Raw genomic sequence first — 144179 nt, 5'->3', positions numbered from 1 at the left:
GAGCATAATAAATAAAATTGTTATACTCTTGATTATTGCTTGTATATGGTCCAACATCAGTAATGCTAAACAACGACATAATAGAACTTGGAATAAAAGATCGATGAGAATAAAATTTAAATCATAATAATGGAGCCGTTAATAGCAAGCATTATCTGTATTTAAATAATTAAGTACTGCAACTGTATATATACTGTTCCCTGTGTCTCTCATGCAATTTCTGCGTCATTTGTTCTTTTCAAGATTTTTTAAAACTATTTTAACGTGTAAAAGTAAAGTTTAAACTTCTAGTGCAGTGTTTAATATATTTTCATATATTAAAGTGGGTGAATAATAATAAAGTGCAAATATGTTTTTATAAAACTTATCTATTCGTAATCGTTAATGTGCTTATTAATATATGTATATATATATATATATATATCTTGACCAGATACACAATCTAATTAATTGCAGAATGAGATTAAAACAAGGAACAATTAAAAGAAAGTCCAATGTTCGAATTGATAAAAGTTTTCTTTGGACATATACAACTATTTTTTCTCCAAGACAAAACTTGATGGGTTTTTATCTTAAATGGGGCCATATATATAAAAAGTAAGCAATGAAAGTTGAGGAAAAAATAAAGTTGATAATATTCTAAATGAGAAAGTGTATACAGCTTTATCACCCCACCACTTTCTCGTTGGGCACAAGATTCATTTTCAATGATACTCAATACGACAGCCTCTTGTTCGTCATATCAATTTACATGTACAGCACTAACTTGTTAGTCCCTTATCTTTACGATAGAGACTACCTACTCGATTCTTTGTGCCTTTGTGGTAATTTGATTAATTATTTTGGGAAATTTATTATTGAAAAAAAAGAAATATATATATATATATATATATATATATATCATGCATGTGTAAAGGAATCTGGGTTCCATGATCAGTATCCCAAATACTAGCTCTCACCTTAGTGTTAAAATTCATACTTGACCATAAATAAAAACGGTAATCAGTTAAAGGACATTTTCATGAGTATGTATTTTAATCATTTTTCTGCAGCCATAAGAATAGTTAGATTAAGGTATAGGGTATGGTAAAAGGTGATTAAAGTTGTGATTTATGGCATTGTCTTGTACCAACCATATCTGGCAATTACTGTTTGTTTGAATCCACAATATTTATCATGCCACCCACCTGAGGAGATTCCGCATCCATGTGCAAGATCTTTTTAGAGCTTCCCAATTTCAAAACCTTCAAATTTGGATTATACTGTAATTAGAAACACACACAATGATCCACGTGTTACTGTGTGAGACACATAAAAAGTACCAGAATTGACCATGAGGTGATATATTTGAACTGGTAAACCTAACCTACAAGAAATGAAAAGGATGCTAAATCATATATATAATTGGAATCTCTGTGAGATGGCCAACCTATCGCCTTTATATATTGTGCCAGTGAATTGTGGCAAAATTAAAGTAGCCTAGGCACGCAATTAAGCCATGGCTTAATTAATCTAAGTAATAGGACATGTCTTAATTAGCCTTCGTTGATAATTAAATTAATGTAATATTTAATTTGTTAAGTAATTGTGTGGTAAATCGTTGGTGAAGATTTTCCTCCTCCTCATATATGTCTTCCTCTAATATATGCAAATGGCCTGAAAAGAAAAGAGAGTAAATTAACAATTTAGTGTCTAGAAATTAATTAATTTATTCTTCAAAATTCGGGAATATTACTCAAAGTTAGTAGTTGAAAATATAAACCAATTCAATATATTTTATCTTTTTGGCATGTTTGAATAACTTACACGAGAAGACTATAAACATGCAAGAAATTATTATTATTATTTATAAAATAATGTATGCTGATTTTTAATAATTAATTTGAGCTAATTTTTAGTGACTACAGTAAAATCTAACATAAAATAATTTAGGGACCATTTCATTACTTCGATGAAAAAACAATACAAAACAACGCAAGTTAATTATTACACAAACAATAATAAACAGAAACAGACTTATCTGACTTTTAAAGAGTAAAACTCTTAGATATGCACCGCAAGATATTATGCTCATAATTATGATCATGGTTCAAATAGAGAAAACAAGTGAATTAGATTTTAAAAATTAACACAAGTCATACGTATCCTCATATCCACCATCATATATGGAGATTTTCGCTGGGAATAAAATTATAAATACGAAGAGATACTCAATCAAACAAGTTGATCACATGGCTTGTTTGTTTCATGATGATCAGTCACCTAATCAGACGGCCACGATCAGATCGCACCAAATATAACAAAGGCAACACAAATATATAGGAACCCTAGGATCTGTTCCTGTCCCATTATAATCGTTTATTGGTTTATTAATTTTGAGTGAAAAAAAAAACAAAAATTAAACAATATCGTCCCCACATTTGCTTATCATGTGACCGACCACTTACCCTACTTGATCCTTCATGGCTCCCACCATGTCCTTCACCTTCACTTTGTATATAAACCCACTCATTCCCTAGCTTCCCTCCCCAAGCCCAAATTAATATTTATTCTTATACCACACAGATAGTCACGCAGTTTAAGTTTCTCAAAACATTTAAGACAAGTTTTTGAATTCGAATCCCAATAATGGGTCTCGGACTTGAAATCACAGAGCTCAGGTTGGGTCTTCCCGGCGGAGATCAGCCTGGTGCGGCGGGTAAGAGTGCTACTGAGACGACCAAGAAGAGGGTGTTCTCGGAGATTGGTGCCAGCAGCGGTGGCGGCCAGGATGATGAAAATAGCTGCTCTGGTGGTGGTGACTCGAAAACACCGGCGAAGAACGAGGTGGTGGGGTGGCCGCCGGTAGGGTCGTACAGGAGGAGAAACAGCATGAGTGATCAGCAGCAGGGTTCGAAAATTTACGTGAAGGTTAGTATGGATGGAGCTCCTTTCTTGCGTAAAGTTGATTTGGGTTTGCAAAAAGGCTACTCTGAGTTAGCAACCGCGTTGGAGAAGCTCTTCGATTGCCATGGAATCAGTAAGTCACCATTTATGGCTTATACTTTTGGCTAACAAATGGATCATGCAAATTCATGAGTTATTACATAGTTTTTCTGTGATATATTAGAGAGTAGATAATGTTTTGACTTTGAGCTAAAGATCCACTTGTCAAAAGAGATGAGGATGTGACTATTACTGAAAGAAGAAAACAGTGACTGATTTAGTTATAGGTATGGTATAGGGTAGGCGATTCATGAACAAAAATTAGTCTTACAAATTAGATTCTATTTCAAGTTCGATTAATTGGTATATTACTTATAATATAATAATATAGTCAGAGTCAGAGAGCTACATATAGCGGACCTTTTAGTTAATTAATTTAGTCCTAGGGAGAAAAAGCACGGATAAAATAAGTTAGACTGAGAAGAGATGAACTGAAGACATATATATATATATATATATATAATAAAGCTTCATCTGGATTTGTTAATTAGCTGTAAGAAATGTATAAAGTTAAAGGCATGCATAGAAACTTGAAAGGGATTGAAGGAAAAAGCCTGAAAATTATTAGAAATAAAAGGTACTGACAGAGATTATTATTATTATTATTATTGAATATATAATAAATTACAATTGCTTGGTTGCAGGAGAGGCATTGAAGGGCGTGGACAGTTCTGAACACGTTCTCATTTATGAGGACAGTGATGGTGACTGGATGCTTGTTGGAGATGTTCCTTGGCAGTAAGTCCTTAATTCTATGGCTAATTAAACAAAAATATTATAAAAAAAATGAATCATTAATTCATCATGTATGTACAAATTGCTTTAATATTTGTTTCCTATATGTTGCATCCTATTGTCTCCTGTAAATATGTAGGATTAATTATTTTATTAGATTTGATTTTTTAATTAACCATATGTGTGTGTGTGTAATACATATTGAAATTTTCATTTCAATTTTAAAAAAAAATTGGAAAAACTATAATGAAAAGAAAATCAAAAATTGTTTTAATATACAAGTAGTTCATCATTATTAGGCTTAAATTTTCTAAAAATAAAGAACAATTTTTAATTTAAACTAGTTGTCTTAGGATGTATTTAGTGAGATCTGTAACACAGGAAAAAAATATTTCATTTTTCTTCTTTAACACTCAATAGTTGTTTTCTTTATATCTATCTCCAATTCCATCCATTATATGCGGTTACGTACATAAGTATTTATAGAAGATGGGGTTTTTCAATTTTCTTACTTTTGGCCAAAAACAAAAAAGATATCTTACTTTACGACATCCAAAGTGCGAGTTTTTGCTAATTATAACTCAGGTTGGTGTACGCACGAAATTCATGAGGTGCCCCCACAGATTTTCAAGTTGGTTCTGAATTTATGTACAAGTGAGAGTTAATTCGGAAGACATTGTACAATAAGAATTCATTAATTAGGTGTAGACTGGTGAGAGAGAGAGAGAGGGAGAGAGAGAGAGAGAGAGAGAGGAGAGAGGAAATTTTCGACAAGTTTGACCGGCAAAAAGGCAAAGAGGGAAATAATTTTCCGGGAAAGATCTGGAATTTTCATGAAGATTGGTGCCAGAATATAGAAGTTTACGTGTTTATGACGCCAATAATATGCATTGGACCACATATTGCCGACATGCGTGAATATATCCCTCACTATAATGTTGATGAGAGTCCTTTCAATAATAGCTTTGCCCTTAAAAGGCTAAGTATATCATTATTGTTTTAATATAGCTATTTAATTGGATTAACTTTGAGTACTGTTGAGTCCAACTAAAGATAACTCTCTTCCAAAATTATTGTGTGTATTTACACAGACTTAAACCCAAAATCTCATGTAGTCATAATTTCTTTTTTGATATAGATATTTGATCGAGTTAGATTTGATCCCAATTACAACGTTGGTTCCTTTTATAACCAATGCAAAAAATTAGTCATTTCTACTTCACCCCATATAGTGACTTCTACTACTATTATTATTAAATGCATTTAATTAATTATTTGTATCAAGTGATCAAATAAATATATGCTTAATTATTAATCATACGGTGATACGTTTTTGCAGAATGTTTATAGAGTCATGCAAGAGGCTGAGGATCATGAAGAGGTCGGAGACAAAAGGCTTTGATCTGCAGCCAAAAGGTGAAAAGGGTCTATGAAGGGCAAAACCAAGTGATGGATGACCAACGAATGAAAGACTAATCAAAGTGAAACAGAAAATTAGTCTTCTTAATTAATCTAATATCCATTATCTACGTTTTGGTCATTCCCACTTACTGTAGTCGTTTTATAATATGTCCATGTGTGAATCAGACTTTTGCTTATGTATAAGATATGAAGGATATAGAACCTATGCAGATGAGGAAAAGTCGTCGTTTAATCTTATATATTCATGTTTTTAATTTTCCATAACATAACTCATATACATCAATTAATCTCCAATATATGTATGTATGTATGCATGTGTTCACGCACGGCACTGAAATGATTTCAATTCATAATTTCTTCTTTCACTTGCTAACTATATATTTCTCACCTTTTTTTCACTTTGGAATTTTAACATATTTAGTTAAATTATTTATTCGTATATTTCAAATTTTTCTGTGTTTCGTCATGGATATAATTAATAACACAATAACACACACGCACTCAATTATTTAATTTTTATCACTTTCATCAATTTATGTTGGAAAGTTGTTGCATATATATGATTCATCACAAATTATGTTGAAAAGTCTGTATCTTCTTAATATGAGTAATTTTATTCATTCGCATTTTGACGTCAAAATGAAGACCCAATTTACTAAATGGTTTCTGATTAACGTGATGGAAAAAAAAAAGATAGCTAATAAAATAAGCATAATTAACATTTGGGAAGTCTAATTTATTTCTTCATGAAATTATACATCCGTTTTGTGATTTTGGAGCATGCTAGTAACTTGAGGTAAAGGTGACTTGGTCAAAAAGTGAAGTCGTTATCTTTTTTACTTGAATTAAAAATTTAAAAGTATCATTAATAATAAAATAATAACAAAGGAGCGAGAGAAAAAATTTCCAGTTCATGGACTGTGGATTTGTTCCTCACAAGAGGGACACAAGATAAAGAGTACTGCCAGCATTGAGCAGTGTCTTTAACTCCAAGGTGCAGAATCTAATCCGTATTCGAACACACACACACACGCATTAAAATATTATAATAATTACTCTAATTTCGAGACCAACCAACTAACCCACCGTTTTTTAAATTATAATTAACACAATGCTTTTGGATAGCATCGATCAGATAAACCCACTTAGATCAATATCATATGTTGAACAAGTAAGAAACAATATTAAGTATGGATGAATTGATTATATGAGATTAATTGTGTTCTAACCTTATAATTAACACACGCATTCTCGCAGGGTTATTAATGTTGTTGGGATCTAAATTGTCTCCCTGCGACGAATGATTTTAATTAGTTTCTCGTATTCATGACGCATATTATCATATTAATAAACATTATTGTTGAGAGGCCGCCAGGCAAACATCTAGTTAACCAAAATATTTATCCTCCAATCCCTTTAATATTATAAGGTATTTTAACCTAATTACACTTTCAATGAATTAGTTAATTATCTTTAAAATCATACACTATTTTCATGTTTGTTTATTTAATAGAATATTTCAGTTAAATTTTTTATTAATAACGCCCTTAATTAAGGGTATTTTGAAAAACCTTTATCACTCTTTGAAACGAAAATATCTTTCAAACATGATAATTTGAAAAAATGCATTATAATATTGAACAAAGAGAGAGAAGAATAATTTTTTTGGTACTATTTATAAGTCATGTTATAAAATTTTTATTATAATTTTTTCTTTTACCATATTATAATTCTAATTAGATGTTAGTAAGAGAAAATATATTATTAAAATATATCAATAAATATACTTAATACGAGTAAAGTTAGAAACATAATATTGATGTTTAGACAGAGTTAATTAATATTTAAGATTTTTTTTGTCACGTTGAAGTAATTTATAAATAAAAATGGAGGGAGGGAGTATATATATTGAAAAGAATAGTCCAAATATCTCATTTAATGTAATTAAAGAAAGGAGAAGAGAATTTTACCCAGAAAGAAAGAAAGAAAAAGAAAGGAGAAGAGAAGAGTCTTTTCCTTGTTAATTATTGAGTGAGCAAAAGAAACAAATTAAAGAGAAGCCCATTGCACTAGCTAGTGATGATGAAGAGTTTGAATAATTTGCCAAAACATTTTAGAGTTAAACAGAGGGTCTTGTCAATTGCATCAAAATAAGTAAAGCGCCAAACAGATAAATGAACTAGCTGTGCCCTCTCAAAATAAGAAGAAATTGAAATTAAAATTAATTGAAAATGGATAATCATGGAGTCATAATATTCTTCAACGTAACATTGAGAATATATATTGTCTTCTATATATATATATATATATATATATGTCTTTTTGGCAGGACAATGGACTATTGATCTTAGAGCATCTCTATCCATATCTACATGTCTTAAATTAAATTAGCTAGGAGAGAGCATGGGCTAGTTAAGAATATTTAATGCATGTGAAGAATATTATTCGAGTTTGATTTCTTATTATATTTTCTTTGATTAGTAATTACTTTACGGCTTAACAAAAAATTAGGTACGTAAATTTCTTAAGAAAATTATACATTTTTTTAATTATACTCTCATCAAATATCCTATAGACTATTTCAACAATAGCACTAACATATCTATAGTAGCATTAATGCCTAGAGAAAATATATATGTTTGGATTACATTTTAGAAGTATTTTTTAGCAAAAGCTTTAAATTACTCTCTTTTCATAAAATTGTCTCTACTTTTATCCACATGTAAAAAGGTATGTGCAAATGTGATATATGAATAGGCATAACATGTGTTAAGAATGAGTAGCAACAACCCAAAAATGAGAGGAGAAAGCAAATGGGCAAAAACAATGAATAAACACTATGTTTGTACTTAAAATTTTAAGATTCAAGTTTATAAATAATTTTTTTTGTTATATATTAATTTGTTATTAAGCTCATCAATTTTATTCGATGTGGGAAAGTCTTACATCGGCTCAAGTCCATCTATACTTAAACAACCTAACAAGATGATTAAGAAACTTATTTGGGTATCTAGCAAGGGTATAACTTAAAAAACCAAAAGCAAAAAAAGAAAAAAAAAAGGATGAATTAGATTGAATTATTGGCTAGACATGAAAGTAGAAAACAAACTAAATCTAAGTAATGAGTAATTAATTGCACATAATAAGCACTGATGTAACGTGGAGTATCATAACTGGATGACACAAAATAGAATACGAGGAAAGGGTCCACAGTTCCATGATGGATTGCCTGCTGCTGTGAATAGTGGTGGTAGTTACGCTCCTCTTATCACTTTAATTTTTTGCTTTTGGTTTCTTTCAGATAAGAGGATAAGGACATAAGGGTATAAGGGACGATTCTTGCAAGTTGGAAAGCAGCTTCTTTCTTTCTTTCTTGATAATGATACACTTTTCCCCACTTTGTTCTTCTTGTTTTCTGTTTTTGTTTTTTAATAATTTTTTCCCACTGATTGCTAAATGATAAAATACACAGTTTGGTATCTTTCTGCACGAAATCGGGCATAGTGTTGTCAAATTAAGACACAGTGTTTCATTATTTGGATCCAGAAGGATGCGTCTGTAGTGTTAGTGTTTCGTTATTATCTGATCTAGTAGATGCTGGAATATAATTATGGTTATTTTTAATTAACAGTGGTTTTGTTGGGCATGGAAGCATGTTGGAAGAGAGGAGAACATAGTTAAATCTATCCAATAATTATAAAAAGACACATATAAGTGAATATGATATCACATCCTAATTTAAAATCTTAAAATATTGAGTTTATAGTTTTTTTTTAAACTTATATGCCTCTTATTTAACCCAATTTTATTAAACGTAAGAGTTTTTTTCTCAGACTTTGTCAAACCAACTCATACTTGACCTCCTAAAAGGTTTTTATTTTTTTATTAATCTTTTCCAGACTTGTGAAACCTCTATGTATATAATTATATTGCTTTCTTAAACTGATGCGGAAAATTCAGGCTCAATGGTACTCTGAATTAATTAGTTATGAGAAGTTATCTTGTTATTGGAAATATTAATGACTTCTGTACAAATAATTGTGTTTATAAAGCCTTATTATATACTGTATTATATATATGCTTACTCTATTTAAAAATGTAAGGTATTTTTAACTGAATCTTACTTCTCAATAAAATAGTTACCTACTTTCAAATTAATCCTGTCTTTTTATATTTATCCCTATTAAACACTCTACAATAAATATAAAGTCATTATCAATAGAGATACTTAAAAGAAATAATGATTACACCTTAAAAGACTAAAATGCTTTATATTTTTTAACATTCAATTTCTCAAAAAATACCTTATATTTTTGAGCGGAGGAAGTATTATGTTTTTTTTTCCTTGATGAGTTAACTCTATAAAATATATTTATGTTTCTCTTTTGATGGCGTATTTATACATACAGCTTGAAGATCGTACGAGATTTAATTATGCGCAGCATTGGGTTTTCCATACGAAACAAATTCAGGATCCACATAACGAAGTTGTTTTGACTTTTAAGTCAATTTGGTGTTCAGTTTTATACAATATTAAGTCAATTTTTTTAGGTTTGATGTCCAAACTAAAGCTTTGGATGCTTTGACAAAACAAAGTCATTTCGTTATTTTTAATATAATTTTAACCTTTCTCTTGTTCAAAATAGCTAATACTATTATCTTGATTTAAGTCTTGCCTTTTATTACATTTGTGTTCAAAATTGAAATGGTATGTTTACTAATTTATTGACTTGGTTGTAACTTTAAGTTAACTATTATTGTCCCAAATGGGATTATAAGTTGATCCGGCACCAAGAAAAAATAACTTATAAATATCGAATAGTAAAATAACATGCTTAAGTTAAATTGTTACATTTCATATTAAAATTTATGTATGAATTAAAATTGTTATAAATTAAAAGAATAATTTTTTGGTGAAAAAGAAGACAAATTTTGAAGTATTTCAATTACGTGCACTTTGCATCATGATGTTTTTGGTGTTTTCTTTGTTTCGGGTTCTGATTAACTAATAATATTATATCATTTAAATTAATTTTGAGTTAATTAGATAAAATTATAAATGCATCTACCCAGAGTGTTTGGATTTTCCCTCTACGTACGAGAGGTCATTATCTTTACAAGTCTAAACGAATTATATTAAACCGAACTTGAGAAACACTCAATAAAATTTTGGATTCGAAAGAAATTATTAAGTACCATTAAAAAAATTATCATTCCTATGATAGAACAATTATCATCGCTATTATCAGATATAAACTGCTTGCAGAGACATTGTATAAAAGATATGAGATGCTATTATATATATAAGACTATAGTCGACCATAAGCTCTTCGTCATATTACTTTATAATAACAAGGAATATAGATTTAAATAAATTGGCGATCCTTTTTCAATGAAAAACATGTTTTAGGTGTCTATAACTACTACAAAAATCTTTTTATTATGTCTCTTAAATAATTTTAAATCACTGGTCAAAGCACTTAAATTTGACAACAAAACATTCTTCAAAACAAAAACAATACGATGAAACTAACATGTATTCCCTTCGTTTAAAATATAAGGTATTTTTAACTGAATCTCACCTCCAATAAAGCAGTTATCTACTTTCAAATTAATTCTATTTTTTCATATTTATTCTTATTAAATGTCCTACAATAAATATAAAGTCATTAATTAATATGGATACTTTTAAAAAAAATACAATGATTAAAATTTAAAAAAATAAATATACTTTATATTTTTTAACATTTAATTTTTAAAAAAATATTTTATACTTTTAAATGGAGAGAATATGTTCCTTAAATAAGATTGTTGCTTTCAAACATTGTATAATAAAAATATCAAATATTTTTTTTAATGAAAAAGGATATAATCACTTTAATATAAAGGTCATAAAACAACGAACACCTTTAACCAAACTTAAGCCTAAGAGTAAATTTATAAAGAATTTTTTTTAAAAAATAGACTTGGGAAATTTTGCCAACGCAATTATGCTAAGATATTTTAAGTAACACTTGGGAAAAAATTCAAGATTCTTTTGTTGACTCATGAAAAATATTAAAGTTGTTAATACAAATTTGCTAAAAAAAGAGTTATTGGTACAAAAAAAAAAGAATTCAGATATTTAAAAAATACAATTTCAAAAAAGGCGTCGAAACTGGCACGTGGCGGTCGTTGAAAGGGCAGTCAGTGTCTGTAACCGACAAAGCGACATGGTCACGTGTTGCAGGTGGGGTCCATACGTGAAACTTTGAGCTGTTTAGGAGCACATGAATTTCGCGTAAAGTTGACCTGTACTACGAAAATTGAAACATGTAGGCCCCACGTGTTCCCCCCTCTTTCCCCTTCTTTTGAATTCTTTATCTTCCTAAAATATTTCTCTTTTTATTACTCCCTCCGTTGCATCTTTAAACAGCTCTCACCCTTTAATTAAATAATTATTTGTTTTTAAATTAATTTTATTTATTTATTTATTTTTATTAAACATCCTATAATAAATATAAAATTATTATTAATATAAATATTTTTAAAAAATTAATAATTATATTTTAAAAGATTAAAAATATATTATATTTTTAAATATTCAACTCTTAAAAAATATTTTATATTTTTTAATGAAGTGAGTAAGTTTGTTATTTTTTGAACAACTGTCATCTTTGTCAAATTAATCATTGATAAACAATCAAAAAATTACAAAAATTAGGAAAGATTTTCTGAATATCAAGCATCAATAATTTTTTAAAAAATTATCACTCACTTTGTATATTTATGATCTTCGTCACTTTCATGTTACTATATTATAATGATTTAAATAATGAATTATAATATTCTAGAACACTAAAAACAATATTTAAATGAATAAATAATACTTTTTTGATCCAAAAATATCTTGTTTCACTAATGCTTGATATGACAATTTTCATATAGTAAATTTTTATTTGTTTATTTTTCAAAACTTGGTTTAAAAGAACTTAATTTATACGTGAGACCTTCATGTTTTTCAAGTGATGTAGAAATTCATAAATATACAACATAAGTAAGAGCAAAAAAAATTAATTTTAATCTTATTTATAAATATTTTTATTATTTTTTATGTTAATCTTTGCTTGCATGCTCTAATTAAATGCTGGAAAAAAATTATAACAATTCTTTTTGTAATAGAATTGAAAACTTATTAAATTTTAAAATAGAGTTAGTAAAATTTAAATTTTTTTATAATTTTAATAAAATATATTAAATGTGATTTATAAATAGAATTAGATAAGTAGTCTGTAAAATGTAATATAAAATAACTTTCTATTTTTTTTTAGTCTTAATAAAATGTAGTGCATCGTTTTTAGTAAAATGTTGTTTCCTTTTTATTTCCACAGCAATTCCTTTTTCCTTCCTACATAAGCATTAGTTGAATATTAATGTAAATGAATTATACCACCATTTGCTCCAAAACACCGACTAATACACCAATGAATGCTCTGGAAAGTTAACGATGTCTTTTGAAAAAAATGTCAAAGGCAACCCCAAAAAAAGTGGGCGTCCGCATTCAGACCGAGTGCCCATCAAGCGAGATACAGTTGTGGTGTGGCCCTTCATTTCAACTTGAAATGATATATACAATTCATTTAAATTAATTTTTAATTACTTTTAATATTATATTTATTAATCTGAAAAATATAAAAATTTTAATATTAAATTTGGACTGTTTTTAATATTCATCAGAAAATAAACACCATGATGCCTATCACTTCAAACAAAATTTAGAACATTTAAATTTAAAAATTTTCATTTTTATGTTATACTCCCTCCATTTTTATTTGTAGAAGAAAAAATATATTAAACAGTTTAAAAAAAATTAATTAATTATATTCATTGTGTTTGCAAATAAAAAATTAAATTACAATATCCTTCATTAATTATGTTAATCAAGCATTCATTAATTATCTCTTATGATTATGAATGATAAAATTATGAGGGATAATTTAGAAAGTTTGTAATAAATATTTATTAAAAATATAATTTTAATTATATAAAAAAATAAGTTAAAAAATTAGTTTCTCTTACAAATAGAAACAGAGAAAGTATTTATTAAAATAAAATTTATAAAATATATAAAAAATTTAATAAATTTGTTTATAACCAATTTCATTAGTAAATATTTAATTTAAATAGTCCAATTTAATAATAAAAATTTTATAATTTGAATATCTATATAGATTTCAAAAAATTTAAATATAATTTAAAAGACCTAATTTCATTTTATAATTTGACTATTTAAATAGGCTCTGAATAATTTAGATATAGTTTGAATGATGTAATTTAATATTAAAAAATTTATATATTTTACTAATTAATCATTCAAATGTACCATAAATAGTATTGATTTAATATTATTTTTTATTTAATAAATATAATATTAAAATATTTAAAATATAATTTAAATGAATGATATAGATTACTTTTGATTGAAATAGAAGGTTAGGATTGCTGCCAACATGATGATCACGCAACGGGGGGTGGGGAACAGAAGTTGAAAACCTGACGTGGACGCCCAGGCCCAAAAACAAATGATGTAGACGTGGAACACCCTGGTTCGTCCACTACAGCACCAAATTGATCCCACCGCTGCCGGAACTTGCCCCCGCAAGCGATGAAAATCCCGTACACGCTTCCGTCATCTAGCGTCACATACATGGTCGAATCAGAACCGTGCCTTTCCACACACGTGTCATCTCCTGAGTGGTGAACCACCATCGCCGCCCATACACGGCTCCGAAGTCTGAAGTCCTAAATATAAATCACACAATTGTGAAACCAGAGGACACACTATTTTCCACTCGCGGGTCATAAAGGCGAAACCATATAGGATTCCCCGACAAAGAAAAAAGATCACACGCTCCTCAACTTTGAACGTTGACAAGACTCCACCCACGCCGGCGGTGGTCGTTGAACCGGAAAGATGTCATCGGAGAGTACTACAACCACCCGCTCCTCCCAGCCGGACGCCGCGGAGTTGAACCTGAAGGATACAGAACTCACCCTCGGCCTTCCCGGCGCCAATAATAATACCACCAGCTCTAAACGTGCCTTCTCAGAAACCAACATCTTTGGCTCAACCTCGTCCTCAACTAGTACCCCACCACCTAAGTAAGAATTTATACTTCATTCTATAAGGGCGCGTCTCTGTTATACATATACATATATGGGTGGGTTGTGATTGGGTTGTGGATGATGATACAGGACACAGGCGGTGGGGTGGCCGCCGGTGAGGGCGAGTAGGAAGAACGTGTTGAAGAGCTGCAAATTTGTGAAGGTGGCGGTAGACGGAGCTCCATATCTGAGGAAGGTAGATCTTGAGAAGTATGAGAGCTATGATCAGCTGCTCACGAGTTTGGAGGCCATGTTTGGTTCCTTGACAATTCGTAAGTGTGTGTGTGTGTGTGTGTGTGAGTTTTTGGTATGGTGATTATGGATATGCGTTTGGTCATTGCAAGGGTGATTTTGTAATTTCGGTGTCTGCCATGGATTCAGGCAATCATTTGAATGAGAGGAAGATGATGGACCTGGGAAATGGGGCGGAGTACGTGCCTACGTATGAGGACAGAGATGGCGACTGGATGCTTGTGGGAGATGTACCTTGGAAGTGAGTTCTTTATTTTACCCTTCAAAAATCTTAGTAGTCACGATTCATCATCAGTCCAATTAACCCATCGTCTCATAAATTTTCTCTGTTCCTTAATTTCTCCTTTAGGATGTTTGTTGAATCCTGCAAAAGAATCAGGTTGATGATAAAGTCAGAAGCTACTGGCTTAGGTCAGATTTCTTCTCTTCCTCTAAACTTTTTTCTTTTATTTATAAAATCAGTCATTTCACATTCAGTATTGTACTTTTGGTCGATGGTCTGGATATATACTGATGAGAAGGCAATATTAATGAAGTGCAGAAATTGGGAGAAGAGGGTTGAAGTTGGAAGAGAAAAAGTGTAGTAATTAATTAATAACGTGTTTGGAGTTTTGAAGAGTCGGTAGCTGTACAGAAGTGCTCTTGATAAGAAACAGTCAAGAGAAGAAGAGAACAACTAATAAGAAGGTTTAGCTGTAATTTACGACGATGCCCTTCCGCCAGTTTTGTAGGTGTTACTTGTTAGGCAAGTTTTCTACGAGGATGTTGGATCAGGCTATAATGTAACAGCTCATGCTTGACATCTCATTTATGTAATCAATAGACCTTATTAATTTCTTTTATTTTCTGAGAATACTATATATCAGTGAGATCGACTTTGCTCCAATAGTTGCACGAGATGCTTATTAAATGTGTGCAATAGTGAAAGTGTTTTTCACCCAAAACGTGATGACAATGAAATGGTTAATCTTTAGCATGATTACTATGATTACCAAAAAATCATGTAATTAATGTGCTTGTAAAAAAATAGAATGAAAAGAATCACTTAGTACTAAGTGAATAAGTTACGGGCCAGCTTACGGACTCGCATTTTTGCAAGTTGGATTGGGCTAACCCATTATATAAAACAGGTTAAAAAATCCAACTCAACTTGTTTTCTCGTGGGCTAGCCTGTAAAATTTTATCAAAATTTTTTTACAATTTAAAATTTATATAATATAAACATATTTATTTATTTCACATTTTAAAGAAAATTAGAAATTAAAGAACTTGTAAATAAATAAAATAAACATAAAATTTAACCAAGCAAATTCATTTTATTAGATTTTTATTATTAATTATTTTCTCGCTTAAGTGTGTCATCTTTGAAAGAAAATTTGAATATAAATCCATATTATTTTTCTCAATGAACTCATATTTATGATTTCAATCAATAGATTTTATGAAATTAATAAATAATATATATTCAAAATATTTTTGTAAAAATTAATAAATTATTAATTACAAACTATAATAAAAAATTTACTTGTAAATTGTAAAAAAGATTTATATTATATTTCAAATGTAAAGAACAGTCATAAATTATATATTTAAAAAATATTATCATTATTGGATATTTATAAAAAAATATAATGTGATTAAAAAATATTTTTTAAAAAAATGTGCTAGCTTGCAAGTCAACCCATTTAGCTCGTGAGTTAGCTTGTTTTAGCTTATTAGTTTTGCGGTTTGGGCTAGTCCAGCTCATTTTAAAAAATGGGACAATTTATTTAACTCAATCCGTCAAATTTTGCGAGTTAAACGGGCTAGCCCACAGGCTCAATCCGTTTTTCTAGCTTTAAAATCACTAGCATTAACATATGATTTAGTATCCATGTTGGAAGTCTATATAATGTCATATTTTCTCATATCACCATCTCATCATATTATTAGTAATATAATCTTTTGGCCAAATTGCTCAAAGTATATTTTTTGGCCGCGCAACATGAGATCGAACATGAAACTATTTTTTTTTTCCTATAGTCTAATAGAGATAGTTAGAGAGAGATACTCCATCCATTCAAAAATATAAGATATTTTTAACCGAATCTCACCTCCAATAAAGTAGTTGACTACTTTTTAATTAACTCTATCTTTTCATATTTACCCCTATTAAACACCCTATAATTAATAAGATAAAGTCATTATTAATAGGAGCACTTTTGAAAAGAAAAAGCAATAATTATACCTCAAAAGACTAAAAATGGCTTACATTTTTAAATATTCAACTCAACAAAAAATGTTTTATATTTTTGAACGGAGGGAGCATGTGTATATATATATTTCAATAAAAATTAGTTTAATTAATAAATAAATAAATAAATAACTAAATAAATATATATATATATCTCTAATGCGTTCAAATCTCGTCATGAACATGATGACTTTTTCTGTGAAAAATTTATAAGCACCTTCGTATTTTTTTCACAAATCAACATTGGTATATGTGTGTATTTCAAAATTATTAGAAAGTTATATAGTTTACAAGTCATGAATAATATAACTCAAATTTTATACTGTTTTTAGAGACTCACTCATGTAAGAAAATACGTAGTTACGTTATAACTGGCTTATAAATTAATTATCCCAAAAATTATTCATATGGGATGGCAAAAAAGAAAGTTTTCAAAGTCTAAACTAGATACGTTGATTCCTGCATTAGTGATTCTTCTCTCAGTAGGGAGAAAAAGTGATGCTTACTCAGTATTTAGTATAGTCAGTACAGTGAAATTCTTTAAGATAGCATTTAGATTGATGGATTTAAATTTATGCTTTAAATTTAAAATTCATGTATTTAAAATATTTTGTTTAGGTAATTTAAAAAATTCAAATGAAAAGAAGACATGAATTGAGATTTAATCGAAACAAAAAGTAAAAATTAAAAATGAAGAATTTATTTTTTTTAATTGATAAGAATTGATAAAAATATTATAGTCATAAAAGTATCAATAGTAAAAATTTAAAAAGAACAAGATACTTGAAATGATTAAAATTTTAAATGATTAGGGTGTGGAAGGAATTTAAAATTATAAAGAAATTATAATTTGCAGTGGATTTAATCCAAATCCTCTTTTTAATCCAAACACACCATTATTATTTAATATTTTATTCTATTCTGATCATGATTATTCAATGATGGATGTTTTTTAAAGCCTTATTTGTAGTATAGATATACAAGTCATTATTCATTAATATTAAGTGATCATATGGAATGCTTCTTGTCCTTAAAAAAATGGCATCGCTATTGTGGAGTTCAAACCACAAGCCGAGTGTAACGAGGGCCAGCATGATTGAACATAAAGGCCAAAAGGGTTTGGGCTGTGTTTCCAACATCGCCAACACAAATGGCCATCTTCCAACCCAATTTCGTCCAATCCACTAGTGTTTTTTTTTTTCCCGTGGTTTTAATATATCAAAAAGACATCGATATAGGTACAATGACATTTTTCTTTATTTGATACAATTACTTACATTTTTCTAATATCACCCATATTTAAACTTATTAATTATGAGAGAGAATATAATATAAATTTAAATTTTTTTTATTTAAATATAAATAAAATCAAAAGTTTATTTTATTTTCTGGCAATGTTAATAACCTATAACTTACAGTTGTTTGGTTCTGTTGAGGTAGTTAGATGTGTTTTATAAAAGGAATCAAGAGAGTTATTTGTCTAATCTAAGTGGATTGTACAAAACCATATTTTTTAACACGATATTTTAAAAAAAAAATCTTGTAATATTTAAAGAAAGAAGCATATGGATATGTTTCTCTAGCCACGAGTGAGAGACTGCGGCGGGCCAGAAGAACATGATGATGAGGAGGTGCAAGTACGTGAAGATGGCGGTGGTCGGAGCTCCATATCCAACGAATGTAGATTTTGAGAAGTATGCATGGGAGCTTGGACCAGCTGCTCACGGGTTAAGAGGCCAATTTTATTCCATGACAATTGGTAAGCATGCCGCTTATATAGACGCACATGTAAATTAAATATTCACATCCAACGTAGTACTGTTACGTTGGTGTTAATTATGGATGTTAGGCAAGGGTGGTTTATATGGTAATCTGATTGTCTGCCACGTGGATTAATTAGGCAAACATTTTTTGATTACTCACAAATATTTTTGTATTGAAGGCAATTCTATTTAAAATACGGTTAGACATTAAATATAAATATCTCTTTTAGTGAGGATTCAAATTTTGATTTGTCACATTACAAAGAACTAATCCTTTTCACTAAACTTTGGAAATAGGCAGAGGACGTACAATTCTGGCAAATTCAACCCACAAACAGGGTTTAAGTGGACACATTACACGCATACAAGTGCATTGATAAGGGGCAGAAAAAGAAGATGGGCATAATGGGGTAACCTGAACCTAAACCTGATTAGAGATACACAAAATGGCGGAGTGATAATATATATAAATAACTGCTAGACCATGTTTCGAACGTGATTATACTTGCGCTACATAATATATATATATATATATATGTATGTATGTATGTATGTATGTATGTATGTATGTATGTATGTATGTATGAATGAATGTATATGTAGTGTGACATTTTTTTGGGAATTTTATGCACCTTTTTTATTCATTTAATTTTTATTTATACATCATCCTAAGTTCCATATCCATTCTTGGTTAATTGTTTTTGTTTGCTTCACATTGGGTATTATCATAGTCTATAGTCGTGAGACTACTAGTTCCTCCAGAAATCTGAAGATTATTTAAGGAATTATCATCTTTTGAGCAATGCTCTCCATACACACATTAAATCAAGAATCAAATTAAAAGAAGACGAGAGAGAAATAAATGGGACTAGAAAAGTGACATTCTTGACTGATATGAAGAGCTTATAATATAGATGAATCTAATAATGACTAATAAATATCCTAATAGTGTCTAATAGATACAAAATATTTCCTAAATCTAAATAGAATAAATCTTAATAGATAACAAATTAAAACAAAATAAATCTTCATAAATAATATATCTTAACATAATCTATTATTTAACTATTTCAAGTATAGATGCTAGCTCTAGCAAGGAAATGAGATTTGTTCTTAAGATCCCTTAGACCAGGTAGAGTTAGGAATTTGAGCCAAATTATAAGGCACATTGCCACAGTACAGACACTCATGTGGCAATAGTCCAAATATACAGTAACAATGCACCTTGACATAATACTAACAATTATGTGACAATGACACAAACAACTATTACAACTTACTACAAACTTAACAACCATACTATGTGTCAAATAAAAATATGCACGATCAATTTCCTTCATATATCCTTCTTATTTCCTCCAACAAAAATCGTAGGCTATAATATTAATTAGAGCTTCGTTCGTATGACTGGACTATCTAAGCTTATCAATTATAAGGTGTGATTTAGCCAAATATCACTACATTCACTCTCAAACCACAGCTTTTGTAACATCTTTAATTGCAAGTGTTGAATTTTAAAGTATTAAGAAGGGTAAATTAGTCAAATTGAGTGATTAATAAATTAATGATGTTTTTGAACTGCTGATAAGGTTATTGGATTATTAGACAGCTTTAGAAGTAGGCTAGATTGGTTTACTGGTGGACTAGGTATCAATTAAGGCCTAAAACTCATTTTGGGGTTAACTATTCTATTCGCTGCGAAGGATGTGCAAAAATATAATTTAATTAGATTGCACGCATGCAAGGAAAACAAAGAAAGAAGACAAGGGAATGCAAAAAGGCGATAGAGGAGGAGCTAAAGTCTGTTAGGGATTCATTGTATGGGCATTTTAGAGGCAATTTGAGCTAACAACACCTTAGGGTAAATGTTTTTTCCTCTCTCTTTCCCTTACATTCGAATTTTTGATGTTGTTGGCTAGGTTTACATTTTGTTCTCATTCTCCCTTGGATGAAGACAGAATCTATTGGCTTAATTGAAGTCTCAGTAAGTTAAATCAAGTTTTTAAACCTTGATTTAAGGATTTTATAATGATTTGGAGCTTTGAGTTAAGGTTTAGACAAACTCTAAGTGAATATTGAAAGATTAGAAGCAATATAGGGAGTGTAAACTTCGGGTTAGACAAGTAAGGTTACCCTTACTAATCTTTCCCAATCTCCCAACAATCAGCTATTCACAAATGTGACAAAAATTTCACAAGTGGGGTCAACCAAGTTAAATAATTCACAAGTAACACCCTAATATTTCAACAATTAAGAAGCCTCCAAACTTTTATTATATTCAAATCAAAGTTTCAAAGCAGTGTGGAAGCTTGAAATTCCAATACCTAAAACATTTAATTTAAAACTCAAAGCTGTAAAAATTATAGAAAATTATACATGCACCATGGCTAAATGTCATTGTGTCGTGGCTTATTCATTTCTGTACCATGCTTCGCGGTGTGAGGCATCATGCAGCATGGTGTATTGCACAAAATTTGACAATAAATTACTACTGTCATTTGACAACACCGGGACCAACTTATGATGAGTCTCAAATCTCCGTCCAACGTCTAATTGAGGTAATTTTGATATCTACACGAAGCTTTCTCATAGCTTCAGCTAATGGCATAAATTTTATATTTAAATTTATTTTCTATTAAGAGTTGGACACCTAAATTCATTTTCACAAAAACTCACAATAATGGTGTCTAAACTTACACATAAGTGCCAAAAGTCTACATCAACTACTTGACCACACTTAATACCTTAAAAAAGTCATGCAATACACCACAACTATACATGTGCACATATAATGCAAATTCATCACTCAACCTTAATTTCATGAAATATAAGGGGAAGGAAATCTTTGCACCAACCATCTATTTTCATTTTAAAACATCCTAAAATACACATAACACTACTTGCACAAGTATTTTAGCTCTATATAAGGTTTACAACTAAAACACATTAACCTAAAGCACAAAATGTATATTATAATAATGTAAGTAGCTATAAAATAATCATGTTAATCCTAGTTGGCAAACTAATAACATTAATACACATAAACAAAGTAAAGAGGCATACAAATAGGATTTACACTAAAATCTTAAGCCTCAGTATGCTTTCCTCGATCTTGGTTCGATGAGCTATGCCTTAAAAATATTAAAAGATTGAGCAGTGAGGTCAATAACTTAGTAATCAAGTTTTACCTAATCTATATAGGTGCATATCAATTAAAAATAGATGCAATAGGCAATAAACACACACATAACACACATGTAGTAATTATAGCCTCAGTTCACAATACTAACAACTATGTGACCAAGCTTATAGCACATATAATCCATTTTAATAATAATTCATATCATGGGGTTGTAAAAATACTAACCATGTACCTCTAACATACATCGGACCATAATAATAACAACCATGTGATCAGATCTAAATACACAATTAAATGCCAGCCTTATATCCTCTTGTTACTTCTGACATGAAATTGATGCCTATTTAGTGGATACACCCTTTATAGATGAACCTAACCTTTTACTTGTGAGGAGCTATTGGGTCAGGATCAACTTACTCACTTATGTACCATAATTTTCTCTAATACTAACAATCATAAAGTGTCATGCTCCTAATCTAGCCTCCTCATGAACAGGTTGAGACTAGTTAAGTTTGAGTCCCTTATAAAATAAGTAGGATAATCTTAAGTCAACTATGAGACAAGGCTACCTCCTGGCTCTAACAGTCAGTGCTAAAGCAAGCTCTCAATTCTAATGATTGTTGTCAATACCATGTGAATTTAATCATCTAATCCTTTTCTTAGGTGAACTCTCGCCAATAATTATGCTGTGCACAACTTACACACATATTTTGTATTCCAAACAATCATTCATCTCATATGAATTCATATTCTCACTCCAATCTACTCTACATATCATGTATCACATATATCACATGCTTATCAAATCATATCATATTTGCACAATAGGAATAACAAGCATATTATCATTCTAGGAAACAATCATAATTACCTCGCTAAATTTGTATCAAGAATTCAAAACACTAACCATATTTCAAATCAATCATTTCAACAAATAATTAATTAATATTCAACTATATAAATTAAGTTTTTCTCAATTATCTTAATTTTTTGAGAGGTTAAAAGTTTACCCTTCACAATACTAACTTCACAAGCTTCTCTCTTAAGCTCGAATGGTGCTAAAATCAATATTATACAATCACATTACAAGGATATTATCATTATCTCATTCTTAGAAATTTACTAATACTAAACTCTACAATTTCATTTTATCAACACCCTAAATTCCACCACCCATCATATCCAATAAGTTTACTGAGCTCCATTGACTCACATTATCTCTAATAAGCCATTAAACTATCATTAATAAGCATCAAATACTTCTAACCACCTCCTAAATGTGAAATTTCACATATTAATGGCTCCCATAGGCCAACTACTCCTAAAATTATTAATGTTAGGTTTAAATACCCTAAAAAATTTTCATTATATCTCTTTTAACTAATGGGTTAGGATCCATAATTTATGTGGACCAAAAATCAACATTAACACTTAAGCCCTAACTCAGCTTCTCATAATAATGGAAGTAGAGAGAAGAAAGGGAGCACATTAGATTTACCTTAAGTGTTGGGAAGCTTCTAAATATCCTCAAAGGTTTCAATGTGCATGTCCTAGTAGAGAGATTTTGTATTCTTCATTTTCTCCTTTTCTCCTCTTCTGTTTTTGCATGCAGACACAAACTAGTTTATTCAAATTTTTAGCCATACGCACAGTATAGAGAGGCCTTTCCTCTTGAATATGTCTCTGTACATCGTGGCAGATCATCTACATACTGCGGCATGTGGCACAGGGACCCTTTTGGCCACACATCTCACCAACTCACTAATTATCCTCATTAAGCTTAAATAATCATGCTAAATTTTTAGGATGTTATAGGGAGTGTTTTGGTGTTGTTGAGGTCTATAGATGCTGGATGAGGATAATGTTATGTATTTAGAATGTGGAATTTGCTAAGAGGGAGTTTGGGTACTGTGGGTACCTAAATTTAGCCTAGAATATGGTTAACAAGAGTTGTAAATTAATGATTAGTATTTAATCTTATAAATTAAATATTGATCAAATATTGTTGAGCTAGTGGACTCTTGAGAAGTAGCTAATTTTCCATGGTAACCCTTTTTATGATAAAAGGATTGAGATAACTGAATAATTTAGTCCTTTTATTTATGTATTTGAGTGGTTATGAGTTTTTGTGAAAATGTATATAATCTATTATGAAAATTTTAATTTGTTTGAATGGTTGATGTTTAGAAACTTGTGTGAAGTGGTATTGAACTAAAGTATTGTTATATGGTTAAAACCCATTTTAATGTTTATTTGTAAATGATTGCAAAATTGAATATAATTTGAAATACTAGTACTTGTTATTCCTGATGAGTAATATGCATATGATTGAAATGATATAAACATAATCATTATGAAAGGGTAGGAGTTCACCCTAATATTGTAGGGGCATATTAATCCGTACGGTACACTAGTATTGTGAAGGCTCCGATGCTAAGTCCTTATTGTTTGAAAGTTTCAATATTGGAGTCACTTCAAAAGCTTAAGTAAGGAAGAATGGTTAATGTGGGATCTCAAAAATGATGCCAAAAAAGAATACACAAAACAGGTACCTGGGAATATATTGTTTGGATATCTAGTGTAATAGGTAGTGTTATTAGAATCGAACCAGATAGTCCAATGAGTTGAATCGAAAACCAGTTCTAGATTCGGTGTGGTTACAACATAAAAACATTCATTTTGTGAACCGGTCTCAAACCAGTTAAAACTAGTGGACAAATGGTTGAGCCATTTTTGCTATTTCTAAAATTTTTATTTTCTAAGATTTTAGTTCAAATCTTAACTAAAATTTATGCATATTTGCGTCAAATGAAGATTGATAAATGAATGAAAATGAGAATAATGAAATAAATATGTATAGAATGTGTATATATGCATACATTTTAAAGTTATAAATCATAAATTATGAAATAGTGTGTGTATATATGTAAATTGGATTTAAATAATGAAATACTGATTGGTATTAGCTTTTTTATTTCTATTATTTTATTTTGAAATTTTAAAATACATTTTTTATTATTATATATAACTATTTCATTTTATTCTAAGCATATATTACTTAAAATACATCAATTTATTTATAATCAATTGAACCATGATTGAGACCACTATTTAACCATTGAATTGTAAATCAGTACTAATATGTGGTAGATAATCTTTGCACAAGAAGATATGAACAAAATGTGATCTGGTTTTGCATTGCTACCCTTTAGAATGCAAAATCAGATGTGAATATGCATCAGGTGCCGTACACATTAGGGAAAACGGTGCTTCGTAGTCACGAGCGATGGATTAATTAGGGCACAAGGACAGGAGTGGTCCGTCTAGATGTAGATGGATCTTTATGTGAAGGTATTGGTAATGTAAAGTGGTATTCCATTGGGGTTATGCATGGACTTCAATCTCATCTGCATAAATGAAAGCGATCACCATCTCTTCTGTGTATATAGAGATATTATTAAACATGCCATAAGATCGCTTTTGTGTATAGGAATTGGCATGTGTCTATAATTTTGGTGTTTGGACAGGGTAATTTTTATGTTCATTTTCTAGCTTGAAATATTTATGAAAATTTAAATTGTTATATTCTTCATCAACCACCCATTATATTCAGGTGGTGGATGATCAGTCTTCTCTTTTAATATATTTTGAATACAATCTTTTCTTTTAATTATTAATTTTTAGGTATTGAACGCTTTGATTGATAAGACTTGTTAATATTATTGTTAATGATGAAATAACTCAATATCCAAACTCAAATTTTTAAAATTTAAATTTATAATTTTTTTATTTTATTATATATTAATTATTATACTTAATTTTATCTAATACGAAATTTGGCGCATGATTCAAATCCACTGACACTATCCCGCTCTAACACAACCCTTTTTCAATTTTGGCATCTTTAACAACTTTCTTCTTTTTGTCGGTAAAAAGACTCACCTTTTTTTTTTAATATCTGACACCCCCACGTGATTTTGTTATGGGGGTTTTTTTTTTAAAGGAAAAACACAAAGCGGTCAGATCTGTAATACCAACTCGAAATCTGGTTTGGTTATAAAATAAGAAAAATTATATTAAAATTTCACACATAAAAATTAATTAATTATTATAAAATTTATTAACAACTAACATAAAGTAATTTATAATATAAGGGGACTTGTATGTAATTTTTTTTATAAAATATTCCTCCAATAAATTTTATAAGTTATTCTATTAATTTTATTAATATTAATGTAAAAAATATAAAAAATAAAAGCATGTATAATTTTAAATATGTTTTTATATAAAATAATATTATAGTATTTTTTTTATGAAGAATAATTTTAAAAATATTTTTTAAATATTATTTAAAAAATTAAATTTAAAATAATAAAAAGGATCAAATAAATTTTTTAAAATATATTTTATAAATAGAATGGGAGAGAGTAAATCATAAAAAGATGAATACAGATAAAAATAAACTATAATCATAACAATAAAATCATCAAAAGATCTGCATTTGTCTTTTATGATTTATTTTGTAACGAAACCAGATTCGCGTTGTTAAAGAAATGAACAGCGACCCAATAAAGCCAAAACAGACAATTATGATGAGGATGATATAATAAAAGAGATCTCTTTTGGCTAAAAAACAGAGATCTCTTTTCTCTCACAATAAATTTAAAAAAATTAATATATAATTTAAATTTTAAATTATAAATTCATGAATTATTTAAACCTCAAATTTTTTAAAAATACATTTTAAAACTTAAATAATTAAAATTTAGATAATTTTGCTTATATCATTAAGTTTAAAAAACGTTCGTTAAATTAGGGCTTAATGTATAATTTTATATAAATGTAAGTTTTTAAAATACGACTTTTAAAAATTTAAAATTTAAATTATCCTTAAATTTATAATTTAAAATTTAAATTATATATAAACTCTTTAAAAAAATTAGAGGATTATCTTTTCAATCAACTAGTGGGTCATCATTGCTGATTTTTTTCCATCAAACGTGCATTTGTGTGGGGTTATAATTTTATAAACTGGTACCAAATTATGTATTTATTTATTTATTTATAAAGACACCTTTTAAATAAATAATGCAATTATTTATTTCAAAATGCAACACACTCTCTGCTCCTCCTCCTCTCGGCTCTCGCCAGCTTCGACCAATTAAAAATTTCTTCAATTAATAAAAGTTAATCTCTTTTTAATTGATCTAGAAAAATTTTCATGCGGCTATTAATTTCTCAGGAAAATTAATCTTTTAATTACTATGGCTTTAAATCAATTAAAAATCATTTTTTTAACTAGATGTAACTCAATATATGAAGAAGAGCTTTCTGAAAATTCACTCATGTTTTGACTTATTTACACCTTAATCTTTGAACTTATATTCAATACAATTTAGCCCGAACAACTTTAATCAACATAGGTGCCTAATTAATGTTCAAGAAATAACTTTTTTTTAAATTAGAAAAGGAGATGATCCAAGTAGGATCTGTTATTACAAATGTGAATCTTATTAACGCCTAAAGTAATATATTGCTAAAGCTTTTCAAGTCGTTCGGCACAAAGTCATGTGCACCCGTATCCGTGAAAATGATAAAAGAGACTAAAAAGTGTGCACATTTATCTCCTTCTAAATAAACGTGTTTGATCTCAATTTTAATTCTTATAATTTTATTTTTTAAAATATAAAAATTAATATTTTAAACTTAGTAACTAAATTATATTGAGTTAAAGTTCAAAAATTCAATTTTAATTAAGTTAAAATTATAGGATTAAGTTGCATCGAGTCAAAGTTCATTAATTAAATTTTTACTAAGTCATGTATAAATAAAATATTATAGTTTTAAATTGTTTAGATTGAATATTAATATTTCAAATTTATTTATATATACTTATGTAAAATTAAAATAATAATTTTATCAAATATTAAGTTCACTATAAAAAATAGTGAATTGGAGATAGAACTAAGTGACGGAATAAATTTCCATCGTTAAAAGTCGTCATTATCTCATCAGTTATTTGTGAGAAATAATTTACTGATGAAAAAATTTTGTCACTAAATTTGAGGATATTTTTTCAATTTAATGATATAATTTGTGATGAAAAATTTTGTCATAAAGCTTTCTGTCATAATTTTATCACTAATTCTGTCAAAAATTTTTTTACTTTATTTTTAATATATATTTATATATAATTTATTTATTATTTATTATTATGCTATAAATAAATAATTTAAAAATTATAATTTAAAATAATCTATTATTTTAAACTATTTGTATATTATTAATAATAATTTAAATTCTATACTTAATTATTTTTATTTAAAAAATTAGTTTAATTATATATTATACTCTCTTCGTTCAAAAATATAAGGCATTTTTAATCAAATCTCACTCCTAATAAAGTAATTACTTACTTTTCAGCTAACCCTATCTTTTCATATCTATCTCTATTAAATACCATACAATGAATATAAAGTCATTATTAATAGGGATACTTTAAAAAAAAAGACAATGATTACATCTTGAATAACTGAAAATGCCTTACATTTTTTAACATCAAACTCTTCAAAAATTACTTTATATTTTTGAACGAAGGGAGTATAAATACAAATTATAGTATAATATATAACGACAACAAAATATTTTTCAATTTAATATTAATTTATTTTCAAAAATAATGTTTAAAAAATAAAATATAGTAGAAATAATTAATATATATAAATTAATTTTGCCATATTAATAAATAAATATAATGTTAACAAATAAGTAAATTCAATTATTATATTTTGTAATAATTTAAATTTAAATAATATATTTATTAATATATGTGTGTGTGATTAATTATTATATATTTAATTTATCAATTAAGACTGAAGATTTTATTTAGCTCAATTGAAAATAAAGTCAATGCAAAGGCACTAAGAAATGTAAGTTTGCGAGTTTGAACTTGGCCAAAATACAATTGAAGGTAAAATATTTGATATAATAGTGACAAATGATGTGGTGGTTAGGTGGCATTGATCCAGCGGGTGATGTGCTAATAATGTTTTTGGTCCACCTAAAAATTAACAATGAAATAAGTCCGTTGAAAAATTTACCTTTAATGCATTCTGTCATATGTCAAAATTGCTTATTCTTATTTAGTAATAAAAAATTTCCTTCTTAATTAGTGGTGGAATTGTAAATTCCTTCGCTAACAAATTAGTGCGATGGTTTTACCAATAAAAAATATTCCATTGATAATCCATTTAGTGACAGATTTTTGCTAGTTCTTCATTGTTAATCAACTATTTTTTTTTTCTGTAGTGGTTAGAATCATTGAAAGCTTTGATTCAACAGTGAATGAAGGAAAAAGGAAGGAGAGGAGAGGCCCTTCTCTTCGACTAACAACTATCAGTCTATACAAAAAAATTTTTTCAGATTTTATTCTTTTTGGTAGAATAAAGTTTTGGTAAATTAGATTCTAGGAGTTTACCAAGGTCAAAATACATCTCCAAGTTCAATGAGTGCTTATAAATATATTTATAAATTGCTCAGCAATAAAATTCTGATAATGACAATGGATTTGATACCATAACTTTTATGAGTTATGGGTCCAATTTTTATAAGTTCAATTAACCTTTATTAGTAGGACTTTATTTTTTTAATTATAGCATAGCCATGGGGACCAATTCAAAAAACAGTTACAAATAGGAAAAATTTTAAAACAATTTAAATTTAAACTATAAGAAATTGAAATTTTTTTGTTTATATCAATATTAAATTACTAATTGGATATCGTCATGACGCCCAGTGAATGTACTAAATGAACGGGGAAAAGCTAGAATCTTGGTTGGAGGGTAATGGGCAAAGTCAGAATCTATAAGAAAAACTTTTCTGTTTTTTTTTTAATTTCACTATTTTTCTTTTTCCTTTTTTTTCTCTTTTTTTTAATTTAACCTTTAATTAGAAATTTATAAGAATGATAAGCTAACAAAAGACATTCAACAATTTTATTTTAAATTTTAAATTTTCATTCTTTATTGCTTTTTTCTGACTATTATTTGAGATGAGGATGGCACTAATTTAATTTAGTCAAGTTAAGTTTTTTCTTTATTTTTTAAAGGATTAATAAATAATATTAATATTTAATTATAGTGAAATTATGTGTTATATTCATTAAACTTCAAGTTAAAAATTAAATTTTAAGTTTAGGTTAAAAGTAAAATTAAAATAAATTTAAAATTTAAAATATTAAAAAAAATGTAAGTATAAGAAGGGAGGCTTTAAATTGTAAAATATAAAAACTAGATCCCCTTCATGTCATTTTTTTTTTTCCAATTAGGGAGCAGATGCCCCTCAACACGAGCCTTGGCTACTGTCGATGGATCCCATCGCCAGGAGGCATTATAACATCATAACATGGCCCTCTTTATCACCAAGACGTGTTTTGTTCCCCCACTCGAGTTCATTTCATCTTTTTCTGTATTTGTTTTACATTAAATCATCAAAATTTATTCAAAGAGCTCGAGAAGAAGCAAAATAATTAGAAATGGGAAATCTTATTAAACGCCAGCGCCCGTGCTTCAAAATAAAAGAGGTTTTACTTATGCATCTAAAAATAGGGGGAAAATTAAATATATTTTAAAAAAATTAAGTATATATAATTTTTAACATAAAAATTAGGTATGATTTCTTTTATTACTAAGTTATATAATTATTAAAAATATTAATATAAAAAGTAAAATAAATTTATTTTTTAATTTATAAAAAATAAAAGTTTTCTGTTGCTAACATATTCTTAGTGAAAAAATTAATTATCAAAATTAAAAAATAGTTAACAATTCTTCTTAATATCATTTAAATTAGGTTACATCTTATTTCATCAGATTACATATCACATTGCTTATATATAAGCACTCACCCTCCAATAAGTTTATAGAATCTCTCTGTTAAAAAGTACAAGATATTTTTTAAAAAATTTAAATGTTTGAAAATGTAATGAATATTTAATGTTTAAAGTATAATAAATATTTTATAAAATAAATTATTTTATATTTAAAATTTAAAAATATAAAATATTATAATGAATATGAAAGAAATATTAATTTAAAAATAACTAATTATTTTTGTTGGTGGATGATGATGATTAAAATAATAGCATAGCATCGCTTTGGGGGACCCAAATAATATAGCTACCTTATCCCGTGTCAGCAGGAAATCAGAAATTAGAGGACCACAATTATCCTCCCAATTTGCCCGATTTGGGTGTGATGAATAACTTAAAATTACTCACTGAGTTTCTGAATTATATTCATTAAATTTATTAATATTTAAAAATTTAAAAATATTATTTTTTTAAAATTTCAAATATTTTTATGATTAAAGAACTCTTTGCATATACGGTTTTCTTAAAAAAAAATTAAAATTAATAATTTTTTAACATTATTAGATAATTTTTTTATAGTTATCCGATTAAATTCAACTGTTGGTGTCGGTTATAGAATAGGTGGACTTACAAACCTCGTCAGATTGAACCCCCAATTTCACCCTGTACTGTTAAATAAAAAACGCCATTTTAATTTCCTTCCTCTCTCTATTATATATATCTTCAACTTCTTTCTTCAGTTCCCATTTAACTCAACATTCCATGTCCATTCGTCCTTCTCCTTTTAACGGATACAAGGGACCGAGAATACTCGTGTATATTTCAATCTGATCTATAGGTTTTGTTTTGGTTTTTTTTTGAAGTGATTATTCAGTTTAACACTCTTGTATTTGCAGTAAGTTCTGAGTCAATGAAGGACACGACCATACTTCACGCCACACCATTTCCAGTGCTGGAGTCTGAAGCTGAACCCTTCAGGATCTTCATAGGATACGATCTCTCGCGAAGAGCCTAGCTCGAGGTATGTCGCTACTCTATCCTTAAACGCGCCTCCATTCCCGTGCACATCGCGCCCCTCAAGCTCTCCGATCTGAGACCTCAAGGTCTGTACTGGCTGGCGCGAACGGGCAAACTCGAAAGCACTGAGTTCTCTTTCTCTCGCTTCTTAACCCCACACTTAGCCAATTTCCATGGCTGGGCTCTCTTCATCGACTGTGACTTCCTCTTCCTCTCCGACATCAAAACCTCGTTGACCTCGTCGACGACAAGTACGCTGTCATGTGTGTCCACCATGATTACACTCCGACGGAGGCGACGAAGATGGACGGCGTTGTCCAACGGTGTATCCGAGGAAGAACTGGTCGTCCATGGTTCTGTACAACTGTGGACATCCTAAGAAACAAGGTTTTGAGCCCGCAGGTCGTAAATACCCAAACAGGGTCTTATCTTCACAGGTTTCAGTGGCTTGAGGATGATGAAATGGGAGAGTGTTCCGTTTGTGTGGAACTTTCTGGTTGGTCATAATAAGGTTGACGAAAGTGATGTGAACAACAGTTTTCCTAAAGCTGTTCACTACACACTTGGGGGTCCTTGGTTTGAGGATTATAAGGACTGTGAGTTTGGAGACTTGTGGGTGAAGGAGATGGAAGAGTACAAGAAGAGTGTATGTGTTAATTAATTAGGGTCGAATATTAAGCAGGGTTTCATCAGGTTAATTTGAAAGCAGATTATATAATCCGTATCATGTACTTTAATTCTGGATTTGGGATCTACTAGGCTATCTGGATTTGGGATCTGCCAGGCTATCACTGTGTGTGTCGGTCTGCACTTGTGTTTGACTGTTTGTGATTGAGAGAGAGAGAGAGATAATCGTCATGTTTGAATAAAGTTAGTCTGTCGTGTGTAAGTTGACTGAATGTACGTACTTTCCATAAATAAAGTGTTTTTTTACTGGCATTCATAAATGAAAATTGGACCAATCATGAATAATTTGTTTTTTTAACCATTGATTAAGTGTCGATTTGGATTTTAGTTTATATCCTACAAAAGTGTATTTAAATATTTAACTATTTATTGAATTTAATAAAAGTACATTTTAAATATGATTTAAATATACTTTTTTTAATTACCTAAACATGTATTTAAAATGCAAATTTAAAATTGCAAATTGCTAGACATTATTAGGAGAATGACAATTGAAGATCCTGTAAGAAAATTTATATAAAATAAAAACTTTTAAATTATAAATTCTTGAAGTTTCAATTGTAAATTCCTGATATTTTAATTTAAAAATGAAAATGGGTTGAGGAAGGTTGATATTTTCTCTGACTGCATTGAAGCAGTTAATTTCTCAGCTAGGGAAATGTGACCGTGACATCATCTAAGATGCAAGATTGTTATATCATAGAGTGGTATTTTGTGGTTTGTCATCAACATAGAGCTTGAAATGTAATTGCCAATCATTTAGCTAGAGCGGCCTGGCAGGTAGATATAGACGATAATTTTTATATCTTTGATCATTTAACTGTGATGGTTGGTACTTTTTAATATCGTTTGATTTAGTAATGCATTTTCCTATTTTTATTAAAAAAGAAAAGATTGTAATTAATGAAAACTAAATTTTATAGATATAAAAAGAAAGAAACAAGTAGCTAGTAAGAGATTAATATCTAACAAATCTGAATCCAAATGTTGCTCTAATGTGAGAGAAAGAATTTATTAAATAATGTAAATTTATTTAATGAATTCGCTCTAAATTATTTTATTTTGATATGATGAATTAGATTTTGTCTTCTTTAAGATTCAAAATATTTTTATTACTTTAATATTAACGTCAGCTTTAAGTGCCCGTTTCTTCAAGGTTTTTTTTTTAAATTACCTATTTCTTAGAAAAAAAATCTATTTTTTCTGATTCTCGCAGAAGCACGTCCATTCGAAAATTTTAAGATTCTTAAATACTCTTAAACATGCACCACATGTGCGTCAATAATTATTTTCTGTGAGTAAGATTTTGAAAAAGGAGTATAACGCTGAAATCCTAAAACAAAGAATTTATAAAAGTTGGGTCCCTAACAATGTTTTTTAAAAAATTAATGCAAATATTGATTCAAATAATTATAAATTTTAAAGTTTAAATTGTAAATGAAAGATTTAAATTTTAAACATAATTATCAGTTATAGTTGCAAGTCTTGCTTGTAGCTATATATCAGAATTAATATTTATAAGTTATTTTTAAAATATTTTATTCAAATTTAACAGTCAAAAATTTTTTATTTTGGGATTTTTTTATTATCATTTAAAAAGAAACAGAGAAAGTGTGACAATGACAGCGGATTGAATTAAGCTTTTTCAGCTCTCCCCAACATGGAAGTACCGGTTGACAGTTAATGCTAGACCAGTTAATTAATGTGTGTGTGAGAGATTTATGCATATAGTCATATACAAAACAACGTCATTATATTGTGAATTTTTATTCCCAATTTCTTTATATATATATTTCCTGGGTACATGGATTCTATTTGGCTCACATTAAGAATATATAGAATTTGGGATACAAGACTTTTCTTTATATCATCATGGGTGGGACGACGACACCACTTGGACATGCCAAGGCATATCAATAAGTGCATCATGCTTATCTTTGGCATTGAGAAAGGGTCCTACCCTCTCTAACTTTCCTCATATGCAACTCTACTATATAGCGATTGGCTAAAAGTTGAACTTTGTGCTTTGAAATTGAAATACTATTGCGTATCAATATTAAAAATGCTCAAAACATATTAAACCAAACCAATCATAACACTTTGGCTTTCTCTTCAAATAATATGAAAATATTTAAATCAAGCTGAACCAAATTTCATCGACCATACTAATTATATATGTAAGCTCAGTAACGAAACAGCACTGCATAGTTCAAAAATAAGTTGTATGTAACTCAACCTTAGATTATATGGTTCGTTTATTTGAAGCATAGAGGCTAGGTTTGGTTTGGGACTTTAATTTGGGTAAGCGATAAAGTTAAAGCAATTTGTGTACACTTTCAAACCAAACCAAACCCCAGTCAGTTTGGGTTTATTGTATGGTTGAGAGAATTAATGAATAAGATGTTCCCACCAGTCAGACCCCTTAGTAGATGGAGTGTGTGTATGTATATATACATGTTAGGTTACAATTGGGCCAATATTGGGCACTTGAGCTGGACTGTCACTTGGTGGGGAAGGCAATAAACATATGGGGCCTTTCATCGATCGTCATCATCATTGTGAAAGACAACTTATATCCACTCGTCTTGTAACTATCATTAATGAAAATATTAACCAAATACTGTTAAAAAAATTTTATATCAATCAAGAATCATTTATTGTTAAAAATTATATTAATATTTATTGATGTCAACATATATCTATTTGAATTTTAATAATAACTCAATTTAAATTAAGAACAGGTTAATTAATTTTATTTTTTATTCAAGTTTTGATAACAATTGATTTTTAACATATATAAATTTTTCTATTTTCCCATGATTTATTTGGTCTCTGCCTATAAAATCATATGTCTCTGATAATTCCTGTTAAGCCCTGAAGAAAAATGGAGGGAGAATCGCCAAGGCGGGAAATGTCCTACGCTGATCACTTTCAAAAGCGTCGTGAAGAGAGAGGCTGTCTCTATGCTTGGTCTCTCTACACTTAGCTTCACTCTATATATATATATATATAATATATCATGCTTCTTTATATATCATTCTCTCTCTCTCTCTCTCTGTTTATTTTTGTACGTAGTTTCAAAACCCTGAGCAATAATTTTGATTTGGTTTGATGTTAGTTTGTTCGTACTGTTCTGCTGCTGTTGCTGCTATGAGAGTTGCGAGTGCTGCGTGGGAAGCGTCTGTTGCTGCTGCTGATATATGTATTCTTAATTGTTACTGAAACTGAAGAAGATAATGAAAGATGTTCATCTGGTGAATTATGCAGTTGATGCTTCGTCGTGTATTATTATTCAAGGAATATAATATATTATATATATATAGAGTAGGCGTGTAACTGAATTTCCAATTTGTGTTTGTGGGTTTTGGGGCCAATTATACATGTGCTTTTGTATTTGTGTTGCTGATCATGAAAGAGTATAAGTTCAATGTACTCTATGCTCCGATAACATTGTTTATTGAAATGATAGTTCTATAGTCGAAATATTATTTGGCTCTAGAAAAATAAAATAATTCTTTCAAATGTCAAGAGAACCTGGATACGTGTGATCTCTTTTTTTTTTCCCCGGTGCAGAGGATAGGGGCGACTGTGATCTTTTTTACCCCTACTTCAACTGTTACAAGTAAAGAAATAATTAGCATGGAAAAACAATATTCATTAACTATGAAAGAGCAATATATATAACAATTGCATTAAACTTTATTAATGGAGTGTAACACTAATCAAGTTCATCAACCCATCTAAGTTCCAATCCTTTCTTGATGGATGATGAACAACCCCCAAACTTATAAGTGATTATAATTTATAAGGTGAGAATGAGACTAACATTCAAAAATCTCCCTACACGTGCATGAAGTGAATGACTCTTTGTATAGACTAGAGCTTTACAGGTGTGGGATAAATGTTAATAACCGACTCAACTCACTAACCGATATTCCAACACAACCAAAATGACTTAGATCATATTTGCTTATTAGAATACAATGAAATGAAAAAATAAAAAGAAAATGAAATAAATTATCCTTCCCCCCATAATAAGCATGATAAAACTTATTAATATATATTATAATATGAGAGTTATAACACCCTTCAAAAATTTCATGACTCATGATTTCCAACTTCATGAACTAAATTACACTTTTCTCTTATAAATGTGCTTACCTACCCCCTTTGATTATAATATTTTTATGTTATTTTTTCAATCCATTCTATTCCATTTCATTCTATTTTAGTCAGCAAACATGAACTTATACTTTTAGTACTCTCCTAATGATAAGATAAATTAACCAACTTTATAGTTTTAAATTAAGGAATGATAATTAATATTATTAAAATTGTAAAAGTATTTGACTTTTCAATTTGGCCCTTCATTAAAATTAATAATCATAATAAAATATGTTAGGAATAAAAACTTGTAATTAATTAAGAACGGTTTTAATATATTCAAGGGTGGTATTAGGTACCTGAACTAACAATGGCCAGCCCATCATACGGGAGCACATGCAAGTGAAATCTTGACTATGGTACCATCTAAATGTGTTCTAATTGTACCAAATATTATATTACTGTATAAGAAAATTCAAAATATCAAAGGACAATAACATTTTTATGGGAGAATCTCACTTAGGGTTCCCTTAGTTCAAAATTTTGTAATTACAATCCAATATAATGTAAAAAAATCCCTATAGATCCAAGGGCCTTAAGTTAAAATATGTTTTAACAACAAAAAAAAAAGCATTTGCTTTTAGACATTTTGTTGTCAAGTACATGATATTGTGTCGTGTAATTATGGACATTTTGTTGTTCTTTTCATCCTACTCTCGACTTATATATTTGAAGTTAAATCATTTTCACTAGACCAATTGTATATTATAGGACATTGTGTTGAGATTTTATGATATTGTATTGTACATTCGTGAATATCTATTATTTTTTTCATTTTACACAATTTGTGTATTTTAAGTTAAACTATTTTCATTAGACCAATTATATAATACATGATATTGTGTTAAAATTATGGATATTATGTTGTACATTCATGAAGAGAGGGAGGGCAAAATACATTTTTTTTTATATAAAAAATATTTTCACCTAATGCTATTAGGCTTGATAATTTTCAAATTATACTAAACCCTAAATGCACATTTCTATATTCTGGAGGCCCTAAGTGAGATTTTCCCTACTTTTATAATATACTAATCTCTATTATTTTATAATATATTTCTGGGGTAATTAAAAATAAAACTGCATTAATGACAATTATTTAAATATAATCCTTTATCATTTCATTCCTTAAATTAATTTCTTTCTCTCATTTTTATTAATGAATGATAATTTTAAAATTTTATAAAAATTAATGAACTTTATTGGTATGATTAAAAGAAAAAATTACACAAAGAATATAAATTAATAAATGAATTTTGGCAAAAATTTCATAAAATAAATTTCATTATTTGGGATAATTAATTTTATTATTTGAGTATTTTCTTTTGGACCTATACTAATTCTCCTTGAAACTAATTATCACCCCTACTGAACACAATTTAGTATGAGAAACAGGGGCTCCATTTTAATTTGTCGACGAATCAGCATTCCATGCTCCGTTGTAAGCCGGCCACCGTTGTCAACACTGTGCGGTTATTCTCAGGCTAGTAGTGAAGAAGATTCAAACTCCAGGGATTTCCCAAAATCCGGTGAGATTGATTTGTTCAATCTGGCTTTGATTCTATATTTGAATTTGTTCCCTGCGTGCTTGTGTCACGATTACCCACTCTTAATAAGCAAAAATTACAGAAAATAATGGAGAACACTGACATTCAGCTGAAAATATTCATATATCAACAAACTTAAGTCATAAGTATATTCGGCCATGCCAATTACAACAAAATATTGAGCATCAACAGCAAATAATAGAAGAATGAATAAAAGGTAGAACTAAAGGAATCAGAGAGAGGAGAAGCAGGGACAGGAGGGAGATGGCTTTCATAAATCTTCAATTGTCCTCAACATGCTCTAATGCCTCTTTAAATATTCTCAAGACACAGCCCATTTACCAATTGATTGCCCACTTGAATAACTCTCAGTCCACAAGTCCATTTTATGTCTCCATTATTTTTAGCCTCTAAAAGGCAATTTGGACGCATATTAATGTTGGCCCAGTTTGCGACGGCTTGCTGTTGCTTTGTTTTAAATATTTCATTTTAATTTGGTGTTGAATTCGGTCTCGTAATCGTTTGAATATGGTCGTGTAATCTCATCCAGCTGCACTATCCAAAGGAGGCAGAGCGAAAATAGTATTTCAACTCTGGACAAAGTTCATATTTTTATGGTGCTAGTGTTCTATCATGTCTAAGGAGATAGGTCGTTGGTCTATTTAGGATGTTTTTTTTTTTTTTTTTGGTCGTTGGTCTATTTAGGATGTTTTTTTTTTTTATCATGACAGTGTTCTTTCTGCTATTGATTTATATTTGTTGACGTTAAATTAGGCTTGCCCTTGTAGAAGAATTAGCAAAATTTATTGATTCATGCTTATTGTTGCAGTTGCACGTTTTGATTTGGTTGTGTATGCATTTTTTTAAGATTATGAAATGAACTGAAGAATGTTATGCTCTTGCAAATCTGTTATCTGATTATGTGTATGTTTTTGGTTTGATTTTACTAGATGAGATTGATAATGCATAGATTTTTGTTGGTTTGACAAATGTTGATGCAATACTTCAGTATTGGTTCACCGATACTTGAAAATAGAATTGTGCTCAAGTTGAACTCATGTGTGCCTTTGTACGGTATTATATGACTCTTATGTCTAATAAGAAAAAAATAGGTTACAGTGCGAGTTTGAAGAGGGAAAGATTATGCATTATATTCCTTTTGTTTGAAGACAAGGACCCTGTTCTTTGTCGATGTTGCCTAATTATTTACATTGTGCTATCATTGTGGGGCTTAAGTATATATATAAGAAAACCTATATAGCATTGCGTCTTTATCATTGTTATCTGTTCATATTGATTAGTGATTTTCCTTACATCTGACTAGTTTGATCCTGTAGCATATGTTTGTAAAGAGTAGTCATTATCTACAGTCATTGAAAGCTTATGATTTTATTCCCTAATAGTTGTGGACTCTTCACTGGCTACAAATAGAAGACTGGTTTTCTAGATGTACAATATACTTGATGCCATTTCTTTTTGGTTTCATATTTTGTAAATGCACTACTATGCAGCAATCTGACTGGTCACGGTCATGTTTTTATCAAGAGCATTGGGAAGGACACTATTAACTACTACTAGGTCAGAAACTTTTGCCTTTTTGGCTGCAGCTGCTAATGCTGCCAGGAAAGGATATATCCCTCTTCAGGAGCTCTTTGATTTTGAGGCGGATCGAAGCCTAGATAATGACAAGCCTGTTGTCTATGGTATACACCTATTCATTGCTTTAGTTTTTCCTACCAGTCTTTTATTGTCTGTGATTTTGTTTATGGATATAAGACATATGAATGGAAGAGAATGAGGTTAAGGCTACTTTTGGTATAGTGTAATGTTAGTTTTGGAAAGGAAAAGGAAATGCTGATGTGAGTATAAATGACCCTCGTACCTTTACTAAAAAAGGGAACAGAAATTGTTGAGTAATGATAATAAGGTATAATAGATATTGTATTCAGAAAGTAATCTTGTTTTTTGCACACTCATGTTCCATTTCTTATTCCTCCCACTTTTACCATGCACCTAACATAGCATGAATGGAATGTTGGGAATATTTTGGGGATCTGAGCAATCTTCCATGGGACGTTAAAATAAGTTTAACTTTCTTTTTCTCTGTAATTTATAGATATAGATAAAGCAATAGACTGGGACAAAAACATGCTCCACATTAGTGATACAGCCTAGGTGTATGTATGAGCATATGCCCTAATTGGATTTATATGTGGCTTCATTTGATGTGAGATGTACCCTCTTTGTCGTCTTTAATATCACATCAAAGTTTTTGGATGGGTATCAACTAGCGCTTCCAGCCTCCTTTTTCTGCGAGGTTGTTAGATATTAGCCTTTTGGCCACCTTCACAGTTTAAAGGGTCTTATTTAATTTTTCATGATTTGTTTCATTAGCATTTGATTAAAACTGTGGTATTTCTAGTCTTAATTTTAATCATAATAATCTTCAATTGAACTGTGGTATTTCTGGTCTTAATTTTAATCAGAATAATCATGTGAAGATTATTATGATGAACAATTTAATTGTTGAAAATGTATTGAAAGTGTTATTATATATCTTAATTCATCGTCTTTTAATGGTGGGTTAAGTTGACATTTCAAGGTTCAAAATACTGCTTAATACTGGCAATAGCTTCAGGAAATTATGGAGATTTTCAAGACATTGTGACATACACATTTGATTGTGAAATCAATATTTATGTGATTGTGAAATAATGTAGGTTGGATAAATGATTGTTGAACAAATTACTGTTATATTTAACGATTTAATCCTAAGAGGGATAATGACTTTTAGATCAATCCACAAGGATAAACTATAATGTATTCCGCCCCCTTTTTTGGAATGATAAGTTCAAAATTATTTCAAGTGAAGTTCACTTTTCTTAGACATTAGACATCACTGCTCTCTTACTTATTAAAGTGGTCTTTCTTCTAAATTCAAGCTCTTTTGATTATTTATTATCTCAAGGTTGGAGCTGGAAGGCCTCTAAGCTGCGTCTTAAGTCTTGGGATGACCTTCACAAACTGTGGTTCGTGTTGTTGAAGGAGAAAAACATGTTGATGACTCAACATTAGATGCTTCATGCACAAAATCTATGCTTTCCTAACCCAGAGCGCACCCTTAAGGTGTTACTATATGCTTCAGATCCCTGCATTTATTTATCTTTTCAAATAACCTTCCAATAACCTCTGGTTCCATGAATGATTAGTTTATAGCACTACAGCTAAATCATCTTTGATTCTTGTTGATTTGTGTTAAATCGGTTGAGAAAGCCAATGTTACACGTTACTGCTATTTAAGGGCTTTATTGTCTTTATGCTGATATGTCATTATTGTCTTTTTATGTTGCTGAATTCTAGGGTAGTTATTGTCAGTGTAGGACCTTAGCTTTTGGGGCATGTACCTAGGTTTAAGGTATATCATGTATCTTACCTACTCATTACGTGGTGTGAATGAAATCAGTCTCTTTGCTCCTTTCTTCTATCTCTCTCTTAACAGTCAATGTGCTGCGTTAGGTAAGAGAGCAATTGATGAGGCAAAGCCCAGGAGGAATGCAATTTGATGACTTGCAATGTATCTGCACCTGAAAACATTATCATCCATATTGATGCAATATAGTGCTGCTTTAAGGTTGCAAGATTGCTTACTTAAGGGGTCTAATTGTCTAGAAAACAGTGTTTTGAGGACTTTTGTTGGCCTATTTATGGATTCATGTTTGATTTTCCTTGTCTCAACTCAAGGTGAGGGGTTATTATTTATGAGGCAAATAATGACTTATAACTTGCCCTGCTTTAACGGTGTTCCAAACAACATTCTAGGGAGGCATCCTCTATTTTGGTCCCCCATTACCCAAAGGAGAAAATAGGAATAATTTAATAGCATAAGTTTCTTGCAACTCATAACATTATCTTTGGAAAACTGAAACCTATATGAAGATTAAAAATTTGGAGATGCATTTAGACAAGTCATGCTTGTGGTTAAAATACATGGTCATACAACGCATGAACAGGGACAGGTCCATGAAATAAGGTCATGTTACACTTCCCTACAACTAAGGCTGTGCTTGCTTTCTATGACAAGAGGAACTTAATTCGAAGGTCTTTCTTCGTTTCCTTCCCATGCCAAGCATGATATTTAAGCCTCATTTGGTTGGATGAAAATAAGGGTTGGGACTCAACACCTTACAAATCTATGAATATTGTTGTGGCCATGTGGGTTTGGGTTCCATGGGTCTTTGGCTTGAAGAAAAGAATGGATCTGTGTTTTTCGACATTGACTGTGTTATTTGATGTGTTTAGGGTTTTTTTTTGGTAGATCTAGTTCTATTGATTCTTGTTGCATGATTACATTGTTGGTTGATGAGCATTTATTTTTGTTACATTACTTTTATGTCCAATTCAATTCCATTTTCTATTCCAATTCCATTTTCATTTCCTTTTCTGGTTTTATTTTCCTTAAAATGCTACTAGTGAATTGAATGGGGAATTTGCCCCAAATTTTCAGTTTGCTTCCTTTTTAAATTTTATCGTGAACCAATCACATTCTAAATGACAGAAGTTAAGCTCCATAATGGAAGTTAAAAAAATAGTGGTTTCTTAAGTTATTTGTATACACGACACTAAACATCACAAAACGAGTAATGCTTGCATATTTGGTGTTGTAGGCAGTGATTGATTGAATTGGTAATATGTGGCAACTAATTTAGAATTCAGCCAAAACTGTGGAGGTTACACACCAAAGATTGATTTTTTTTTTTTGGTTACCTGCATATATTCTTCTATTAAAAATAATCATGTTTAAGACACTGTTGGGTATTAAATATGAATACTTGTTCTAATGATGATTTGAATTTTTATTTTTTATGTTGTAAGGGATTAGTCTCTTTTATTAAACCTAACTTTTATTTGTATTGTATATGATCCAACTTCATTTATTGAGACATTAATAATGTCTAAATAACCAATGTGTGACAGAGTTGGCTTGTTTGTTTAGAATGGTTCTAAGGAAATAAATGCATGACTTGATTATTTAGAATGCTACGTATGATAAGGACTCAATAAAGATGTGCTAAATTTAGTTGTTTTGACAGAGTAAAATGACATTATGATTCTTCAAATGGCAATTTTTTTTATATAAAAATATTCACATGCTATGTTTTCAATAAAAGATTGTCAATTACTTTTTTCTTAAATGACCATATATTATTTTATTTAGCAATACAGTTAACGTGGATCTTGACAAATTATTGACCTACCTATTAAAACCCCTATGAATAGGTCTAACAAGAAACTATTGTAATCTTTGGATTGTTCTGAAAGTTCTAGCGAAGGACTTATCTCTTTCTTGACTAGAAGATTTAGGCTACAATGGACATGTTATTCTTCATAGCAGTCAGCACATGAGCATGAGCACACACCATTCGAACCTCGTCAATGCCTGAATCTGTTCATATTTGTGTTGTAAATTTCATGTTCTAAACAATCCTTGTAATAAATCCTTGTTAGCATTATTTTCTCTTTCTCAAGCATATGGAAATCGGATATGTACGTAATGCGCGTCAGACATTTTGCTTGCAGCATAGGAACATGAACAAGATAGGCAAGACTAATTAAGAATCTAAACATTTGTATACGAAGTGTTTCTTTGCCAAGTATGAATGAAGAAACTCCAACCCATGTTGCTTCCACCTTATATAATCTGAGTGATTAGACAATCTGTTCTTCTCAAAGTATATTGGCTTGATGCAGATACATATCCACCAGAAGTCGAAGGCTTTGCCGCGGAACTTATAAATTGAAAAACTATCAGTTGATATTCCTGGATATTCACCCAACACCTTACGATTATGCATGATTTCAGTTAATTAATATGTACACATTCATCCTCTCGGTTTCCACATATATTTTGAGGCTAAGTCGCGACAAAACAGTGGATTCCTCATTCCACGTCTGGTCATGCTGTCATTCGGGTCGGGTCACCTGATGTCTTAGGCAAAAAGTTGACGACGTTGAGTCTATCCTCTACCAACATCACGTTCCGACCCTAAAATAAACGACATGCCGTTTAGTACCATTACACGTTTGGAAGTTTGTCGGGCCTATTGTGAAATGTGACTAGAGGCCAATAATAGGCTGATGCTAATAGTTGGGCTATTCCAAAAAACTTATATTGTCATTTAGCCTAATATGGGTTGATCAGTAATGTTCTGGCCCTATAAGTTTATTTATTCCCATTTTCGCCTTCGTTAATGGCTCTTTGGGCTAGCAATGTTTTTTCTTTCTGTAACTTGGGTCAATGTCTTTCTGGGCCTCTTCTCTAATTTCAAAATAGGGCTGTTTGACTGGGCCTACTATAATTGACCAATTCATTTATTGGGCCAATTTCGAAAATTGGGCGATTCAACAAAATCATGGTGACATGACTTTGTTTTTTTTATAAGTTCTGTTGCCTCCGGATTGTCCCTTTGGGCTATGTTTGTTTTTAATTTCTTGATATTGGAGTCAAGTTTTAGTAGGCCTCTTCAATGTGAATTTTAGCACAATGGCCTGTTAGATTCTGGTTTTATCCTTACGAACAGGGCTCATGCACTACGGCCAATTTTATTTGTCGCAAAATGGAAGCATCATTGGCCTTTTAAAAGTAGGCCCATTTTGGGCCAAGGTCTTTAATTGTTCTGTTTCAAAAAAGTCCATACTCATGTCATGGTTGCCCAGTAACGTTAGGGTGTTAGTTATTTATGTTGGGGCTTATATAAGGTTTTTCATTTGCATTTCAGCCTCCAATAACTCTTTGGGCTAGGATTTGGGTCAAGGTCTTAAGGCCTCTACTTCAGTCCTATAATGTCATGCTGGGCTTTGTCAATTCCACAATTTTTTTTTTTTAGCAAAGAGAGAGTAAGAAATTAGTTATATTTTCATGACATAAGAATATGATCGCTTATTGTAGGATTTACATTCAACATTGATTTTATATTAATTAATGATATCAACATTTTTATAGATTAAGTTAAATTACAAGTAATTAAATAATTTATTAATTTTTTAAATAAAGGGTTAATATACAAAATCACTTCGAAGTATCACATGAGGGACAATTAATTAATATTCTTAAATCATGAAAAGTGCAAAGTTCCCTTAACCTTTCAAAAACATAGCAATGTCACTTAATTTTAATAAAACTAAATGTTTGACCGTTAGTTGACCTAACTATATTTAGGTGGCATGTCCATGTGACATCCACTCCACACCTCTCTTTTCTTGTTGTTATTGTTTTTTTTTTTTTTTTGTTGGCTTGGATTAAAACGATGCCCGTGTGGCAACAATGACAATGGCTAGTTGAGGGTCACCTAGGCTAAGCGATGGATGAGGAAATCCTAATAGAATTGTTGCGAGTGAAATTGTGATCATTTTTTTTAACAACCAAACGCCTCTTATAATATTTTGAAATGAAGGAATATTATTACTGGTTAAATTAAGGTGAATTAATTATTAAATATTTTCTTGAGTCTCCTTGATATGAATTCTGGCAGCGATCGATCCTCAAAGTGATAATTTGGTGATTGAATTAATTAAGAAAGCGTGCAAGTGAATATAATAGATTGTGAATCACATGGCTTGATTGTTTTACGAATTATTATTTGTATTATATGAACATGGATTTGGTTTTTCTCTGAAACTGCATTATGGTACTTTCGTGTGTCACGTTCTAGTTATTCTAAGGGTCATAAATTAAAGGTGCGCGTACAATGATTGAGAAAATTGAATGTGATTATAATTAATCGAATTGGCATTTAAGAGACAGGACCCCATGTGGAATTAATTATTCTCGTAATGATGATGTAATGTACCTGTAATAATTAATTCACCTTAATTAAACCAGTAATAATATTCCTTCATTTCAAAATATTATAAGAGGCGTTTGCTTGCTAAAAAAGTGATCAGGATATATGAAATGAATTAAAAAATAAAGGAAAATAAAATAAAATGATCAAAATATGAAAAGTAGTTAAATCAATATGTTCATGAGGAGGGAATGATAAGGTCATAGAGTTAAGAATAATAATTCATGAGATTTCTAAAGTGTAATGATTCCCACATATGATATATAGTCCTCGTGGAAAATTAAAGATGATATCAAGATAAATGTGCAATCAACTTACTAGTGTTAAAATAGAGATTTTTAATTTTCAACTAAGGCCTCAATAGGATTATTAAGAGCTAATTCAACTTTAGATGAATACAACCTATAATATACTGAGAGCTAATTAGAGCACGATCCATGATGATTTTGCTGTAATTGAATAGGAATAAAAAGAGAAATAGGAAAGAACGTCTTAATATGTGAATCCTGACATATTTGCTATCACTAATTGGAGTATTTTCCATGATTTTTGCTGCTTATTTCTTTTTTAATTAATTTGGTAATTTACTTTCTTTTAATTGAGGATATTTATAATTGTTTTTTAAATATAACAATCGCTCTCACTTTCCATTAGGTTTTTTATTACACCGATCTCGTATGTGACCAGTCATAGGCTTAATACATATCTATTGTCAATTTGTTGTTCAAGTTTTGTGCAGAATAGGCTATTTAAACATATTTTTCTCATGTATTATATAAAGCCTGACGAATAAGTGGCACTATTAATACAACTATCACAAAAATAATTATTTTTAATAGCAAGATTTTACACCGGCCAACAAAGAATCAGAATGGAAAGAATGACTATTGATATTTTTGTACGTAGCTCAATTGGTATAAAAATAATTTTTGCACTCGTTGAAAAATCAGTGTAGAAAGTTTAAATTTTTTACACTAGTTGTTCCTATATCAGGTCTAAAATCGATCTAAAAAATATTTTATATAATAGTGATAATCTATGAACAATGTGACAAACTATATATAGATATTAGATATGTATATATTGATATACAAATATTGATAATATACCATTTTTATATATAACTTGTTTTTTAATTGTAGCTCATCTAATTAAAGAACAAGAAAAACAATTATTGGCCCGTAGTGGTGAAGACTGAAGAGGATAATGGTTGATGTCTGTGTTTGAGACTGTATACATAATGAAATAATGAAAGGATAATAAATTATATGGCCACAAAAGCAGCACGAAGTGACACTACTGAGCCATTTTGTCTTGATATACTCCACCTCTTATCTTTTTCCTCTCATCTCTTATTACTAAGTCTTCCATATTGATGACCTCTTGTTTCATTGGTTCTTGCTTCAAACAACATGAAAAAGCCTAATTAAGGAAATCCCAATTAATGAATTAATCAATCAATCAATTAATTAATCAATCAATTTATCAATTAATTAATTAAGTGCAATAACTATATATGCACTACACATCATCCCCATATTCTTGAATCCAAAAATGGCCCTACTTCGATCTTACCTTCTTTTTATTCCTTCAATTCCAAACTCCAATGATCACTACTGCCACATAGATAACGACAAAATTTATGTATAAACTTCACATATTTAGCTTTATTTCAATCAAGTTTGGGTTTTGTGTGTGTGTTAGTTTAATTATATTGTATTTTAAGCTGTAAATTTTGATTTAAGTATATATAGCTTGACTGCAAGCGGGTTTTCTGAACGCTGGCGAAAACTAGAAGATACTCCCACCCGTTCTATTTTTACAACAGAGAAAGAAAGATTTTTTTCATTCTATTTACAAGAAGTATATCATTGATTTATAAATGCTAGAGAGAAAAAGTATATATATATATATATATATTTAATATGGGCAAAGTTAGAAAGTTATTAAACTTTTAGAAAGAGTTAATAATTTTTAATATTGTTTTCTTTAGTTTCGGTAAAACAAATTGAAAGTGATTTATAAATGAAAATGAAAAGAAATAAATAATATATATTAATTTGAAAAAAAGATTTAAAGACTAATGCTTGAATTGAGTACTATAAATTAGGTACTTGTTTTCTCTTTACTGCAATTTTTTTCCACTGCACCTCCATTGCAAATCTGAATCGTTAAGATTAAATTTTAACAAAGCAAATTAATTTGTACTTTTAAAAACTATCTAATCTAAATCATCTAATCCAATTTAACGGTTTAGATTTGTAGTGCTAATTTCATTCACTTTAGTGGAGGGAAGTCAACTTTATAAGTTTGACTAGTTCAAATATGAAGTCTTAATTTGTTCCATTTTATAATTTATTTATGAACATAATGATAGATATGGAAAATGATTACTTACTTGAAAATAATTTTCAATTGCTTGCTTAATATATATGTATGCATAATCTAGAGGAATATTTTTGTTGGAGTGCGAGGGGAACAAGGACTATATACCTGAGCTATCTCTTTTCTCCTATTTGCTTAAATTTCATTCAAGGACTGCATCGTGGGGGACAAGGATCCCTTTTGTCCCCTTCATATTTCTGTTTTCTTTTTTGGTGATCTGCCCCTTTCATATTTCTAATTTTAATTTAAAATATAATGGAAGAAGTTCTCTTATTTTGGCTATTTTCTTTATTAGATTAAAATTCATCATTTTATTATGGCAAAATATAATTCTTGGCCCCTTATACTTTTCTCCATTACTTGAAGTCCCATGAGTTTCATATTTCCATCACCGTTAGTTTCACTTTCAAAGGAAGGGCCATTAATTTTAGGTCAATATCATACCAAAATAACCACAACATAGGCAAGTGTGACTATGGTACGATAGCATTTTGCCTCAACTTATACAGATAAAGAAACATGAAAAAGGCTTAAAATAATTTGGTACAGTAAAGAAAATTGAAGAGGCACTGGTGTATCATGCAGGAAAAAGAATTCAAGGTAGACCTGCACACATGTCCTCATAAAATTGGACCGTCCTATATAAAGTAGTATTGACACACACACACACACACATCCCTAGTGTAAAACCCAAGTCATGTGCGTGTGCGTGTGTGTACACACACACACACACACACACACACACACACACACAGAGTAGATATATATAATATAGCTAGCAATGTGCTGGCCAAATTGTAGTCTTATGATGAATTGAATCGTCGATAGTTTTGTTTCTTATAGATTTGTGGTTAGTATTCAAGTGGTGATTGATCACTTATTTTAACTGTAGTGCGAGTTTCAAGACATGCATATCCCATATTTTGTACTATTAATAAAGTTTTCAACAAAAATTGACTGCACATTGACCTTCACTTGCAACTTCATTATAATCAAACCCTATGAATGGTACATTATGTCACGTTATATTTGACCATACTATATATATATGGACAACATTGATCGATCCACCACCATTTGCTCTTGGAATGGTTATAGCTTCCATTGTACTTCATGAAAGACACACACACAGAGACACACAGACACACACCCCCCCAACACCCACACCCACACACCCACCTTATCTAATTTTTTGTTCTTTAGCTTTGAACAAAGTTGTGTAGTGCTCCATGGTGTCCACAAAGCTTCTTTGCTTCAATTGTTCATTAAGATAGAGACTACTTGTACAGTAATTAATACCACAACATGTCCCGTGAGAAGGCCGAAATTCGAAATTAGGAACTAGGGCTACGTGAACCCCGATAGAAACTTGTTTTATTGGTGTTCATTATCAATGTCACTCTCATGTTTCATTACGTTTCGTTGAATATATATATATATATATTCAAATGAGAAAACAGTCATAGCCCGGAGGGTTTTTTGTTGATTACTATTGTAAATTCACTATTAAAAACCCAATAATATGAGACCGATGGTGATTACAATGACCTAGTGCAACTTAAATAAGATTTTAAATTTTAAATCTCGTGGAGAAAAAATCTATCGCGAGAGCTAGATTCCTCTCATCATTAATTACTATCTTAATCTAACTAGAATCTGAATTAGTTGCATATATGATACATGACAGTTCTTAAAAAAAAAAAACGAAACAAAATAAGAGAGAACCTTTTTTAAAATGCACTAAAAAATGTTAAAATTATTAAGAAAAAAAAAGTGTTTATCAGCCTTTTGCCTTCTCTAATGGGGCATCAGTAGGTTTTCAATGAGTCAATATTTTCTCCCCAAAACCACTCATATCACTTGTGCCACGTAAGACTTGACTACATGACAACACACATATGGACAAGATCGATCCACATATTTATACCTTCTTGGAATATTATAGCTTGTACGTCATGAAAGATACAAATCGATCTCTTCTTTAATTTTGTTCTTCGAATGTAGTGTGCCGACCTCCTATCTACACACACACACGCATAACAACCTCTCATTTTATATCTTAGCTATCCTTTAAGTTTCTTGTAAATTCTCTTGTGATTGAGATTTGTCATGCACTCTCTCTGATATTATTTATAGGGTAGAGAGAAAATTTTATTGGATTCTATTTATAAGTCACCTCATTAAATTTTAATTACAAATTTTCTCATTTACCCTTTATTGAACGTTAGAGAGAGAAAAAAATATGTTGTTAAAATATGTATATTTAATAAGGATAACGTTAAAAAATTATTAAATTTTTAGATAGAGTTAATGAGTTTTAATTTTTTTTTAGTACTTTCTCTATCCCAAATTATAAGACACTTTTAGACAAAATCTTATGTACCAATAAAGCTCATTAAATATATTTTACAACCTTACTTTTTCAAGACAAAAATATAAACTTTTAAAAATATCCTTTATTTAGTACTTCATTAACGAAAGAATATTGAAGAGAGAAAATATATGGGAAGAATAATATTAGAAAACTATCGTTAATGAAACTTTATTTTTATCAGAGTGTCTTATATTTTGAGACACTAAATATTCTCTAAAAGTGTCTAACAATTTGAGACTGAGAGAGTATTAAACACGCATATCATGGTGTCTACAAGCTTCTTTATTATTTGCATCAATTGCATCAATTGTAATTTATTGGGAAAGAGACTTAATTTACCACATGTTCCATGAGAAGGCCTAATTATTTGAATTAGCTAAGGCTACCTAGATTGATACTTGTGTAATGCCGTTTATTATCACTGTCACTCTCATATTTCATTGATGGTTTGAACATTCACATTAGAAAACATTAATAATTCCTTAATTAGTTTTCTCGTGCATTTAATTTCTACATCTATTTAGATTGATCTTATTAGATACTGCTTTTCCAGTCTTTAATATAAATGTTAGGATATATTATTTATGAAGATTTATTTTGTAAGTTATCTATTAATATTTATTCTTTTTTAAATTTAGAAAATATTTTGTATTCATTATATATTATTAGAAAATTTATTAATTATTATTAATTTATCTATATATTGTAAGCCTTTCTGATCAATAAACAACACTTTTTTAAGTCTCTTTTATTTCTCTCTTGAATTCTTTCAATATACACGGAAAAGTTAATTAACTTCACATTTATTTAGAAATATAATTCACAATCTTAAAATTGTATAAAAAATGTAAAAATTTAATTTTATCTCTCTTTGCAATTAATAACCATAATAAATTATACTAATGAATTTTGAGTCTAGTAGAAGTAACTAATCCCTCACAACATGATGAACCAATCTTTGAATTCTCATTGGAAAAGGTGACCACATTTAATTAATGTTCGAACATGTTTCAAATAGGATTGCTTCTGATAGGAGGATATATATATATATATGAACAATCAAATGCCCATAATAAATTGTTGTATAGAAATTCAAACTGTAATAAATAAACAAGGATAACATTGAAGAATAAAATTAGTCATTTTAACTTTGCGTTATACTCCCTTTGTTTCAAATTATAAGATACTTTTAGATAAAATTTTACATACCAATAAATCTTATTAAATACACCTAACAACCTTATTTTTCCAAAATAAAAATATAAATTTTTAAAAATATCCATCATTTAATATATTGAAGAGAGAAGGGACATAAATTAATTATAGAGAGAGAAAGGGTATTATTAAAATTGGCACATTTAATGAAACTTTAATCTATCTAAAGTGTCTTATATTTTGGAATGAAAATTTTTTTTTCAAAAGTATCCTATAATTTGAGACGAAGGGAGTATTAACATCAAAAAGTTTCCAAACTTCTTATATCAAGAACCAAGGGGATTACTTTTTTTTTTGTTGATTATTACTGTCTAATTATCTATTAAACACACAACATGTAAGACCATCAATTAATAATTAGAGTTAGGCAAAGTGGATAGAATTTAACGCAACTTAAATAAAAGGTTTTGTTTGGTTAATGAATGGAATATAATGGATTAAAAAAATAAAGGCAAAAATGAACTAAATCATCCTTTTGCCCATAGTAAATATGATAAAACTCATTAATATCTACTAAAAATATGAAAATCATCACACTTTTCAAAAATCTCATGAATTATGATTCCCAACTTCATGAACTAAATAACCCTCCCCCTTATCAATGTGATCACTTATCCCCTTTGATTATCTTACTTCTACCTCTTTTTTTTTTTCAATCTAATCCATTATATTCAAGTCCTTTCTAGTGAGCAAACGAGACCAAAATGTTGAGCTCAAATACTCCCTTTGGCACTATTTATAAGATAGAAAGAGATTCATTATGTTTTATATGTAAGTCATGTTATTAAATTTCTTATTACTAGTTTTACCTTTTACCCTTCATTAAATATCGATGAGAAATACGTTATTAAAGCATGTATCTTTAATTTAATAGAAATGAAGTTGAAAGCTTATTGAAATTTTAAAATGAAATTTTACTTTTTACCCTTCATTAAATATTGGTGAGAGAAATATGTATGTTTAATTTTAGAATGAATCAATAAATTTTAAAATTTCTCTTAGTTTTAACAAACATGTTGGAAGAGATTTATAAAAAAAAATCAGATAAAATATCTATTGAAAAGAGCCTACCGTACGTGGGAGAGATTTCCCCTGTTTGGAACTTAATATGGCTTACACTTATATTATTTGATATTACTACATATTTCTAGGAAAAAAAAATACAGCATACCTACAACTAGAATAGGAAAAAAAAAATAGAATTCGTGACTAAGACACGTTTGGCGTTTTCTTTTGGTAGCATTTTGCCTTTAGTAATGGGGATTTAGTGGGTTCTCAAAAGCGCAAATATTTTTCCCACTAGTCACTCATGTACCTTAATTATATTATATTAACGCAAATTCAATTGGATCTACGTGATTTCAACTAGGGTGAAAATGATGAAACAATGAAGTGAAAATCGATCCGTTCCTTTTCATGATAAAGGCAAAGCATATATTTCGCTTACTAATTAGATTCCACTTGCAAATGAGGACAAAAAATCAGTTGATTTCATGGCATCATGAAACGGTTTACTTTACAAAAGCATTATTAAATACATCCTCTCCTAAATATCGATAATGTGTATAGGAAACGGTATATATAATTGTGTCACATATATATTATTTGTTAAGCTTAATCATATCTTACATGGGACTTTTTACATCAACTTAAATCCATTTACATCTAGACATTCTAATAAAAAAGCTAAGTTATATATATATATATATATATATTCTAAATCTATATATCTATAAAATTTGCAAGAAGCCATTTGGCTTAGGAATGGTTTGGCTTATCTTCTCTTTTTATTAAATCGTACATATAACTAAACATTTTGTCTATAACTTGCCGGCTTCATACCTAAGCTTTTCTCTTGAAACAATTGTTGGCTTGCCTTTTGATCAATAGGTGTAAGATATATATATATATATATATAATCAAAGAGTAAAAGAAGTCTTGTATTTGATCATTGGGAGGTCAATTAAGAAAAACTGAGGTGATTTAATTTAGATTTTAATGAGATTTAGAAATGAGATAAAATGTACATGTATTGGCCTGCCAAAGTGCCATCGATTAGCATCATCAATTTGCTTTAATTATCACTTAATGAGTACTTGTTTTGGGCAAACATGAGTTAATTAGTACCCATTACCTTTTTGCTTTTATAATATACATCAAGTGATTTATTGTGGGTTTCGATACGACGTACTATCTTTTGACTTTCCTAATGGTTGATTAATCAATTCCAGAAACTCAACGGTTGTTACTCAACTAAATCAATTAAATTTCAAAACGATATGATTGACCATTTCTGGGTACCGTTATGATAAGTTAAAAAATGTAGAGAGAATGATAAAGAGGTCTTAAAATGACTAATTAATTTAAATTAAGTTTTAAGTGTTAACTTTTAGAAATTTACAATTCAATTTCTCAATTTTACAATTATGATGAATTTATAATTTATTTTTTAAATTTTAATATGATTGAAGAATAAAAAATTTATTTTTTTATTAAAATTTAAAATATAAGTTATAAATTTATCACAACAAAATTTAAAAATTAAATTATAAATTTTAAAATTTAATGCTTTAAGACCTAACTTGAATTTAAAGATTCCCTGTCATTCTCGTAAAAATGTAAAACTGATGAAACTAGTAGCCCCCAAATTAAAACTCTCTCTTTCGTACGTGTGTGCGGGTGCGTCCGTCTGTAGCTTCATAGGCTTAGGACTAGAAAAATGAAAAAGACGCAGCCAATAAGGTAGAGGAATCTTGCTTTTATCGTGCCAAATTCATAATCAAAATCATTAGCTGCAACTAGAAAGCTAAACAAAGTGGGATCTCTCTAAATTCACATACTAGTCTATATGACTCGAGACATTTTGGAATTATTCGACACTTCTTTAATTTTTAACCCATTCAGTGTATATTTTCATGTTCATAATAATTAAGTATATACTTTATTCATTTTACAAGCAACTTATATGGAATCGGTAGATACTGATCCAAATATACCTATTAGTTCATATATGTGATGGATATCAATTAATTATATTAGCAGTTTTAGCCAATATCATGACACAATTGATTACTTTTTTTTTTAATTTGGATTCAGTGGCTGTACTAAGTATAGGTATTAAGTCAATGTTCTATCTAAAATGTTGAAATATAGGTTAATAGTTTTAAATTCATACTCCACTTATGATTAATGAATAGATGAGTTTATCTGAATCATTGATATAGTTGAATTTTAATGCTTAAGATGATATAGGCACTTAGTGCCTATAATCACTGAATCCAAATCTTTTTTTGGGTATGCATAAGTAGTAAAGAATAACTTCCCCTAGATATTGAGACTCAAGTGGTTTATTTTATGTTCATGTTGTGATCATAGGTGAAAATTATTAAGTTACGAAATAGTAGCTAGTGGTTTATTATTGCAACATATAATATTTTAAAATATAGAATTAAATATATACTAATTTAACTAATATTTGTTTAATTACGGAGTGACAATAATTGAATCATTAATGAACCTTAAACGTGTGCTTTGATTAGATCAATAAATCAACATGAATTTTAAAAAATTAATGTGTGTGTTTGTGTGTATATATAATAATTAAGGATATATAATATGGGATAAGCAATGAAATTTCCGGACTACTTAATTATTAGTCATGGAGATTGACATGTATATTAAGAAATATCTTTGTTGCTAAAATATACAGGCTGGCTTGCTTGTAGAAAGAGAATATAATGATTAACTTCTTCATGGTTGTTTTGGGTTAATTATCTTATTTAATCAGACCTAGTTGGTTATTTATTCATTCCATTGTTTTTAAAAGTGTCAATTCATTAAAAAAAGGAAAAAAACAAACACATAAATAGAGAGGAAAAGATAATTAGGCCGCCTTTTTAAAGAAGGCCGGGTTTCTATTCATCCATTCAAAAAATCAAAACATTTTTTAAATTGATCTCCCGTTTAATTTTTTTTTAGTCACTTCCGCTTAAATATTAATTAGGTTTGAATTTGATATTTTCCATAAGGATTTTAAAAATTCCATAAAACTCTTCGGATATTTAAACTTCTGATTCCTACATAAGGCAATCTTCGGGACCTATGCAAAGCCATCAAATTAATTAGATTGGTATGCTTGTATTAAATTTAATTATATTAACGACTAATTAGTTCCTAAAATATTATTCGTCTCTTAATAGTTAGTACATTACAGAGCCACTGTAAGAGAGATAACTAAATAGAGAAATAAAAAAAAAACTAAGACAAGAGAGAAGATTTAGAAGAGTAAATCGAAAGTTTCAAGAATGAAATTATGAACTTCTTGTCATATAAAAGGCAGAGGACATAAGATTATAGACTAAGTTGTAAAAATTTGACACCATCTAAAAGAAAAGTTATGGCTGAGTTACACCCCTACTTCGTGCTGCCCCGACCTGACCACGTCCGAGCCACGTGAACTGCATGTGCATGCAGATAGACTACTATATCAAAGTTGATGTGCAGATGCTGCTTATGTCTATGGGGATCCAAACCGTACGATTCTTCTCTTGTTTTTTTATCCTGAAAGACGGACGGTACTTCAGAATTAATACACTTCATTGGCTCCTTATTATAATCTAGAGGAGAGAATATCTTCTCCAAGATACTAAGGGTAAGTGGTAGACCCCTCTCAAATATAAGGATTGAAATTTGAACATTTAACTTCTTGCTTATGTGACAAGAGTTCCTACCATTCACACCAACTTTAGTTTGTATAATTTGATATTCTTAATCAACTAGCGAATCTATTCATTAGCTAATTAAACGACCTACTGTAATTAAAAAACTTCAATTGAGGGTAATTTTGAAATTTTAATAATATTAACTAATATTCATTGAATTTCTTAATTTATGTAGAATTGTCAATACTCCCTCTTTTTTTTTATTAGATAAACTACATATATTTCATTGTTTTTTAATCTAAATTGTATTGATTTTTTAGTATAAGAAAAAATATATATCTTAAAAGAATTTGTTACATTTTTCCCAAATAACCACTCATAAAAAAAGAATGTATGTCATTAAATTAGAGAAAAAAAGTAAACATAAATTACATGGATATTTTATGTTACTACAAAAGAAGGTCGTCATGGACGGCTCTTATTGAACCATCCAATAAGCAAAAGTGGAGAAGAGTATTGGACCGTGACAATGATAACCATCCAGTATTGCTTTCCCATGTATATTGGATAGTTGTCTTGAAAACCATCTAATATGAGTTCACGAAATTTGAATTTAAAAAAATAAAATACATATTGGACGATTATAAAATACATATTGGATGGTAATTTAATACAGCCATTCAATGTGTTTTCATTATGTTGGACGGTTGCATTAAACAACCATGCAACATTATCTTTTAAATTCCTATTTTTTAGAATCAAAAGTCAATTCTGCAACGTCTCCTTCGTCGGCAAACTCAAGCACCTGCTCTATACCTTTAATTCCTTACTATATTTCCAACCAAACCCCTTTATTCCCACTCATGAAATCGCTGTTGTCGTTCCCTAGTAGCTTGAAGCTCGTCATCAACGTCACACCGTTGTCTAGAAGCTTGTTGTCATTGTTCTTTGAGCTTTGTAAGTTGTTTCCGATGTTCTTCTTCTAATTTAATTTGTTGGGTTTGTGATAGTTTGGTTTTGGGATTTTTGGGGAGATGGAAGACGCGTGCTAAGTATTTTTTTGGGGATTTTTTATTTTAGATACCGATGTCTGCCTCTTTCTTGCTGAATTCTAAACCCACGTTGCAAAATTTGATTCTCTCCATTGTAATTTGCTCACCTCTCCCTCCCCGTAGTTTTTCTTGAAGATATTGTTTTAAATTTTTATGGTGGAATTAGTTTTGGAATTAAATCATGCTTAGGCATTAACAAATTACTTCAAGACAAAAAAAAAAAAACCTACTGTGGAGATGTTATTTTTGGCACCTTATGTACAAGGGTGAATTTAGTAATATTTTAATCAATTTAATTTATCTTTTCTTTTAAAATTTCATGACACATGCTTTCAAATTGTTTTATGAGTCACTGGATGCTAATTGCTATTGTGTCGGCTACTATTAAAACTACAAAGTCTTACTATTTGGATTCTACTGGTGAGCAACCAAATAATAGAAAGAAAACAATGGAATTATTTAATATGTACGTTTGTATTTTAATTAACTTATATATATATATATATATATGAATATATTATCATTTTGATTTTTTAATTTTAACGTATTTTCTTTCTAATTAGGCTTGTGGTGCTTTATCTCACCAAAACGAGCTTTCTTGTACCTTTAAGGTTCAAGTTATATGATTAAGCCTATACTAATTCCAAGATAATAAAGATATTTATCAATATTAATTTAAACAATTAATACTAACTCTCTAATTCAATAACATATCTATTAGGTTCTTTATCCAGTGCCCATGACAAATAGAATACAACAAGGATTGTGGATACTACATGATGAGATTTTTCAAAGGCATTATCACTCACAGGCTTACTCTAATTTTTGCATGATATGTATGCTATTAAGCTTCAATTATATTCATCTGGTTTTATTTATAGGGCAAAGAGAGAACATTTATTTTGGTTCTATTTGTAAGGCACCTCATTGATTATTGTTTTCATTTTTATCCTTTTTGCCCCAATTAAATATTGGAAAGGTTATTAAATGCTAAAGTAATTTATTTTTAAGGTATATATATTTAATAGAGGTAAAGTTAAAAACTTATTAAATTTTCAGACAAAGTTAATGATGTTTAAGGTTTTTTTTGTTTCAATGAAAATGTTGAAAGTAATTTATAAAGAAGACTGGATGGAATATGTGATAATGATGAGTTTTACTTAACTAATTATTATTCAACTAATTAACTAACTCTGTTATCATATTGCATTATTACAATATTAACCTTACTTTTATTGTGATGAATTCAGAGATAGTCATATTAATAAAGTCATGGAAGAATAGTGTGAGTACATTTTATTGCTATAGGCAAAAAATCAGTGAGGGAGATATTTTTTTTATATAGTTTATCTTATTTAGGTTTTATAATTTAGTATAGTTTTGAGCAATTTTACAGCAAAAAATTATGATTTTATAATTTTAATAAAATTATTAGTTTAATATAATTGCTGGATATTTATACTAGATTGGATTGTATTATTATATTTGCATTGGACTATTGTAGGGAACTACCAAAAATGTGGCCCCCTATTATAAAAAAAACATAATATATTGGACAGTTATAACTAACCGGCATAATCATCTAATATATCCTCCCCTCTCATGAGACATGATATATCTGACCATATATTGGATGCTCCATAAGAACCATCCAATATTGGGCTTCAAGTATTGGACAATTCTTACAAACGTTTGATATTGATTTTTTTTAATATAGCCTTTTTTGTGTAGTGTTAATTTAAACTCTTTAATTTTAAATATAATTATTAGGATTAATTAAATTTTTTAATTAAACTGAGTGAGTTAGTTATTTTTTCCTCATATTTGAAAACAGTGAAAATATGTCTTTATAATAAGAATTGGAGAGATATTATTATATGTTTATAGGGGAATAGGGGATTAATTGCAAATAATGTAATGCCTTAAAAGGAAAGCTTATCTAACTTATCGATAAATCTTTGTTTATAGAAGAAGAATAATGCTTATATTACAACAGGGACTGGAAAAACAAAAACAAACGAAACCTTAAAAACGCTAGTCAGGACTTAGATTCCTATTATCTAAATGCCCAAATTTATTATTTATGGCTATGAAACGTAGCTAAGAACACGAGTCAAACAAGTCTTGACACGAGAAATATTTATATATAAGATATTTTTTTAATAAATCGCACTATATCTGAGCTTTGAATAGCAGAGGTAATTTCTTATATTTGTGCACTTCACAAGACTTGCACTAGTTAAAATTTGGAAGGGGGTAATAATAAGATAAAACAGAAGGGAAACAAAAGGGACGCCAGGAAAAAAAACTACGAAATTTCGGACTTGTTTGATTTTGTTGTCTATTTTTTACGTTCTTAAAACAAATTTATAACATAATTATTTTTTATAACAAGTTTTAAAAACAGAATTTATTTGAATCATTATTTTGAATAACATATCTAAAGTGGTGAAATGAAAAGTGACCGAATTATTTACTTTATTAACATATTTGTCATTAATAAAAATATGATTTTTTTTTGCCTTTTCTCTAATTTTGGAAAAAAAGGTAACAAAACGTAAAAAATGTTCTACTTTAATTTTTAGAACAAATACCAAAAAATACATTTTCAAACAGGTTTTTTTGTATTTTTTTTTCAAAACAAAGTGCTCTTTCAGAATACGCATCTAGATTCAAAAAATGCTTATAGTGTCACCAGACGCCAATCTTATCTCTCTTGATGCCTTTTTTGACCATAAGCAGTACAATGTTACTATTCATTAATATAATAATAACAGTCATAATTAATGACATTATTATTAGATGCATAACTAATTAATAATATTTATACATAATTAATTGTCCTTTTCCGCTTTATTATTTGATTATATTTGGAGGCCATGCATCCACGAGAAAATGGGAACAACTAAAAAAGGAGACAAAGTAAAAACAAATAAAATTTGGAGCATCCTAAATCTCTTTGTCTAATGAAGAATAGGATAAAATCAGAGTAAAATGTATTCTATAATCGAGAAAATTAGGTTTTCATATCAAACAAAAAGAGGCATTAGTGTTAGAGCCGGTAATTCGGGCGGGCCGGGCTTATTCGGGCCGGGCTCAATTCGGGTTGGGCTTAAAGAATCCTATTCTTTCTAAAAAGCCTATATAGCCAAGCCCGGCCCTAACGCCTTTGGGCTTCGGGCTTATTCGGGCCGGCCCGAATACCCGAAATTTTTTTAAAAATATTTTTTTATTTTTAATCAATTTTAATTTTTAAATAATTTTATTAAGCATAACATATTATTTTAACTTGAAATGAATAAAAAATAATAACTTATTAACTTTGTAGATAAGTATTTAAGTAATGTTACTGTTTTGTTGTATTATGTGTAATTTATTCATGAATGTTTCCTTTACTTGTAAATTAATGTCATATTTATTTAAATATTGCTCTTATCATAGTTATATAAAAATATTTATATATTTTAATTGAATCATATTATTTTAATTATGATCAAGTTAATCTCAATTCAACTACGGTTAAATCATTAATTTAAAATTATTGTCCTGATTAGGTTAAAGTTTTTAATAACTATTCGATAAACTGTACTTTTTATTTTTAAGAATATGAAAAAAATAGTCATCATTATATTATATAAAATAAAATTATTTAATTATGGGTAAAATACTATTTTTTTAAATTTTTTTAAATATTTTATATTGTTTAAGTTCTATATATAAAAAGTATTTACTTTAGTTCATTCTTAATTTTTAACTAAGTCTAGTGTGGATAATAATCAAATAATTATCTAAAAATATTATTTTATTTATTATGTTTGTTTAGTAGTAGAGTCGAAAATTCATACATGTCCAAATTTTATTTTTAAAATTATTTTTAATTTAAAATTAATTATCTTATTTTATAAAAAATATAAAATATAATTTTTTGGACAAGAAAATGGTTTATATTGAGTCTTGAAATATAAAAATTAATATTAAAATATATTTTAATTATTATTTTGAGATCTTTTATTTGATTAAAAATAATAAAAATGGAAAAATATAAATATTTTTTTTTTTTTAAAATAACTATAGTAATACACTCAAATATATGGTATTTTAAAATAAAATGATATAAAACTTGAAAAATAATTAATATTTATTATATTATATATTTTTTTAAAAAATTATTTTTTTTCTATTCGGGTATTCGGGCCAAGCCCGAACCCGATCGGGCTTGGCCCGAATTTTCTCGGGCCTATTCAGGCTGCCCGAATAGGCCCGAATAATAAAAAAATATTATTTTTTCGGGTTCGGGTTTAAATTTTTCGGGCGGGTTTGGGCTGGTCCGTCGGGCTTGGCCCAAATTACCGGCTCTAATTAGTGTTATATAATTATATATATATATATAATGGGGACAACTAAAAACTGTTTTTTTTTGGGTGAAACTGAAAAATGTTTTAGTATTATATTAAAGGAGTGAGCCCACTTTGAGGTAATATGGGGTCGTGGAAACACAAAATCTAACCGCGAAATACCGGAAAGGCATTCAAAAAGGGAAAATCGGGGATAAATCAATAATTTGATTTTCCCAAATGGAAACGACCATGGATACAGGAGAAAAGAGAAGGAAGGGCAATAATTCGTATAATTTTTTTGGAAATAATATTTTCTTCATGTTTTTTTTGTAAGAAAACCGATACTTTTGAAATTCATAATTTTTTTTTCAATTTTTAATTATTTTAATTTATTTTTTAAATTATAAATTTTCCATTTTATATAATCCTTACTGCTGGAATTAAACAATATTTAATCTAAATAAAATTATATAGTTATGTATAGCTCTAAATATGTGCGGTTTATGTTAACAAAAAATAAAGTATAGATAATAAAATACTGATATAATATAACAATTATAATATATTTGACGAAATATTTCCTAGAATATAACAATTGGAATTATATTTAAAAAAATTTAAATTCGATTAAATTACTCTTACTTTTCATTTGGATGGAGAGGAAAATAGGAAGGAAGGAAAACTATGAGAATTTTTTTAAAAAAAATTAATAAGTTTTTACTACTTTTAGAAAATTTTTCTTTTAATTTTCTCTCATCTTTATTTTCTTCTCACCTTTCCATTCATCTAAACTAAGCTTGGATAGTGTACATTTACATAAAAAATTTAAATCACCAAACATGAGAAAGGGCAAATCAATGTTTCTTGGGTCGATGCTAGTTATAAGGTATTAAAAGGGCGACTCATTTCTCAGACTCTATACAAATATATGACAAAATGGGTCTATTTGGTCAAGAAGAGGAAGATGAACAATCCAAATGGGCAATGTCAAGTAGTGAAAGGAAGTCTTTGATTTTGAATGACATTAATTAATTTCTACCAAAGGACATGACAAGGGCACATGTGGTGGGGAGGGACCCCTACTCTCTCTAGCCCTCTCTTTCACTTCTCATTTGGTTTTTGTTTTGAATCATTGTGAGGTTGAGATGCCTTTCCTTTCTTCCACTTATCATTTATTGTGTTTGTGGAGGACACTATAGTCCTTTCCCTTCTCCAATTGCATCTCTCCCTCTCTTCTCTCTGTTTCAAAAGTCAAAATTTTCCTCAATATATTTATATGTTGTTTTCTGATTAGCTTACATTCATTTATTTGTAAATAATTTCCTTTATTTTCTTAAATTAAAATGAGCCTTTAAGACAAGGTTTTGCATGTGGGTTCTGTTATAAATGTAGAAATTCATATTTATTTATCTAATTTTATTTATTAATTACTTCCAACATGTTTAACCAAAATCAACAAAAACTTTAAACTTTATTAACTTTATCTAAAAATTCAAAAAGTTTACAACTTTATTCATATTAAATATATATATACACACTTTAAAACTAAAATACTCCAACATTTAATATGTGCAAGATGGTAAAGATTGCCATATAAATTAAAGATATGCTTTATAAATGGGACCAAATGCTTTCTCCTTTTGTTCTATAAATAGAAACAAAGGAGTATTTAGGACTTCAACTATAACTGATAATCTCAGACCCCAATCTCCCAAAGAAAATAAAAATAAAATATTTTCTAGAAATATCAATAATCAATATTTAGTTTTAAACAAGTGTTTTCATTAATAGCATTCTTTAAGTTGTGTTTTAAAAATTTTTTGAATTGTTATGGGACAAGCTTTTATCTATATCCAGGCATCATAGATTTTCATCCGAGCTTCAAATTAATTGGGAATAAGTACAAGAAGGACCGAGATTAAAAAGCAAATATAAAATAGTGTAATATAATATAATATAATGTAATACTTTTCGTAAATTTTGAGGATCAGAGTTGAACATGCATGTATAACACGTTTGCACACTGCTAAGAACACATTGAAAGCTTGGGAGGCCGTGGTCCTGCGATTCCCACCTGCCTCCACCACTACAAATTACTGAAAAGTATTAAATAATTGAAATGGTTTTCTAACGCATGCATTTAGTGATTTTGAAGTGAAATTTCATAGGATGCAATCTGAGAAAGCATGTAACATGACAAATGGAAAAAGAGAAAGATAAATTTGGCATCCCCATTAACAGACATTCATTGAGACTAGTCGAATTGAAAGATTTCAATCTTAGAGGCTGACAATTTTAAACAAATATATTATGATTTTTTTTTTATTTCAAAAGTTGTTAGCTAGACAGATAAATGAAAACCACTCAAAATATATTTACTACTCTCGCTTTTTTAAATGTCTACTAGAAACCCTGCCTACTCTATAATATTGGGTATTAGATAATTTTTATAAATGTTTTTTAATTATACCATTCCTTCATTTATTATTCTTTTTTGAAAAATAATGTATTAGAATTTAATTGCCATTATTATATGAAATATTTAATGAGTGTATAATTGAGAAGATGTAAAAAATTGTAAAGACAATAAAATGTTACCTAACTTTTTTAAAATCATGAAATAATTATGATTAAAATATATTTTTAATTCTCTAACTTTATATAAGGTTTCAGTTTAATCCTTTAATTTTGTAGAGTATATTTTTAATCCTTTATTCCTAACGTTATTACTTTCAAAAGATTATTTTTTGTGTCAACATCATGAGAATGTTTTGTTAATATTTGAAAATTCAATGTAAAAATTTATTGTTAAGATAAAATTAATAATGTTAAGATTAAAGGACTAAAAAGATATTTTATAAAATTAAGGGACTAAAATAAAATTTTATGTAAAGTTAAATGATTAAAAATATATTTTAACCAAATAATTATCACTATATTGTGTTGGGCAGAGAGTTTAATTCGTCCTAAATTTTGCCTCCGACGAGGAGGAAAAATAACGTTACAAAACAATGAAGGGCCGATAGAGAAGGTTGATGTACAAATCAAGACCTAATTAGATAGTTAAAATTTCTAATTTCTTATTGGAATTTTTTTATCAAAAATATCTCCACAGCCAATTACAGTAAGACCATTCTCTCAAAAAATCTGAGTGTAATTAAGGGATATCCTCTTTTAAAAGATATTTTTTCATATATATTTTTAGGAATCAAATTCTAAAATAATATTTAAGAAACTCAAATTGCTATCATCTATACAACACCCATTTGATTTACCGGGAATATTTTAAAATTTGACAACTTTTCGTAAAATTGAAAAACTTCATGCTCTATACGTTAACATTAATATTTATCTAATCATGTGTGAATTGTCAATTGTGATCCTCTAAGAAATGAAGTCTCTCTCTCTCACACACACCGTGTGTTGAGTACAACACAAAGGAGTAAGGGCAAAGTTGTCACCATTTAGGCCATATAATCTCTATATATACTCAGCAGGCACAATGATAAATCTCATATTTATCTTCCTAAGGTCCTATGTTTTTGCAAGTACTTCTTCCACTACCAACTGTTTCCCACTCATTTCATCATCACCCTGCTCTCTCATCTCTCATCTCTCTCTCTCTCATTATCTTCGTTTCTTCTTCCTCTTCTATTACTATGCCTTCTCTCTCTGACGCCTTTCGAAGCCACCCTGTGTTCGCTCACCACAAGCACCCTGACTTCACTTCCCTTCAGGAGCTTCCCGATTCCTACGCATGGTCTTCTTCCGCCTCCGCCGCTGTCGATTCCCTCCACCGTGTCCCCGTCGTTGATCTTGATGACCCTAATGCCTTTTCTTTCATTGGCCGTGCATGCAAATCTTGGGGCGTTTTTCAGGTCGTCAACCACGGCGTCCCCTCCGGCCTCCTCCGTGACATTGAACTCGCCGGTAAGGCCCTCTTCTCTCTTCCTCCCTCTCACAAGCTCCGAGCCGCTCGCTCCCCTGACGGCGTCTCTGGCTATGGCCGCGCTCGCATCTCCTCCTTCTTCCCCAAGCTCATGTGGTCCGAAGGCTTCACTATTGTTGGATCCCCTCTCCACCATTTTCGCCAACTCTGGCCTGATGATTACACTAAATACTGGTAAGTAAAAAAAAAAAAAGAAAAAATTAATTAAAACTGTTATGCTGTAGTGTTAAATACTATACTTATCACTCACACATCCTCATGCACGTGCTTCTCTCTGTTTCTCTCTCCCTGATTTCTATTTTTTTCGGAAATTTTTTGTTAATTTTGGTATTATTTTTGCGGAGATGATGATACTATATTGCTGGCCAAAAAATATAAGAACCCGTTTTCTTATCCGAATGCAATTAGAAAATTAAAGATTACAATGAGAGGCATGGGACCCCCCACGAGATAAAAAATCTAACACAACAGACTCCAAAATTGGCACTGTTTATGACTCTTTCGATCATCCATTGATCTCGTTGCTCCAATTATTTCAACAACGTTTTGTGATTTTTTGTCCGTTTGTCCAGCGATGTTGTCAAGAGATATGAAGAAGCGATGGAAAAGTTAGCGGGAAAGCTAATGTGGCTCCTCATGGCCTCTCTGGGTATATCAAAAGACGACATCCAATGGGCCGGGCCAAGAGCTGATTTCACCGGGGCTTCTGCCGCTTTGCAATTGAACTCCTACCCGACTTGCCCGGACCCGGATCGGGCCATGGGCCTTGCGGCTCACACCGACTCCACCCTCCTGACTATTTTACACCAAAACAACATTAGCGGGTTGCAAGTTTTTCGAGAAGGCACGGGGTGGGTGATGGTGCCACCACTTGCTGGTGCGCTTGTGGTGAACATCGGCGATCTCCTCCACATTTTATCGAACGGCTTATATCCGAGTGTGCTCCACCGGGCAGTAGTGAACCGGACCCGGCAGAGGTTCTCTGTGGCGTATTTATATGGGCCCCCAGGGAATGTGAAGATCTCACCACATGCGAAGCTAGTGGGCCCAAGTCGGCCTGCATTGTATAGGCCGGTGACGTGGAACGAGTACCTTGGGACCAAGGCAAAGCATTTCAACGAAGCACTATCGCGTGTGGAGGTTTGTGCGCCTAAGAGCGGATTGTTTGATGTAACCGAGACTCACAACAGTAGCGTGCAAGTGGGCTAGAAACTTCTGAACTGAAAGTAAAATTTGGAATGTTGTATTGGTGTTGAATTATATGGGTAGTGTTTGTGTGAGCTAATAATAAGCCATATATTGTATTTAGCATTATTGGAAGAGAAAAGGGCAAAAACAAAATGAAGCACTAATTATAAATAGGATTGACTGAATATGAAGGAATTAATTGGTCATGGTCGGGCTATCAATTTGGTTGGCTCAAAACGAGAAGGGAGGAGGGAGAGAGAAAAAAGGGGGGGGGGTAAGATAAGTCAAATCATATAATATTAATGGGACGGAAACAAATAGTCTATATGGGAGTGTGTTGCGTTTGTCTTTGTTGGGAAAGTTGTGAAATAATAATAATAATCAAGTGGTAAGCAAAGGACACAATGCTCTCTTAATCCACAGCCATCAAATTTGAACGCAAAATATGGTCCATATCTTGATCATTGTTTTAGGTTCAACCTCTACTATACATTCCCTTCTATTTCTATTATAAGTCATCTCTAACTACCTCACCAAAATTAATAAAAAATAATTAATTAAGTCATTAACGTTAATGAAAATATAATAAATTTTTAATTTTACCCATACTTACATGAAAATTTTTCAAATTTTTGTTATATTTTCTCTCATTGTTAAGGAATTTAAACAGGAAAAATATTGAAAAAAAATATAATTAATACCTTAACAAATGCCTATATTAAAGATCAAAGAATTACTTTTAGAAGGTACTCTATAATAAGTACAAGAGCAGTATACATTTCACTAATTAAAATATAACTACATATCTACCATTGGGTAGTACCAACAACGAACATAGATTTGGGTATTCTTATTAGTCTTCTTCCAATGGAAATAGCTCACCAAATGTTATCATTTCGTACCCAATTACCAAGCTTGAAGTTAGAACCTCGGTTTCTAATTCCTTTTATTTGCAATCTTCTTATGAAATGCACCTGATATATCCTCCATCTGGTCTTTAATATAAAACTTAACTAATTCGGTGCTTATTAAAAAGTTGTTGCTATACCCTTAAAAATATTGAAAAAAATATAACTTTCTAGTTTTGCCTCCTTTTTGCCATTAATAATCATAATAAAATGTTATCTAGTAATTCAAATTATATATAAATAAACAAAGAATAAAATAAAAATATTAAACTTTATCTTTTAACATCAACGTCTATTAGTCAAGTGGTATTGTCTGAAAAATATATGACGTGTATGGTACTTGTTTTGGTTAAAAAAATAAATAGAGGGGAAAAATGGATTCCATTTGACGTGTCATCATCTACACATTTAATTTGTTGATTAAAAAATTCGTCAATTGCACTATAAACTAATAGTATTGTCACTTGTACATATATAACCGGCCAAGATACACATATATAAAGTGAGACAATATTGTTAGTTCGGGTTGACATATTTTTATTTTCCGTTTTTTTAATAAAACAGTATCTTGTTAGAATAACAAGTCATATGGTAGCTTCAATATGATGCCATATGTTCCAGTTAAAAAAAAAGATGCCAATTAATATTTCTCCAAATAAATTAAATGAACTTTAGCGTGCCAATTGCTCTTTGTACAAATATTTTTGGGATAAAAATGTCTTTTTCTAAGGATTTTTCTACATAGACAACCACTTGTCGATCTGTGGATTGGTTGAATGGCAACAATTTTGGCACTTGAAAGTAATATTGCTTCTACAAATAATTTAGGATAACCAATACAATGTTCGACGAAAAATACTATAGGAACAAAATGCCACCTTAATCCTATATTTTTTATTAGAATTTGATATTGGCATTTGAAGTATGAGATAAACATTTTTTTAAAAAAAGAACGAAGGTTCAAATTGTAACTATTTAACACAGATGATAGATCAAATAATTCCAGTGTTCATTTATACACTCATATAGGTTCTCATATTTTTTCATGTGAAACTTGAAGTTGGACATATCAAAGAAAGAAAGAAATTGAATATGCAATTAGCAGTGTTTCCATAATGAAAATCTACTATATAGACATAAATATAGGTAGTGACCGACGTCCAAAGATGGGTTGATGAAGTAAGAAAAAAGAAGATATATATATATATATATGGTAAATTGGTGGTTGAAAGACACAACCAAAGAAAAAAGTAATAAGAAGACTTTTTTTTTTTTTGCGTGTTTGTGTCTCCAAAACAAAGTAAAGTAAATAGAAGGATCAGGAATATGTTCCAATAAAAGACACAAAACCAAAGAAAAAAGTAAGAAAACTTTTTTATACATGTTTGTGTCTCCCAAACAGAGTACAGTAAATAAAAGGATGAGGAAATATGTTTCAACAATTTTTGGCAATCAAATATTTGACTGTCTCAAGTCGATGTTCTTCTCTCTGTGCTCCCATGTGCTCCTGCCTTTTCCCACTGCTCCCATTCTCACTCAACATAGTTATTATGAATAGTGATTTTATACCCATTATATTATGTTATATCTGCGCCACATAAATTAAACAGATTTAGATATGGTGAATGATTTAAATATTCATATTCAATGATGGTGTCTTAATTTCAATCATTTGATTTCATTGACACTTGAAAATTATCAAAACAAATTCCTTTCCAAAAATTCAAAAACCTCACGTTACATATGCTATCCCCTCTAAAATTTTGCAATTTGATATTTGTTAAGTATCATATAACAAAATATTTGACATCCGTTTGATTAAGTTAATGGTTATTATTATGGCACATGAGATGTTCATTGAGTGAATAAATTTAGCTATGCTACTCAATGGATCCAAATCTAAATCTTAATTTAACAAAACAATCGTATCATCTATAACTTATTAATAGTGTTAATTTATGCCTTTTATAACTTCTGCAATAGTTCCCTAATGTCTTCTAGAGTATAAGTATAGTAACATGCAAAATACTTTCAAATTACACACAAGTATAGTAACATGCAAAATACTTTCAAATTACACACACACACAACACAGAGAGACGAGAGAGAGAGAGAGAGAGAGAGCGAGAGAGGGAGAAGAGAGAGAGAGAGAGAGAGAGAGAGAGAGAGAGAGAGAGAGAGCGCGAGAGAGGAGAGAGAGAGAGAGAGCGGAGAGAGGAGAGATGAGAGAGGCGAGAGAGAGAGCGAGCGGCGAGAGCGGAGAGAGAGAGAGCGAGAGAGATGAGGATGAGGAGAGCCGATGCGAGAGAGAGAGAGAGAGAGATGGGAGCGAGAGAGAGAGAGAGAGAGAGAGAGAGAGGTAATCTAAGTGGTTAAATTTATTCCGAAACCTTTCATATTTACCCCTTAATTAAACGGGGAGAGAGAGAGAGAGAGAGATAATTAGTTAATCTAAGTGGTTAAATTTATTCCGAAACCTTTCATATTTACCCCTTAATTAAACGGTCACCCTCCCTTCATAGTTCATTGAATCAATCTTAATTAATGTGTTCTTTAATTTCTCTTTTCTAGTTTCTTAAATCCCAAATGCATGAGTGATATTTAACGGAAAAATGCATTTGATAATTCAGACAATTCAAAAAGATGTGACTTATATTTTGCACCAAAACACTCTCCCATAAATGACTTGTATTTGATGTGGGAACGAGCATTGCACGCACACTCTTTCTCATGATTATAATACTACTTCTTACATAATTTTTAAAAACTTAGCCCGAATTTTTTTTAAATTTGGTCAAAAAATATTTAAAAAAATTGGAAATTTATTTCTTGTGTAATTCTAAAAGAAATATTTTTGATAAAATCATCTGATAGGAAAACTAAAAAATTTAAATACTATAAGCTAAACATATCAAATCATAACATTATTCACAAGCCAATATATTCCATCTACTTCCCACACAATTTATAATAAATATAAATACATATATAAACAAATTTACTAATGGTGGTTGGGTCTAGATAATGAATTAGTCACTCACAACATGACCAACGGGTGTTTAAATTTTCATATTCTCATAACAAAATTATCTCACAATATAAAGATATCTGTATGTAATAATTAGTATATATATATATATAATGAGGGTTGGGTCTAGTAGAAATGACTAGTTTCTCATAACATAATGAACTAAGATTTAAATTTTTGTTAGAAAAAGTGCTCACATTTAGTGTTTGATTTTATCTCGAATATGATTGCATTGAATATGAGGATATGTATGAGTAATAAAATATATATATATATATATATAATTATTAATAAAACATTGCAAGTCTAACTCATTCTTCAAATTTTATCTAACTTACAAAAAAATTTTAAAAGCTTTTAATTTTTTTTTGAATTGTTCTGCAAAAAATTTAATTTCTAACTTTTATAAAATCTCTAACCACTTTTTATAAAATATATATTCTTTTAAAAAAAACGAGCTCATACTTAATTCAAGTCATGCGAGAAAGGAAATTAAATTCATCATTTTTCAGAGACCTAGTATGTATAATTTATTATAAGAAACTTATGATCTAAAAGCGTTCACTATCTTATATGTCAACGGTTTGGAATATAGCCTAGTAATATTATATATTAAATATATTTATCCTTACAATGATAATCTGCGAAGTTGTCTGAATTATTCTGAATCTATTTTCTGTATTATTTCTTTCAATTTTCTATCCCACAGTGCAATTTAAAGACAAGGCAGACCCTCATCAGTCAGTAAATTATATACCATTTAAATACTTTTATTTTATTATGGTTAACTTCTACATCTAAAAAGAATCAAAGTAAGATAATTCTTGATTTTTTTTCCATTTATATATAAAATATATATCATGTCCCTTCTTATCTGTTCCCAAATAAAGCCATAATTAAAAGTAAAACAATTTTAATCAAGCCAGTAATAAGTAATCCGATCCAAAGCTCTCAAACTGATTTTGCATGAATTAGCCTTTTCACAAACGTCATCATTTAACGATAATTAAATTCTCATTTGACTGACAATGAATGCCCAATTATACACACATTAAGTGACGTGAACGATTCAATCCAATGATCAAGACAATGACATAAAGCATGGCAGATCAGATCTAAACATATAAAGATGGATATATGACCACCAATCTATATATCCCCTTTTCAAAGAAAATTGATGATTTATTACGTTTAATTAATTGTCAACAAGAACTTAATGGTTATCCTCAAGGTTGTTAAACTAGAGAGTTTAAATAAATTCGTGATAGAGATTTAAACTCAAAACATAGGTTTTGATGGTAAACTTATAAAAGTTTACCTCTATTAATAAATAGTCTTTAAAAATATATGATTAAATAATTAAAATATAAAATATGATCATAATTTAATTTAGATATATTTTAAGTATAAGTAATTGAAATTAAATCTATCTATATTTATAGATTATTATATTCAATATATAAATTTCAAAATATGACAACTTATTTTTTATATTTTTTGTTTTCTTTTTTATTAATATTAATTTTTGGTTTTTTTTAGTTTTATTTTTCATTGACACAAATTCCACCGTTTCTATGAATTAAGTTTCATATAGTATATATTTATCTTACTCAACGAGTTTATGACTGAATTAGTTGATTTTATAAACTAAAAATATAAAAACAGTAAATTTGGAGAGTCAATTGTTGAATTTAACTGAATTTTATCTAGTCTGAGTTAATGAGTGAGTTAACACAATTTTGTAAGTTAGAAGCGAAAAAATAATAAACTCATAGAATCAACTTGAAAATTTAATAACAATGGTTACCCTAAAGATAGCCCTTTAATTTTCAGTCTCACTATTTACAGAATATCTCTATTTGCAACTATCAATTTTCTTTTTGGTAAAATTATCATGTAATTACTAGCCTTCAAGATTACAATATTTCATTTAGTCATTCTTATTAATAGTATACGTGTTTGACTCTTTGGGTTTAATACTTGAATTGAATCCTTTCTCGAGTGCATTCTTTTATCTCATTCTCATTTTCTAGTTTATAAAGGTTAAAACATTTATCATTTTGATATTTGCAATTAATTGCTAACACATCAATTTTATAAAATTGTACCTAGCTACGAGATATATATGTCTTGTTGAAAAGAGGTATGGTGTAAATTAGGCGGTTTAAAATTTGAATTGTGGCTATGATTTGAAAGCAATAATTATGATTAAGTGAGGTTTAATTAAATGAGGATTCAAATCAAGGGGATGATTGACGTGCCTTCAATTAAAGGTTAAATACTTGAATTGAATCCTTTCTCGAGTGCATTCTTTTATCTCATTCTCATTTTCTAGTTTACAAAGGTTATAACATTTATCATTTTGATATTTGCAATTAATTGCTAACACATCAATTTTATGAAATTGTATCTAGCTACGAGATTTATATGTCTTGTTGAAAAGAGGTATGGTGTAAATTAGGCGGTTCAAAATTTGAGTTGTGGTTATGATTTGAAAGAAATAATTATGATTAAGTCAGGTTTAATTAAATGAGGATTCAAATCAAGGGGATGATTGACGTGCCTTCAATTAAAGCGAAAGACAGCTAAATCCCAACTTTGAAGTTTAAATACGCACACGCACAAGTTCAGTGTTTCAATATTTGAATCTGTTACACATGGGGAGGGCAAACGAAGAGGATAACAAATGGACAAGAAACAGTTTTTTTTTAAAAAAAAAACATCACATCTTAATTTAAAATCTCAAACTCAAATTTTATAGGTTCTTTTTCACTTTATTATATATTAATTATTAAGTATAATTTTATTTGATGTGAGACCTCCCACATCGAGTCATCAATTCCACCTACACTTGATTTTCTACTGAAATTTTATATGTAATTGGATGAGTTTATTTTTGTACACATGTTGATCATTTTAATTATACAATAATGCCAATTATACACACCATTACATTCGACCCTTCTACTTGGGCTCTTTTCTTTAAGATGAACCCACATTATAAGCCATGATTTTGTTCAAGCTTTGTTTAATTGGCCAGGTTATCTCAATCAACCCTACATCTCAATCATATCCGATATATATTGAGCTAGATTTGCATCCGTGTTATGAATGAGATGTTCTACTGACACCCAACGACCCAATCTAATAATAACACGAATGTTTAATTAATTTCATCAATTTACAACCCATTTTCCTTTTCAAATCAAATTGGAAGTGATCTCCTTGAGATGTATTAAGATTATCAACTTCTTAATTTGTTCCCTTCCTCAGTTTCTGACCCACAAGATCATATATCGACTGTATATATAATTCGGTGCCCAAAAGTAACTCATAACTAAAAGCTCCTTAATTAGTTTATGAGGGGTCAATGTCTTTTCAAATTATATTATCAATGACTCCAATTAAGATCTTCATCAATTTAATCTTAATCTCATCGATGTGATTGAGAGGACCGTCCAGAAGCCTCAACCTCCGGGATTAATTAATTTTATATACATGCGTGTGTGATTATGTATATTCCAATGCAAATGGCTTTAAATTCCAAAACCATATCTCTTTCAATGGTTAATAATACCACAAGTACGAACTGGATCCTAATCGGAATTATAGTCTTTTTTTTTTCTTTTCTTTTCTCTTACTTCTCCTGAATCACAATATAAGTCATAGTTAATTAACTTATAATTTATAAAAATTTTAGTTAAAACTTTAAATTCATAAAAATGTCAATATATTTTTATTTATACTCTCATTAAATACTCTATATAAGAGTTTTGATAATAGTAATTAAAATGTTAATATATAATTTTTTAAAAATAATAATAAATGAAGTAAGGGTATAATTAAAAAATAAATATAAAAATTATTTAATGTTTTCTATTTTGAATCATAAAAGATTTTTAAATTATAATTTATATTGTGATTTGGGGGAGGGAGTATATTCGCTGTTTGTATTTTGGATTTACGTGGTTAGCTTCGTTATTTCCATTAGATTCTCCAAATTAAATGTTGCAATAATTTCAAAGGGTCACAGTACAGGACAAAGATATAATGAATGTGATTAGATTTTCTTTCATCAGAAAATCTAATGTCAGAAATATTTAGATATATTTAGCTATTGCAATAAGTCTGTAGCCTAGAAATCAATTATTCGTTGGATTGGGGTGTCACATGTGCAATCACAATCAAAGCTAAATTTGGGAAAAATATCATTCAAGGATCATGATCATGGAAGCAATTTAATATCAAATAAGGGCCAAAAGCTATTAAAATATCACTGTAGAATTAAGGACTGATTTGAAAATAAGTTTAGATAAAAAAAAGACTATAAAACTCCTAGTTTTCTTTTTTAAAACTTGTTAATTACCAAATAATTATTTATTAAAATATGCTCTACACTTATTCCTTTTCACAACTAAGATCTTTCAAATTTTTAAATTTGTCAATTAACAAATAACTTTTTTATTAAATGTGAATGAGTAGTTGTAATTAATAAATGGTTATTTATTGAAACATTATCTATACTTATTCCTTTTCACAACTAATTTCTTTCAAATCATATTGATTCTATTAACTATTTAATGACTTCTTATTAATTAATGAACGGTTACTTGTTGAAACATAATCTACAATTATTCTTTCTTACAATCAAATTATTTTAGATTCTTGAATTTTTTAATTAACGAATGACTTTTTATTAAATGTAAATGGGTATTTGTTAATTTACTAATGGATACTTATTAATTAAAAAAAAAGTAGGAGTATTATAATCTTTTCTCATTTAAAATTATTTTCAAATCAATCTTCTGGTCCTCAGTGATATTTTATAATCTTGTAACCCTTGATTGATATTAAATATCTTTAATGGTCCTTCAATGATATTTTACCCTGATCAATCTGAAAGTTTAGGTCGTTAAGTGAGGGTCAATAAAAAAAAGTACGAAGATCGACGGATCTCAATCTATGGTTTCTTTTTCATTCAGTAATCAATCATATCTTTAATTAGCCCTACTTCCTAAGATTCCGTGTTGCACAGAAAATTATATAGAGAATAGAAATTTAGAATAGTAATAGTACTTTCCATACATTTCAAGATAGACACAATTAACCGGCATCCCAACTACGAATAAAGGTGGGGGCCGCTATTCCAGTGTTAGGTTTGTAAGGAATGTGGGGCGATTCATCGGAAATGGAGAAGTAAACAAATGGGTGAAAAGTAGCATAAATATACCACATCTTCAATGAAAACGTTACCACATTTTAATTCAAAATTTCAGGTCTCGAGTTAATGAAAACTTTACTATATTTTAATTCAAAATCTTAAATTTTGAGTTAATTATGAGCCATTTTTTTATTTTATATTAGTTATTAAATTTAAATTTATCTAATATGAGATTTTTATATCAACTAAAAACCACCAATACTTAAATAACTTAACAATATTTCTTTTCAATATGAGTCCACAAACTCTTTATATTAAAAATGTTGCAACCAAGTTTATATTCCTACAATCAAAGAGCCAATCCTATTTCGGACTTCAAATAGTATAACAAATACAAGTGCCTACTACATTCAAAGACAGTCCCTATTAAACTATTGATGTGGGGGATGACTGCTATACTGAGAGATAGATGAGAAAATAGAGAGGAGGAATCATTGGAGGCTGCAAGCTTGTGACCACTTCTAGCTACTTAGCTCGGTTAAGAAATTAGAAAAGAGAGAAAATCAGGAGACAAAACTAGAGGAAAGTGACATTTTTATCCCCTTTTTTAGAGAGGGGGAAACCTAAAAAAATTTATGCTAGATAGAAAAAATATCTTTTATTTCTACTTTTCTCTTATAGGTTTCTATTTTCTGTATTTTTTCCCATTCTAAACAAAGGTTAGAGTTATGTCTTAACAAAGTTAAAATAAAACAAAACTAAGGGTAAGCCCTTTTTATGAGGACCAAGTGGGCCCAGTTCTCTCAAACCTTTTTTGGTGGATAACTAAGGGATCGAGAGGGCCTGTACTTTTCTCAAGATTAAATTTGCTCTTCATGGTCGACACTTATTTTTTGAGAGCCTAAATAGAATGACCCCCTAGCAAGGTTGAACCCATATTAAGAACTCCATCGCAAATTGGGTTCAAACAACCATTATCCCCACGGTCAAGGTTTGATCCATTCTATCAAAATTTTTTTAAATAATAACTATTATCAATATTTTAATGCTCTCTCTCAATTTGTTTTATATTACTCTTATTCAATGTCAGTTAAAAATATGTTTGATATGAAAATAAAATCTTGATATAATTTTAATAAATATATCAAAATGCCCTGGCCCTTTCAAAAAAAATAAATGCCCTCCTCTGTGTCCATCCCTCTCCTTCGCCACAATACATAAGACAACAAATGATGACCACTATACCATCATCAATCATCACCTTCATAACTTTCAGAAATCACGAACATTTAAATTAGCTAATTTCACATACTAAAACCCACAACCATTTCCAGTCAAGAAAAGAAAGACGGTGTTGGTGCAAAGTATGGAGGAGTTGTGAGGATAACAAAGAAGAATGAAGAAGCGAAATCAACCATTGGAGAACAAAAGGAGAACGAAGAGGTGGAGGAGAAGCACAATGCGGAGGTGAATGTGCAAAGTGTGAAGGAATTGTGACATTGAATATCCGTATTTTATGGTGGTTGAGATCGTGAAGGTAGAAGGAAGAGGGTGACGGTCGAGACTGTGACAGCAAGAGGAAGACTGGGAAGAAGAGGAAGCAACAATAAGGTCAACGTTGAAGGGGGGAGAAGTCATCATTGATTAGTGGGAAGAAATCATCGATGTTGTTGGTTGGGGGATATCATTGTATCTTCATTAGAGGGTGATGGAGAAGCTACAATAACTCCTCGATGATTCATATGGGATGTGGTCGTTGACCAATCTAGAATGTGTGTCATCACTAGCAATGGGTGGTGGTTGTTTCTTAACATTGTGATGGAAGGGAGACTAGATGATGGTGGGCAAGGGTACAGTGGGTAAGGATGGAGGAGATGATGAAGAAGACAGAAATGGAGATAGAAATTAATTCTTTGGAATCTAGCCAATTTTATAGGTATTCATAGAATTAAATTTTGCCTTCCCCCCCCCCCCCAATTCTTGAATCAAGATTCTTGGGAGTTGTCATTGGTGTGTACCAAAATACACTTGATGATGGTTCCTATTTTAATTCCATTCCCAACTTTAGGACTTCTTGATACCAAATGTAGCCCCATTGTTTCTATTCTATCAAACATCTAAATAAAAGCAATCATTTATTCCTATTCATCTCACATTCTACCAAATATATTATAAATTATAAGGTTTCATTAAATATCTTCTCCAAATCCAAACTAAAGATGGCCTAAATATTGAAGAAGGAAAGCAAAGGTACAAATGCATCTCCATATATTGTTGGTTTAATTTGAAATAGAGAGGGCTGCATGGTATGCTATAGTATATGCCAGTAGCATAAGAGGTCAGCTTTTCTCCACTGCATGCGTTTTTCCCTTAATTACAAATTTGAATTGCTCAAATTAAACATGTATTTTTAAAAATTATTACATATAATTTAATGATGATGCAGATTTGCAGTGCATCATCCTTTGTAAAGGAGTAAATCTAATTCCATACCATAAAGAGGGGGGTGGCCAATAGGGTAGGTTTGTAGGGTATGGAGAGGGGCAAAGATAACTTATTGCCGCATGCAAATAAAGCAAAAGCTGAAACACTTTGTGTGGACCAACATTATCAGGGGTATCAATCAACCCTACAACCTACCGCAAAAGAAGGTCAAAAGCCCAAAAACTAGTTATAATTAATTATTCTCCCGATATCTCTTCGCATGCAAACTGCTTAATTTTTGCCAATAATGGAACCGACCATTCTTCACCTTCACTATTTCATATCCATTTTCCGCCAATTCCCAATATTAGGGAAATTCACTATTATTAATTAAACTAATCATTTCAATATTTATGTTGCTTTTTTAATTCCCTTTTATAATCTCCATATTCATCACTCATTTTGATGATATCTTTCAATGGAGGAATTGTTCTCCATTTATTATGTATTCCCTCTAGTCATATTTACAAGACACCTTATAAAAATAAATTTTAATATAAAATGTAATACATTTTATAATAATTAAATTACTTTTTTTAATTTTATTTTTTTAATTAGTGTGAAAGTGTTTAATATAATTATATTATTATTTAAAACTAAGAGTTTTATAAAAGTACATTTCATTCTTTTATGATACAAAAAATTAATTTTTTTAACATCTGTGAAATAGTTAAAAATATTGTGTATATAATAAGTACCGGGGGGAGTGTTAATATTATAAATTTATTATTCATTTGGAAAAGGTAATTTCTTTCACTCCACGTAAATGTAAGCTATCTTTGGGGAGAATGACTGACTGTCGGTGCCATTTGATGCATCTTATTTCCTCTTGACGATATCCAGATAAAATTCCTAGAATGTTTGAAAAAATAATAAATTACACTGTTTACGGTTTTATATTATGCGATTTGTCAAAGAAAAAAAGAGTTCAGTTTTACTTTTTTCATCACTTTATACTGTTATGTGTTTCTGTTTTGCAAACTAATATGTCAACATTATCCAAAACATTTATTTTATAAGAGAAAATCATTTTCAGCAACAACAGTAGTACGCGCTAAAAAAGAATCAAAAGTCATCGCTAAATGTTGATTTTTCGGTTGTCATTAGGCTATTACTGAAACTTGTGGGGCATGTAACATTTTAACGGTGGTTACAAGAAGTCACAACTTCTAGAAATGACAAGCGTGATAATTGGATGTCTAAGTGTGTGTAGATATAAGTCCATGTGGGAACTCTCACATGAGATAAACCTGAATTTAATAATAATATAAAATGAAAATTAAATGACTCATAAACTTGAGCTTTAAAATTTTGATGAATTAAAATTTGATGCTCTTCTATTATTTATTACTCATTTGTTCTCCTTTTTGTTTTCGGATGATCACTCCCCTCTCACTCATTTTTGGACAGTCTCTCCTAGCTCTTAAGAAAAACTAATTAATTTACTACTTTCCAGCAAATCTTGTTATTCTTGAGACGTATCAGTTGGTTCAATTGTCTAAATGAAAACATTATTTTAGAAAGGTTACTGCTGGATTCAAAATATTAATCCACCATGCAAGGCCAAGGAATTAAAATGAGATTACTTCGGGGGGAAATTCCATCCAGAAAGGAAGAGATATTTTGTTTCACTACATAGGAATATTATATATATATATATATATATATTGTTTACAAGGAATCTATGTGGTGCATCTGAGTAGTTATTTTTGAGGATTTAAATCATAATTTAAAGTGGAGAGTCAACATAACTAGCATCAATGCTGCATCTTCGGCTAAAGAAATAATGGCTTCTCGTAGGTCCAAAGGGATGTTATCAAACAAAATCTTAAGCAAAAAAAGAAAAAAATGCCATAGGACCTCAATTTATGATTTTCAAGCTTTCTAAGGAGCCCAAACTCATATTTATAGTGTCACCATAATTGATTTTCTTTAAAAAAGAGAGAGATCACCATAGCTAGTTTTAAAGGGAAGAAATTGTGTCTGTGTGTGAAATGAACTTTTGAATTTGGTATCACTTATATGTAAATTCTTGAATAATGTTCCTCTTGACTAGAACACATTTAATCGTCCAATTCTCATGTGAATTATTTGCTACTCTGTTACGAGTCCCTTATTGGGAAGCCTCACTAGTAAAGTGGAGTCTATGACTACGAGTTTAAAAAATTCTCCTATTCAACAGGCTAATTTTTTGAGATAGGTTTTCTTTAAGCTTATGCTCATGACATTAGTATTTTCATTAAGAGTTTGGTGTTATAAAAAAGATTACCTCTCGAACAGTGGTATTGTCATGAATCTCACATTGAAAATTAAGCCTTGCAAGTAAAATGAGATTTATAAGTTTAAAGAGCTTTCTCATCTAATAAGCTAGGCTTCTAAGATGGCCAAATTACCCAACTCCAATTAGGCTAAATGATGCTCTTTTTGAAGACTATTTCACCTGTACATAAGCCTCTCAGGCTAAAACAGATCCTTCTCAAACAAGTTAAGGTGTAGAGTATGTCAACATTCATAATTCTCACGAGGATGACAATCATATATAATTTGCAGAATTTTGTTCAAGATCTTGTGGCATGGAATAGTTAATTTCGGGTGATAATTTGTTAGGAATGGGCAATCACTTGGGAAAAGAAAACAAATGAGCCACAGGGAATGAAAGACACCGCATCTTATTTCAAATTTAAACTTCAATTTTAATCGATGTCATTATTTATATTATGGCATTCTCTTACTTATATTTATTTCAATAGCACTACTATATACAATATTTTATTCCACAATAATGTAGACTGAAAGCATAGATAATAGCAATAAAATTATAATGAAAGACCACAATAAGCCTTGAGAGGGATTCTGTGTCTCCTGGCATCGTCAGTATGGTAATAGTCGAGAAACTCGATGAACTCAAAGGGCTTAAACAGAAGAGGGTGGTCCTCATCCACAAGCTCCTCAGGGGCTTTTACTAAGTAACCTCTTTTTGGCTTTGAAAACAATGCCGCTGAGTATCTCTCCTCTTTTCCTCTCATCATCACTCTGTGAAACGCAGCTTCCAGCCTTCCATTTGTCCAAGCCTGCATTTATTAACCAACATCCCATTTTATTTTGTCACCTAACCAGATTCATACTTATATATATATATATATACATAAATATATAAACTTATGGATGATTTAACATTGCACGTGGACTTGGGAGAATGATCATTAGGTTTTAAAAGATCGAATTAATGACCGTTAGTTCCCTAATAGAATTTTCTAAACAAATAACTTGGAAATATCAATTTCATGGGAATTCCTATTACAATATGAGAGTTACATATAAAACTTAAATGCCTTTTCTGTAATTCAAACTCTTAAATTTATAATTGTTTGAATCAATATTCTCAATTCATTTTTTTAAAAAAATTTATGGGGAACTTACTGTCATCAATTCAATATGTTAGAACCTAATTGACATTCTTTCCAAGAGACTTTAATTTGAAATCTATCATGCTTTTTATGGGAATTAAATTAAAGAGAATATGAGACTTACGTAGAGACAGTCGCCAAGCATAACGACAAAACTATGAGGCGAGGGCTTGATCCATTTTCCATCTTTGGTTTCAACCTCTAAGCCCTGAACTTCATTCTGATACAGTATTGTCACTATGCCCCCATCTGTGTGAGGACTTACACCCATCTTTTCGTCTTCAGTTTGAGGAGCCGTGTATTTCATAACCCTCAGAAGATAACTGCTTGAGTTCATGTGCTCTTCCAAGTACTTATCGACTCCTAAACTTTCCAGAACCATCTTCCTAAAAATCTTCTCCAGCTCTGATAGGTTCTCTGAGAAGGCTTGCACAGCTTTGCTGCAAAAATCAAAGCAAAGAACTTGATTCATCATAACTGAACAAAAACTCATGCATATCTAATGTTTTGGTTAAAAAGCTGAACAATAACAAACACTAATTATGAGGAGAAATATAATTGGGTGAGACCTGAAACTTTGGTAACCTTCAGGCCACAAGGTTTTCTCCACGCTCTCTACTTTCTCAAGAACATTTGGTTCATCGATCCCAATGCTCTCGTACAGTGGACTTCTGGGCCCCTTTCCAATATAACCATAATAAGGGATCTCATACACGTTTCGTAGCTTGGTTTCATGAGGGAGATCAAAAAGGTCTTTGAGCACGACAAATAAGGATTTTCGAAGGTCTAAAGGAACATTGTCAAACAAAGCCTCAAAGCAACCGTACTCTTTAAGCGCTTTGATGACTTGAGATTTCACTTCGTCCCACTTAGGGTTTTTGCATTCCAAGTCAAGGCTATTGAAGTCAATGATTGGAAGCTTGAGAGTGGTTTCTGAGACCATTTTATTTCTTTGGCCTCTATTAGAAGTGAAGGGATATGATCTAGTTTAAGCTAGTTTTGAGAATTTTTGTGTTCGGATGAGTTCTTAGTACAATGCCATTTAAATAGTATAGGCTTTTAGTTTAATGGAGATACAGTATTATTCTGAAGATCAATTTTTATTTGATATAGAAAAAGTTTTAGTGGGTTAGGTGAGAATCAAATATTTATTCTTATATAGTATGGTGCATGCCAATATGTTTGCTTAAAATATGGCAACACTTGAATTATGAAAGTGGTCCATCAAATGATCAATTTGAATCTTGTACGTAGGCTAAGTTTAATGTATAATTGTGACATTGAATATATATATATATATATATATATAAAATCCAGCCGTATTTTGTCACATCTCTGATATATATTCATGTATAAGTTCATGTTGGACCACTAAGAATTGATATTGTTAACAATTTTTATCTTTTAAAGCACCAATGTCACTGCATTATTGAAGGCCACTAAATACAATTATCTTTCTCTTGAAATTGATATGTTTGTTTTTTACATATATTAACAAACCAACTCTGAGTCAAGGCAGTTGTGAAAATTATGTTGCGACGAGAAATTAATGAATAATATATAGTTATTATACTACCAAACGAGTCTGAAAATGAATACTAATAAAAATAATAATGATATTAATTCAAAACCTCAAATCTTAATTTGATAAGTCCTTTTATTTTATTATATCTTATTTATTAAGCTTAACATTATTCAATGCGAGACTTTTCACATCAATTCAAATTTACTTACACTTAGATGTTCTAACATTTTTATGAACTAAATATTGTATCCTAGCTTAAAGTCGAACTCTGAATTTTCCTTCTTTTTAATTTGTCTGTCAGATTAGTGATATGTGTTCGAGCCCGTAAAAATACTCATTCTCTTTATTGAAATTAAAGGACGGACCAATACTTGTTAAGATTTAACATTAATAATATATATATATATATATATATAAAACTAAAAGACTAAAATATTAACCAAGGAAGGTGAAGCATTCGTGTGGATGGGGAGGAAACTCATGTAAATGATTTAATTTTGATATTAATATTTTCTAAATTCATAATAATGAAATTAAATTTATCAATATTAGATTGAATTGGAATACTTGCAACCATATAAATAGTATATAGCCATTCTTTGAGAAGAAGCTTGTTTGTTAGACTTTTTGTCATAATGTAACGAGGGTCTCATTAACTACTACTCATTGAACCTCATTGGATAAAGATAATTGAATAGCTGAAAGAGACATTTCATTTAAGTCTTTAAATTGCTCATTAGACATAGTAATTGGTTTTTAATCCTTCTCAAATAAAGTTTACTTCAACTCATTTTGAATAAGAACGGCTTTCATATGAATTTTTCAAATTGTAAAACCAATTCTGCCACTAAATTTTTCAATATCAAACTTTGTAATAGTAGTTAGTAGATATCATAGAAAATTTCCAATTGTCAACTAGGCTTTGATATCACTCATTGGGAAGTGGGTAAATGATAAGTGAAATTTAAAAGGATAACAAATTAAAAATTATAGAGAAGTTAGGGACCAAAAAAAAAACCAATGGGCAACAAGTAAGAAATTGGACGACTAATGATTGTCTCACCTATAATGATGGGAATACTAGATATATATAGAGTTTTTAATCAGTTAAAAATATTACTTGGCTAATAATTATAAGCTAACTATATAAGTTTCCCCCAATATAGATAGATTTTAAGCAAGATAGTATATACAAATAATAACAAAGAATGTAAAGTTTGGAGTCAAAATCTCAACACTAACCAAACAAAACAATACTAGGTACGAACTGTAAATCTATAAAAGGAAATCCTCGCTCTATCGGCACAGAACATTAATGAAAGGGGGACTCTGGTTGATCAATATTTAATGGAATCTGGATAAAAGACTAATGTATTATCCTTCCCAATAACCTAATTAAGTTAATCAATATTTAGTTGAAATAAATCATGATTACTTAATAATTAAATTGATTTTGAATTTTTTGGGCCAGAATTTGAATGTTGATAAATTATATGAAGTTTTCTTTTCTTTAATATTTATTTTGAATAAAATGAAAATTAACCATAGAAAGATTTCTTCCTTAAAATTACTCTTCTGAATGTGTTAATTTTGCGTTCAATGCAATGTAATTGTTCAGAAAAATTATGAATTACCTGAATCCTCTTATTTTAAGCAACTGTGTGATAAAATGTTTTTCAAATATTTAATAACTATCTTATCATAACTAAGAAGCATGATGTTCATATAGTATGGTAATATAATCACTTTATACATGCAGAGAAACATACATTCATAGAAGTATACATAATCAAAATTTGTGTTACTTCCTGGAGATGCTATGGACTTGCTACTAATAATATAATAAACTATTAAGAAAATTCATTTGTGCTATAATAAAAAATATAATTAAATTATTTATCTTATATAAACTAGACAAAATTCTATATATTATAATTGCTATATTAGAGCTTATGTGATGGTATAAACTCAAATCTACAGTACCAACACTTCATGATATTTTATTCTCATAAGTTATAAGAACACAGTTTAGGTTATGAAGTCCAAATCTAATATAAACTATTTTGACTAAAAAATAAAGATACATGACGTGGGATATTCGGGAATAATACTGTAGCACACTAAACGTACAGAATAGTGCATATGATACAACAACACAACGTTATAATTTATAAAATAGACTCAATAACATCGCAGTTTCCTCAAGCGCCACAGTAAGTCTTCAAAGCAAATTTCTGTCTCTGGGCCTCTTCAGTGTAGTAATAGCTCAGAAACTGAACGTGATCAAAGGGCTTAAACGGAAGAGGGTGTTCATCATCCACCAGCTCCTCTGGTGCTTTAACCATATACCCTCCTTTTGGTATCGAAAACAGTCCTGCTGAGTATCTCGCCTTATTTCCCGTCATCATCACCCTGTGAAATGCTGAATATAACCTCCCATTTGTCCATGCCTGCAATATATTTCTCAAGCTTTAATATGAAAAATTAAACCAGTGAGATTTCTTACCAATTATTCAGTGTGAGAAATGGGGAGTGACTGCTCAAAAATGGACAAAAATAACAAATGGGCGAAAAGCAATGGGTTGACGCTACATCTTAACTCAAAATATCAAGTCTTGAATCTATGAATCCTTTTACTTTATTATATATTATTTATTAAGCTCAATTCTATCGTATATATGACTACTAATATTAGTCTATCTCTATATATACTTGGATAACTTAATAATTTGTCTTTGCTTGTCATATATGCCGTATACATTAATGGACTTACATGGAAAGAGTCGCCGATCATAACCACGAAACTATGAGGCGAGGAGGGTTGGTAAGTGATCCATTTTCCATCTTTGGTTTCAACTTGTAAACCCTCAACTTCATTCTGGTACAGTATGGTCACTATGTTCTTGTCTGTGTGAGAGGCTATGCCCAGCTTGGTGTCTCCAGTTTGAGGGGCAGAGTATTTCATAACCCTCAGAAGATAATTGGTTGACTTCATGTGCTCATCCAAGTACTTCTCAACTCCCAAACTTTCCAGAACCATCTTCCTTACTATCTGATCCAACTCTGATGCCTGCTCTGAGAATGCTTGTATAGTTTTACTGTCAAGATAGTAACAAATAAAAAAGCAAATATGGATTAGTTAAGACATAAAATGTTAGAGAAAATTAATAGTTGAAAGATCAAAACTGAATGACGGAGAAAACTTGATTAAGTTACATAAGGATTGTCTTTCAAATTATTTAATTAAAATATATAATTAGTTTCCAAGCTGCCAAACACAGAAAGGCTACAATGCAAAAGTTGAGAAGCAGTAAAAGTCAAAAAGGTAAAAAACTAAAAATATGACAGGTAAAAATTACCATCCATTATCAAATTCTTCATAAAATCATCCAAAAGTTTGTGACTCTATGTGATCTAATCTTATTGAGGATAAACTAATAGAAAATAAATTAAAATATGCAATAATTAAATATGATCCCTAAATAACTAAGATGAGACCTAGAATTGGACAAGACCTGAAACTTGGGTGTCCTTCAGGCCACAAGTTATTTCCCAAGCTCTCAACTTCGTCAAGGACATTTGCATCATCAATGCCCATGCTCTCATAGAGTGGCACGTGAGGGTATTGCCCAACATAACCATGAAAAGGCTTCTTAGACACATTTCGTAGCTTGGTCTGAAGAGGGAGATCAAAGAGCTCTTTGAGCACAACAAGCAAGGATTTCCTAATACCTAAAGGAACCTTATCAAACAAAGCCTCAAAGCAACCACACTCTTCAAGTGCTTTGTGGACTTGGGATTTCACTTCGCCCCATTTATTAGGGTTTTTACCTTCCAAGTCAATGCTGTTAAAGTCAATGACTGGAAGCTTAACAATGGCTTCTGAGCCCATTTCTTTTCTTTGGCCTCTCTATTTTGATGATGCGTGTGTTGTGATGAGTGATAATGAGTCTTGATCATGCCATATTTAAATAAAGAAGGCTATGTGATGACTAAGGAATAAGAGAGGTCGACACATAGAACTATTGTGAGAATCCAATGTATATTATTCTTTTTGTAAGGTGTATACTAAGATGTTTGCTTAAAATGTAAAGAAATGCCATAACACAACAATGGGTCCATTGTTTTTACGTGCAGATCTCTGCCTAATCTTATTAGTTATTTGATTTGATGCTTGAAATACTAATAAAAAATTGAAGTAGTGTATTTTACTCCATATATAATAGATTTGGATTTGGTAACTATACTTATTGCCTGTATCATTTGAGCTACTAAAATATAGATCAATAGTTTTGAATTCATAATTCATTTGAGATTAATGAATAAGTGAGTTTATTTAAACCGTTAATCTGAATTTCAACAGCTCAAATGGTAGAGGTAGTGCCTGTATCAAGTAAAGTAACTGAATCCAAATTCATATATAATAAAGAAGCAAAGATTAAATATTTATGAATAAGACATAAAATTATGTTGAGAAAGATTCAGCATTTAGTATATGGGTTACAGGATATTTTTCTCATCAATTATTCACTCAGGAGCATTTGATCCTAAACTTAAATGAGGTGTAATTTTTCCTTTCAATATTTAAAAATGGTGCACTAGATATCTTGTCCTTAACTTTCAACGTTAGTTGATTTATAAATTACAAACTAGGACCTCAGAAATTACAAAAAAGGATTGATAAAATTACACATAAATATCTTATAACAAAATTAATATCAATTAAGTCTCCTAAATTATATATAAATAACAACATTACCCACATAAAAAGGCCAAAATATGATTTTGATCAACCATTATTTTAGGGAGTTAATCAATATTAATTTTCTTATAAAGTATTATTTTAGGAATAATTAACAGTCAAAGTTAACATTTCTAATGGTGGGGGTGTAGTATGACATTTTCAACTATTGAAGAAATTGTAACACATGTAAGTTTAGGATACCAAACACTCATGAGCAAATAATAGTCGAGAGGCAAAATTCCTTTTAACATTATATAAATTTGTTAGAGGACAATAATAAAATTAATCAATAATTTTAAATATTTTCAATTTTGCATCCGTCGATAATTGCTTTTTAAGTGCCTATAAAAAAATAATTGCTTTTTAAGTGTATTCTAACTAAAGCTTGGTTCATGAGAAATTGTGAATAATAAGCTATGATTATTTTATATCAGGACCAAAGTACCAAAGTTTTTATGTCACCGTGGCTGTATAGATACACACAATATTGTCTTTTTATGTTTCTGCAATTAAGTGACAAAATGAAAAAAAAATGACATAATTCATAGATGTGGTCCAATATATTTATTTTGATGATAATAAGTAATAACATACAGATGAGTTTTAGTGGGGTCAGGGCTTTAAAAAAGGAACATGGATGAAATCTTTCAGCACAAGGCTTGATGACATGTGTTGAGATTGATTAGTGAAGGACCATTTGGTTTAGTTAAATAAAAACTACATTAAAGACAAAGAACTCTATTTTTTGTTGGATATATATTATAATTATAAATCTTGTGGGGCTCGTCTATGATATCATATCATTCATAAGCAGTGTGGACCACTAAAAATTAATAAGTTGTCGTATAATTATTTACCGAGCATTGTGGTACCATTAGTATTAAATTTGGCTTCAAAATATAGCATATCGCAACATAATTTTGTATTTACATATCGACATAAAGAGTCGTGGTTGTGGGGATTGTTTTCATTTTTTTTATTGAATTTAATCATTTAGGACTTGTTTGTTTGAGATTAAAAAATAAGTAATTTTTAGATAGTTAAGAAATTTATTTTGTAGAAATTTCACAAAAAGCATACACTATTTTATGTTTTATAAAAATAATTTATTATTTTTATTATTTAAAAATTTTATGATATCTTTATGTATACCAAATTTTTTAAACATTCTCTCTCATTTAATTAGCTTTTGAAAATAATTAGAATTTTTTTAAGATTTTAATTATTTTTAAAACTTTAAATATAGAAAAATTTCAGTCAGCGTCCTTTAACTCAACACAATTTGAGTCAACCCTCCAATATTCTGAAATTTCACCGCATACTTGGAGGACTGAAATGAAATTAAAGAGCTAACTCAAATGATTTTATTGTTTTTGGTGAAGCTAGACATATAAAGAACCCGTGTATGAAAAGTGAATAATTGATATATAAAAAATGAACAACTGACGTTGATGGAATAAGAATTGCAAATTAATAATGGTATTACATTGTTAATGAGAGTAATTGCAAATTTCACCTCGTCAGTTATTCATTTTCCATACGTCAATTGGAATTGATGTTGGACCACAACAAATTTATATGATGCTGTAGTACAATAATTCTTCCAAACAAAGTTATCAGATATCAAAATTATTATAATTAGCGTGGAACGTCAATTTAAGAAAAGGAGGAACAGAGTTCCTGCTATTGATTGAATCAGAGATTGCAAGTCAGGTGGCATGATGTGAATGTCAGCCGCATATGAAATCATTCTTCAGCGTTGATGGTGTTATGAACACAAGTTCAAAAGGGAAAGCCTATCTCAAAAGCCTAGTTCATAGGCCGCGATGTCCTCACAACTTCAGTCTGCTGCACTTCATTCGGTTTCTTACGAGTCAAAATCCTCATAACAGATGGTTTATTTACAAGGTTTGCAATAATTGATTGTAATAGTCGTGGAGTAATTTTTGATGGTGTACATTATTTGAAAGTTTTACTCTCAATCACTGTTTATAATTGAGTGCATGATCCATTGCAGCTGATTAATTAATTCTTGTTTAATGTTTGATGGCTATGTTGATCGTATACATGCCTAATATAAAAAAGATTAGCGGAATGATAATACATGGAATTTGTATGCATGTATATATTTCTATGTATATGAATAAAGTGATCACATATATAACAGAGAGAATATAATACATCTTATATAAAATAGAGAAAATATATGAAGTTCTAAATATAATAATTACTAGCTTAGAGCTTAATTATAATAAACTCAGGTTCACAACACCAACACTTTTAATTTCAACGCATGGCACTTGATCATACATGTTTTATGTATTCTCATAAATTTGAAGGAGCAAAATTAGGCTCAAGTCCAAATCTAATAAGATAACCTATTTTGAATAAAGTGATAGCAAAAGTAAAAGTGCACATGTGCCCATAAATAACACACTAAGCATCCATAAAACAAAAAAATAAAAATGAAAAAAAAAATAAAAACACTAAGCGAGCGATATTCATTAGTTAATTTGGCGCATGCAGACAATATATAATATTAACTCATAAATAAAATTACTGAAATTTACTCAAGCACCACAATATGCCTTCAAAGCATATTTCTCCCTCTGGGCACCTTCAGTGTAATAGTAGTTGAGAAACTGAACGTGATCAAAGGGCTTAAACAGAAGAGGATGTTCCTCATCCACAAGCTCCTCTGGTGCTTCCACCATGTACCCTCCTTTGGGTATCGAAAACAGTCCTGCTGCGTATCTCGCCTCATTTCCTTTGATCATAACCCTGTGAAATGCCGAATACACCCTCCCATTTGTCCATGCCTGCAACATACATACATATTTCTCAAGCATCAATGATGAAATGATTGTGATCATTGATATATTCAATTAATTGTGATGTCTTAATTGAATAAGATATTTGTGGATTCAGCCAAGAATTAGATCATATTTAATTCTTGATTTTAGTAAAAACTAATTTAACCTAATATTAAATTAAATAATATTAATTTAATATAATTGAATTCAGTTAAAAAAAGGCCACATTAGATATTATGACTCATCAAGTGCAGATCCAAAATCCAACCGTTATTAATTACTGGTTACCTAGTTTTTCTCACATAGGCTTTATATACAATGGACTTACGTGGAATGAGTCACCCATCATAACGACAAAACTGTGAGGTGATGAAGGCTGGTAAGTGATCCATGTTCCATCTTTGGTTTCAACTTGCAAACCAGCAACTTCATTTAATTGGCAAAGTGTGGTCACTATGTTCACATCAGTGTGTGAGGCTATACCCGGCTTTGTGTCTTCAACTTGTGGGGCAGTGTATCTTATAAGCCTCAGAAGATAATTGGTTGAGTTCATGTGCTCTTCCAAGTACTTCTCAACTCCCAAACTCTCCAGAACCATCTTCCTCACAATCTGATCCAACTCTGATACCTGCTTTGCGTAGGTTTGCACCGTTTTGCTGCCAGCACATAAGCAATACATGGAAAAGTTATACTACAGAAAAGGGTTTCTATTATCAAATCTATAACAAACAATTAAATCTAAATTGGATGAGACCTGAAATTTGGTTTTCCTTCAGGTCACAAGGTTTGTTCAAAGCTCTCAACTTTGTCAAGGACATTTGCATCATCAACGCCCATGCTCTCATAGAGCGGCACATTAGGGTATTGCCCAACATAACCATGAAACGGTTTCTTGGACACATTACGTTGTTTGGTTTGAAGAGGGAGATCAAATAACTCTTTTGTCATGACACATAAGGATTTCCTAATATCTAAAGGAACTTTATCAAACAAAGCCTCAAAGCAACCGCACTCTTCAAGTGCTTTGTGGACTTGGGATTTCACTTCGTCCCACATATTAGGGTTTTTGCATTCCAAGTCAGTGCTGTTAAAGTCAATGACTGGAAGCTTAAGAATGGCTTCTGAGCCCATTTCTTTTCTTTTGGAATCTCTACTTTGATGGTGAGTGTGTTCAGATGATGAGTGATGAGTTTTGATCAAGTCATTTAAATAATGAAGCCTTTGTTCATGTTGTGGGTAAGGGTAATAAGAGAGGACAAAGTATTATTTTGAGAATCGATAAAATGCTTTCTTATTGTATGATGTAAATTAAGAAGTTTGGCTCAAGGTATATGTGGCATAATTAAAACTTCCAAAATGGCCGATCGAAAGATTCTACTTTTGGGCTAGAACTGTACAAATAGACGTCTTTGGCCGTCAATTTTTGTTTTATTAGAAGTTATATATTTTGATTGTTAGTATGTGTTACAAAAGATATTATAAAAAAAGTATTTTTGACAACTAATGAACGCGCTGTAGATAAAAAATTTAAATTTACCTCAATAATTGTTTACCGTAAAAAATTTACTCATGCCGAATTAATCATTAATTTTGTTGGCCATGAAAAGGGTCAATCATTGCTTATTTTGAACACTTATGATTTATGTATTAATATTTTAAATATTAAGACCGTAAAAATGTATAATGATATTTAATTCCAAAATGTTAAATACTATTATTTGTAAGTTAAATATATTTTTAATTAATGAAATTGTTTTTGTAAATGTGTGTATGAAATTGGAGAAATGGACGGGAAAAGTAAATGAATGGAATTGGGCGATGAATGAAAATTTTTGTGCCATATATAAAATAAAAAATTTGAAAAATATAAATTATTTTGGCAGGAAATGGAAACCGTCAAAATAAGTGTGTTGATATATTATACGGTTTAGGATTTAAATATTTTGAAATTAGTATTGGTGATTTTGCGTGAATTTTTTTAGTATTTTTACTTATTTTATTATTTTTTGTAAAATATAAAATGTTTTCCTCCTTTTTTGAAAAGGAAACACTTATCCCAACTTCAAAGGATTTAAATCCATACAAAAATGGTCGATCAAAAGATTCTTCAGACTCAAAGCCAGTGCAGATGAAGTTGGCAATGGGTCCATTGTCAACTTTTCAATTTTAAAAAAAAATTATAAACATCCTTATCCTCGTCTTTATATATTTTGTGATCAGAGGCTTTGTAATTAAACAAATATGGAGAATGGATTGATGGATTGTCTCTCTTATTAGGACCGCTTTCCTAGTTATTGCATTGAAATGACTTCCACTTTATGTATAATTATATTCTCCTAACAGTGATATACAAACAAAAACAATTAAGTAACAAGACATCGAGGAAAATAATGTTTCAACAGTGTAATAAAAAAATGAACGATAATAAAAATGACAACTTTCTCTTAGTTTTACTTCATACTTGATCATCAATTATATTAAAATAGTAGTGTGAGTGACAAGGGCTCTTGTCGTTTAAACAACGTCTGGTGTCTATAGAAAATCTAGTTGATCATTTTTTTATACTTTATCTTTTACATTAGATTTAAATTATGATTTGTTTATTTTAATGTGAATAAAATTGCTTTTGTAAATTTTTATGTGAAAGCATGGCAAATATTTCAAGGAACTTGTGTGTGTGTGTGTGTGTGTTTTAAACAATAATGTATTAATTATAAAAATTTGTTCAATACGTTTTCGTCTTAAAATTTCTTAGTGGCGTACTTTCATTTCAAACATCTATTATGCAACGTACGTTCGGAATATTAATTATGTTATAATCCATGGAATATTTTTAGAATTAGATATTATTCCACATAAACAAACCTTAAAAAACCATAAATAAAAATTCAATGAAAGAAGTGCACTTGAAGATCAACAGTGACATATACTTTTATATGTATATGCAAACATCAAAAGTACTGTTTCCCCTCTCAAAAGAAAATAAATGCACTTGAAGATCTGTTATATATACTTTGATATATCATGTAAAAAAGGTACGCTTTTCTGCATATATAAATAATTCTTTTCTTTATTAAAAGGTAAACATGAAACGTTTCACCAAAAAAAAAAAGGTAAACCTGAAGCAACCAATGAATAGATCATTCCATTTGTTTATTGGAAAGCATAACACATATATAACAACTCATCACTCTCATTTGACATTATCTTTTATTTTTATTTTTATTTTTTGATATACAAAAGTTTAGATGAGTTGTATCCTATGAGTTCACCAAGATTAGGGCATACCTTCAGAATCAAAAAGTGCTCGTATAAACTTTTAAGTTATGAATCAAATCCTTATTAAATAGACCAACTTTTATTGATTTTTTTTATTTTCAATAGAACTTTATACAAGAATTTATTCCACAAATCTGGACTCAAATAAGTTATTGCAATGTAATCAAACACCACAATAAGCCTTGAGAGGAATTCTGTGTTTCTGGGCCTCTTCTGTGTGGAAATAGTTCACAAACTCGACGAAATCAAAGGGCTTAAATAGAAGAGGATGTTCCTCATCCACCAGCTCCTCCGGTGCTTTTATTATGTAACCTTCTTTTGGCCTTGCAAACAGTGCTGCTGAGTATCTTGCCTCATTTCCTCTGATCATAACTTTGTGAAATGCATTATACAACCTCCCATTTGTCCAAGCCTGCATTAATTATATTTCTCATGCTTCAATTGTATATAAATGGGATAATAAAACTTTTAGCCCCTTAAATTTGCATCGATTGTTAATTTGATTCTTCAAGTTTAATTTTTATCAATTTATAGAAAATCATCATGTTAGTCATTTAGATTTTGAAATACTAATTAACTACATGAAATTAATGTGATATGGTATGTATACTGATGATTTGACATGCATATGTGGCTGATCTCAAATAAATTTACTTTTTTATCAATATAATTCTTTACGTTATGTTTTTTTTAAAAAAAATCTGAATTTGCTTTCTTTTCTTTTTCCTTCCTAACTAATTACATTCCATTTTGTTAAATTGCTATGGCTTCCAACTCAATATTCCATTATTTATATCAGCAGATTTTAATTTTATAACCTTCTCTTCAAACAAAAAGAACCAAATTAATAAATAAAACAAATTTAAAGGACCAAATTGATAAAAAGTAAATTTGAGAGAGGTTGTCAAATTAAAAACTGGGTCAAAGTTAAAGAACTAAAAGTTTCATTATCTCTGTAAATTAACAAGTTTACGTCACGTAACATAGTAAAACCTTAATAAAACAAACAATGATGTTGTTAGCCACCATAAGCGATAAACAACATATAAAGCCATAAACAGACAGATGTTAGGTGAAATGAAATGAAATCATTGTATATTAAATAGATCTGACTTACATGGAGACAGTCGCCGACGAAAACGACAAAACTATGAGGTAAAGGATGGTAAGTTATCCATTTTCCGTCTTTGGTTTCAATCTCTAGACCCTCAACTTCATTAATTTGATACAGTATGGTCGTTATGCCGGCATCTGTGTGTTGTATTACACCCAGCTTTGCATCTTCAGTTTGAGGAGCCGAGTATTTCATAACCCTCAGCATATAAGTGCTTGAGTTCATGTGCTCATTCAAGTACTTCTCAACTCCTAAACTTTCCAGAACCATCTTCCTCACCATCTGGTCCAACTCTGATACCTGCTCTGAGAAGGCATTCATAACTTTGCTGCCAAAATAATAACAAACAGTTATAACGCAGAAGTCATGTTTTGGTTAGATAAAAGAATCAATGATAAATCCTTTGATAGAAATGGGGAGCGATCGCTCTAGAAACAAGGAGAGAGATCCCATTTTAGATCAACCTGAAAGTTGGGTATCCTTGTGGCCATAAGTTATTTTCCAAGCTCTCTACTTTCTCAAGGACAAGTGCATCATCGATGCCAATGCTCTCGTACAGTGGACTCCTAGGACCTTTTCCAATATAACCATAAAAGGGATTTTCGTACACATTTCGTTGCTTGGTATCAAGAGGGAGATCAAATGTCTCTTTGAGCAAGACTAATAAGGACTTGCGAAGGTCTAAAGGAACCTTGTCAAACAGAGCCTCAAAGCAACCATACTCTTGAAGTGCTTTGATGACTTGGGATTTGACTTCGTCCCACTTATTAGGGTTTTTGCATTCCAGGTCAAGGCTGTTGAAGTCAATGACTGGAAGCTTAACGGTGGTTTCTGAATCCATTTTATTTGTTTGGCCTCTACTAGAAGTGAAGGGATATGTTCTAGTTTAAGCTAGGTTAACTTGAAGATGTGGGTGTTAATAATGAGTCGAGACTGCGTCATTTAAATAGTGTAGGCTTTGAGAGACATTATTATTCTGAAAATCAATATTATTTTTTTTTTGATGAAAAAGTTCGAGTGAGTTAGGTGAGAATCGAATTTTTATTCTTATATGTAGTACGGGGTATATATAAACTAATGCTTATATATTTGGCTTAAAATAATGTCAACTTTTTAATAATTTTTTCCAGGAATTTTGTTGGCCTGGTTAGCTCCACACTGGTATTGGGACCAACGTGTTTATGTCATAATATATATCGTATATATACAAACACAACGTCTACGTAAAGTTTGAATTTATAGACGTGGTCCTATATTATAGTCCTTGTATTATTTTGATGATGATAAGGAATAACATTTCGACATGTGGGTCCTTATTTGAAAAAAAAAAATGTTGGATGAAATGCCCTTCCCTTTTTTTTCCCCTCAATTTAGTAGTTGAAAAAATTTTACAAGTGAAATATGGGGCTTATAAATGTGAAGTTTTCTCACCCAACAAGATAGTTTTTTTTTTTATGGATTTTTCTTTTTAATTTGTGCTCGTTAAAATCATCTAATATATTCAAAAATTTGAAATTGAAGTAATCCTTTACTATTCACAAGTAATATTCTAATATTCTCCATTTAATTGTTTAAAAATTTACAAGTGTAAAAAAATGAGGATAAATTGGCCCATTGGCTGAAAATTAAAAATCTTGTGAAAAAAATATGGATCAAATTTTTAAAAATTTGGGAGTATGAGCAATTCATATTAATATATAAGAGATTTATCATTAATATACAAGTGATTCATCACTGAAAATTTAAGAATTTACAAAGGGTTTATTATTAATATACAATGCTATATCATTAATAAATATAATAAACCAGTTATAATGCAAAATATAATAAATATTAGGTTGTTTGCTTAGTTTGATCTTATAACATGAGCTATATCTGTGAAAGCCTCAAAAAATAATAAACAAGTGATTATCTATTATAAACAAGTTATATAATGAAATTCTAATATAATTACTTTAAGATTTGCAAGTTGCATGCCCAGAAAAAACGTACAAAAGACTATTCGCAAGTGATTACTATTAATTAGCATTCACAAGTGGCCTTCTAATATTCCCAATTAAGAAGCCGGCCATGTCACCAGCTGCCGGCAGTGGTTGCGGCAGCTCTGGCAATGGTGGTAGTTGGATGATGAAGAAAAGATGGAGGGGCATTTTGTCTCGCCAATATTTTGAGCCCCTTAGTATAGTTAATAGTTTTTTTATTGGCTTCCATATTCCGTCTATGTTTCGATCCCTTAAACAAATGTAAAACTTACATGGAGTGTGGATAAAATATTTCACCCAGAGAGTACTTGATTAACTTAATCGAGAATATGACATGTTAGGGTTGACTATTAATGGAGGACCATTTAGTTAAATAAAACCTACGTTAAAGACAAAGAACTCTATTCTTTTTCGATACACACACCCCCTCTAAATCTTGTGGCGGGCCTATGATATAATTCTCAAGTTGTATACTTTGGACCACTAGAAATTAATAAGTTGTCGTACAATTATTTACGAGGCATTTTGGTACCACAAATATAAAATTCGATTTGAAAAGGGCAAAAGATTTACATAATTTTATGTTTCTATAACGACAACAGAAGAATCGTGGGGATCGATCCTTGTTCATTATTTCAACTGGATTTAGTCATTTAGTCACTTCAGTCAATCCACATATATAATTGAATAAAATAATTATCCAATTAATTACGTAAAATTATTCATAGTTGATGAAAATAATGTTTCAACTAAAAAAACATGAAAGATGAACTTAAAATTGTTATTTCCTCTTCGTTTTAGTACTTAGCCATCAATCAAATTAAAAAGTAGTTTTCCAATGTATAAAGTATAGATAACAAGGACTAGGGTATAATATGATAAATGCAGCTGAAACATTGTTTTCTTGATGATGATCTGTGATTAGCTGTACATACTTTCATATAGATATGCACGCATCAAAAGTACTACTCCCCTAACAAAAGAAAAATAAAAAAAGAATGATATTTAAAGCCCTCTCAAAAGAATTTATCACAATAAGAGCCCATTAGTTTTGCTTCAGATATTGTTTTGTTGAGGTTTCCTTAAAAATTTAAGAAGTTAAAGGTTGATTTTTCTTAAAACAACATATATATGTTTTTATAAGGAAATATCCGATACAAAATTAATGAGTCCATATTATGATAAATTTTTTTGAGAGGGTCTTAAATATCATTTTCCCAAAGATAAATGCAGTCAAATATCTGTCACTCTCTGATATCAAGAAAAAAGAAAACCTTGTGAATAAATAGTTCTTTTCTTTATTCAAAGACCAACTCATGAAGCAACAAATGAAGAGAGATGTATACGCTATTAGCTTAATGGAAAATTGGCCATAAGGACCAAAAAACTTAAATATTTAGACATAATTCTCATACAAAAATAAAGCCTGCATAGATCATGGTCCTTGAAGGACAATATGTTTTTCAGTGAAAAATGTCAAAATACCCTATCTTTTTTCTTTGCACTTGTCTCTGAAGTACAAGTCATTGAAAATTTATGAATGACTTCAACATATTAATCCAGAAAAAAGAAGGGACTTTTGTCATTTTCTCTGAAAACATATTGTTGATCCAGGACCATGGTCCCTTGCAGGCTTTATTTACGCATTCGAGACTTGCTCACAATTATTTGGGCCTCCTGGTTCTTGTGGCCAATTTTCCCAGAACTAATTAATTGAAGCACATTACACCTTTAAATAGCAGTTGATGTATCATCCCTGGCTAGACTCACAGTTTCTTGGGGAGACTGGAGGAATATCAGATGGGTTCCCAAACAGTTTCCCACCAGATTCCTATTATAGACTTCACTGATGAAAACCTGCAACCTGGTACAGAAACCTGGATTTCTGCTTGCCAAGTGGTGAGAAGTGCACTAGAAGATAATGGTTGCTTTTATGCAATGAGTAATACGGTTTCTATGGAGCTTTACAACTCAATCTTTGCTCTAATGGACGAGCTTTTTGATCTTCCATTAGAAACAAAAAAGCAAAAGACCAGCGATAAGCCTTTTCATGGATACTATGAGCCACATCCTATAGTCCCTTTATATGAATCCATTGGAATTGACGACCCCTCCAATAAGGAAGCAGTTCAAAAGTTCACCAATACCATGTGGCCGTCAGGATATGATCATTTCTGGTAATACTTCAAACAATCAATTGTTTACATGTTTTCTTAGTTACACTTCTACTTTCTGCTGTATCATGAAAATTTTATTTCATTGTTTGAGCATAGTGAGAAGCTCAATCTCTATGCTAAGTTGCTAGTAGAAATGGACCAAACAGCTAAGAGAATACTGTTTGATGCTTATGGGGTGGACAAAACACATTGTGATTCTTTCCTGGAATCAGCCAATTACATGCTTCGGAGCTTCAAATACAAAGTCCCTCAAAAGACACAGAATAATTTGGGATTGCATGCTCACACAGATAGATCTTACTTCACCATACTACATCAAAATAATGTGGCCGGTTTGCAAATTAAACTCATGAATGGTGAATGGATCGATACTGATCCTTCACCTTGCATGTTTCTGTTCCTCGCAGCAGATGCAATAAAGGTGGGTAACATTTACATCTAAGAAAACTATTCTTGAAGTTTCTTGAATTAGTCAAAGTTTTTTTTTTCATATTTTAGGTATGGAGTAACGACAGAATAAAGGCTTGTGAACACCAAGTTATCATAAGAGAAGAGAAAGAAAGGTGCTCCATGGGATTATTTTCATTTAACGGTAAGATGGTTGAGACACAAGAAGAACTAGTTGATGAAGACCATCCAATGCAATACAAACCATTTGACCATTATGATTACATACGGTTTCACATGTCATCAAAAGCTGAGGGTCGCATAAAGGCATTCTGTGGAATATAATTGAGTATTGACTATGGCTATACATATACATATATATGTTGATAATAAATGAAACTCTTTTATTTGAGTTTCCATTTCCCAGATGGATAGAAAGTGGTTTCTGTACTAATATGCTGGCTTGGTTTTGTCACCTTTTGTTTTATCTAAATTAATTGAAGTCTACTACTTTGAAAAGTTGAAGATTCTCTAAGTAGCGTGATTTTATTAATATATTTTAGAAGACATTACATAACGTTGGTTGATTAACAGTGAAAGGAAGACAAAGAAAGGCAGTTTCCCACCTCTTTTCTGTTCGGTTCACCGGTGTCCCAGATTCAAAGGGATAGATGTCTCCCACAAATAAAAGAAAGGGGTCTCCTCACAATTTCAAAAGTGAAGAAAACTTGATCAGAGAGATCGAGAAAGGAGGGAGATTGCAAGAACATTCTCAATATTCCATTAACAACTTACCCCCTCTATTAAATTTTAATTTAAAGCATTTTTAAAAGAGTTAGATATTAAAAAAGAGTTAAAGTACATTTTTATTTCTGAACTTTTTATCGAAAAGCAATTTTACCCTCATACCCATAAGTGTGGTAATTTAATTTTAAATTATTTTTTTAATGAGCAAAAAAATCCTTTTATAAAGTGCCTAGTGATTTTCAAAAAAAATAGTTCAAGATTAAAATTACCCTATAATGAGTACGAGATAACATTGTTCCTTAAAAAAAAGTTCAAGAATAAAAATACACCTTAACCTATTAAAAAATATAAGATATTTTTAATATTTTAAAATATAATTAATATATTTTTTCAAAAATATGCTTAATAAATAAATTATTTTATATTTATTTTTAAATAAAATATCCTATTAAATAAAAGTAAATATAAAAAAATAATGTTAATTTAAAAATAATTAACTAATTTATTGGAGGGTGAGATTCGATTAAAAATACTTTACTTTTTTAAATGGAGGAAGTAGTAAAGAAAATTGATAACTACTCTATTAGTTCAAAATAAAAGTATTTTCTCTCAGCTAATTTTAATTTAAAATATGAACAACCTAGCACATGTAAAATTTTTTTTTTTATTTTATCTCTTATATTTATTAATCTAAATTCTTGTATAGAGTTATCTCTCACTTATCATAAAGCACGGACATTGATAATTGAAATTAAGATTTGACCAAAAAAAGATAATTGAAATTAAGAATAAAAAATATATTTTTATGAAAATAATAACTTTATTAGTATATGAATTTTTTTAAAAAATTATTTATATTTTAGACTGGAGTGAAAATCTTACTGCATCGAATCACTTGATACCAGTGGCGGGACCACGTATTCGGCACCCTGACACTATCCCCACGTAATTCATCAATTTGGCTCTCCAACCCAGGTAGTCAATTAGTCAAACTGATTCCCTAATAAAATATACATATATATGCGTCTGTCTTTCATGATACATTTCATTAATAAAAAATGATATTTAATATTTGCATTATACAAATGGTGGTCTTTTTTAATTAAAAATTATTTAGAATGAATTTTTATAAAATTGGAATTTTTTTGAATATAAATTTATTTTTTATTATTTGATTTGCATGTGTTATTAATTAAGAGTACTTTAACTATGTCAAACATATATTTTTTTAAAAAAAGCATATATATAATAAAATTTGATATCTCTAACCTAAATTTTTATCCAAATACTCAATATATAATAAAAAATATAAAAATATAGATGCCTTATATATATATATATATATTCTTTATACTTCCTTCGTTTCAAATTATAAGATACTTTTAGATAAAATTTTATATATCAATAAACTTTATTAAATACAGTTAATAACTATATTTTTTCAAAACAAAAATAAAAAACTTTAAAAATATTCTTTATTTAATAACCTTAAATTTATATTTAATTAGTATTAAATAGAGAGAGAAATAATAATATTAAAATAAATATATTTAATACAATTTTAATTTTTTAAAATATCTTATATATATTTTGGGACTGTAAATCTCCCCCAAAAATGTTTATAATTTAGGAAAAGGGAGTAATTTTCTTTTTCAAAATTACTGTATAAGATATATGATTTTACTTTTCATTTTTTTTAAATATATTTTAAAAAGTATGCGTAATTATTCATAATTGATAATTTATTTAATAACATATATTTGTTTTAAAAAAGTAAGCCCCCTAATTATAAAGCTGCTTTCGCCCTTGCTTTATGCCCTCAGACCTCAGTTTTTTCTAAAGCATTCTTATGTCTGATCAAGTTAAATTAGCCCATAAATCTCTGCTTCTTACTTGCCCCTATAAGCTAAGCAAGTCAAAATCCCAGGATGTTAAAATACCTCTCTAAATAATTAATGAATATTTTCATTTATTTCAAACTCTTTTCTTTCTCTGTTTTTTTAGACCACACGAAAAGAAACAAAACCAACCCCCGCACATTTTGCATCTCAATACACTTGCACTACATGCACATCCTCATCAGTTCATGCATTGAGCCACGTAAGTTCCTTTTCCTCTCTTGTGATTAAGATTCATTAATTTCATCCAACCAACCATTTCCATCTCTCAAGCTTAAATACCAACAAGCCTTTGATTCTGATTTTCAAGCTTGAGCCTCAGCGCCCCTTCGGTTTCGCCCCGCCCACGATCTCAAGACTCAGGTGCTCTCTGTTTTCTGCTGTTTAATTTTTCTGAACAACGATCTCTATACTTGCTTTGACTTCAATCAGTTACATGCCCTGTACTTGCTCCACTTCGATCCTCACATATCCGTGTACGTGTGTTTTTCCAAACTTCCATGTTTAATAGCCACATATTGAACCAACGCCGATGTTCCATATCTGTGCAACTAATATGTTTTCAGTCATAACAAAGGTCCAAATTCTTAGTCTTTTCTTTATTAACTTCACCTTCCATTAAGGTAACTCTGAAGAGTTGTTATCTTTATATCAAGTATGTTTAAGTATTATCTATTTTATCAAAAAATAACTTAAACCATTTTATTAGACATATTTTAAGTTTTATACATTCTCAATAACTTTCTAATTACTAGATGTGAAATTTCTTACTCTTTACATCTCTCTCTGCCCTTTTCTTTTTAATTTTTGTTTTTTTCCTTCTTCGTCTTTCATTCTTCTTTTTTTTTAATTGCTTTTCTCAGATTTTTTGGTTCTAGATCGAATAGCTTTTGTTACCATGTCAAGGTTTATATTAAATATGTTTAAGGATGACTTATTTCACCAAAATAACTTAAATCTCTTGGTTAGAAATATCTGAAGATTTACATATTTTTATTCAACTTTCTGATGACTCGACATGGGACTTCTTTCTCTAATAGTAACATCCTCGAACACTTTGTCGGAGATTGGAGAAATATTGAGAAGATGGGTTCTTTAACAGTTTCCCAGATTCCTATTATTGACTTCAGTGATGAAAACATGAAGCCTGGTACAGACACCTGGTTTTCAGCTAGCCAAGTGTTGCGAAGTGCTGTAGAGAGTCATGGTTGTTTTTATGCAATGACTAATGAGATTTCTATGGAGCTTTTCAACTCAGTGTTTGCTCTAATGAAAGAACTGTTTGATCTTCCACTAGAAACCAAAAATCAAAAGACCAGTGAAAAGCCTAACCATGGTTACTATCCACGAATTCCAAAAGCACCATTATATGAATCTGTTGGAATCGACTTGGATGGCTCCACCAACGAGGAAGCAATTCAAATGTTTGCCAACAAGATGTGGCCGAAAGGATATGATCATTTCTGGTACTGCTTAAAAGTCATTTACGTTGTTTTCCTGATTGTTATCACTTTGCAACTAATGCCATTGATAATTTATTTCATTGTTTGAATAGTGAGGCAATCAATCTCTATGCAAAGCTGCTCGTAGAAATGGACCGAACTGCTAAAAGATTATTGTTTGATGCTTATGGTTTGGACAAAAGAGACTGTGATTCCTTGCTTGAATCAACCAACTACATGTTTCGGAGCTTCAAATACCTCGTACCCCATAAGACACAGAATACCTTAGGATTGTATGCTCACACAGACAGTTCATATTTCACCATAATACATCAGAATAACGTGGCAGGTTTGCAAGTTAAGCTAAAAACTGGTGAATGGGTCGATACTGATCCCTCACACTGTATGTTTGTGTTCCTAGCAGGCGATGCATTAAAGGTGGGTTATTTTCATATTTGCATCCTAGAAACTGTTTTTGAAAATTTCGTGAAGAAATGAATGCCGTTTTCAATATTTCAGGTTTGGAGTAATGATAGAATACAATCTTGTGAACACCGAGTCATTATGTGGGAAGAGAAGGAGAGGTACTCCATGGGATTACTTTCGTACAATCGCAAGAAGGTTCAGACACATGAAGAGATGATTGATGAAAAACATCCATCACGATATAAAGAATTTAACCATTATGAATATATAAATTTGCGCAGCAAGTTTCCCCCGCAGGAGGAAATTTCAAATTTTATTCTACTGTGAGTGCTTATTATAGTTCTGGATGCTAGTATAATAATAAACGCATCTTCTGTGTCGAGCTTCTATTTGCCATATGTAAAAGAAAGCTGATTTTTGGACTTTAAGTTACCTTGTATGATGCGGTTTTCCGATCTGATGTTATATAAGTTGAAAGTTAAATCAAGTCTACCATTTGTTGCAGAAGCTGAAGCTTCTCTAAGTGTGAGCATTTTACACCTCCCAACCAAACATGCCATTTCAAGCGTGATTGGTGACTATCATTAGAGTATATCTGTGTGTGTGTTGGAGAAAAGAAGTTAAATAATAAAGTACGTTCCCCATATATATACATGGCGGCGCAAGCGCACTTATATATATATATATATATATATATATCTAGAGAGAGAGAGAGAGAGAGATTTTGCATGAATGACAAGAAGAAAGAGAGGGTTGTATTGTTTTTCGGAATCTCTTTTGTGAGGCTTGTTATGCTACTCAGAGCTAATGTAATTTGCTTTATCTTTGTTGCGGGTCGATCTGTTGTTTACATCTTTATCCTATTTGTCGCTCCAAAAATCCAGAGTGCTCGACACAGGTGTAAACTACATCATATATTTCGATAAGTCTTAATTTGAACATTCAATCTATTTTTAAAATGTAATTAGACTTATATTGAAATTTTAACAATCTTATTATTAATCATTAATATAAAAACTTTAGCATTTTTATAGAAATTTTTGATAAAACCTTCCCTATAAATAGAATCTTCCAAAAATTTAACAGTACAAAGATGTTCACAAAATATCATATCAATCAAGAGTTTGGCTCCTTCCAATCAGCAGATAGCATATATATATATATACACACACACACACCAAAATAAAACCTTACCTATAATCTATATGGAGCATCTAAGTATACTTTTCAAAAATAAGTACATAGGCATTTATAATTACATCAAAGAAAAAAATTTCAATCAATTCTCTACCCAGCACGTCTAAAAGTCCTTAGGGTTTGGCAGGAAAATCAGCGTCAACTAAGGTATCTGAGACCAATAATAATTTTTCAATGAATAACGTCCTAACAATAAATAATTGAACATAAAAAAATTTAAAGAATTATGTAACTTAAAGGGGCAACGATCTCTATAAAAATTTAATAAACTTCAAATTAAAATGATTCTATAAAATTTTAAATAAAATTTTAAACCATTAAAATCTTATATTAAATAATATCATCACTTGATTGCAAGGAAGTAAATAAATAAAATCAATAATTATAAATAATTTACTATTTAAAACCAATGGGATGTTAGATTATCAAATAATCACATTCAAATAATAGAAACTTATCAAAACAATTAACAAATGTGGACACACAATTCATGAGGGTAAATAGCCAAACGCAACTCTCGCCACGAAGACAAACATGGACACACAGTCCATGAGAGTAAATAACCAAACGCAGCCAAAGTCACAAAACAAACGTAAACACACAGTTCACAAGAGTATGTAACCAAATGCAGCTGAAGTCATGAAACAAACGTGAGTACGATGCTCATGAATAACCATCCCTCTGTTCCACGTGCATTGACCATCGCACGTAGCTAGCACCTCCTATACACACCTTGTTAGCTAGGTGTACCATGGCGCGCCAAGGGCTAACGGAACTGCCGTTAGCAACAGTATTCTGTATAAAGTTCTCTTGAAATTTATTTTCAAACATGCAAGAAAATCATCAATTTCAAAATAAACTTTTCTCTTCTCAATATCAAACTCGCATGAACTGTTTAAAATATCAATCCTTTAAAATATAAAAATTCACAACTAACATTCCATAAACTTCTTCACCCATTTCCATGATTGTCTTTATTGAATAAAAGAATACTAGAATTTATAAAAGCATTTCTGCCAATCTTATAAACATAAATCATGATAACTTTCAAAGCTAAAGAAATTTAATCAACAATATTAATCAATACTAGAGTGGCATATATTAATGACTGTAAATTATTAAAAATAATAGTTGATAAAAGAAAATTTTAAAATATATAAATTGATTGGAATGTTATCTACTTACCTGTTATGTGCCCAAATACTAGAATTCATTTCTTAAGATTTCATTTAATTCTCCCTTCCTCTAAGCACCCTATTCAAGATCATGAACAATTTAATGATCTTACTCTAATCAAATAACTATCTTTCAATATTGGCAACACTATAATCAATCAGATTCCAAATCATTATAATTTAGTTAACCAATTCTCAGTTTCTTCAATCCTTTCAATACTTTTACATACTCACTTTCCTAAACAACCATATAACTTTTAGGAATTCCTCTAATGACACACTTACTTCATATTCAACAAATCTCTCACAATACTCATATTAAACTCACAATTAATTAATATCCAAATCAAATACGCTTTATAAGAGTGATCGTAATTTCATAAAATACATAAAACAAAACTTCTCCTAACACGTTTTATCAAACGTTGAATAGGCATTAAGGTCAATTTTAATACAAAGCTCCCCTTCCAATCTCCTTTTAAGATATAAGAGGATCTTGTTAGATTCCCTTCAAATCCAACAAACTTTCTTCTAACATTGTCATGACATTTTATAAATATACTAGGAATTAATAATACAATTATTACATTTGTTTCTTACTATTCATCAAAATTTTACCTTCCAAATATTTTGTCAAACACCTCCTGAGCATTAATTTTTGATTAAAATTAATTTATTTCCTCTTTAATTACATTTCCCAAAAATTTCACAATGTCACTATTGTAATCAATTCAATTCAAAAAAACCAATAATTTTTTTTATCAGCAGAACCAACAATTAAACAAGGGAAGACAATCAAAAGTTTTGGTCATCCATACACAACACAGAATTTCCACGCAAGAAGAGAAATGAAACTGCCTCACCTTAGATGAATAATGGCGGAAGCTGGAAGGAAAAATTCTGGGCATTCAAATATGGAGAAAAAAAACTCAACGCCTAAATCTGCAACTATATGAACGAGAGAAGAGCAGAAAATTTTGCAGCTAGATACAAGGGAAGGAAGAACCAGCTAATACCGTGAACAAGTATGGAAGTAACACAATCGGACTTCCAACAGTAGCTCAACTCCTTGCATGCTCGCTACCTCGATCGAACAGAATGGAGGAGAAGAAACAAGGGGTCCAATGACGTGAGAAACAGAGGAGAAGTTTTAACTACTCAGCTCCATAGAGGCCGACGAACAAGAGAGGGAAAGAGCGAGGAAGAACCGCCGGCGATGGGTAGATGATAACACCACGGTGAAAGGTTGAGGGAAGGGCGACAGGAAGAGGAGAAGAGTAGAGAAAATCAGACACGAACTCCCTCCACTCTGTTCTGCGATGCTGACCGAAAAGAGGAAAAGAGAATTTGAGCAATGAAACTATTAGTAAAATTACAATAAAATCTCTCAGATATTTTTGTTGAGTCACAACAGGAATGAGGGTGCATATGTAATTCCACACTCTTCCAGGTGTTCGAATGGCGGTGTAAGGGAAAAATCTGATATTCATGAATAATGGATAAAATTATAAGAAAAGGGACAATAAAAATTATAATAAAAGACATAATTTTTTTAATAGAAATTTTAAAACAAAATAAAAATTAAACTTTTGTTCAATAAACTTCGAACTTTAAATTTTTAAAAATGTTATTAATATAAATTTTATTAAACTATCTCTCTTCACTTACTATAAAATTAATTTAAATAAAATATTAATTAAAAAATATTTATTAATTAATTTAATTTCTTTTAAATTAGTTTTTTTTTTAAATTTATGGTCATTACACTATTGCCGCTACGGGATTTGTGTTTCATTAGTTTGTCAGTTGTTTATACTTGTCTGTTATTTTAATTTTTTTCAATTTTTTGGTTGTCTTTTATGTTATTTTTTAGCCCATTAATCGAAAAAGTTAACGTTTCTTAGTTACAAGAGCAAATTTTCAATGTTTTCAATTGTTGAAAGCAAACATTGTACTCAGCAAAATTGGACCATTTTCCTTTAAAGTAAGTAATTTTTTACCTAGGCCCGTGTTCATTAATTGCGTAAAGACTTCTCGTAGTAAAAATAATCTTATTCGAAGTAACATCATGCACTAAATATAAGCACATTTCTTGTTTATCTTTTTTCTAATTTAAGATATATTTTTATTTTTGAACGATTTCTTTATGAGCATTTAATGTCCTAAATTGCACCATTAATTCATTTTTTATAGAAGAAAGTTTGGTTGAGTTGGGTTGTGGGGCTTGGTAAATCTTTTATACCTAAAAGAAATTCTTGAATGGACTCCATGCATGATATCATATATTGTCTATCTAAAAAAAAATGACATGTCAAGTAGCATAAATATAATTTGATTATTTCATTGGTGATGATGATAAAGAGAGAAGATACAAGAAATGAAGGAGGTACTTATGTTTAAAAAAATAAAATCATTAAAAATAATAACATATAAAATTTTAGTTGATTGAATTAATATAATTTTATTGAATAGAATATGAAATATGAGTTTACTATGCAAGAAGTCTCTATACTTAATTATTAGTCGTAAGCCCATTTAATGATACATTTGGCCCATTCCCAATAGGCAATAAGTGTCAAGCATATTCTAATGTCATGCGTTTTGTCTTCGTTGCGTTGTCGTTTGCCTACTTGTGTTTGCCATTGCACTTGTCTGTTGTTGCTTTTTGATGATCAATCGGTATCCTTGTTTTATTATGTCTAAAATTAAAATTATTTTTTATTTTCATAGTATTGTGTCATGATCGTTCTCAGATTTGAGAGGAGAAAGAAATACAGGATGATGAAGAGGAAAATTGTATAATCAATGAGAAAGGAGAAGAAATACTCGATTTCTTTCTTGTTACCAGACACGTTTTAGAAGATATTATTAGTTCTTAATATAGAGCATTTAATAGGGTATGAATTATATTTTTTAAATATTATCTCTATTTAAATTTATTAACTATGAGAAAGAATATATAATGCAAATAATTTAAAAATTTTTTATTTAAATTGAAATAAAATTAAAAATATATTTTATTTTTGGACAAAGATAATAACTTAACCACATTTTTTAGTTTTAATGAGTTAAAATGTGTCTTGTAATAAAAACTGGCACCAAAATCATCAACACACCTACCTAGACCTTAGTGTTCAATTTTTTTTTTTTTTTAACTATGTACGAGCCTTTGCCAATTGAAAATAATTGCTCGATGCATAATCAAATATTAAATGTCACCCATCTCCCACCAATACTTTACGCCTAATTACTTGTCGCAAGCCCATTAAATGATGCATTTGGCGCATTCCCAGTGGACAAATATTAAAATAGAAACCAGTCCATTCATTACATATTGATATCAAAATAAACATTATTATATTGCTTACCTATCGTTGAACCGACCCGGCCTTATAGATAAGAATAAAAATAAAAAATTAAAAAAGTAGAGTGCCGTAATGCGTGTGAGTTCCAAACTCGTCCAATTCTCTATTGGCAACTGGCAAATGACATCTGTCTCCAAAACTAAAATAAAAAATTGAAACTGAGCACAATCTTCGCCGACAAGACACAGTTGCCTCCCTCTCTTTTTGGTTGTGTTTGGTTATTTCTTTGTAATTTAGCTACACATATTGATGCAACTCTGATATCTCATGTTCGTGGAAGGCAGTAATCTTTTATTTTTTGACTTACCTGCATAAATTTCATTAGCTGAAAGCTCAAGACATTCACAACGTTAGGAGATATCTTTTCCCCAACTCTTAATTTCTCCAATGAGTTCCCAAACAGTTTCTCAGATTCCTGTTATAGACCTTACAGAACAAAACTTGAAGCCTGGTACAGACACATGGTTTTCAGCTAGCCAATTGGTGCGTAGTGCACTGGAGAGTAATAGTTGTTTCTACGCAGTGAATGAGAAGGTTTCTATGGAGCTTCACAACTCAGTACTTGCTCTAATGGAAGAATTATTTGATCTTCCACTGGAAACAAAAATGAAAAAAACCAGTGACAAGCCTTACCATGGTTACTACGAGCGAACTCCTCAGGCTCCTTTATATGAATCTGTTGGTATCGACTTTGACGGCCCCTTCAATAAAGAAGCAATTCAAAAGTATGCCAACATCATGTGGCCAACAGGATATGATCATTTCTGGTACTGCTTAAAACCTGTTTATGTTGTTTCCTTCTTTACTTGAACTTTTTGCAGTCATTAATAGTTTCTTTCGTTGTTTGAGTAGTGAGACGATCAATCAGTATGCAAAGTTGCTAGTAGAAACGGACAAAACTGCTAAAAGATTACTGTTTGATGCTTATGGTTTGGACAACAGAGGCTGTGATTCCCTGCTTGAATCAACCAATTACATGCTTCGAAGCTTTAAATACCTAGTACCTGAGAATCATGAGAATAATTTAGGATTGTATGCTCACACAGATGTATCATACTTCACCATACTACATCAAAATAATGTGACAGGTTTGCAAGTTAAACTGAAAAGTGGTGATTGGATTGATCTTAATCCCTCACCTTGCTTGTTTCTGTTCCTAGCAGGTGATGCATTAAAGGTGGGTTATTTAGTATCATATTTGAAATGTCAAAAAACTGTTTCTTTTTCAATGTTTCATAGACAAATGAAATCTTTATGTGTATGTTTTAGATATGGAGTAATGACAGAATAGAGTCATGTGAACACCGAATCATCATAAAGGAACAGAAGAAAAGGTGTTCCATGGGGTTGTTTTCATTCAATGGTAAGATGGTTGAGACACAAGAAGAGCTAGTTGATGAAGACCATCCAATGCGATATAAACCATTTGACCATTATGAATACCTCACATTTCGTCAAAAGTTTCCATCACAAATTTCCAGTTTTCTTTTAGCGTGATTCAATAATGCAGAGGCCTTCCTCTGTATTCTGTAGCCTCTCCTGTTGGTTTCTTCACCTTTCTGTCATCTGATCTATCACTTTGTTTCCAATAATTGTAATTTGGTTTGAGTGGAGTGTCTTTTACTGACTTCAGTGACATGTACTTCAAATAACCATCATATTTTTCATTTGAATTTTCTGTTCTGCTTGTTTTTGGTATTAAAAGTTCACCGTTTTTAAGAGGGCCTTGTGAACCTCACAAGTGAAGCAAGATTTATAAATAAGTTAATAAGTGTCCTAAATTCTAAATTTTTGCATGAACAACATCTTGAACCCTGAACTCTTGAAATGTGCAGAAATTCTTCTTAACTTTTAAATTCTAAATATCTAAAATTCCACCATTAAATTGAAGAAAATGACCATTACTTTTATAATTGTCGGCCCTAATTGTACGTTGATGTGGCACTCATCTTAACCCTTAAAAATAATCATCCAGGATGCTTGGAATTTAGAAGTTGATGAGAGTTTAGGATCTAGAATGCTTAAAAATATGGGCTCCAGGTGTTTGGAATTCAAAAGTTGAAGAGAGTTTTTACACATTTTAAAAATTTAGAATTTAAGGTGCTATTTAAGATATAGAATATTAATTAATCCTTTATAGATTTAAGAGGCTCTTTTTGTTTTCAATAAGCTGGTTTTTTAGAATGTATTCTTCCTTTTAAATAGTATTTTAAAGTTTGTGACATGGATAACAAACAAAGATACTAAATATTGAAGAAATTGAAAGGGAATGCTACCTCTACACAATTATATTTCTGCACATAGTGATATACTAATTATAGTAGACCAAACCAATCGAGTCAAAAGATATTGATGAAAATAATGTTCTAGTGAGAAGTTAATGAAGGATTCAAAAATGATTATTTTCTCCTATTCGTATTACTATATAACAATTGTCAAATTAAAATAATAATAATAAATATTAAGGAAGTAATGGTTTGTATTCAGATGCTGCTTAATTCTTTCCTTTCCGCTATTATCTAATCCACTGGAAGTGACCTAGGGATTAGTTTTAGGTTTAGCTGAGTTTTCTAATTTATCAGTCACAGCAGATTGACGCAACTCTCATATCCTATAGATGTGCACGTAGTCTACTTTCAGCTATCTGCTACAAATTAAAGGTCCACGCTCTCAATTTTTTCTTTATTAACTTGTGCACGAACTCCAATTACGGAAGACACAAAAGTACAAAGAAGATGGATCACCTTATGCAATGTTCAGTAGGTTAAAAATATTTTTTATGAAAAAAAATGAAAAATGTATCTATTACATTTTTTTAAATACAATTTTTATTTTATTTTTTTTAAAATATTTCTATACATTCTTAATTAAGTGTATGTTTGGTAAACTAACAACAATCATGAAAATGTTTGGAAACTAAATTTATATAAGAAAAAATGATAATAAAATCTCTTTACATTATATAAATGATAATTTCGTCCTTTGAAACGCCATAATTTTATTGTAGTCTTTAAAAACTTTTTTATCATTAATAAATTTATATAAATGGCTAAATTGCTCTTATTAAAAATAAAATGATCACAAATTTTATTTAAATAATTACAACTTTTATTTTTATATTTGTAATAATACAATAGCAAATTACAATTTTGCATATCAAATTCCTAATATTACTACAAGTGTTGAAAATAACAAGTAATGATCACAAGTTTTGTTTAAATAATCACAAATATCCTTCTTATATTTATAACAATCCAACAACAAATTATAACTTTGTATATCAAATTTCTGATATTACTACAAGGGTAATTTGATCATTCATATAAATTCATTAATGATTGAAAATTTTTTAAAGACTTTAATAAAATTACGGCATCTCAAGAGATCAAATTGTTATTTATACAATTCAAAGGGATTTTATTTTCATTTTCCCTTTATAAATATATATATATATATATATATATACATAATATTATTAAAGAGACTTATTGGTTCAATGTTAATCATTAATATTTTGGGCTTAAGATGTATTTTTATCTTTGAACTTTTTTAAAACCACTAGATATTTTGTACTGATAAGCAAGGTACGTAAAATCGGACCGGTCATTGAACCGGTCATGACACTGGGTCACAGGTTAGTGGTTCAATTAGGGTTGAATCGGGGGTTAAACCGGTGGCAAACCGGTCATGATTTAAATAATACAATTTAAATAAAAAGACATTAATTATAAAAACATTCAACCAAATCCAACCACTCAAAAGTCTAACAGTAATAAAATTCAATACTTTAAATATCTATTATTACAATTACAACTCTTCAATCTCAAAAGTCTAGAGAAGAGATGGAGATTGAGCTGGAAAAGAGACGGAGAATCAGAGACTAAGCTAGAGAAGAGATGGAGATAGCAGAGATAGAAATAGAGCTGGAAAAGAGACAGAGATAGAGCTGGAGCCTGAAAAAGAGACAAAGACTAAGTTAGAGAAGAGACGTTGATTAGGTTAGGGCGAGAGAGGAGAGACACAGATGAAAGGCCGAACTAAATGCTGTTTAAAAATTTGGATTGGACTTAGCGTGCTTTACCTTTAATTTTTCATTTTTTGACTTTAGTTTCACTTTTTTTTGTTATCTTATTTCTGAACTTAGCACTCTGAAAAATAAAAAATAAAAAAAATAACCCGGTTAACCCAGTCAACCCATCAGGTTATACTGGGTTGAACCCGAGTTGACCCGTTTACACCGATTCATCCCCTCACCGGTTTAGGAGTAAACCCAGATAAGACAAGGGATCGGGTCACCAATTTTTGGGTTGACCCGGCCGGTCCGGTCCGGGTTTCAATACCATGCTGATAAGTGAAATAATTTTTTTCTTGAACTATTTTTTTAGGAGTAAAAAACCCCTTCTATTAGCCAGTCATTAATTTTTTTTGTTTTTTATTAATGTGGCATATGTATAGGCACATACATAGTGAAGGGTAGTATTATAACCATGTTCTTTAGTGTTAATTTGCCCATAAACTCTTTTTTCAGAAGTGCTGAGTACCTTAATTTTTTTTTAGGACCGTTGGACACCTTGAGATCTTATTAAAACAAAATTTGATAAATATTAATAAAATATAAAATATTTTAATATTTAATAATTTGAATATTATTATTTATGAATATTCATCCAAAATTTATAAATTATTTTTTAATATTAATAGCTCAAGCTAGTTTTTTCATAAATTTATAGATAGCTTGTTATTTTTTATATGTCAATCAATGAGTTTTAAAGACAATGTCCTAATCATTATACCTTTTGTGTAGGTCAAAACTTACCCATATTTTTAATATTTTTTAAATATATTAATTTTTTAGGTCATTTTTTATAATTTTTTTAGTCAACTAATGATATTGTTTTAAAATATTGCATTACACAAAATTAATGCTCTTGGTATGCTACAGTATTAGGTGTAAAATCAAAAACATGATAGATCAAGATTAACAATGTTCTAACAAAAATGCTTATTTGGAAGATATCATCAATCCTATTAATGTGCCACAAAAGAGTTAATTAACAAGAGAATGATGGAGAGATGAGGGAAAAAACGCCCTTCATCAATTTGGAGGTTCATTACATTTGTTTTTAATACAAAATTATAAAATATCAAAAATATTGAAATATTAAATTGAGTGGTGTAAATTTTTGAAGGAAAAATGTTAGTTGATTAAAAAAAATTAAAGAGAATGACCTAAAAAATTTAAAGCACTCAATCAATATTAAAAATATGATCAATATATAAAATATTATAAGTTATCTATAAATTTTGAAAAAATTAGTTTGAGCTGTTAATATTTAAAAATAATTAGAAATAAAAATAATGAGAGACTATTAATTACTCTTTAAAATAAGATAATTAGTAAGAAAATTAGTGAGAAATATTTATTTCTTTCTAAAATAAAATAATTAGAGAAAAAATAGTGAGAGATTGTTATCAATTCTTTTCTAATATAAGATAATTAGTCAAAAAAATAGCAAGAGATATTTATTACTTTCTAGAATGACAATATTAGGGAGAAATTTTGTGAGGCATTTTTTATTCCTTTCTAAAATAAATAATTAGTGAAAAACTTTTAAACCTTTGATCTCTCAAAGTTTGAGATAAATGAAGAAACCCTACTTTGGGTAGTTATATGTTAATTGTGATGTGAATTGTGTATTTATCATGTAAAATTTTGACTTGTGAAATTGGATTACATGCATTGAAACTTGGTATCCATGTAAATTGTGTGATGTGTATTAATCATGCAAAAGTAGTTGTAAAATGAGTTTTGAAGTGGTAAATGTGGTGTTCGAAAAGAATTTCTCTATTGTAATGACCCAATTTTTTTGAATTAATGCAAATTAATTTTTCTCACAATAGATATTTTATTTAGATTAATTTTATAGTAAGTGGAGAGTGATAGTTTAGAGAAACTTATTTAATATTTTTTTTAAGGTCCAGGGTATGAATTTTTTTGAGAAAAAGTGTAGTTTTTTTTTAATTATGAAAAAATTTTGTGCTTCTTTTGTAATTTTTTCTTGTGCCATTTCTTGTAATTTTCACAATTATTCTTTTTAGCTCAGAATTTATATTTCTTATGCAAAAATAGAGCATTGGCAGTTCATTTCTTTCCTTCCCTTCACCGACATGGACGTTTTGATTCTTCACCACCATTACACTCCTCCACCGTTCTTCACATCTCCAGTGCCCATAGTGCTCGTGCTGTCTTGCAACACCAGCTATAATCTCATCTTCTTCCTCCCATGTCGATGATGGTCACTGCTATGGTAGACGTTTTGTTGACATCACTGTTTTTTTTTCAAGTCTGGGTGCTGCCATCAGAGAGTGTGAGTGGCAGGAACCTCCCTCCTTATTCCTGCTTTATCTATGCATTGATGTGTATGCAGCCATGGTTTCGTGATTCTTTCCCCTGCTTCCGTCGATTTCTTTCTCTTCCCTTTCTTTGCTATTGCTAATTCAGGTTTGAAGTGTCGAACCTTACTTCTTGACAATTTCATGAGTGTGCACGTTTAAGTGGTTGAGATTTTAAAATGTTCCCCCTACTATTTGATCTGCTACCGTGTGTGTCTCAGTTGGAAAGGGATATGATTTAATATGAGGATAGTTTAGATTGAGTTTTTCTTGAGTTTAATCGACTCTTGCTAGAAAATTTGATTGAAGAAAAAATTAAAATAGAACAAATCCAAACATTCTATTGTTGATTGTTGGGATGGGTTTTAAAGCCAAAAGCTTAGAATTAAGATTTGAAAACTGATGCCTATAAGGTATCTGATTAAATGTGTTAGGAGGAGCTCGTTGGGTTATGTATTTCCTACAATCTCATTAATCTCTTAAGAAACATAGCTAGCTTAAATGGTATTATTTTGTAAATTTGAGCTTGGTGCTGTAAAGAAATTGAGTTATGAAACTAGTGTATAACTCATTGAGTCTTGAGAGTTATATGGTGGGTGATTATAAATTATGCTATTATTTTATGACTTAATTTAGAGGATGCACCTAAGCTATTCAATAAAATGGGTTTAGTTGTTTAGAAGCAAAGTCATTCAAAGATTGATATTAAAAAATTTTTGGAAAATAGAATTAAATGAGAAGAAGTTTAGTGAGAGATTGATGTTCAACAAAATGACTAAGAGGGAGTCATGTTATATAATGGTATGATATATATAATATTGTTAATTGATTAAATAAACTATCATTAGAAGACAATTATTTTATACAATTTGGGAAGTTGGTTTATTTAAATATCTAATTTGTAAAATTTTTGGGAATTGGAATTAAAGAGAAAAATGTTTGATTTGAGTTTGATAATTAATACATAAAAGTTGTTTGACAAAAATGTCTACTTGAAAAAGATTTATCTAATCATGTAATTTATGAATTTTATTAATTTTTGCGTTAAAGCATTTGGTATGGGCTCTATTTAAGTCAACTTAACCTTGTGAAGAATTTTGATTATGTAGTTATTAGGTGATTAACTGAATTTTGGAAATGGCACTGTTTATGATTTATAAATTAAGGTGTTTGATAAAGTGAGTTATAGAAGTATTTTTCTTTCCTTTTAAATTAATAGAGTCTGGGTGTGCACGCTTATAATGTATACACTTTAAATAAAATTTAGTTACTTGTGCTTGAGGTGAGTTAGAAAGACAAGTATGATATTGACAAAGCTTTGGATATATATATATATATATATATAAAGTATTGTAAGGACTGAAGGACTTTAGTTATATATCAAATTGATTTAAGAACTTGGTGACTATAGCATTGTTATAGGAAGGGAGTTTATTAAACATGGATAAAGGTCACTATTACTGAATAGGAGATTTAGAGAAAGAAAATCTCGATTGAGGTAGTAAGGGAGGATTGAAGCTTTAAAGAGTGAATTTTACACTTAAGAATACTACAGATAAGTGGATAGTGTCCTAATTAATTTATCAATTAATTTTTCTTACTAAAATTTATTTTGTTACATTGATTATTCTAATAATAATTATGCTGATTAGTGGATACTTTATAATTAAATTTTTTCATTTTTAAGTTTTAAGATGGTAATGAAAAACGATTCATCATAGCTGTCACGCCCTAATAATCAAGTGTGACCGGCACCGGATATGGGCATAAAACTCGTATCCCTTAAGCCTTGATCAAAGAAACTTTGAAATGAATACGTTAAATACACTAATACAGTAATTAGAAACTGTTACAATATTAAATCAGATATGCAATTTTAAAAGAAATGTAAGGATCCTACCTGTAGTCTATGTGGAGCACCTAAGGCCAGACGCCAACGTAAGTATAAAGTCAAATTTTTCATCAAATTAGGATTTGACTAAAATAATTCTTCTACTTCAATTCAGCAATAAAACTCCTTATTGGATATCTCGAGTCATGAGTTCAACTATACCATCTGAGACCAAAATATCTTTTCCAGTGAATAACATCCCAACAATAAATAATAGAACATAAATAAAATGAAAAGTTTGAAATAGTTATGTAAGTTAAATAGACAAAATGTTCGTAACAATTTTATAAACTTTATAATAAAATGGTTCTATAAATTTTAAATAAAATCTCAAATCATTGAACTATCATAGAAAATGAGAATATCACTTGATTTCAAGAAAGCACATAAATGAAATAAATATTTATAAATAAATTACTAAATAAAAACCAATAGAATATGAAATTATCAAATGATTAAATTCATAAATATAGGGACTTATCAGAACAATTAACAAACATGGATACACAATCCACGAAGATAACTAATCAAATGCAGCTTATGCCACGAAAACAAACATGGACACTCAGTTCACGAGGGTAAGTAACCAAACGCGGCCGAAGCCACGAAACAAACGTGGACACACAGTCCACGAGGATCATGGTAACCAAACGCGGCTTGAAGCCACAAAATAAACGTGAGTACGATGCTCACGAATAACCATCCTTCCGTTCCACATGCGTTGGCCATCGCACGGGGCTTACAGCTCCTATAAACACCCTGCTAGCTAGGTGTATCATGGCGCGCCAAGGGCTAACGGAACTACCATTAGCAACCAGTGTTCTATATAAAGTCCCTTTCGCATTCAATTTCAAAAATGAGAAATTGATCATTATTCAATCAAATTTTCCTTTTCAATGTCGAACTCGCATAAATCATTTTTCCGTAGTAATTCAATAATTTTTAAAATAAAATTTCACAATTAGAATTCAAACTTGTATTTATTGATTAACTAAAATGATCACTTCTGGTAAAATAATTTCACAAAATAAAGTAATTTAATCAGTAAAATATCTCATAATCACATTGTTGTCATAAAAATAATTTGCATAAAAATGTAATATTTGAATAAAAGAGATTTTAATAAAATATCAGTTGGGACGCTATTCACTTACCTGTAAAATCTTCAAAACTCAATTCATTTCTTACAACTCCAATCAAGCTACCTTCCTTACAATTACCCCATAATGTATAATAAGATTTTAATGAACTTTACTTTTGAATCAACAAATCTCTTTAAAGGGAATCCATTCAACAAAAACAAAAATAAAAATAACTTTGAAATTTTAGCAATAAAATTTATACGTAAAAGTTTTTCCTTAGACTTTTTACCAAGCATCTAATGTACGACATTCTAAACCCTTGAATAAACATATAACCTTTAATTCTCTTGACTAACCATTTCCAAACATTCCAAGTATGACTTCTAAATTGATAATATACCTTGTACACTCTTCAACCTTATAATTCTCTATAATTCCAGAGCTTAGATAAGATCTTAATAATGCTTTAGCCATATCAACCCATTTACTTGAGATAACATCTTCTCTTCAGTACATTGTTTCCAACCATACAATTAAAATTTTCTAACCTATCATATTTTATCCAACACTTTATTAATAATCATTCTATCCCCAAGAATTTAAAGTCACATACAAATTCATAATAATTAAATTTCTTTAATTTGTAACTTACAAGCTAAATTCATGGATCAATAACAATCAAATTAAATTTATTTATCACAATAACTAATCAAATTTCATAAATCTAAGATATTCAAGCAAAACTCTCCTAGAGGCATTTTATCAAACACTTATCATCCATTAATTCTCAAATTAACACCAAACCTCTTCCCCTTATGTCTCATTTTCTACCAATCACAAAATTGATATTGAATTCAATCAGCCAACCCAATTTCGATTCTTTAACCAATAATAATAATAATAATTGGAATATCAGTCAAAAATCATGTTCTTAACTCAAGCTTAATTTGATTATCCTTCTAACACGCATAACAGCTACAATTTAAGGAGAGAGAATAAAAAACCCATTTTCAGCCACATCACACAAATGCACGCACAAAATAGAAGAAAGATGTATCTTGACTTACCACTAATGTAGTAAAGAAATGAAGAGAAGAAGTTGAACCTCCCTACTCACATGTGATCACGACAAAGCAGAACAAAAGAAGGTTCTAGTCAAGCAAAAATGGAGAAAGTAGGACGCAGAACGAAGGAGGGAGAAGAAGATCTTGGAACATCCATATAAACAGCACAGACGGGAGACATCCCATGGCAGTGCATTAACAAAGGAAAAGAAAGAAAGATTCAGGCATCACCTTCGCATGAAGAGAAGACCAATAGATGAATAGAGGAGCAGACGAATTTACGAGTTCAGCCTCGACAGTGGCAGATTCATGGTGATCTGAACACAGCAGCAGCTAAGGAGGAATAAGAGGCAAAGACCAAGCACACTTCATCAACAGTGAGTAGAAATTGACAGCAACCAGAGATAGGGGAAATGAGAAATAGTGCCATTTCACAGCAGATCCTCAACAGAGAAGAAACAAGCAAGCTCAGCAATGGTGAGGAAGAAATAAAGGAAAACGGCAAGGAGGAGATGAGCAGAGAATGAACAAAATGACTCTCGGTGGTTCTGGAGTTTTCGAAAATGCCGAAGGAGAAGAGAAAATGAATAAGGCGATGCGTGCTTGCTGACCGGAAGAGAATATAAATCTGATTTTTATGAAATTATAAAAATTACAAAAGAAGGCCCAAAATTTCTTCTAATAACATAAAAGACATGGACATTTTGGTAGTTTTTTTCTAAAATCTTAAACTAAGTGAAATTAATCTATTTTAAAATAATTTTAAATGTTAGACCTTCAAGTAATTTATTAGCATAAGTTTCACTAACTCACCCCTCTCCATTTGCTATAATATTAATTTAAATAAAATATAAATTAGGAGGATTTTTTTAAACTTAAGGTCATTACAATAGCATATGAATGTTTTAGCCCTTATAAGATATCCTTTCAAGATTGATAAATTTTCTTTTCACTAGTATTGGCATTTTTTATTATTCAATAAATGCAAGCATGAGCATTAGATATGAAATTTTATTCTGGCAAGTTTTAATGCTTAAAACTATTCATACGAGTTTGATTGTATCTTGAAAGTGATGATTTGTTCACATATTTGAAAATGATTTTTAAAAGAGATTTTATACAGAACACTAGTTGCTAAAGGTAATTCGTTAACCCTTGGTGCATCATGGTCAATAACTAGCTAGTTTGATTTTCGTAAGCTTTGTTCTCACATTTGTTATTTGTGGGTCTCGTATTCGCATTTGTTTTCATGGCTTCGAGCTGCATTTGGTTAGCATTACCCTCATGGACTGTGTGCCCATGTTTGTTTCGTAGCTTTGACTGTATTTGGTTACTTATCCTCATTGATTGTGTGTCCATATTTTCATTTGTGGCAAAAGTCGTGTTTGGTTATTTACCCTCATGGACTATATATCTATATTTGTGAATTATTTTGATAAATTCTCAAAAATATGAATTTTTAGTTAGTAGGTGATTTCATATTTAATGATTTTAAATTAGGAAATATTATTATTCTTATTTATTATTTAATTATTTTAATTTGTCAAAATCAAATGTTAAAGCTATTTTGTCATTATAGTTTTAAATATTTTTATTATGGAAGTTATATAGAACTTTTATTCTAAGTTGAAAAATTTACTTACATTGAATTGCTTTCTCATGTTCTTTATATAATTATTATATTTTATTTATTGTGATTCTACAAAATATTATAGTTGGGACGTTATTCACTGAAAAAGTTATTTTAGTCTCAAATAACTTAGCTCATACTGTACATCTTGCTTTCCAATGAGGAAATTTTTATTGAGCTTAGTAGAGATTTGTTTTGTAAATATTTCCTACTGATGTAAATTTGAATTTATGAATTATGTCATGAAAAATATGATTAGGTGCCCCACATAGACTATAGTCAGGGTCCTGATTCTCTTTGTTATATTGTCTATCTCTTGATGAGAAGTAGAGCTCCGTATTGCTAGTTATAAATTGTAAAATTTTTGTTGTAAAGATTTTGGAAAGATCTTACTTATAGGGGAGGTATTATCGAAATTTTTACAAAAAGTATGATATTTTGATTATTTGAAAAGTAAAATTTGATGCATACAATTAGGCGGATAGTAAGTCAAATGTATTAATTCAAAACTTTCCTTCGTCAAGGCTTTAAGGGATGGGTGTTTAAGTGCACATCCTGTGCCGATCACTCCTATATTTCAGAGCTTGACAAATTTATTGTGAATAAGTGATTGGTGATAAATATGATAAAGAGGAATATAAGAGGTTAAAAGTGATGTGTTATGTGTTATGAGGGAAAATGATGATTTATACTCACTTAGGTAGCGTTCGGTCCTGAGCCCAATGTGTTGGCTTTAATATTCAATAAATGAACATGTGAAGATGAGTGAACATCGTTTATGGCATGATCAGTAGGCGAGAGTTTGCCTAGGGATTGAGAGTGGAGGAAAATCTATATGATATTTTAGGCTAACCTTCAGTGCACAGGGGTATAGTCTTGTCCTACAGTTTGTCGAGAGACTGTCCCATAATTTTTTGGGAGACTATAACCTTGTTTTCTCCACTAGTTTAACGAGAAGAATAACTTAAGGTATGAGACATCTCAAATATTTGAGAGTAGGGGAAGCCATGATCTGAGAGTGAGTTATATGTCTTTGGCCAGGTCATACCTCACGATTAGTGAGCTTAGGTAGTCTAGTCACACGGACAGAGCCCTATTCAACGTTACAGCTCATGGTTTCAATATGAGAAAATAAGGAGAGTATAAGGTTGGCTAATCACTGCCTATGTAAATATATGATGTGTCATATGTTTTTGAGTTGTGACAGGTCATGTGTGGCAGGTTATGATCACATGTTTGAGCGTCTTGTGATTATGTACCTAGCATGTGTAAAATAAAAATGTGTTAAATGGATTAATAAGTTATGATAACTGTTAAAGCATGTTTTAAGTACTTGGTTTCATATGTATGTGTTTGATTTATAATTGATATATAACTGCATATAATAGCTTTAACTTTGGTTACTGAGTAGCTAGACTTACCCCTTTCATTTAACACTTTTTAGGCTCTAGATCTGGTGCAGAGAGGGAGAAGGTTCAAGAGACTAGGAATTAGTTCATTCCTACTGTACGCTTCTAGCTTATAATTATTTTGTGTAATAGAATATGGCTGTCAATTCTAGGTTACATATCATGTATTTACACTATTTTGTTATTGCAAATGTTTGAATTATATTTTGGGCCCTGAGAAATTGTGTATGGAGATATATAAATATATTTGATAGGGCTAAAATACTAAGGCAAGTGTCAAAATGGTGTTTTAAACATGTTTTGATTGTTTTGGATGCAATACAAAGAAAATTACTTCCTTTTTTATTTTTGACGAAAAAGGGGTTGATGAGTAATTTTGTATTATATAGATATTTAAGTGCATGTGACATGTTGTACTAATACTCTTAGGTCCAATAGATATGGTTCAGGTATTATGAAAGGCTTTTACCACTTTTGGGTTTCAAGCATTTTTTTTGTGTGAAAGCTATAAAAAGTAATAGAAATGTGTTTGGGTGTTCAATTTTCTAGTGTGACTTGTTTTAAAAGTAAAACTCATACTATTAGTTAGTTTATGAAAAGAGCTTTCCATAGACACCTAAATCATGTCAATCAAACGTTGGACAAAGAATCAAGACGTATTAGAAGTTCCCTGATTATGCTATCAATCTGCTATCATTTGCGTGTAACACACTGTGGTGCATGGCATAGAGAGTAACATGCACGAGCCACAACGCATTGCCCTATTTTACAGCAAATGAGTTGTTTTTCAACTGTTCTCAATTTCTTTCACTCCTCTGAAGTATTTTATGCGTTTGTAACTTATTTTTAATTTGATATAAAAGATTATGATTGATTTAAACTCATTTTGATTAAGAAAAATTGAGATCCCTTGATTTTGAGTTAAAATTTGGTAATCGTCTTTATAGGTTAATCTTTTGATTATCATGAGTTTTATTAGTTAATTGTGTTTAATAGTGAGGGATATTTCAAACGCCTCTTTTAGGAGTAAAAGATGCTGCCTTGTTCCCATTCCACAAAATCTGCACAGAAGTTGAGGAGATAGAATTCCTTATAACCTTAATAATTGATGGTAGATTTAATTCCTTAAGACAATTAATAACAAAATGCTAGTTTAATCAATTGACGGCTTTTTTAAGGTCAATTTTAATTGCCATTAAACCCCTTCCTCTCTTCATAATCCTTATAGAGTGGATGATCTCTCGAGCAATGATAATATTATTCGAGCTATGTTGCCTAGAAATGAAACGACACTAATAAGGCAAGATAATCTGAGAGTATCAACTTTATTTTATTCATGATAACTTATGTAATTACTTTAAAGATAACATTTTAATGGCTAACAGGACGAAGGTCATGTATAGACTCTGGCTATTCCTTCGTCAGGACAAGCATCAGGAAGATCTGGTTGATCTTGTGAATTTTTTCAGGATGTTCAAAGAGATCCTTTATAAAACTTACTACTGATGGCGCCGCAATTTTCCACTAGCTCTGATAAAAAATAGGACTCAGCCCATCTGGTCCTAGAGATTTCAATGACCCCATGCCAAAAATAGCCTCCTTAATTTATGTCTTATTAACCTTTCTTCCTAAAGACTCTGTCACCATTAGCAATTGCGGGGTAAGAAACGTCACACTGTATGCTGCTCCTAACAACCTCATCCTCTACAAACAAATTCTCAAAAAATGAGGTAGTCATCAATTCAAGTGTTTGGTTGTCATATACCTATTTCCCATTGTCATCCCGCAAAGCTTTAATTCTGTACATTTTCCTTTGCCTATTAGCTTTTATATGGAATAGCTTAGCATTCTTGTCCTCATACAAGGACCAATCAACCTTAAACTTTTATGTCCAGATAAGACTTTCTTGCAGTATAATGTCTTCTAGTTTCCCCCAACGTCCACATAGAAGGGTGTCAATTTCAGGGTCAACATTGCCACGTCAAATAGACTTGGTTTTCCCGTCAATTTGCTTTAGGATTTTCTTCCTGCATGAGGATAAGTGACCATACACCTCCCTATTCCAGGTACTACAGGCATGAATGAATCTTGAAATCTCAGCATTTCAATCCTCATTTATTGCCTAGGTTTCCTCGACAAACTTTCCAAAATTCTCATGCATAACCTATAAGGCAATAAAACGAAAGGGTTCATCTGCCCACTTTTCCATATTAGGAACTAGATTTAGTAGTATGGGATGATGGTTTGACCTTAAGAAGTCTAAGTGAGTTACTGTTACAAAAGGGAAGAGGTTGACCCAATCATCACTTGCAATGGCTCGATCCAACCAACTATAACTATCACCACACTGCCATGTGAAGTCAGAACCCATGAAGCCCAAATCATGGAGACCCTCAGATTCAAAGCATCGACATAAATGTGTCTACTCGAAAGACACCCTTTTATAGGGTCCCTTGCAATGCAGTAAAGGAGCATTAAAATCCCTGGTGATACACCAAGGACCATTAACTTCATCTCCAATCTTGGTTAACTCAATCCAAAGACCTCTTTGAATTGTTATATTTGGGCTAGCATAAACAATGGTTAGCCACCACAAGCTTCTCCCGAGCCTTTCGATCTTGAGGTGAACAAATTATTGGTGCTTTTTTGTTGTCTTAATTTTCAGTACGTTATTTCGTTGAAGATACCATATAGCCCCATTATAACCTTGGGCATCTACTACGTCAAAACTGTTGAAATCTAGCTTAGACACCATCTTCATAGCCTTCTCACCACCGCTGCGTGTTTCCATTAGAGCCAGAAAATCCAATTCATAAAACCTTTGAAGCTCACGTATGAGGCCAAGAAAGGTTTTTGAACCTGTACCCCATGAGTTCCAAATCATGTAATTCATGGAGAAACATGAAGGTTCATTGGGTTCACATCCCCCATAATGTACCCCACAATATCCTCAATCTGTGTCCCGTTCATCTTAGTCGAGTCATCTTCCTTCATCTCGTTACTTATGTCCATAGCAATCGTCTGGTTTTGTTGGCCCACTAAAGAGCCCTTGTCCTCACTATTTTAATTCTAATGTGAAAAACACATTCATCTATAAATGTTGAATACACTAATTCAGCAATTGATTTTTAAGGCCCGTTTGTCCTTTCAGTCTATTTTATAAAAAAGCATTTTTTTAAAAAAATCTATTTTATGAATTTTTTTATGTTTGTTTAAATTTTTAAAAAATAATTAGAATCTAAAAAAATATTTTTGATTATTTTAAAAAGCTACTTTGAGTAGCTTCTAAATGCAGTACATGAAAAATAATATTTTAAAAATGCAGGATACATAAAGATATCATAAAATATTAAAATAATTAAATAATAAATCATGTTTATAAAACAAAATCAAGGAAGGTAACATAAAATTTAAAAATGACTAACTAATAATCACTTTTTATTATTGTAACTAAACATAAGATAATGTATGTTTTTTATACAGTCTCTACAAAATAAATCTATTTTTATAAAATTTTTAAATTATCTAAAAATCACTTATTTTACAATCTTAAACCAACATACCCTTAAAAGATTGTTTATATATCTTGGAACAAAATTTATAAATAATAATACTTAAATGATTAAATATTATATCATATGAATATGTTAATAAGAGATCATCAAAACAAACATATTAGTTTTCTTTTGGTAACAAATATATTAGTTTTTAATTACTTACTGGTTTTGTTCTAATAATGGCAATCTAAATCATCTAGCAGCTGGTCAAAGTGATTAGTCAAAATGATATTTTTGTCTTTTATATGGATAAGAAACAATATTTATCTTTTGATATATATATATATATATATATGTAATTTAGGAGACCTAGTTGGTATTAATTTTTTTATAAGATCATTTTTTGTAATTTTTTAAATTTTTTATAATTTTCTAGTCAATAAATAGTTCAAGTTAAAATTTATTAATTATAAGGAAAAAATTACACCGTTTTTAATTGTTAAAAAGAAACATTACACAAAAAAAGTCTAAGAAATCAAACACCCTACGCAAAGAATTGAGTAGCAAAACTACCATTTCACCCTTTGTTTTTTCCCAATAGTTCTTTTTTACAAGCTGATTAGTAATGGGTAAGGAAAAAAAAAACACTTTCGAACCTTCTATTCTCTACAAAATAGTACTTCTTATTCAAATTAGTTTTTAGTAAATAAATAAAATCTCATATTTCTAATTTTTCTATAATGAAGAGACATATCTTTTAATAATATTTATAACATTCATAAATCTTGTGATCCAATAACCTTAATAAAGACATTTCTCTGGACGATTCATGAATCTGGTGATTTTTCATGAATCATTTAAATAATTCTTCTAAATAATCAATGAACCTAATAATTATATTCATGAACCTTCATAAAGAGATGCATCTCTTAATAATATTTAATAACCTAATTATTATCACTTGCTCACAATTTTAAGACTCAGGTGCCTCCCCTTCTTCTCATGCTCTCTATTACCTTGACTTTAAGTAATTAGTTTCATTCACTGTGGTTGCTTAACTTCTTGACATATATCTATGTTTTTTCAAACATCTGTGTTTTTATTGATAGATTGAAGTCACTATGATATTATATTCCATTTACGCAATACTAATGTGATCACAACTATCACAAAGTTCCACATTCTTAATTTGTTTTTTTAATTAACTTTGTATATGAACTCCATTACTAATCAACCTTAAATTCATTGGCGCTCGCTTTGACAGATTATTGAGAAGATGGATTCCCAAACACTTTCCCAAATTCCTATTATAGACTTTAGCGATGAAAATTTGAAGCGTGGTACAGATGCCTGGTTTGCAGCTAGCCAAATGATGCGAAGTGCAGTAGAGAGTAATGGTTGCTTTTTTGTAACCACTAATAGCATCACAATGGAGCTTTGCAACTCTGTGTTTGATCTAATGAAAGAACTGTTTGATCTTCCATTGGAAACAAAAAAGCAAAAGACCAGTGATAAGCCTAACCATGGTTACTTTGAACGAAATCCAAAAGTCCCTTTGTATGAAGCCATTGGAATCGACTTGGACGGCCCATCGTATGACAAAGCGGTTCAAAACTTCACCAACATAATGTGGCCGACAGGATATGATCATTTCTGGTACTGCTCAAAAACTCATTTTTGTTGTTTCCACGGTTGCCTTCCCCCGCCAGTAGTTTTTATCATTAATAACTCTATTTCATTGTTTGAGTAGTGAGACAATCAATCTGTATGCCAAGTTGCTGATAGAAATGGACCAAACTGCTAAAAGATTGCTCTTTGATGGTTATGATTTGGACCAAAGTGGTTGTGATTCCCTGCTTAATTCAACCAATTACATGATTCGGAGCTTCAAGTACCTTGTTCCTCAGAAGGCACAGAATAATTTAGGACTGATTGCTCACACAGACAGTTCATACTTCACCATATTACATCAGAATAACGTGGCAGGTTTGGAAGCTAAACTGAGAACTGGTGAATGGGTCAATATTGATCCCTTGCCCAGCAAGTTTTTGTTCTTGGCAGGTGATGCATTAAAGGTACGTAGGTCGATTATTTTCATAGTTTCATGTCATCAAGATTAATGTTTTGGAAATGAAAGCTTTTTTTTTTTTTTTTAATTTTAGGTTTGGAGCAATGACAGAATACCACCTCTTGAACATAAGGTGATGATGACAGAAGACAAGGAGAGGTACTCCATTGGATTATTTTCATATAACAGTAAGATGATGGAAACAGAAGAAGGGCTAGTTGATGAGGACCATCCACTGCGATACAAAGCATTTAACCATTATGAATACATCAAGTTGCGTAACAAGTTTCCAACGCAGACGGAGCTTTTAAATTTTATCATGCTGTGATCAAGTTTTCCAGCACAGACGGAGTTCTTCCAGCGCAGACCGAGCTTTTAAAGATCAGATTATGTTAAAGATCAGACTGAGGTTTAAGGTTTTCTATGATTCTAATAAAATATGATGGAAGTAACTTATAAATAAGGTTAGAAGAAAAGAAGTATATTAAAGATAATTTAATTCAAGCCCACCATTTGTTGACAATATAATATATGTGATGTTTGTTGATTTCTTTTTCAACCAAACATGGCATTTTCAATTGTATATTGAATTTTTTTTATCTAAAGATAAATTATATTAAACAATAAAAAAACGATTCCAAACAAAAGGTAAAAAGCCTTTTTTTCGTTTTTTTAACCGGAGAACAGAAGCTAAAAAGCTAAAAAGAGTAGTCGAACTTTTCTTTTCAATATTTTAAAAATTGGACTAAACTGGGAATCAGCTCTTGAACAGGTTAACGACCAAAAAATTAGTCAAAAATTAGTTGAAAACTAAACTAATTCCCTTAAAAACTGGTCTGAATTAATTAAAATTTTAAAAAATTAATTAAAACAAAAAACAGCCAAAAATAATTAATATTAATCATGTATCATCAATAATATATCATTTTACTAAGCATTTATTAATATATATTTTTAAAATATAAATGCTTGCGTAAATTTTTTATTTTATTATAATACATTAATTTAAAATATATTAATTTAATATCAACTAATTCAACCACGGTTTGACCACAATTAAACCAATAAATCATAAACCAATGACTAGTCTAGTTTAATAGCTGATTTAATTTTTAAAACCATGATTCTTTCACACAATATAAAAAGAATAGAAATTGTTCGGATAAAAATTGGCCCAAACAGAATGGGACTTTTTGAAGAAGTACTCCAAAATTCATTAACAAATAAGGCCCATGAAATTTAAGAGTTATTTTACTTTTTTGGGATTTTTTTTAAAATTAAATTTCTCCCTGAGACAATGATTTTCTCTTTTTCTTTTTTATGTGTTCTATCGGTCAAAGTTCATTTTACAAACTCAACAAACATTATTGTTCCGGAAGATTTAACTCATAACTCATGTGATGGCAGTGGGATTAAATTTGGTCCTCATATCATACACTTGGACGACATGCACCCTTAACAATGCATGCATTAAGCTACGTATGTTCCTTTTTGTCTCTTGTTGGGACTTGGGGATTGGATTAATATTTCATTGCGTGAAATCTCATTTAATTGCATTTAATTTCATATTATATTCCTACCATTATCAACCATATAAAGCTCCCCAGCTTCAGTACAAGAAGCTCCAAAGGAGAAGCTCATCGAGGATTTCAAATCAAGACTCAGGTACACAATTCCCTCTTCTCTCATGTTTTTTTTCCCCTTTTTAGGAACATTTCACCCTGCCTCACTCCACCTGTAATGCAGCCAAAAATAATCTAGAATGAGATATGATAAGCACCATAAGAGTGGGCACTCCTGCCATTCACCTTGTTACACTTTCAAGACTCGAACTCGATCTTTGGTTACACTAAAATATGCTCTTTCCACTCTCATGTTCTTTGTTCTCACGGATGGATGAAAGTCATGCGTTTCGTAGTGCTGACCTTTAAAAGTGGGGAAAAAAGAACAGGGAATATGGTCAGGTTTACCCAACTATCTATTTGCATCCTTTATTATTAAGTTCGCCCTTCGAAAATTAAGATATTTAATTTTAGCAAGGAAGGATTTCTCAGTTGTGTGTGACGTTTTTCAAACCCAGAAAAAAACATGCTTAATTTATCAGTTTAAACTCATATTTATTTTAATTCCAAAAAATTATAATATTTTGTATATTTTTATTAAATTTAAATTTTGAAATATATGTTTTTACTTTAAAATTAATATTTAAATTATTTATTTTAAATTTTAAAATATTTTAATTTATACTTAAGAGTATAAATATATAATATCATACTGACAAGCTTAATTAAAAAAAATTAAAACAATAAAAATAGGCTTTTAGATTTGACTCTGAGCCTGATCTCTCACACTTACACATGTAGTATATTGTTAGTTTTGTAACTTTATACCATGTTTTTTTTATTTTACTCCCATAATATTATATATAGTGATTTTTCAATTCTTTAATTCTAATATCATTAGTTTTATTATAAAATTTTTTTTATATTAAACTTTTAAACATTGATAAAATACATCAAATGTTGACATATTAAATTTAATTTTTTTTAAAGAAATAACAATGATTAGCAAAAAAAATATTATTTAGAGCCAATAGTGTTAGAGTTAGAGAACCAAAAATTACTTTATAAAATTTAAAAAAATCAAAAATATACTTTAACACACACACATATATATATTAGATACATGAGCCTCGTCATATTGATAGGCTAAATTTGAAAAAAATATTGGAAAAATTGATCAAAAAGATTAAGTTGGAAAACAAATTAGTCTCAGGCACCAAGTTTCATTGAAGGACTAGGCTGAATTGTTTATTCATTTTACAAATTCTAATCAAATCAAAATGCCCCTATCCTAACAAAAGAGTTTGAAATTGAAGACCACTTTGTGCTTGGTTTTTTCGTGCGAGTTGAAAGGGAGAAGACAATGAGGGACGTTTTTGAAGGACCATCAATGATGGTGTGAGCTATGAGCAAGACAACCCTATCTCTTCATATGTTGCCCTAATTGAGCAAGTTTCAAGGTTCTTGAGAGTTCCAACGGTGGAGCAAACGACGGCAACGATGGCCTAAGTGAAACACACCGATAGTGAGAATGAACGTCACTATTTCTTTGCCTGCCCAATTGGAGGGGTATACTATGTGAATGATTGGAGGGGTATACTACCCCTCTAATTGGGTAAGCAAAGAAATAGCGATGCTCATTTTTGCCATCTTCACTTAAGCCATCATTTGCTCCATCATTGAAACTCTCGTGAACCTCAAAACTCATCCAATTAGGGCACTATGTGAAGAGATGGGGCAGCCTTTCTAAAAACTCATTGTTCATGACTTGCTTATAACTTACACTGTCGTTGATGGTCTCTCGAAAACATCCTTCATTGTCTTCTCTAGATCAACGTGCACAAAAAAACTAAGCATAGAGTGGTCTTTGACTTCAAATTCCTTTATTATGACCCTAGGGGCATTTTGGTCCAATTAGAATTTGTAAAATGAATAAACAATTCAGCATGGTCCTTTAATAGAATTTGCTCCTTGAGACTAATTTGTTTTCCAACTTAGTCTTTTTGACCAATTTGCCCAAAACATTTTATATAAAAAGGCTTCAGGATCCAAGCTCATGTGGACCTGGCCCATATGAGGCCCTTTCCAAATTCTACCAAAAACAAAAACCACTCTCTATTCCCAAAAAAGCCATCCCCATTCCTCCCCCACCAAAAAAAAAAAAGGAAGTCCGAAAACAATGTAAATATTTGTGTGCTTTTAGCTTTGATATATAAAATGTGTATCTTATTAAAAAAAATGATATATAGAATATGTATTAATTCGATATTTAGATATTGATATTATATGCAAATATTATATATAAACATATATGTTTTACCAACTATATGTTTTATAATTTTTTATTTAATATATGAAATATGTGGTTTCATTTTTCTCAACATTTTTTCATCATGTACAATTTTTATTCAATAATTTATCCTCATTTTTAAAACTATTATAAATATACATAGATATTATAAATAAAAAATATTTAACCCCCCAACCCCCACCCAAAACCAAGTGGCCAAGTCGTTGCTTGACTTCTGACATCTGTGTGTGTTTCTTTTTCAAACTTTAGTGTTCTGAGCCACAAAGTGACGCAACTCTTGTGTTTCATGTCTCTGTTGATTCGTTACCATGTTTTCAGCTATTATAAAGGACCACATTCTTAGTCATAAAACTTTACCTTGTACATGAAACTCCGTTAACTGAAGGCACAAGATATCTCCGAGTACCATTAGCTGTATCATCCTTGAACTCATTGAGAAGATGGATTCCTCGACCATTTTCCAGATTTCGATTATAGACTTCACTGATGAAAACTTGAAACCTGGTTCTGACACTTGGTTTTCAACTAAACAAGTGCTGCGAAATGCACTAGAGAGTAATGGTTGTTTCTATGCACTGAGTAAGAAGGTCTCCGTAGAGCTTTCCGACTCATACTTAATATAATGAAAGAACTGTTTGATCTTCCATTGGAAACAAAAATGCGAAAGACCAGTGACAAGCTTGCCCACGGTTACTATGAACGACGTCCTATGATTCCTTTACACGAATCTCTTGGAATCCACTTAGAAGGCCCATCCAATGAGGAAGCAATTCAAAAGTTTGCCAGCATTATGTGGCCCACGACAGGATATGATCATTTCTGGTGCTGCTTTATAAACTCGCTTACGTATGTTGTTTTCTTGGTTACATTTCTTGTACTGCTTTATAATTTTCTTTAATTGTTTGAGCAGTGAGACAATCAATCTCTATGTGAAGTTTCTGGTAGAAATGGACCAAACTGTTAAAAGATTACTGTTTGATGCTTATGGTTTGGACAAAACACGATGTGATTCCATGCTTGAATCAACCAAATACATGTTTAGGAGCTTCAAATACCTCGTACCTCAGAAGAAAGAGAATAATTTAGGACTACATGCTCACAGATAGTTCATATTTCACCGTAATACATCATATAAATAAGAGGGAAAGGAATCAGAAATGAAATCCATGTGATAGTATGCTTGGTATGCTATAATTACAATTCTCAAGAATTCTCGATCCTACAAAACAGGCAGAATCGGATTCCATCATATATACACGATGGAATCCCATTCTATAATGCTTTCTATGCAAAGTCTGTCTATTTTATCCTTTCCTCCATTTTACATTCTTCTTCCCTATTACACTTCTAACAATGGCAAAAACATGGCGACAACTAGTGATGATGACCTTTCACTAGCATCAGACAACGATATCCTTATCGGCAACCAACAACAACAATAATGCACCCTTATATTTCACAAGCAGCAAAGGGATTGGCATCAAAGACGTAGAGTTTAATTTATCTGTGCTTTTTCTTTAAAACAAGCAAAATGAGCCACAATTTCCTCTCTCTTTTTTTGTCAATATGCCGAACCAGCATTCCACCTTATCGAGATTTTAACACTTTAGCACAAAAGGTTAACACTGTTAGTCACGTATCAGCATATTTAACGTCGTTATTGTCACATCGTAATGAGAGAAGAGAAAGAAAGGTACTCGTGGTTAGATTATTTTGATTTAGCAATAACAACATTATGAATACATGACCTTCCGCAGCAAGCTTCCATCTCAGACGGAAAAGTTCAATTTTATCCATCTTTGAGGGTCCAACACTTTTTGTTGAGTTTCCGTTTCCCATAAGAAAACTGGTTTTCCGGAGTATGTTTGTTCGTGTGTGTTGTTCTCATCTGGTGTTACGTTAAAAGTTAGTTCAATTAAGTTCACCACCTACTGCAAAAGCTGAAGCTTCTACAAATATCATGTTTTTACTTTTTAATTAACAAACACTTTCTGATTTTTTATTTTTCCGGCCAAACATGGAATTTCAAGTAAAACCCTTAATTTGGAAGCGAACGTCAAGCTTGAACATATAAGTATGTATATGTTAGAGAAAAGATATTAAATTATTAAACGCATTTCCCAGATGAATCCAAAAAGGGAAAAATGATTATTTTCCATAAATAAAAACAGATATTAGATACGATTTTTTTTTATTACCCATAAGTATTCTCCTATTTAAAATAGTTATATTCAAGGCATGGTCAAACATTAAATGTGAGCACACACCTCTTCAGATAGAAATTCTAACTTTAGTTTGTCACATTATAAGGGATTAGTCCCACAAATGCAAATAACTATTACATAATAACCAAAAGACAATAAGAAGGAAATTTAGAAATGCTTGGAGATAAAAGCTAAATCGGGAAATTAAGGAGAATCTTCACAATATTAGAGTTTTTTATTTTTTTTATTTTTTTGCATTAATCACACACACTAAGCTTGTCACAAGCACATTTATATAGTTGTGATTAATTCTCTAATCACTTAATGCAAGACTATCATATATTTAATATTTTTGTTGCTATTTTTTTCTTCTCTTCAATTTTCTGACATCAATTTTTCCTTTTTTTGCCTTTTTTATTTCCAAACTGCCTTTACCATATTAGACTTGCCTTAATCCCAAACTAAGCACTTGTGTTAAAATAGTTTAGATTACCTCGGAAGGTTTCACCAAATATTTATATGATTATGATTTTGTAATGACTCGATCTCATGTACAACATTCTGCGCATCTTCTTGTATGAAAGACTGATTGTACCTCTTTTTGTATCTCATCTTCTCTCACCTTTGAGGTTTTGGTGCAAATTTGATTTCTTCCCCTGAGATTCGCTGCCACTTCATTTCTGTCTTTTGCTCTTGGATTTGGGTCCATACTCTGTGGGCCTTATTTCCCTTATATCACTCATAGGCCTATTCAAATCAATACCTAGTCCTGCGCTAAAAATGACCTCATCGAATTAAAAAAAAAAAAGGCCTTGCCCTCAAAAAGATTAAGAAAGAATGGGGGATGACCTTAAAGTATCACAGTAACCTGGTTTAAACACATTGAAATTTTAAATTTCATTCTGTTGTAAGTATTGATTATGGCTGATAATGAAAATCAAATTATTCATAATCTTTTAATAATTAAAAAAAATCTTCTTATAATTCATGAACCTACAATAACTTATGAATCGTGTGATCTTTCATAAATTGTTTCAAGAGTTCTTTCAAATAATTCATCAACATTTTTAGGAGTTAGACCTTGTTGAAAAATTCATCAATTGATGAATGTTTTCATTTTGAAAAATATTCTCATGACAAGGCATACCTTTAATAATAATAATAAAAAATAAAAAGAATACACTTGGAACACATGCACACCCTTAAATACAACCGGATTTTTTATTCTAATTTCAAGCTTGAGCCTCAACTTCCTGCTGAGAAGCCACTTGAAGTTTCTCTCACCCCGCCGGCAATCTCAAGACTCAGGTGGTTGTCACTCCTTTCATGCTCTCTATTTTCTACGTGTTGCCATGTTTGATTTTTTCTGGTATCTCTATACTTGCTTCACTTCAATCAGTTTCATGTACTGTACTTGCTTGATTTCTTCACGTATTTGTCTTTCTGTTTTTTAAAATTCTGGACTCTGATATTCCATATATTTTGCAAAAGAAAGAAAGAATGATTATTTTCCATGAATCAAAACAAAGAATATTAACTGGAACCGGTTTTTGCACTAGTTGAAGCCAACTTTCTTTGCCATTGATAAGTGTAGGTATACAAGTACAAAATTATTGTGTATATTCTATATATGGTTGTACATCTATATGTGAAGCATTAAGCCAGCACAAGAAAGAAAACTATGTAAGGGTACGGAAAAGTGAAAATTTGATTGAAATTATAAAAGAATCCTACATTTGAGTTGAGAGGTTCAAGTTCTATCGCCTCTGGAAGTTGAAGGCTTTGATTGCAACTGCAAAAATAAAAGCAAAGAGTACTGTAAACCCGACAACCGCGCCAGCACAAGCTCCTACAAAGTCATCTTTGAAACCAAAATAACTCCTTAGAAACTGTTGAACATTTTCATTCTCTCCCTCCATTGTTCCTCCTGTTATATCTCCAAACTGTGATGCAACCAGTCCATACAAAGTCCAGGCCACAGGACATGCCCAGTAGTACCATCTCCACCATATAGGAATGCTCTGTAACGATAAATAGTAAAAAAAAAATTAGAAAATGGAAAATAATAGGATCCATGAATTCATGTAAGGCTAAATTATGTGCTTAGTGCTCTAGAAATAATTCCAGAATCACTCACGGGTCGTGGGATGACGAATCCAGAGAAGACATTCCAAATTCCATAGAATGCAGCAGCAACAATGGCAGCAACATGGTGATTTGGTGTGACAGCCACACCCATCATGCCATAGAAGGTGAAGTATAACAATGTGAAGAACATGAAGAACAGATACCAGAAAAACTTCGCCACAGTCCAGTCAAATCCAATCATGGCATAAACTATAACACCATATGTCACAGCTTGGACAAAAACATAAGGTATCTCTATTAGAACCTGTGACAAAACACCAAAAGGTCAACTACATAAGATTTGAGATCATGATTATAAAAAGAAAATGTAAGATAAGGATTTTACTGTTCTTAGTTACCTGTGCAAATGCATAAGGTAAAGCAGAGTACATTCCAGCTGCTCTTTCTCTATAAAACACAGTTCTTTCAACTGCTACCACTGGTTGTACAGAAGAACAGTTCTGAATACCGAGGAAGAGAACGGCAGTATACATGGAACCCATGGCATTAAACAAGTCTTGTCTCTTTGAGCTGTTAATGTTAACCAAAGAATCACATCAGAACTGAAGTGAAAACTATAAAGTTCTAAGACTAGTAACTATTTAAAATAAATAACTTACGTTTTCTTTCCGAGGTCCCAGAACATTGTTCCAAAAATCAGGGCTATGAAAGTGGTGAAGAGAAACCTCACAGCAGTATACGGTGGATTTCTCCAATATGACCAATGTTGTTTCCATAAGCAAGCCAAGCATTGGACCACGAATGACTGTGAGTATTGAGTGGGGAAATAAATATCCTTTGAACCTGGTGCAGGCTTGCCAAGTTCTTCTATAAGCTGCTTGTTTCTCCTGTGAAGTCATACATAGCAGTTTAAGAATTTCTATTAGAAATCAACAATATGAATGTTACCAGTCAATAGGCATTATATTTATATCCATACACTCACCTGTATAGGTCAGAGTTTTTGTAAAACTCAGTAAAATCAACCCCTAAAGCAAGCTCTTGTGCTGAAGTTGTCACTTCCAACATCCAAGTTGCTGGATTATAGCCATCTTTGATTTTGCTAACACCATCAAGGCTCTGAAAAATAAAATAAAAAAAATATTGGAAAATCAGTAATCACTACTATAATTATGGCTTGCTCATTAGAAAAAATTGACTTGTAGTTGCATCCTACCTCAAAATACTTGATTAGTTGGCTAGAATGACGACCCAATGGCCCAACATATATCTCCTGTCCTCCACGCTTCATTAAGAAAAGCTAAGATCACAGTAACATACAAATGTCAGATACCGAGTCTGATAAAGAAAAACAGTACAAAACACAAGCTTCATTGATTATTGCAATTTCTTACCTCATCAAAAGCTTCAAAGATGTCAATGCTTGGCTGATGGATGGTGCACACAACAGTTCTTCCAGTGTCCACCGTGTTCCTCACTGTTCTCATAACAATTGCAGCAGCTCTTGCATCTAATCCAGAAGTGGGCTCATCCATGAAAATTATAGAGGGATTAGCCACTAGTTCTACTGCAATTGTTAACCTCTTGCGCTGTTCGGTTGAAAGACCACTCACGCCAGGCAAACCAACCAGTGAGTTCCTCAATGGGTTCAGCTCCACAAGTTCCATGACTTCCTCAATAAACATCTATAACCGTTCATCAAATCCAACAATAAGACCAATCAGCATTTATGCCAAGAGAAAATTTAGGCCAGGCCTAAAAAATGAGCAAATTTAAGGAATTGTACTGCTTGGCTTTTGATGCTAACCTCTCTGGTTTTAGAATCAACTTCTTGAGGCAAACGAAGCCAAGCTGAGTAGACCAATGATTCATAGACAGTAACATGTGGGGAGTGGATATCATTTTGTTCACAATAACCAGAGACCCTAGCAAAAGTTTCTTGCTTTTTAGGGTATCCTGAAATCTTGATGCTTCCATCAATATATCCACCTGTTTTTCTACCAGCCAAAACATCCATCAGAGTAGTTTTACCAGCACCACTGACACCCATTAGAGCTGTGAGAACACCGGGCCTAAATGCTCCACTAACACCCTTTAGAAGCACCAATCTGTCCTCAAGTACACCTTGATCTTTCATTTCCTGCCATTTTGATATCAAAACAGTTGGAACTCGAATAAAGTGCTCACACAACTACTAGATTTTAAGTTTGGTAATGATTTTTACCTGTGGCATGTCAACAGAGTATACAATTTCATCAAATGTGATAGAGTGCGGCTCAAAAGGAAGAACCATTCCTCTTTTTCCTCCATGGCTGGAACCCGCCACAGAATCAGCTATTCTACCATTTTGTGAACTCACTACATGCAAAAAATGAGACCTTATTCAGCATCAAAGGCATAATACATGTTACAATTCAGCTACAGCGCATGCTAGCACACATAGTTACCTATGCGTGGTAATTCAACTCCTTGGGCTCGGTGATTAGCTGTAGTGCCTTCTGGTTCTTCATTTATTGTTGCCTGTGGCTTCTCAAAAGCTGCAAAATCATTCATATCAATTAATAAAAGCTATGCATCACTTTGATATGATTTTTCAAAGCAGGAAATAGGTGAAGATGCTTACGGTTTAGGAAAGATAGAGCCAGTGCAAATAAAGCATTGAACAGCACCACAAAACCAACCAAAGCCCCAACTCCGATCCAATACCAGTATGCATGTGTGAAGAATCCACGAGACTCCAGAATTTGAAGGCCAAGTTTCTCACTTGAATTGGGGGCAAGCTAAAATTCGAAATTGGAAATTAAATAATTTTCAAATTACTGCCAGACATTACTCAAATGAAAGTAGGTAGTGTTCAAGAAATTACATGGTTCCAGCTATGCCCAAGGAACTCGTTGACAACTATAGCATTCTGGCCATACATTAAAGGTGAAATCCAGTAACCCCAGATCCACCAACCCTTGATATCCTCTGTTTCACATGCAATAAAAAGGGGAAAAAACATATGTAAGCATAAAGTGGTCAATGTGACAATTTTTTTACATTTAATTAACATATCTTACCTCTTGATAGAATAAAGCCACCCAATGCGAGAAGAATGAGCAGTGCAAAGGACCCAAATGTGTTGGCAACTATCATGTTCCTACCAAGTGCTGCTATAGCTCGGAACAATCCAGAAGACATCTGGGAAATCAGTAACAGTAGAAGGTATTGCTTGAAAAATCTGCATGATGAACAAGACAGAGATCTCAGTTCTCATATTACAAGTAACATGCAAGGTTGAACTAGAATTTCCAAACAGGTAAAGAAAGAAAGCTTCTTCTTTACCTTCCAGCATTTGGATCAAATCCGATTACGTAGTAAGTGAGAAATGTCCAAACAGCAACTTCTAAAAATGTGATGGGGATCTTAAGAATCCAGGAGGGAAGAGCATATGCCCATGAAGGATAAAATAGGAGGTCACGTTGCTTGTAGAAAACAGGTAGCTTTGCAATGGTCATAGAAATCTCAGACATGCCATTGAACATAATCATCACTAATGTGAAAAATAGAGCACCAACGTAAACTCCTCCATCGTCCAGCGTATCCCGGTGCATATTGGTTCTTAAGAATAGTGTCATTGCTATAAACGCCATGATAGTGAGCTAAATAGAACCAAGAGAAAATAACCAGTCAAAATCACGTATATCAATAAACAAAATATTTTTTAATGAATAAATAAATAATAATTGAGAGCAAGTACCCACCTGTGTTAGCTTGAAGATGTAAACAAATGAATTCCTTTTCATAAGCAAATATTCTCGAGAAAAGTTAGCCTTCAGAAGCTCCTTCTTGTTAACGCCAAATTTTTTAGTGGTTAAGGCAGCTGGATGGTTCTTCGACTTATCAAATGGAATTCCAAGTTCATCTCCAATTCTTCGGCCAACATGGAATGATTGAAATGCCTCCGAAAATTGAGTAACTGTTACAAAACTGTAGGGTTCATCTCGGCGCACCCAATACTGTTCCTGATCTTTTCTTGAAGTCACCTGCAACAGGAGAAGATTATATGAACAAATTACAATAAAACGATTATATTGAGGAAACAAGAGATATACTCTGGACTTACTTCTTGAAGAAAGTCGGCAACACCTTTCCTCTCAGGACATCTAAAACCCATTGATTCAAAGAAGTCAAGCACATACTCACGGGGTCCTTGGTATACTACTTGTCCATCAGAGATTAGAATAATGTCATCAAAAAGTTCATAAGTCTCTGGTGCTGGCTGAAGCAGTGAGATAACTGCAGTTCCATTCAGAATGTGAACTAATTGCCTGAGAGAGTTCACAATTTGAAAAGTTGTAGAGCTGTCCAAGCCGGTGGATATTTCATCCATAAATAAAGCATTTGCAGGTCCAACCAGCATCTCCCCCGTGGTGACACGCTTCCTTTGTCCTCCAGAGATACCGCGCAACATTTCATCCCCTACCATGGTATCAGCACATATATCCAATCCCAGAACCTGCAAATTTTAAAATATTACTCTATGTCCTTCGCATTGAACATTTTAAGAAATTATGAAGCAGGAAAGAACCTGGTATTGGCATTACCTTTAGTGTATAATCTGTTACAACGTTCGCCTCTTGGCCTACAGTTGCTGCTGCCTGGAATATCAGAAACAAATTAAATGTTATGTTAAGATATTCTTTACCCATTACAGTGAATATTTGTAATTTAATTTTCCAGTGTAAAATCATAAAAAGTTAGTATAGCATCTGTCTTACCTTCATGTAGACATCAATGTCTGGATCAGGTTTAATATTGGCTTCTTTCTCTCTTCTTGACAATTCAGATAGCAAGTCTGCGATAACCACCCCATATTAGACCATCAAAAATTAGAATCAAAGGTAAAGGGGAAAGTGTTTATATGAAATTGTACTAACCATATCGTGATCCCACCCCTTGGCACCTTGCAGAGAAAGCCAAGGTTTCCCTTACAGTCATTTCTCCAATATGAACATCATGCTGGCTAATATAAGCAGCAGTTCTCTGAGGAACAAACTCCTTCATTTCATGGCCATTATAAGTCACTCTCCCAGATGTCTGTAGACAAATAAGCATTTTTAAATTAGATGAGAAAAATAAAGAAACCTCCTCTGCTAATTTACCATTTTAAGAAAATTATCTTCAGTTTTCACCTTTAGACTTGGATCCAGCTTTCCAGACAAGGCCAAAAGAAGTGTTGTTTTTCCAGAACTTGGAGGACCCAAAAGCAGTGTCATCCTGCGAGGCTTGACGATTCCACTAACATCTTTAAGAATTGTTACATGTCTCTTTCTGCTTGAGAGTATATGCAGAGAACTCAAGAAATTCTGGGGGCCCAAGAGACAAAGATTGTCAGAAACAGCATTGAATAACATCAATAACTCAGAAACAACATTATGTGAGCTAATAAATCCGCCTGTTCCTACCTCTATTATATTAGTAACGAAGTTCATAAAAGTAGGCAAAGCTCTGCCTCCCGCGTAAGCCTCTGCCTCAATATTCAGGTGCTCAAATCGAACTTCAATCGTCGGAATATCAAGCCCAACTCTAAACCCAGAAATAGAAAACACAAATATAACGAATAGTTATTAGTTATAGAAGAAAAGATCAACTAATATAAAAGGTTGGACTAAAAGTTCTACTCAAGTATATTATGTAACCAAAAAAAAAAAAAAAATCAATTGATCGGACATCTGGTATCAATGTAGGATAGAATTAACACACTAAACATGATTAATACTAATTAATTTTTTGAAAAAAACTTATGTTTTACTTCCTTCATCGCTTGAATCCTGCAGTAACTTATTAAAAAAAGTAAAAAAAACAGGAAACAGCTAATTTCTCTTCTGAAAAGCGATATGTTCTTACCTATCAATTCGTTCCCTGAGCTTTAACAAGAACTTCTCATTGTCCTCTTCGGTAACTTTAATCAGTCTATCGAGCAATTTCTTTTTCTCCTGAAACCCAAGATCACTGATATCGATTTCATTGGCTACACCATGAGATGCTGTCAACAAGCCCTTTTTAAGACGATTGTAAGTTGGGAGTTTTTCAAGCGCAGCCCATTTCAGAGCCTCTTCATCGTTTTCTTCCCGCGAAGACCTTGAGAACATTTCAACTCCACTGCTTCTCCAAGCCGTCGAGCTCCCACCTCGCATGCTATTTCGCATGCTATTACTTGCTAAGTATATATTACCACCTTCCATCGCCACCCAAATGAAAAGAAGAGCACAATTTCTGAAACTTCAGTTCAACCCCACAAAAACCCAGAAATCTTTGTCCCCCTACGATGCAGGAAATGTAAAAAAGACGACAGCTTCTGCAGCTTCAAATCAACCTTTTTCAAGATTGGAAACTGGGGATGAAGTATTTGCAATACCAAGTAAAGCTTCTTTTGCGTATATATACCATACAAATAATCGAAAGAATGAAGGCAATGAAACTTGGAACGCTGAAAAAGGAAAACAAGATCTGTTTGAATAGTTTTCAGCTGTCCATTGAAAAAATAGAATGGGATTGAAGTTAGAGACTTGGCGATGCCTTTATATAATATATATTCATAGCTAGCGTAACCTGGCGGCCAGCGAAAGTCAATTGTCAAATGAAATCTAGAAGGTGTCCGTTTCTTTTAATATCGGTGACGAAAGAATGGACCGAGGAAAAAACGTGGAGAGAAAAAGAGCTCGCGAGCAAATTAGGATTTAGGAGGGGTGTGTCTGAAATTCGTAGGAACTA

At 30.6% G+C, this 144179-nt stretch overlaps 11 protein-coding genes, 1 long non-coding RNA gene and 3 pseudogenes across 16 annotated transcripts; 9 read left to right on the top strand and 6 right to left on the bottom strand.

Annotated features, from left to right (window-relative positions):
• Positions 1-2550: 2550 nt before the first annotated feature.
• LOC129289423 (auxin-induced protein 22A-like) lies at positions 2551-5382 on the top strand. The gene is made up of 3 exons (XM_054926193.1): positions 2551-3019; positions 3630-3723; positions 5060-5382. The coding sequence occupies exons 1-3, from the start codon at positions 2629-2631 to the stop codon at positions 5151-5153; spliced, it is 579 nt and encodes a 192-aa protein (XP_054782168.1). The 5' UTR covers positions 2551-2628; the 3' UTR covers positions 5154-5382.
• Positions 5383-13975: 8593 nt separating this feature from the next.
• Positions 13976-15424, top strand: LOC129288787 (auxin-responsive protein IAA17-like). 2 transcript variants are annotated; one of them, XM_054925527.1, is made up of 5 exons: positions 13976-14283; positions 14377-14558; positions 14668-14779; positions 14888-14949; positions 15080-15424. In XM_054925527.1, exons 1-5 carry the CDS (start codon positions 14096-14098, stop codon positions 15127-15129), a joined length of 594 nt encoding a protein of 197 aa, XP_054781502.1. In that variant the 5' UTR covers positions 13976-14095; the 3' UTR covers positions 15130-15424. The 2 variants fall into 2 exon arrangements, with proteins under 2 accessions (XP_054781502.1, XP_054781503.1); XM_054925528.1 differs by having other exon boundaries at positions 15075-15424.
• Positions 15425-18418: 2994 nt separating this feature from the next.
• LOC129289297 (protein CDI-like) lies at positions 18419-32515 on the top strand (annotated as a pseudogene).
• Positions 32516-65366: 32851 nt separating this feature from the next.
• LOC129289467 (gibberellin 3-beta-dioxygenase 1-like) lies at positions 65367-67208 on the top strand. The gene is made up of 2 exons (XM_054926234.1): positions 65367-65948; positions 66347-67208. Exons 1-2 carry the CDS (start codon positions 65485-65487, stop codon positions 66981-66983), a joined length of 1101 nt encoding a protein of 366 aa, XP_054782209.1. The 5' UTR covers positions 65367-65484; the 3' UTR covers positions 66984-67208.
• Positions 67209-81193: 13985 nt separating this feature from the next.
• Positions 81194-82968, bottom strand: LOC129289655 (probable 2-oxoglutarate-dependent dioxygenase AOP1). The gene is made up of 3 exons (XM_054926465.1): positions 82520-82968; positions 82075-82390; positions 81194-81614 (listed from the first exon to the last, which is right to left on the bottom strand). The coding sequence occupies exons 1-3, from the start codon at positions 82891-82893 to the stop codon at positions 81360-81362; spliced, it is 945 nt and encodes a 314-aa protein (XP_054782440.1). The 5' UTR covers positions 82894-82968; the 3' UTR covers positions 81194-81359.
• A 2482-nt stretch (positions 82969-85450) lies between these two features.
• On the bottom strand, positions 85451-87423 carry LOC129287406 (probable 2-oxoglutarate-dependent dioxygenase AOP1). The gene is made up of 3 exons (XM_054923550.1): positions 86991-87423; positions 86249-86573; positions 85451-85925 (listed from the first exon to the last, which is right to left on the bottom strand). Exons 1-3 carry the CDS (start codon positions 87365-87367, stop codon positions 85677-85679), a joined length of 951 nt encoding a protein of 316 aa, XP_054779525.1. The 5' UTR covers positions 87368-87423; the 3' UTR covers positions 85451-85676.
• A 3274-nt stretch (positions 87424-90697) lies between these two features.
• Positions 90698-92196, bottom strand: LOC129287443 (probable 2-oxoglutarate-dependent dioxygenase AOP1; annotated as a pseudogene).
• A 2175-nt stretch (positions 92197-94371) lies between these two features.
• Positions 94372-96331, bottom strand: LOC129289631 (probable 2-oxoglutarate-dependent dioxygenase AOP1). The gene is made up of 3 exons (XM_054926433.1): positions 95890-96331; positions 95429-95753; positions 94372-94723 (listed from the first exon to the last, which is right to left on the bottom strand). The coding sequence occupies exons 1-3, from the start codon at positions 96264-96266 to the stop codon at positions 94475-94477; spliced, it is 951 nt and encodes a 316-aa protein (XP_054782408.1). The 5' UTR covers positions 96267-96331; the 3' UTR covers positions 94372-94474.
• Positions 96332-99165: 2834 nt separating this feature from the next.
• Positions 99166-100506, top strand: LOC129289684 (2-oxoglutarate-dependent dioxygenase AOP3-like). The gene is made up of 3 exons (XM_054926493.1): positions 99166-99584; positions 99681-100005; positions 100083-100506. Exons 1-3 carry the CDS (start codon positions 99208-99210, stop codon positions 100314-100316), a joined length of 936 nt encoding a protein of 311 aa, XP_054782468.1. The 5' UTR covers positions 99166-99207; the 3' UTR covers positions 100317-100506.
• Positions 100507-101431: 925 nt separating this feature from the next.
• On the top strand, positions 101432-104997 carry LOC129287422 (probable 2-oxoglutarate-dependent dioxygenase AOP1). Of its 4 annotated transcripts, XM_054923570.1 has the most exons (6): positions 101432-101693; positions 102723-102818; positions 102927-102979; positions 103657-104082; positions 104172-104496; positions 104578-104997. In XM_054923570.1, the coding sequence occupies exons 4-6, from the start codon at positions 103703-103705 to the stop codon at positions 104809-104811; spliced, it is 939 nt and encodes a 312-aa protein (XP_054779545.1). In that variant the 5' UTR covers positions 101432-101693; positions 102723-102818; positions 102927-102979; positions 103657-103702; the 3' UTR covers positions 104812-104997. The 4 variants fall into 4 exon arrangements, with proteins under 4 accessions (XP_054779545.1, XP_054779546.1, XP_054779544.1 ...); XM_054923569.1 differs by lacking the exon at positions 101432-101693 and having other exon boundaries at positions 102378-102818; XM_054923571.1 differs by lacking the exons at positions 102723-102818; positions 102927-102979.
• Positions 104998-106125: 1128 nt separating this feature from the next.
• LOC129288772 (uncharacterized) lies at positions 106126-108193 on the bottom strand. Its single transcript, XR_008588065.1, has 2 exons — positions 107720-108193; positions 106126-106476 (listed from the first exon to the last, which is right to left on the bottom strand). It is a non-coding gene; the product is annotated as an uncharacterized LOC129288772 (long non-coding RNA).
• Positions 108194-110401: 2208 nt separating this feature from the next.
• Positions 110402-111894, top strand: LOC129288965 (probable 2-oxoglutarate-dependent dioxygenase AOP1). The gene is made up of 3 exons (XM_054925790.1): positions 110402-110988; positions 111074-111398; positions 111491-111894. Exons 1-3 carry the CDS (start codon positions 110609-110611, stop codon positions 111716-111718), a joined length of 933 nt encoding a protein of 310 aa, XP_054781765.1. The 5' UTR covers positions 110402-110608; the 3' UTR covers positions 111719-111894.
• Positions 111895-128595: 16701 nt separating this feature from the next.
• LOC129287929 (probable 2-oxoglutarate-dependent dioxygenase AOP1.2) lies at positions 128596-129608 on the top strand. Its single transcript, XM_054924214.1, has 3 exons — positions 128596-128843; positions 128938-129262; positions 129350-129608. Exons 1-3 carry the CDS (start codon positions 128617-128619, stop codon positions 129581-129583), a joined length of 786 nt encoding a protein of 261 aa, XP_054780189.1. The 5' UTR covers positions 128596-128616; the 3' UTR covers positions 129584-129608.
• Positions 129609-133540: 3932 nt separating this feature from the next.
• Positions 133541-134702, top strand: LOC129288186 (probable 2-oxoglutarate-dependent dioxygenase AOP1; annotated as a pseudogene).
• A 2189-nt stretch (positions 134703-136891) lies between these two features.
• On the bottom strand, positions 136892-143955 carry LOC129288185 (pleiotropic drug resistance protein 1-like). Its single transcript, XM_054924636.1, has 22 exons — positions 143313-143955; positions 142871-142991; positions 142598-142771; positions 142343-142502; positions 142184-142260; positions 142010-142063; positions 141529-141921; positions 141167-141448; positions 140748-141064; positions 140483-140643; positions 140287-140390; positions 140044-140200; positions 139868-139957; positions 139645-139778; positions 139228-139560; positions 138815-139105; positions 138637-138720; positions 138406-138539; positions 138080-138307; positions 137819-137990; positions 137470-137724; positions 136892-137353 (listed from the first exon to the last, which is right to left on the bottom strand). Exons 1-22 carry the CDS (start codon positions 143648-143650, stop codon positions 137090-137092), a joined length of 4323 nt encoding a protein of 1440 aa, XP_054780611.1. The 5' UTR covers positions 143651-143955; the 3' UTR covers positions 136892-137089.
• Positions 143956-144179: the final 224 nt, after the last annotated feature.

Source organism: Prosopis cineraria, unplaced genomic scaffold (assembly GCF_029017545.1).
Source record: "Prosopis cineraria cultivar Desert tree isolate PC_DT_omini unplaced genomic scaffold, ASM2901754v1 PC12, whole genome shotgun sequence".
In the NCBI taxonomy this organism is placed as follows: Eukaryota; Viridiplantae; Streptophyta; class Magnoliopsida; order Fabales; family Fabaceae; genus Prosopis; species Prosopis cineraria.
This window is presented reverse-complemented; position numbering and strand designations above follow the sequence as displayed.

Excerpts from the sequence above, each read along its gene's own strand:
- LOC129289423 (XM_054926193.1), top strand. The coding sequence starts at position 2,629 with ATGGGTCTCGGACTTGAAATCACAGAGCTCAGGTTGGGTCTTCCCGGC. Across the intron at positions 3,020-3,629 it reads CTTCGATTGCCATGGAATCA|GAGAGGCATTGAAGGGCGTG; the intron begins GTAAGTCACCAT and ends GCTTGGTTGCAG. Across the intron at positions 3,724-5,059 it reads GTTGGAGATGTTCCTTGGCA|AATGTTTATAGAGTCATGCA; the intron begins GTAAGTCCTTAA and ends ACGTTTTTGCAG.
- LOC129288787 (XM_054925527.1), top strand. The coding sequence starts at position 14,096 with ATGTCATCGGAGAGTACTACAACCACCCGCTCCTCCCAGCCGGACGCC. Across the intron at positions 14,284-14,376 it reads ACTAGTACCCCACCACCTAA|GACACAGGCGGTGGGGTGGC; the intron begins GTAAGAATTTAT and ends ATGATGATACAG. Across the intron at positions 14,559-14,667 it reads GTTTGGTTCCTTGACAATTC|GCAATCATTTGAATGAGAGG; the intron begins GTAAGTGTGTGT and ends CCATGGATTCAG.
- LOC129289467 (XM_054926234.1), top strand. The coding sequence starts at position 65,485 with ATGCCTTCTCTCTCTGACGCCTTTCGAAGCCACCCTGTGTTCGCTCAC. Across the intron at positions 65,949-66,346 it reads GATGATTACACTAAATACTG|CGATGTTGTCAAGAGATATG; the intron begins GTAAGTAAAAAA and ends CCGTTTGTCCAG.
- LOC129289655 (XM_054926465.1), bottom strand. The coding sequence starts at position 82,893 with ATGGTCTCAGAAACCACTCTCAAGCTTCCAATCATTGACTTCAATAGC. Across the intron at positions 82,391-82,519 it reads GAAGGTTACCAAAGTTTCAG|CAAAGCTGTGCAAGCCTTCT; the intron begins GTCTCACCCAAT and ends TGATTTTTGCAG. Across the intron at positions 81,615-82,074 it reads TGCTTGGCGACTGTCTCTAC|GCTTGGACAAATGGAAGGCT; the intron begins GTAAGTCTCATA and ends TAATAAATGCAG.
- LOC129287406 (XM_054923550.1), bottom strand. The coding sequence starts at position 87,367 with ATGGGCTCAGAAGCCATTGTTAAGCTTCCAGTCATTGACTTTAACAGC. Across the intron at positions 86,574-86,990 it reads GAAGGACACCCAAGTTTCAG|TAAAACTATACAAGCATTCT; the intron begins GTCTTGTCCAAT and ends CTATCTTGACAG. Across the intron at positions 85,926-86,248 it reads TGATCGGCGACTCTTTCCAT|GCATGGACAAATGGGAGGTT; the intron begins GTAAGTCCATTA and ends AATATATTGCAG.
- LOC129289631 (XM_054926433.1), bottom strand. The coding sequence starts at position 96,266 with ATGGATTCAGAAACCACCGTTAAGCTTCCAGTCATTGACTTCAACAGC. Across the intron at positions 95,754-95,889 it reads CAAGGATACCCAACTTTCAG|CAAAGTTATGAATGCCTTCT; the intron begins GTTGATCTAAAA and ends TTATTTTGGCAG. Across the intron at positions 94,724-95,428 it reads TCGTCGGCGACTGTCTCCAT|GCTTGGACAAATGGGAGGTT; the intron begins GTAAGTCAGATC and ends TAATTAATGCAG.
- LOC129289684 (XM_054926493.1), top strand. The coding sequence starts at position 99,208 with ATGGGTTCCCAAACAGTTTCCCACCAGATTCCTATTATAGACTTCACT. Across the intron at positions 99,585-99,680 it reads TCAGGATATGATCATTTCTG|TGAGAAGCTCAATCTCTATG; the intron begins GTAATACTTCAA and ends GTTTGAGCATAG. Across the intron at positions 100,006-100,082 it reads TCGCAGCAGATGCAATAAAG|GTATGGAGTAACGACAGAAT; the intron begins GTGGGTAACATT and ends TTCATATTTTAG.
- LOC129287422 (XM_054923568.1), top strand. The coding sequence starts at position 103,625 with ATGACTCGACATGGGACTTCTTTCTCTAATAGTAACATCCTCGAACAC. Across the intron at positions 104,083-104,171 it reads AAAGGATATGATCATTTCTG|TGAGGCAATCAATCTCTATG; the intron begins GTACTGCTTAAA and ends TTGTTTGAATAG. Across the intron at positions 104,497-104,577 it reads TAGCAGGCGATGCATTAAAG|GTTTGGAGTAATGATAGAAT; the intron begins GTGGGTTATTTT and ends TCAATATTTCAG.
- LOC129288965 (XM_054925790.1), top strand. The coding sequence starts at position 110,609 with ATGAGTTCCCAAACAGTTTCTCAGATTCCTGTTATAGACCTTACAGAA. Across the intron at positions 110,989-111,073 it reads ACAGGATATGATCATTTCTG|TGAGACGATCAATCAGTATG; the intron begins GTACTGCTTAAA and ends TTGTTTGAGTAG. Across the intron at positions 111,399-111,490 it reads TAGCAGGTGATGCATTAAAG|ATATGGAGTAATGACAGAAT; the intron begins GTGGGTTATTTA and ends TGTATGTTTTAG.
- LOC129287929 (XM_054924214.1), top strand. The coding sequence starts at position 128,617 with ATGGAGCTTTGCAACTCTGTGTTTGATCTAATGAAAGAACTGTTTGAT. Across the intron at positions 128,844-128,937 it reads ACAGGATATGATCATTTCTG|TGAGACAATCAATCTGTATG; the intron begins GTACTGCTCAAA and ends TTGTTTGAGTAG. Across the intron at positions 129,263-129,349 it reads TGGCAGGTGATGCATTAAAG|GTTTGGAGCAATGACAGAAT; the intron begins GTACGTAGGTCG and ends TTTTAATTTTAG.
- LOC129288185 (XM_054924636.1), bottom strand. The coding sequence starts at position 143,650 with ATGGAAGGTGGTAATATATACTTAGCAAGTAATAGCATGCGAAATAGC. Across the intron at positions 140,201-140,286 it reads TTGGGCATAGCTGGAACCAT|CTTGCCCCCAATTCAAGTGA; the intron begins GTAATTTCTTGA and ends TTCGAATTTTAG. Across the intron at positions 138,308-138,405 it reads AAAAACTCTGACCTATACAG|GAGAAACAAGCAGCTTATAG; the intron begins GTGAGTGTATGG and ends ATGACTTCACAG.